The sequence below is a fragment of the Phalacrocorax carbo genome, chromosome 7, assembly GCF_963921805.1.
Source record: "Phalacrocorax carbo chromosome 7, bPhaCar2.1, whole genome shotgun sequence".
NCBI classification, from domain to species: Eukaryota; Metazoa; Chordata; class Aves; order Suliformes; family Phalacrocoracidae; genus Phalacrocorax; species Phalacrocorax carbo.
Genome location: NC_087519.1, coordinates 54,283,910 through 54,428,088, shown reverse-complemented (window position 1 = coordinate 54,428,088; position 144,179 = coordinate 54,283,910).

The following is a 144,179-nucleotide window of genomic DNA, read 5'->3' as shown; positions in this document are numbered from 1 at the left end:
ATATATACATTATACTTAAAAGTCCAAGTTCCAGTTTATAGTTACAATAGGAAATATGTTAAATTATAAATAAAAGCACTGTCGTCCAGATAATTTAACTAAGAACAGATTCTACGTAGCGTTATAAATACTAAATATGCTCTGAGTGAAATTTTGAAATTTCTAGTGGCTGAACTCCAACAGCGTCTGCAGCTCGTTAAAACTTTTGACAACATATTAAAATTTGCCTCTGGAAAGACAAGAAGGAGAGAATATTTATTTAATGCTGAAAACCCCTCTTATTTACTTAATTTATGTGCTATTCTGTGTCAGTCATAAATACATGTTTATACGGTCTCTCCCTCAGCAGGGGAGAGAGGGTGAATAACAGTATTGCTATTATGAGTTCTCGTGGAAGAAATATGCGGTTTACAAACTTCGCTACAAAAAGCGTTCAAGGATGTTTTAGAAGAGGGACTCTAAAGAGGCAAGATGGCAGGGTACTGGCTGAAAGTTGCTCTGCAGTCCGGAGGAGTTGTACCCCTCATTTTTCGTGCAACAGAGAAAATGGCGGTGCAGGGACAGAAAACCAAAAAAGATAAGAGCTGCAAGAAGACCTCCGTTGTTCAGGACCTTGAAACCAAATACTTATTGACAGGAGGTAAGTGGACGACTGCAAACATGGCTGAAGGCCGTGTGGACATCATTAATACAGAGAGAAGAGTGGAGGAATGTAATGGCATCCTGGTTAGATGGAAGGGGGAGAATCAGACAGAGCCTGCAATGTGCAATAAAATACGATTTTTAAAAATATGAGAAACTTCTATAACTTGCTCAAGCCAACCCTGTAGTTTTAAAATAAGTATAGGAATAGTTTCCAAAACATCTCCTCCGGAGCAGCTGAGTCGCATTACAGGCTTTTCCCAAAGTGGAGTTCACCCATCACATCAACCTTCTCCGTTCCTCTTGGAGGACAACGGTGAGGCCTCTGCACTGATTTAACATATCACAGATGCAACATATATCCAGGTTTTGGAGGTGAAAACAAATGCTTAACCATTTTTGCCATCCAGTTTGTCCTTCAAAACCTACAGTTGTGACCTTATTTTTCAAGGTTTTTTTTTTTTATTTTCAGCGTTTGGGAGAAGTGCCAGAACTACCTTACCTAGAAAACGGCATCTTGCATTTATCCCGAGCAGTAAAACCAGGGTGGCAGCATTTACATATTTCCTTTTCAAAGGCCTGAGTCTTGACCCAAGAGTAGGATATTGTCTCTGTCAGGTCAATATTTGACCTGTTTGTTAATCTCAGCAGGAGTCCAGGGCAGCGGCCATTGTGAGGGTGATTTCAGATGCAAACATCTGTCTGGTTTACACTAAAATAGTGCCAGGAAGAGAGATTCATTTCACAGCGAGTAAGGACTGATTTCTTTGGGTAGTCAGAGCGACAACGTACAAAGCAAGAAGCAAAAATTTTTAGGAGTTTTGTTTTTCTGATTTCATTCAGCAGACAACACAGAGGTGGTGTGGAGAGTTGGACAAAATACAAACCACAGAATCTATCTGCACTCCTTACGTTACCCCTGTTTGAAGAATTACACGTTCAGTAGAAGTGCTGAAAAACAGCTAAAGATGTCAAAAACATTTACAGGCTAAACAGATCGCAGCTCAGATAACTCCATTTCAAGTAATCTAAATTCATCCCCATTATCACTTAAGTGAGCATTATGGCTGTTAGCAAACCCTACACAAATATTCAGATTTTTGTTTTTCCTGTCATGCTGAAGGTTATCTCCCCAGTTGCTCTGAAAAATCAGGTGACAACCATTTCCCATGATGCTTTAAGGGCTGTCAAACTGTCCATCAAACTGTCACCTGACCAATCGTTCCCATGGTTCTTTTAGACTTCTAGTATGATAAATTGAAAGGCACTATTATCTGCCTGTTGTGAAGAGGAACTGCTTAGGCTTTGATAAGATATCACTAGTCCCAGGTGAGAGGAGGCTGACAGCACATCAAGACAAGAAAACACATGGAAACAGTGAACACAAGAGCAAAAGGTTTACAAACATCTGTTGTCATTATTTATTACCCCTTTCCTTGGTTTTAGCTCGATCCTTGTTCTATGTCAGTTTAAAAAGAAAGACTTTCCTTTCTTCCAAGCCAGTCTTAACTGCTGCTATTTTTAAACCAGTTAGTTGTAGAATGAGAAATATTTAAAATATTACAGATATCTTTAATAAAAGGTTGCGTTACCTACCTTTCCTGATATATGTTGCTTTTACCATCATTCTATTTGAAGTTTTATATGATCCTCATGGTGCAATTATGTCATAAGAAAATGAGAAGCCCTGAAAGATACGAAGACTTTTTAAGCTCCACAGTTCTTTTTCACAGAATCATAGCATGGTTTGGGTTGGAAGGGACCTTCAGACCCCATCCCGTCCAACCCCCTGCCCTGAGCAGGGACATCTTCAGCTAGAGCAGGGTGCTCAGAGCCCCGTCCTGCCTGACCTTGGGTGTTTCCAGGGATGGGGCATCTCCCGCCTCTCTGGGTAACCTGGGCCAGTGTCTCACCACCCTCAGCGTAACAAATTTTTTCCTTATATCCAGTCTAAATCTCCCCTCCTTTAGTTTAAAACCATCACCCCCTGTCCTGTCACACAGGCCTTGCTAAAGAGGTCGCCCCCATCCTTCCTATAGTCCCCCTTTCAGTACTGGAAGGCTGCTGTAAGGTCTCCCCACAGCCTTCTCTCCCCCAGGCTGAACAACCCCAGCTCTCCCAGCCCAGCCTCACAGCAGAGGGGCTCCAGCCCCCGGAGCATTTCTGTGCCCCCTCTGGCCCCGCTCCCACAGCCCCGTGTCTGTCCCGTGCTGAGGAGCCCCGAGCTGGAGGCGGCGCTGCAGGGGGGTCTCACGGAGCGGGGCAGCGGGGCAGCACCCCCTCCCTCGCCCTGCTGGCCATTTTTCATGGAAACCTTGAGACCAATTCACAGTTTCCTTGCTGGTATTTCAGATCTGTCCTCATACAAGTACCCAAAGGTAGCCAAAGGGAGCTTAAGAGACCTCAGAGCCAAACAGTATGTTGTTATTTATTGTCAGTTAATAGAAAGAAGCTGGTTGCTAACATCACCACCTTGTGTACAAATATTTGTTTGCATGCAGCTTTTAATGAGTTTAGGCAGCGCTGTAATTTCATTAGGCAGCACTACAGAACCTCAGTTGCACAAAAGAACATTTAAATAACGTTATCATTATGAATGTTTTTAATTTGAGCCCTTTGTGTTTGTTTAACTATATTCTTATGAGCATCTGAGTTAAGAAGTGCAAGCTTCCATGCACTGTGGACAAACCCTACTGACTGGAGTAAACAGTCAAAAATCAACAGAACGGGATTTCAGCACTGGTAAACATATTTCCAAAAGTACTAATAAAGGTAAGATTAATAATTAAAGTATGTTCAGCCAATTTCTAAAGCCTCTTTTCCAATTAAAGGTTCTTTTGAGAAACCATGGGCTGTTACATTTAGAGGGCCTTCCAACTTCCTCACACTTTAAACATACGCCTGGTTTTAAAAGCATAAACAAAGCACCCCTGGATTGATAAGCATGATGAGATACTCCCTTTGTGAGCCAGGTGAAAAAGGCACAGACATGAGGCATATAAATACTAACCAATGAACCCCACAATATCAAGCTGATGTAGACAGGAGGTTCCCTCTATCCCTTTTCAGGTAGAAAATCAGAGTTAGTGTCAAGTGTGGTAGCCCGAGAGGGAAAACAAGAGTGAAATAACAGGGCAGTTTCCCTGCTCTCAAATGAAAAATTCTGCACGGAAACATTAGCCTTACTGAGCTAAAATATTCTCTCAGTATTTGCTGGCCTGCTGGCGCACACAGCGGTGCTCTCTGGGCACTGCTTGAGAAGAAAAGCCCCTTTCTCCAGGTCATTGCAACGGAGAGGCATGGAAGTATTGGAGAGAGAGACAATATACACGAGAGTGGCTGACTATTTTGGTAATCATGTTATATTAAAACCATATTTCTTCTGTTTTCTCTAATCTTCAAAGGAAGAAGCACGAGCGCAAAGGAGGAAGGGACTTTTCACATAATATCAGGAAAAAATAGAGACTGGGAAAGAAGCAGCTGCACCCTGCATATGAGAAGCTGATAACTGGGCAAAGAGGAGAGCGGATGGGGGAGGCCACTGGATGCGACTGGGCAAGAGCAGGTAAAGGGGGCGAGGCACAGCCACGCGGGAGTCAGCACGCGGACAGAAAGCTTCAGTGTGGCGTAGGGCAATGCTGGGGAGGGTTTCAAAGACAGGCAGAACGACTGGATGATCTTAAAAGTGGGTTTGCACAGACAGGAGAGACTAAGTCAAGCGCCGACGTGTCTAGGAAGCCCCACTGGGTAAGAAGCTGGATGTGAACACACTCCTCCATTTTGGTACTGCACTCACAGTGCCTTTAGCATTGCTCCTGCAGCGACAGAGCTCGCTGACAGAAGCAGAGTCTTCTGCAAAGAGGACATTTAAAATTCGTTAGACGATGTTAAAGTCAGCCTTAAATTGTGGGGTTGTGAAATACCACGGCCACTGGAGTTCTGCCTTTTTCTCCACTGATCATTTAGGGCTTGAAGACAGAGAGCAAACACATGGAACACACCACTCTACAGTCCTTTATATTAATATATTAATTACGTTTACAGTGATGAGCTATTAAAGGAGATAATGCACAATTCTTCCCTAATAGTTTGGTTATAGTTTGCTGCTTTTACCTCCTGATAGGGCTTGCCTGCACAGCCTCTTAATGAAGAACAGGACTGTGGAGAAGCATCTGATCCTGAGCAGCTCCATGCTAACTGCCTCGCCCACTCTGCTACAGTCTCAGTATTCCACTTCTGCACCTATTAAAATATGTAGCCCTTTGCAGTAGCCAACACGTGCTTAACGAGCCATGAAAAAAAACCATTATCTAATCTCTGTTCTATATTTTATCTCTCCTTTACAAGTTCTGTTAACAAATATAGAAGTGTCACCACCACGATTACAAATGAAACTGGTTTGCTGTTCCAGCGACAACAACTGCATTTGCCAGCACTGTTGACGCAGCACAAGGTGCCACCTGATAGCTGCCGGAACAAAGGAAAAGGAAGAGGGAAGTTAAAATAGGAGAAACGTGAGCGCAGAGGGGAAGAAGGGCAAAGAAATCCCTGCCTGAAATGGTTAAGAAAGGGCTGGCTCAGGTCAGCCTGAGAGAAAATGTTACAGAAGGGACAGTAACCGATTACGGAAGCTGAGCCTTCTTCAAGCTACGAGAACAGTTCATGGGAAACTTTCCAAGGATTATGTCCTTGCCTACAGTAAGTAGTTATCGGACATGTTTCCACTACCGAGAGCCTCACAATCTTTGTGTATTTACATTCAGTAGATGCAGGTGAAGGCGGGGCATGTTATTACCTACTAAAGGGGAGAGAGATCCAGAGAGACAAAGGCTGCAAGTCCAGCTTTCTGAGCTGGACATCTAACTACTGATGTTCAGTGGTCTCACATGGGGGTTCAGGTCAGCCTGAGGAATTTGGGTGCAGTCACACAGGAAAACTCTAACAAATAACTAAATTTCACCAAGAGTTTTTGTAGTCCCACCCCCTGGGTCATTCTGCTTGTGTTGAAGGAGGCGGCTCCTTGGCAGCAGAAATATAAAGCTCCCTCATTGCATTGGACATGCTGTGGCTGTCGCCTGTACCAAAGCATCAGACCTGGATCGCCCCCAGGTCTGGGATCCTGTTTCAGCGTTGTGCAGTCTCAGAGAGTTGAACCTCCTTCTCTTCGGAAGGGAGCGCCCTGCAGCTTACGGCGACTCGCGGAGCCTTCGCAAACCTGCCACGCTGCCTTCCACCACGCGCGCCAGGAGGAGACCCAGCGCCTCTGTCGAAAGTTATTTCACAACGGTTTAAGAGGACAATGCAATAGGTATAACCAAAGGTACAGACAGAAGCACGTTACGCCGCTGGGTGACCTAGGGTGTAAAGCTGCAGGATATTAGCTGGTCCTTGGTCACTACTTACACTGCCACTTTTATTTTGGAGTAGATGCAAAGCAGATTGCTTATGTCTCCCTGGACAGTGGACCTCGAGTGTCCTCATATTCACCATGGGCAGTGAGAGCATGTAACACGATCAGACACCTCAGAGCAGCCGACACACCCTAATTTGGTATTTTGCGCTAATTTTCCCAATACCTTATCACGTGAGCACATTTTTGCTTTGATAGATCCCTCTGGGTTTACAAAACCTTCTGGAAGCCCGTGCATATTAATAGTTTGTGCTATCATAGTACAGTACGATGCCAGTCGTATCATGGAGGTAGGCCAAAACCTTGCAAGAGAAATGGTAGCATCACTGAAAATATACGAGAATAAGAGCTGCCATCCAAAGTAACCTAAAAACCTCAATGTTACTACTTTTGAAAGAGTCTCTCCTTTTGGTCCTTGGCCCTGCATATGTGTACAAGCAACTGAATGGAGGCAAATGTAATAGGACTACTCATGCATAAAGCTAGTCACATGCATTAACGCTGGCAGGAACAAGGACTTTCTTTTCATACTTACACTAGAGGATAGTAAAAGAAATGCTGCTCAAAGAAATCCATCAACTAATTCAAACTCTGAGCTAGCTACTTCAGAACCTAGTACAATGGCCACACTCAATGAGTCCATTGAAGACCTGGAGACGAAGTAAAAACAGGTTTCTTTTTGAAGAACATTATGAGATCAATACAGTGCCGTGGATATTAGGAAAAGTCACTTTAATAGAAAGGAAATTTCATATAATGTAACAAAACAATTGCTATTTGGAAGGCCCTGAAAAAATTGAACAGTGTAACGTGATCTTTCTTAACTTCATTTCCCATCCATTGCAGAAATCATAACAATAAAGTTTTATACCTAAGCAACTTTATGAGCTGAAAGAAGAGAATGTATAATTCCTTTCCATGGACTAAGCCAAAAGAAATGAAGAAAAAAAAAAAAGATTGATTCTTCTCTGTTAGCCTCCTGTGTAAAATTTTTCTCCTTATCATCTCATCTAGTCATATCTTTCTGCAGTTTGAATTACCCTCTTTTCCTCAATCTGGTAAGGCAGTGAAAGGATGTTTGTTCTGCTAATTAACTTTATTACCCTGATAACTCCCTGCAGCCTTTGACGAAAACAATTACCGTTCCTCCTTTTTTTTTTTCCCCACTGGCAAAAAAAAAAAAAAAAAGGAAAAAAGAAAAAAAAAAAGACGACTATTAATTAGAAACGAGGTCCCGGTCCCTGCCATGTTAGCCTGCCACGTTCTCAGACCCTCGAGCGGGATAGCATTACATTGTCAGTAGTAATTTAGCTCTCATCTGTCTCTGCTAATTATTGTCACATTCATCAAATTCATCAACAAAAGTGCTCTCAGAAGGATTGCATATTTGCAGTTAATACAGCATAAACTGGTATTACCCATCACCACATTTGTGATGATGAGAGGGACACAACTTATTCATCCCTAATTAGAGCAAGCTGGGTAATTAATTATACATTCCGCCTTATTACTTCTGAGTTCCCAGATATTGTTTGTCTAAAAAGGGGGAGAGAGAGGAAGAGAGAGAAGCCTGAAAATGAAAAAAAAAAAAAAAAGGGGGGAAAAAAAAGAAGGGGGGGGAGAGAGAGGAGAGAGAGAGAAATGTGTGATGTGTTTTGTCACATGTGCTATGCCATAATTCCCACCTGACAAACTAGCTGAATCAGTAGAAAATTGCAAGTTGTCAGCAGCAGAATAAACTGCTGTAATAGCTGATTAATGATCAACACCTGTGACAGGTGCTATACGGGACTGTAAACTTGGTGTGATTAACAGTCACTGGACGAATAAATATTAGTGACAGTCGGCAGAGAGCGAGTTTGCGTGTTTTAACAAATCTCGCACATTACAGTTATTGATATTTCCAGTGCAGGCACTTTCTTTTTGGTAATTATCTGACAACACTGCAAGAGTGTTTTAATCCAGTATGTTTGTTTCTCTTCTCTTCATTTATTTCAGAGCTCAAAATTGTGTTTTGACAAGATGACCCAGCAGAGTTCAAAACTGCAGACAAATTTAGAATAGTCACAAACAGTTTGTTCCCGTCCAGCCTACAGCAACGCTCCCAAACGTTCTTTCAAGGAACTTAAACGTATACATATGTAAGCCTACACAGACAAAAACATAAATATTGTATAAACATACATAGAGATCTACATAGATACATTTCAAAGCCTGTAATCCTGAGAATGGGCTCAGTTTTATTTCTTATGTCAGTGGTTACAACATATACCTGCTATGGGAAATCAGTATTTCTTTTGTTCCACCACAAAAGGTGCATGGATTTCTTCTGAAGGACAATTTAGACCTCATTAATTTAGACTCACAAAATTCCTGTAATATATAATAATGGGGCATGAAAGTTATCCATTTATGGGACTGCCTTATGCTCAGCACAGTAGGAGCTAATCAATTCCCCGATACCACTAGAGCTATATCAGGATACTCTTCGGAGAGCATAAAACACATTTTTCATCCTCATGCCGATTAGGTAAAATACATATCCTTACGCAAAAAGACACGCATTAGAAAGCCTACGCATAGCAAGTGAAAAGGCACGAACACAGACTCTGAAAAGCCAGTAATCGCAGATTTCGCCACCAATCCAGTGCCGTTCTCCATGCCTACACATGAAGTGAGGGCACTCCTAACAAGTCCTGTACTGGGCCAAATGAAAATGGAATAACCTGAAGTCATGACTTCAGACATTCACACGCACATGTGAAAGAACCTAACAGTTTCCCAGATTTACCCCAATCCGCCACTCTGTCCACTTGAGAGCTCCCCCCAGCCCGCCAGTTACACGTGAAATCTAAGAGAAAACCTGCAGGCTGAAAAACTGTGACTCTACTGAACAGGTTTTGATATATTCAGCTACAACCTCCTTATCTCAAACATCACACACATTATGCATTAAGATTGCTCTGTTAGAGAAATAAAGCTCCATATTTTCCTCACAACAACTTCTGGGTATAAATGTAATTAAATATATTGTATGTGCAGAGATTTACCTATATCATGCAGCACATCAGAAGACATGAGAAAGAAAAAAAGGCAAAGAAATCACTGCTTATATCAGATCCCGGAGAGAAATGCCAATATATATCCCTGTCTGCAGCACAAAAAATTCCAGTCGTTTGAATGTTTAATGGAAAACCCTGAAGACATGGAACCGGCCCGGTGCTTCTCCTACCGGACTCGCAGCTCTACATCTGTATCAACTAACTGGGTGTTCTTTCCGTGCCAGTGTTTTCTAACAACAGCAGCAAAGAAAGATTTCACTCCTTGGTCCTGATTACCAACCTGCTTTCAAGCATGAACTGTTGCATGAGCTCTTCTTTCAGATACAGACCACTGTGGGAAAGGGCTTCATAAACGGTCGTCATAATGGACGTGATAACGTCTGGGTATGAAACAGCTTCCCATGAACTTCCAAGTCATTCTTTTATGGAATGGAGACATTAGAGGAACTTAGAGAGAAGCCAACAGGAGTACCAGCTCCACAAGCCCCACCACTTCAGTAACAGTTTAAGTACATCTAATATTTGCCCTTTAATAATGAAAAGAAGGTGGGAATAACCTCCAGGCTACATGTTATGAAAACATTATCTCTAGATTTTTTTTCCCCGATGCATCATTCCATTCCCCATTTTCATTTATTCCTGCACCAGAAATAGAAAAGTCCTGAGTGATCCGATTATCAAAAATGCACAGAGATTAAAATATATTTTGTGAATAATAGTTTGATAGGTATAATAGTTTTGTTTTCTGATTAATCTTCAGCGTAGCAGTCTGCGACCTGAAAAACAGAAGTAACAGCTTGAAAGCTTTACTAAAAATGTATGTAAATTTGTTGTGCTTTAGCACAGATACATCTGAATAGGCAGCAGCGCAGCCAGCCAACAGCCTAGGAAGGAGGCCAATCTCACGTCCAGATGCCACTGATAGAGAGACACTGTGTGGCATCAGCACTCCCAGCTGCCAGGCTCACCATGCATTTTTACAACATTAGACTGTGGCAGAATGAGACCGTGTAAAGCGCTCTCCTGATAAATAACACACAGAAACATTTCCAGTGAGTATAGAAATCTAACAATAAAAATATCTTAAAATAAACATTTTCCTACAAGCAACTGCTAGCTGTCCGGAAACTGCATTATCGCTGTATTGAACCAAAGACAGAGCCGACACGGTTCCCAAAATTTATGCTGAATTTGTTAACAAGTTTTTAAGGTGATTTTGCATCCTTCAATACTATCTTTTCATGTAATTTTACAAAGTTTAATCCATTCCCAGTTATATATGCCAAAGCTCAAGTTTATTCTTTAAAATAAAGGTTGGGTATAAAATCAAAGTGAAGGGATCAATTGGCTTTAATTTACTGTGCTTTGGAACAATTTGTAATTTGAACAACGATAAAAAAAAAAAAGAAAGAAAAATGGAAACTATCAAAAGACAATAGTATAGCAAATTAATCAGGCCTGAGACCAGGAGCTGAGGAATTACTCATTCCCCTCTAAGTTACAAACCTTGTTATTACTCTTCACTTAATATGTTGCAAATACGATTCAGCAAGTAATGCTCACCCGTTCTTTAAAGTAGCGTATGATGATAAAAAAAAAACACTAAGCAAATTTCACCAGGAAAGCAGCCATTGATGAACTCTCTCACTCAATTTAACTAAAATGAATTTGGGATTGCAGTTCAATATCACTGTAACTCATGCTGTTCGCCCTATGAATTAATCATAGATCGGCTTCAAGGCAGATACCCCTTTGTTTTGCAACAGTTCGCCAAAATTTTGAGAGAAGAAAATTTCATACGAGAATTGCAGATTATTCACTGATCTGAAGAACATACGCTATCAAATTCCAGGTGTAAATGAATGCACATATGAGGGAAAAACACTGAATTTGAAAGCAAATCCTTTCTTATCTTGTAAATTACACGAGAGCAACAAAGAATTAGCCAAAAATATTACAAGTCAACTGCAGATGATCCTGACCCAAATCTACAGTAATTGCAAACTTCCCTCCTTCCACGCATTCCCACACGTGAGGAAAAACATTTATCAGAAGAGGTGGCTGGTGTCACAAATCTTAGAAATCTGTTAGACACCTTACTTGCTTTCCACAGCTATTTCTAGCACAACAGAGCAAGGACAACCAGCATGACATCAGAACCGGAGGAACAAGCAAAGCTCGCTCTCTCTTTTGTTCATGTCCCTGCCTTTACCACTTTGAAAAAGAAACAAAAAGTACTGATTGTTGGCCTGTATTCTGGGACATCGTGGCTTCTCTGCTTCTTCCTACACCGTTAACCACGTACGTTTACCGCACAACAGTGTCACATACACATAAGACTTCCAAGATATCAACTTGATTCCTTTGTACAGTTCCGTTTCAGAAGTCATTTGCAAAGCATCTGCATCCTCTAAAAGAAAAAAAAATTTGCAATTCACCTGATGAAGACGGAAAATTGTAATTATAGATCATCCAACAATTTTGATAATTTCAGCAAGAGAGCTTGCTGGAAACTACGTCTTTTAGTTTACAGAATCATACAGAGCTGCGCGCTATGCTACGCGCGCCTGCGGCGCAGGACTGCACCGGGAGGAACCAGCAAGACAGAAGAGCAGCTTTGGGTCACGTTTGCCAGTCCTCAAGACCTTTGACACTCCTTATAGGCTGACACCTTTGGGTGGTGGGAGCACACCAGTCCACCTCACTGCCAATAGCAACTTTTCAGGTACTTGTGCATGAAGTTCATACCTTCTGCATAGATACACCCAAGCCCTACAGAAAGTAACCATCTTGGGAACGCATGGTGCCACCATGGAAAGGCAACCAACTGGGGAACCATTAGGGAACCCTTGGGACGGGAACTTTGCCAAAGTACCGTGTTTGCCAGACGGCTGCCGGCTTTCTCCGCAGAACTTTGGAGCGTCTTAGACTTCTTAAACAATCTACTCGTTTCCATCTTGAGAGTGACATTCCTTCCACAAAGGAATGAATCTTTAGGAAGCTAACCGCATTTTTTCCCTTTGTGATTTTTTCATAAGGAAGGACGGTTCTGTGCACATCAATATCCAATTTAAGGCCTCTGAATTAATCCAATTAAAGAGACAAAGTCAAACATGTTACCTAACTTTGAACGACTGGTCACTCCCAAGACAACACAAGATTTTGGCACATTTTATTCTTTTTCTGTATATTTTCCATCCGCACATACACGAATGTTGTCTATAACCCTTCGAAGTTGAACATTCAAAGAAAGATTTTTAAACAGAAGGATCAGCATTTCCCCCAGATGTCTTCATTAAAGAGATGCAAATACATTTTCCTTAACAGCAGCAACATTAATTGCTCTACAAGCTTCAGTATAAGTGTCATCATTGATGCATCATTCAAAAAAAGACATGAACAAACACACGAAATGCTCGTCGATGGAGTCAGCAGTTAAACACACTAGAGCAAGAAATAATACAGCAGACAGGCTGCTTACATGACACGGCACTGGTGAAACTCCCGGTGAATGTGTGCATGATTACTAAAATGGCAACCGCGTGTATCTGGTTGCGAAAGGCACAGGGAACGGTAAGCGACCAGAATCCAACCCTAGTTACACCAACGTGCACTGGAGTAATGCCACCGGCTTCAGCCGCCTTATTCTGGCTTGTCGTCCACACACCTGGAGCTCTCCTAAGCCGTAACCAGCCTAAGGAGACAAACACCAACCTCCCTGTGATAAATCCTCCCCAGATGATACTTTATTATTCTCTATAATTCTTCACACAACTTTATTTTTCCAGTACCAGGATGAGAAAAGCATTGTTTCTAAAATGGGGTTTCTAGAAGTGAGTCACATTGGACACCGCAGGAAAAAAGTCACCCGGGAGAATGACTAACACTTTGAAAAACTATCTCAACCATAACAAATATTGGTTATGGCACCATTTTTAGGAAACAATATTTTTACGAAAAGCAATACATGAATCAACGGAAGCTGAGAAAAACAAAATAAAACAGTACTTATCTGCCACACAGTTGGTGTTTATGTTTAGGAGATGACACACAAGACAAAATCAAATTGCAAATCAAAAACGTCCTTTAACGAATCAGGAAGCTGGATCAGACAAGAATATGGGCTTTTCCTACTGCAAAGCACATCCCTGCCCTATTCTCCTGACCACAGCACTCCCTTCGAAGGACAACATTTACGTGTACAGACATGTAAAAAAAAGGTTGTGTGTGTTCCTGCACATTTACGTGCCTGTTTCTCCTCTCCACCGAGCCCACTGTTTGCCACTCCGTGGTTTTCTCTGCTTAATTAAACTGTAAGCTGAGCAGGACAGATGTTCTATTTTTTCTCATCACGTTTTTCTTGAGTAAGTAGCACCAGGCAACTTGGTCTTCATTTTGACTGAGGACTCCCCAAAACTTTGTTGTGTAATAAAATAAGGATATGGATGCAGAACTTAAATAGTTTCCCAAATACGTGAGACTTTATCCTCACTTACAGCCACACTATAAAAAGTGACACGTGCCAAAGAAATCAGCAAGCTACTGTTGCTTAGATTATAATTAGACTTAGCTCATTACTAAATATTTGTTAAAAAATCACTAATATAAGTAAAACACAGGAAGTCAAACAAATTCTAGTGCATGCTTTGATGGATGTAACTTTTTAGCATCGAGAGTTAAAAGCTTTGCAAAGACCAGGAGAAGAATCGGGCCCTCTGTCGCACAGGGAGGCTCAGAGACGACACAAAGGCACGACACCACCGAGACGGTGGTCCCTGGGCCAGCCCTTGCCCTCCTGGGGGCAGGGAGAGGGGAGTTAGGGAAGGGCTAGACAACTTCTGCGCAGAAACCCTTGCTTATTCAGAGAAGTCCGTTTGTTCCGTCACTCTGGGCACTTCAAACCCCCCAAGTATTCTCGGTATTTCAGAAACATAACGGGTTACAGGCATATTTTGGGCTGTGATTCACCAGGCACTTGCTACAAACTGTTTTCGCTTTCGTAGAAAATCTTGTAGGGGTGTCATAATCATGAACACTACCCCTTAAACATAGTATTGGAACTGGTTTAAAGGATTTAAAGGAAAGTTCCTTTAATACTGTTTAGGTACAATTTGCCTAACAGTCAGAATAAAAGCCATAAAAGTTTGGTAGAAAATAGTGTTCTCTCCTAAGTAGCAGGATATTGGGATTCAAGTATCATATAATTTAATAAAATATTAAATACTCTAAGATGTCCTAGAATGTTTAATAGAAGATACGGATACAAAAGTAAGATTCAAAAACCCTCATAAAACCAGAACCGCTTTCATTATTGAATTCTCTGTTTTCTGGAATAATTTTCACGGAAACATACTGAATTTCGTCAGGATGTTGTTCGATACCTTTTACAATTTGGTTTTTGTTTTGAGTAGTGGACATAGTCATGTTTAAATCAAGTTTAGCCAATACACGCTTTATGAGCATGACATGAAGTTGGTTTTTTCTCACTCTAAATCCAGGTAACTGTTTTCAATTGCAATAGTCATTGGACTTATTAAAGACCAGAACTAAAATGTGAGTAACAGGGCTCAGCTGAAGGATGGATAAGTTAGCCAGATCCCGCCTATGCTGAGTATTTTCCTCTACCCAAATGGGTTCCAGTTTTTCTCTATAAAAGAAGGTGGCCACAGGAAGTTTATAAGGATGCTTAAAAGCAAACGAATGCATGAATGGCTGCAGCAGCAGCTCCTGATAGTGTGGGACTCCGAGAAGAAAAGTCATCTCTTGGGACAGCGTGAACAGACACAACCGCAGAGCTCCTGGGGAAAGCCACAAACGCCAGCGGAACTAGAGCACTCTGCAGCCCACCAACCAGCCCGGTCCGCGTCTTCGTTCACAGCGAGCTCCAGCCGGTTTTGCTTGCTGGCCTGATAAACGGTTGCTTCCGTGGAGATGGAAAATGAAATTCAGCAAGAGCAAGTGCCAGGCCCTGCCCCTGGGGAGGAACAGCCCCCCGCACCAGCACAGGCTGGGGGGGACCTGCTGGAGAGCAGCTCTGCTGAGAGGGTCCTGGGGGTGCTGGGGGGCAGCGAGGTGACCCTGAGCCAGCACCGGGCCCTTGGGGCCAAGGGGGCCAGCGGTGCCCTGGGGGGCATGGAAAGGCATGTGGCCAGCAGGGCGAGGGAGGTTCTCCTCCCCCTCTGCTCTGCCCCAGTGAGGCCACATCTGGGGGGCTGCGTCCAGTTCTGGGCTGCCCAGTTCAAGAAGGGCAGGGAGCTGCTGGAGAGAGTCCAGCGGAGAGCTACGAAGGTGGCCAGGGGCTGGAGCATCTCCCTTGTGAGGAAAGGCTGAGAGACCTGGGCTTGTTCAGCTGGAGAAGAGAAGCCTGAGGGGGGATCTCATCAGTGCTTATAAATACCTGAAGGGTGGGTGTCAGGGGGATGGGGCCGGGCTCTTTTCAGCGGTGCCCAACGCCAGGCCAAGGGGCCACGGGCACAAGCTGGAACACGGGAAGCTCCACCTGAACATGAGGACAAACCCCTTCCCTGTGCGGGTGCCAGAGCAGGGGCACAGGCTGCCCAGAGAGGCTGTGGGGTCCCTTCCCTGGAGACATTCACCCCCCGCCTGGCCGCGGCCCTGTGCCCCTGCTCTGGGGGTGCCTGCTCCAGCAGGGGTGGGACGGGGTGAGCTCCAGGGGTCCCTGCCAGCCCCACCGTTCTGGGATTCTGTGAAACGTTACTTTTTTAAAATCTTATTGTAATATAGCTTGAATCAACACCACAAATTTAAATGAGCACATATTTAGCAGAGACATGCTTCAGCTTTGCTAACATTCCATGGAAATTCCTTATTTGTGATGAGAAAACTACAAAAAGTTTAGCAATGCCATTGCAGAGATCAGAAATACATGAAAATGGAGAAGAAAACTGAGACAGAACTCTTTTCTTCTTCCATCTGTAGAGACAGAGAGAGGAGAAAATAATCGGATCTGCAGATTTCCTAAAGGTTCAGATGTGAACAGATCTAAGGATAATAACAATTATTATACCATTTTAATATCTTAAGATAATGATTTGTAAAATATGACAACATACTAATGCAAAATAGGTGATTACTTTCTGAGTCAACTATAAATTTTGGCCATGATAAAAGGTTACAGCTAGACTCATAACTGACTGAAATTATGTTATATATAGAAAAAAATAAGATGCAGTTATACGAACTTGAGTTTTAGCCTTAATTTAATGAAGAACACGCAATCAATGCACGTGCATATTCCAGATTAATCGTTGAAACAGTGGGTTTGCTCCTCATTCTTCAATGTTCAGACCACCGAGAGTTACACAGAAGCAACTATATTTTTCCATAATTAACTTTAGAAAAATTAGTAGGAGTTATTTTAAAAATTACCACTTAGATTTTAGCAATATTAATAGCAAGTTTCTTAAGAATTATTTTTTCCCTATCATATAAATTAAGCTTAATCTGTTTATTTATTAAGACGAGGCTCTGAATATTCATTCACATTCTAGCTAAAGGAATCAGTAAAAATGTTAAATATAAAATGTATGTAATTTAAAGATGGCATTGTGCTTTTGAAACTTTTTGGTAAGACTATTAGGAATATCTTTTCCAATGAAGACCTAATAGCGATGTTTTGAAGAATGACAGTGTGATCAGTCAAGGAATCTGATTTTTGAATTCTTGTCCAAACAAGTCCAATCTACATATGATTATTGCCTTCTAAAAACAGAATTCAATGGGAGCTGTGCCTCTGTAAAACTGAAGAACTCAGCAGTAGAAGGTACTATTCTAAAACTCTGAAATTTTAATGACATACATTATTTTTCCAAGGTAACAGAGTCCAGAGTTTCATTCTTTTCTGTGTTAAATTCAGCAGAAGGAAGCCGATAGGGAACGGGGCACGTACATTAACATCGTGTTGGCTTAACAGGTCATTCTGAGCCAGGATTCAGCCCTTGAGCTCATGAGCAACTCCTGGAGGTGCTCAGCGCGCTCGTTCCGCAGGAGGCCGAAGGCAGAGGGAGGGGCTGCACACACTCCAAGGTCTTTGAAGGCAAAGTTCACGTCTATCCCAGTTAATAAATATGTTTATTACGTTAATTTTGTTTTGAAAGCTCAATTAAGTGTTTCATTTTCCACCGTGCGTGGTTTGAAAGTGCAGACAAAACGGCTACATCTCACCAGCTTTCTCTGAGAAGAAAAAGCGTTGTACCAACACGCGGCTCTGGCTTCGTAATTTATGCAACCCGTAAGACAGGGATATGAGGTATGGGCCACCTGGGCCCAGGTGCGGCAGACCTTTTTATGAATATCAGCGGCTCATGAATATAAACAGTTACAGGAGAATAAAATTTCTAAAACCTAGACCTGGGAACAAAAATCTCAGAGATCAACAGCTCCAAAAGAATCTAGTGTCGGATTCCGAAGAATGTCAGATTAAACTAACATGTGCCAGTCAATATTGGTACACTGTGACCCTTGATGCCTCCTAAGCAAAACTATTAAGTCCAACATTTTCTCCTGTAAGCACTTATCTGTAAGGATGGCTAACATGTCCTCTGAAGCAGATATTGAAACTGATTGGACAATAGGTAGATACCAGACAGGGGCCTGGGGGCCGACCTCTAGAAATAGGGGGAGAAAATCTTAATCTGCAACACAATGCAGCTCTCTTGAAACCCTATCATTTTCACTTCCCATGTGTCTGCTGCCTGACTGTGAATGGATTTGAAAAGGAATGGTTAGTGCTGAAAATTGGATCAGAGCTAACATTCTCTCATTTTTATCAGCAGCTGCCAAAGGTCATCTGACATAATAGCTGATGAATTCAAGCCCAGTGGATTTCATTTGCAATTTTCAATTTACTGAGGCCTCCAAACCCCACAGTGATAAAAGCTTCCCCTATCGTGGCCTGTCACAAACATCAAGAAACTGCACAAACCCACAAGAAAGAAATAGGAGAAAGCTGTGCATCATCACAGTTACAGATAAGGAGAACAGGAAGAAACAGTATCATGTAGAAAGGTGTGGAGCGGCATGTGTGGTTGAGTTTCTAAATGCCAATTGTAATGAAAAGACTATGAAGAGCAATCAAATAACTTCTACAGAATAACATCGTGGCTCCCCTCCCCCCCTTCAGTTTGAAAATTGCCTTCTAATCTCTTGCTTGACGTCCTGAAGATAAAAGTGAAAGTGAAAAAAACCTTGTTTATTTAGACATGGAAAGTGTTGCACAGTTGATATATTCACTGTAGTTTTGATTTACAAATTCATGCCATTAAGAGGCCTATTATCAGAGAAACAGTGTGTCAGCACAAAATAAGAAATGCCTTTGCTCACGGGCAGACGGACCATAGGTCCCTACTTCTGGATCCACAGGGAACACAAATGAACTCCAGTCCGTGGGTGCTGGAGGTTTCAGAGTCCGCTCATCCAGATACATACAGTGGCTGTTCCATACGCTTTCATTAGGCAGAAGCCAACCACTATCGCCCCAGATCTTTGCCACATCAGCACTGTAAGAAATTTGCATGGGATGCTATTCGAAGTGATCAGAGAAAGTAACTAAAAATCCCAAAGCCCTTCATACTGGAAGAATAATATTTTGCTAAAAGGCCAAGTAACTCTCGTTCTTTGCCTGTCAACGACTACATCGTGAAAGAAAATGTCCAGAAAGCAAGCCAGGGTTTCACACGTAAATGCTGAAAAAAGTATTTCCGGACACTAGCACCCAATTCCAAAGCACCAGTTTAATCCCAACAGTAGCACTAGTTGAGGCTACCATCAACTGCGATTATGACTTTACTTTCAACATTACTGCAAGTTACGGTAGAACGAACTCAAGTTTCTTCTTTCCGTAATCTCAGCAATAACTCCAAGTCAAACAGACAGGAAAGACAAATACTGCCAGCTCGATTCTACTTGGACTCCAAGCCAAGGATGGGAATAACTCAAAGGTAGTTTCAACAGCGAAAAGCCCTCGGTATGATGCAAAACAAGCTCAGAGGAACACCACGTGCAGAAACATTACACAGGGAGTAACGGCACGCTATGCTGTGCTCAGAGCCGTTCAGCTCCTCTTTCGAGAGGTTATGAAGACCCCAAAAAAGAGGCTTGCTTATGATGCTGTGATTCTCCCTTGACTAGATGTAGATAAATAAGTAGTTCATCTAAACACTAGCAGGTGGCTTCACATAATTATTAATGACGTAAGAGTATCTACAATGGTATTTTTCCTTATTGAGACTAACAATGGTAGTTCCTTGACACTTTCAGGAAGGTTTATTTAAGGCAGTGACAAAGAAACGATGTTTCTTTGCAGGGACAGGGCCAGCATTTCAAAGGCGAGGTAGGGTATTGCCGAGGTAATCCGCCAGAGAGCTGCTTCCTCCAGCTGTGTTAACGGCAGCTGCGCACCGCAGCAGCGCTGATCGGTCTTACAGCACTAGTACCATTACTTCCTTTCAGTACCCAAAAACATGAGAGACTTACTTCTGAAAATAAAATAAATCCCAAATATCTTATACTATGAATAAAACTATATCTTGGACAGAAGAAAAGTGAAAAAGGTGAAATAAGGGCTGTGAAGAAAATGCAATGGCTGCCTAGAGATGAGGGCGTGCATTTTAATCTTGTTTGTTTCCAATATGGGGTTTTGGTTTGTTTTTCTTTTTTTCCTGCCTTCCTGTCACTACCTCTTTATGGGTATTTGGATTTCATGTTGTCTCTAATCACCGTGATATCTGAGGACCCTCCATGTAAAAGACAAACAAACAGAACCCTAAAACCCTAAAAACAAACAAAAAACCCAAACAAAGCAAAGCAAAAACCAAACCCCACCCCCCACAAAAATCAAGTTTTCAGTGGACTCCGTGGAGTTTAGAAATCCTTGTTCTCCTGTGACACGTCTAAGTCACTGTTGCAATTATACGGATAACACATGGGAGAGGGTTGGGGTTTTTCGGTCTGGGTTTTTGTTTTGTTTTTCTGTGGGAATGGACCACTTGTTTGGTAAATAGGGAGGGACAAGAGTGTGGGAGGCACCCACAGAAGAATGAGTGGGTCTACTTTCACGAAGAAAATGGAAGCACCTTCAGCTTATGATAGCATAAAAAGCCTGAGAGGCATTGTTAGCTGGGGACCAGATCGCCTTTTCACCACACAAGTGATGCAGAGGAAGGATTACAGCTATTCAGAGTCCGTAGTTAATCACAAAACTTAGGATCGTATGAGTCGATACCGTAGCTGCTGCGGTATCTGGGGGTACCTTACTGCTGGCAGGCTGCTGAAAGACGAGGGCTGCCTCGTCAGTCGGGTCTGCTGGCTCACTTAGAAGAACTTTAGCCAATGTTCCTCCATTGCCTCTGGGCTCCAATATTGATGGCATCGTCTTGGAGTTCGGGAAGGGAGGGAGGAAGGACGAGACTGTCTATTGCTGGAAAAGCCAATAAGTTAAAAAAAAAAGGTTAAAAAAAAGTTAAAAAAAGTCCCCAGAAGTCTCCGAACTCTCCAGTTTACACGAGGCAGCAGACAGTCCTGGCCCCCCTAGGAAAAGCAGAGCAATATGCTTTCAAGCAGGACTGACTTTTCTTTACAAGTTTTACCACACCTGGGGCCAGCAGAGAAATTAATGCCAGTGCCAACATCTTTGCTAGCGCTTACGGTGCCAGCAGGGAAAAAGATCTTGCCATATAACTACTCCGTTCAGCACTGACCCAAAACGGTCAGTGTTACTTTATATTCAGGTAACTCCCAGAGGGCTGCAAGTCTTCCATGTGCCTGCCCAGACAGCAGTCCTTTTTGCTAGTACTATAGATGTCTAAGTGTAAGAATCAGGCAGACCTGGGATCTAACGCTAGCTCTGGCACGGTCTGATATACAGCCTTGACTACATCACCTCAGCTAAGGGCTTCAATACGCTCTCTGCAAACTGTGAATAAAGTCATCAGTGCACTGGTGGAATTAATGCTTGAAGAACTGATGAAGTCACATAGGGGTTAAGTATCTCGGAGCATTCATTCATGAGTGATTTGTAATGATCACAGCAGAGGCAGTTTCTGGTTTCTTCTTCTCCTTGGAATCACTCACGTCTCCAGTTCCAGAATGGCTTCACATCTCTTTTGAAAGCAGGACACAGCTGGCAGGAAGATGTTAATTCTTGGGGAAAAAGAGCCCTGTATTGGTGGACTGAAGTAAGATATGCAGTCTCACCTGCTGAGGCTTGCTTAGAGAGAAAAGACAATACCGGAGAAGACTGAGAATATGAAACTTTATTCATCATCACCAAGCTCTCAGTTGTTAACTGACAAGTTCATACATGAAAGACTGTGCAAAAACATTTGACACTCAAGAATCAGACGCTTCTCCTGTGCAGAATTAGCAAAGATAATGTGTTACAGGAAAAAAGTTATTAGAAGCACTGGTATGTCTTACAGAGAGGATAAAAATGCAAACATTAAATGAAAACCGGTAAGTTAAAATGTACTTTTCATAGTCAGCCATTGTGTTATGTCCACAAGCTACAGCTGAGCCGATTAGGACGTTTAGTGACATTGAAACAATGTAGATTAATAGAGAGCTGAGGAGTTTTAGTCTAGCATAAGATTGTATTACTCGACAATATAACCACAGTCTATTTATAGCCATTCTATCTGTATTAGAAAGATCATGTTTAAAATTACGTGATTTAATTCACTCTTACATCAACCTTTTCATTTTAACCAGCAAATTACTATTTCAAAGCGTTTACCATCCACTTTTAAAAAATCCGCCAAAAATTTGGCTCTGTAATTTGCTTAAATTCTGTTTCTTTTAAAATAAATGTTAAACTTTATAAATAATAATACCTAAGAGTACATAGCCTGCAGTGTCATTTCTGTTCAGTTGTCATCATCTGAAGATGACCTGTGATCTCTTTAAGAATCAATACTTGCTTCAATAGATTTGGAGAGAAATATCAGCTGTGCTCATGGTAAGAAATAATGAATAAAAAAAGGCCCAATCCAGTGAGAGGCTGAGGGCCCTCAGCTCCTCAGGGAGCAAACAGGAACCGCAAACAGTATCGTCTTGTCGGATCTGGCCCTCGGCACTAGGAACGCGCTGCGGGAAGTCTCTCCGACTTCGGCAGAGTAAAATCGGAAAGAAAACAATTTTCTTGTACCACGGCCTTGCCGGATCCAGTTACCGGTGTCTGACCTTGCAAGGCATCAAGCACCCTGCTGCGGGGCCTCCAGCTCCCGCTGAGGGCAGCCGCTGCCAGGCAGGACGGCACCCTGAGGGGGCACGCCGCCGCCTGCGCGCACGGCTGGCTCCAGCCAGCCTTCGGCCTGGGCAAAAAGACCCCGTTACTGACGCCAGAGAGACACACAGATCTGGGATTGCCGGGAAAATGCCCCAAACCAGCGAACACCTGCTGCAGTGACGGAGCCAGCTTAAATGCTACTGCACATCCTCGGGGGTTACACAGCAGACCGGGCTGCAACAGGAGCCCTTTTAAGTCAGGGCGCTCCTCTTTCAACCCCCGAATCTAAAACGTCGTTGGAAGAATGAATTTAGCTGCTTCAACCTAGTCCTTCTATCACAGTAGGCACCAGGAAAATGTGCACAAACACTCTATCACCATTCACAGATGCATGTCGTGACCCGTTACCCCTCCTCAGCAAACGGGGTGGATGACACCCCGACGCAGCCCGCACTGCAGTGCCTTTAACTGAACTTCAATATTATGCTTACGTTTCAGTAAAAACACACTGCGCTAAAATTAAAGACATATTTTGCACCAGACCTTCAGTCTTGGAGAGCAATCCTGCCACGGGCACGACCCGTACCAACGCTCCGTTTAATTTCAGGAATGAAATTCATGTGTAATATCATTTACAACAGTGACATTAGAAATAACAAGATAAACATCCAGCTGATAAACTTGGCAATCTTACCAATGTCTCACCGAAGTGATAATGTTTACCTAAAGTAAACTAAACCAGTTTCTTTACAACCAGTAAGAGCGACCCGAGAGGCGGGACTGGGAGAGCGTGTGCAGACACAGCTCAGTGGAGGAGACTGAAAGAGGTTGTCTAGTTTTGCTCTGTAATACTTTGAAGATTTTTTACCTTCACATAGTGCATATCTTCTAAGAATGAAGCAATATGTTTTAGACGCATTTTATGAAATACTTTGAGAGTTGTTGAGTATATGGAGTTGTTATTCACCTGTGCCATGAAGTGAGGTTTGTATCATAGACAAGAGTATGCCAAATTATAAGCAGAATTCAAAATTATATGCCATAATATATCACGGAAAACCCCCAGTATTTTCACTCTTCATCACTATCTCCATATTACCTTGCAAAAATTTACTACATACTGATTTCTATTGCGTTAAACTCCAAGAAAGTAAATAAGCGATAATCTCTCAGAAAAGTATTTTTCCCTAACTACTTCCATATCCTTCTTTTAGTGCTACCAAAAAGGATAATTTCACAACATGTAGAGTCCATTCTTGAGTCAACTCCTGATGACAAAATATCAGTTACAGTTGCCTAATTTCCATGTGGGTTATGTCAATGAAAGTGAAGCAACTTCTCAAATTTATGCGAGTCATTATTCTACTAAATAGTAACAGCTCATAACACTTCACAGAGGTGGAGAATGGAATCGCTCCATTTTACAGATGAGGAAACTGAGGCTGCAAGGAAAACAAAATACTCAACATCCCTTTATAAATCCCTAACTGTAAAACATGGAGAGTAACAATCCAGTATATTATCGAGCCATCCTTCTCCGAAGTGACAATTGCGGCTGCAAATTTTAACATGAAAACCAAATTATGTGTTTCTTCCATCAGCACAATTTCCTTCTATTACAAAAAGTTTTGCTGGAATGAAAACAGCTCCATTAAGACTATAGTATATGATTCACATCTCTGAAGGCTTGATAGAAGTTTAGCCCTTGGTGAGAAGCCCATATATTTTCATGAGGGCAACATTAATTTTTCATTTGAAAAAGCTGTTTCATAATTTGCTGAAAAAATTAGACAATCAGGGCTTATAATGAAACACAACTTTGCTTTGGAAAAAAATACATACTGAAATCACTTCAAACGCCTCTTCCAATCCTCGCTCTGAAGCATCAATATTTATTTCAAAGTCACGATTGACGGCAATGGCAACTTCTTCAAAAGTTTTTGCAGGGTTGTTTCTCTGTGGGAAGCGGTCCAGCTCTGAGAAGATGAACAGACCCCCTGAATTTTCCTTTAGCTTGGCCTTGTACCACAACTGGTGTTGGATAAGACAGTTTGGAAAAAATGAGGCTTTATTTGGTTTGGGTTTTTTCCCAGAGATCCCTCAGAGACTCTTGTGTAAAAAGAAAGCAAGAGATGTTGTTCTTGGTGAACTCTAGTGAAGCAGAGACCACTAAACTGCCTCTGGATTTTCTTTTTCCTTCTGTCATTTCAGGTTGAATTATTATGATTATGTCAAAATACCCAAATCTTTGGTTTCTATTTTTCCCCACCATAATGGTAAATGGTAGAAAGATAAAAACCTGAAAACACTGGAAGTATTTCAGAAACTTTTGTTCCAGCTTTGCCTGCGAGATTTTGAAGCCATCGAAACACACTGAAACAGCACACAAAATCTCGCCGAGGTTATTAACATAAATTTTAAGTGCCTTTGATTTCCTATTGTCAGCCGTTACGCGAATCACAATGTGACGATCGCTACTACAGATACGACAGACCGAAAACTTCAACAGCCAATCCCCAAGTGTTCACAACGTAGGGAAACACCAACGTTAGGACTATCCAGTCAATGCAGTGCGGCAGTAAGGATGACGAACCTCTCTCCTACCATGCGAACCAAGGTACTTTGTCAAATGCTGACTATTAACACCTGCTATGAAATATAATGAAAGTTGTTTAGAAAAGCTAACAAAAGCCACTGTATCCTGTATATGGCACATCTTTTTGTTTATCTGTATTCATGTTGCTGACATGAAGCACATGTCATTGTACCTATACATAATTGCATAAATCATGAAAGACTACTACTAACCTTATAATCATGATATTTAAACATTACAGCTGCTTTCTCATTCCCACAATATAATGACTAACTGCCACTAACAACTGATTATTATCATGAGACTGGGGCAGCAACTGCCATGAATCCAATTCAGTAGTGCCTGAACAGGGTAAAATGCCAATTTTCTTGAAATTATTGGAAATAATCCACGCAAATTAATCTATCCCAGTAGCAAGCATGGAGTTAAAAGTACTAAGAGACGCAAAGGAAGACTTCCTGTACAACCAACACGCATTAGAAGATGATAGCCCAGGGACAGAAAGCGGAACAGTTTCCCTCTGCTTGAAAAAGTGAAGTGGATCAGCGTAGTGTTTCTTTGTACACAGGTAAAAATCAAACCCTCTGCATTTATGGGTCAGATTCTGAGACGGTGGAGATGAAAACTCACCGCACTTTGACAGCTCTGGAGCTTCGGTTCCTCAGAAGAGCTAAACCACAAGAAATAACCGACGGCAGAACTGGTCTTCAACAAATTCAGAAATTTTATGACCCGGTTCATGGCTAAAGTTGTCCCTCTGAAATACCAGTCTGAGAACTCTTCCACTCTGAGGGCTCCTCCATCAATCACATTTTAGGACCCATTTATCTTTGCCAGGGTATAAACTGTTTCCCAGAGTCTACCCGCAGCTGCTGAACACAGATGTCAGCTCAGCCTTAGAAGGACCCTGCAAAACGGTGGAAGCTCGGAGGACACGCTGGCGGAAACACCCCCGCGTGCTTGCCTTGCCTCTCTATTTCGCCCTACGTATTGGACACGGCATCGTGCACACAGCAGGCCCTAGACCCAGGATATCCTTAGGTACATCTCTTCATTCATACAGAGTAATCTGTATTTTTTTCCTGGCATACTTTCTCAAAACAGTCCACCAGAGAAAGTGATCTGTACCCACGGGAAACTATTTTTGAATACTAATTTGTTCCACACTTAAGACTCCATCTACTTTCCTGCCATTATTTGTGAGAGCTGAGAAAGCACAAAGCCTCGCACAAAGCAGCGACATGAGACCTGCCATCCTTCCTGGACGTACGATCTGCATCCACCTCCTTTGTCTCACAGAGTAGTGACCAACTGCAACAAGGAAATAAAAGCTTACTTACAAATGCATTTCTCTACGAGCACAGAATTCCAAGAGCCCTGATCCTACATTTCGCTAGTCAGCTTTACTCACTCATGTAATGGAAAATACAGCCTATTTTGGTTTGACTTTTTCTCTTTAGTCTCACTTTAAAGATACGCTACATATAACGTTTATCTTTGATCAGACTTATTCAGCAGATAGTAGTGGTTTTTGTTTTTAAAAAGTGACCTGAGAATTGGTTTGCTATCAAGTGTATAGTTAAGATGCCTCATACAGCTCTGTTTTTCTGTACTTCTCTCATTCTCTGCCAACTGGTACCTCAGTCTTATTGGTATCCAATAATAAGCCCGATTACAGCTAGCCCTAGGAGACATGACAAAAAGAGAGTCCTCATCTTGCATTAATTGCTCGTATTGAAACTATGCCACATCTCTCGAAGCTAGATGTTGCTTAGTATCCCTTTGATATGATAATGACATGCTTCTTAGCAGATGAATATGCAAATTAAAAGCAGTAATTTGGTGGCATGCACCTGCTGACACTGCACTACTATGCTTATGTGCTCCTCTGTAACACTGCAGCTACACAAAAGCATCACAGAGGTAAAATTAAATTCTAATGTCGTATATATTAAACAGATGCTTCCACTTTTCTTTGTATATCTACTTTTTACAGAATTTGCTATTGGAATCTCAGTTCTCCCTTCATGCAATTAGTGGACATTTATGTGTCATACACAGAAATGTACTTGGAGCTATTTAAGGGCTCTGTTTTTAAAGAAATGGCTTACATGAACTGCACTCTCAAAGAGATTTTTTTTTTCCCCCCTTCATAGCAGAGAGGCAGAGGATTTTAATCTTGATGCACAAAAGACCTTCATTCATAAAAGAAATGCATACTTGAGCATGGCAGCTTGCAACAGAAAATTTCTGCGGTAAAGATACTGCAGAGCATACACTTATCCAAACTTTCTGATACCGGTTATGAAAATTTTCAAACGGGTTCTGTGAATAAGCAATGTACGTTAATCATACAGAGCCAGCTCACGCCCTCAGGTATGTACTCGAAGCTCTTTTATGTATGATTAAGGTCTGGAATGTGAAGGTGGGGTTCGGTTCCACATTGCCGGGCTGCTCAGAGCCACTGTTAGGCTGAAGGCGGCAGCAGGCTTGGCCCAGGAGGGCACGGCTGGCAGCGCCGGACCGCCGCAGCCTCCGCTGACCTCGCCGGCAGCTGAGGACGCCTGCTCCCCGGCGGCCTCCCGAGCGACCCAGGGGGCGACTCGTAAGAAAACAAATTATCATCCCCAGACACGTTAAGGTATAAATACTCTGATGTTACCAGGCTCGGTGCAGTCTCTTTACAAACGGATAGGCAACTGAAGGAATTGACCCGATGTTCCATGGCACTGTAAGAGATTAGAGGAGAGTAAGGGGAGTTCTTGTTCGTGAATTTATATGATTTAGGAAATAGGTATTGTGCGTTTTCCAAAAAAGGAAAGAAACGTGTAACTAATTTCCATAAACGAGGTGACTTTGGGTTTCAGAGGTCTCTCAGCTCTTAATCAGGCACCTCCGCAGCTGACGGTCTGAGCTCCTCCGCAGCCCCCGGTACCTGCTCTAGGCTGTAAGCCTGCTCCTGGCTTGAGGCAAGCAGGCAGCCCACTCCTCGGCTGCCACGCGCTCCACGCCGTCTCGTGGCCGTGTGGGACGAACGCTCCCCCGCCACTTTGGAAGGGAACACTTGTATCAGAGAGGTGTTCTTTCTCCTGGCCACATTTTATTGCCAGAAAGAAAGGATGTGTTAGCGGCAAAGCACGTCAACTATTAGATGTCAGTACAGTTTAATTCCCTTCGCCTAAGTCCAGACTTTACTCCCACCTATGTCACTACCCAGCTTGCAGTTAGCACGTTGCCAATGTAAAATAATTCATAATTAAAAAAAATAAATACCTTTACTTGATCCCTACCGCCAGTGAACGTCATTTCTGTTTTAAGCCATCTGCTGCGCTTATAATACCCGTATTTGTTACTTTTTGATTAGGGCTGCGAGAAAGACTCTAAATATGAGGAATTTAAACAGGAAGAAACTGAGTGTTTGAAATCTGTACAAGAAATGACAAAATTACAAAGTTAGCATTTTTTAATGCACGTAAGAACGATGGAAATAGGGCTGCCCCCACTCGAGCCCTTGTGTCAGCACTGGATTAAGCATCGGGTAGAGGGGTTCCCCTCTCTACACCTCACCAGAAGATCAGATCCAATCGGATATCGATGACGAAGACTGGAATAAGACAAGCTCGCTTCAAGCAATGCAGTTCATAGAGAAAAGCAGCCAGGACAAAGGAATATCTGTTAAAATAGGTTAAAAATATAGATGGGCTAAAAATATTTAGAAGAAATAGATGGGTTACTTCTTAATATTTTTGAGTTTTATACGGTACAGCCTTACATGCACTATGTCTTCTGATGACCACTCTACATGACTACTGCACAACGCTATCGAATTATTATTGCTGACCATTAGGTTTCTCTGCTCTCCATGCATAATCTTCTCTGGTTTCATTTCCAAGGTTGTCTCTCCCAATGAATATTCATTAATGAATCATCTTTCTCACTATATTTAAATTATCATTTTTTTCAGCAAAATGTAATTCTTGAGTTTTATTTAGGTCTACAGCATATCTACATCTTGATTTCTTACTGGTTCATTCTACCTACAGCCTTAATTTTCTTTCACAACACTTGAATTTTACCTCATCTTCAAATAACACTGAAGTACTTCTTCAGGGTCTTTAAGCAAATCCAATCTTGTTAAAAAAAATCTTTAGTCTCTAACTCCCTGTTTCCTTAGGATAAGGCCTACTAGCAATCTTTGTGTTTGTCAAGCAATTTTCAAGCCACATGAAATTGTCCAGATTATTAGATTCAGAAGAGTAAATTCTGTGACAAACTTCCCTGCTAAAATCTTGTGTCACCCACCTATTCTCTAACGCCAACTTTTCACTCCCATTAAAGTAGCATACTTTTATAAATTCTGAGTGGATTTTGTCTCAAAGGAGGGAAAAAAAGGGGGAAAAAAGGCATTTAAACAAAGCTAATCGATTAAAAAGAAAAACAGGAAAAGTCTCTGAAGATTCTGCAGTTTTCACCTGTAGCCTTAGTCTATTTTCCAGTGATGATCCTTTACCTTTTTCTGAAATCTATTTACACCAATCCTTCTATTCTGCTCCGTATCACCAGAGGTGTGTAAAAAGCAGTTCATATATAGACACACATCTATGCATACGTTTATATACACTCCCACAGTAGTTGTGTGGTTGCAGTTATTTCTTACTGTGTTTTCAGTATGAGTTTGGATCTGTTTTGTCCAGAAGACACTATTGCATTCTAATATAGCATTACCTCTTCCTTCCCAAACACCCACTTGTATTTTAAAGGACTAGAATTTGTATCCTTTAACGTATTTATAATTCCATTTATAAAGCACATGCCATTTCCTCAGCAGCAGGGGGCATTAGAATTAACAGAAACAATAACTAAACCAAATACATCATTATGCCAAGGAAAGTCTTCAATAAAAACACTGAATTTACAGCTAACGTTTCAGCATAATCAGAACACAGACTTGAGGGCTGTATCCTCATCCCTAAAGCTGCAGAAATCATTACTGAAAACACTCCTTAAGGGAACACCACTTGACGCAGGATCTCCACTACACAGAGCTTTTAAAGATACTCTGGGAGGTTTAACTTTGGATCTACTGGCGCCCCAGGTGAAGTGATCCTCAGAATCAAGAGTTTCCATGCTGATAATTTGTCAGCAAAACCAAGATCTAGTAGCAGAGCGGCTTAGGGAATCTCAGCTCTCGTGAGGAACAGGGAGGAAAGGCACTACCGTAACAGACCCGGGACACGAGCGCAGAGAGTACCAAGTCTGTGGCTAAACAAAGGAGAATGCTAGGCTCGAGCAGCTACAGCTGAAGCCCTTTGGAGTGCTGTCGTAAAGCCTGTGAAATTCTCCGAGACCTCAGCTGTATGCTATTGCAACAGGCTCAGGGCTCCCGGATAAAATACAAAGCAGCGTAGTAGTGTATCTGAGTCAAAAAGGCACACGTGTCTTGCCACACTCAAGCGCAAGGCTGGCAAGCGCCACACCGTACACAAAAATTAAGAAAAAGGCACTTTTCTTTCCCAGAGCCAACAGACAGCCTAAGGTGAACTAACAAAATCTTTTCTTTAGAATCAAATCAGGACGCTTCCTCAGGTGGGTTACTTTGAAGATGTCCCACACGTTTATAACTCCCCCCGCTCGCCTATAGACCAAGCGGCGATTTCATACGCCTGGAGATGGCTACGCAGGGTACCCGCGTGCTCCCTTCAGCCAGTAATGGAATTTCACACTAAGCAAGAGTAACTTCAAAATACTCACATGACTACACTAGAAACAGCTTATGTTACTTGAGAAATCAATCTTGAGAGACTAAGAGCCTTGCAATGTAATAACACTACTTGGTTTCAGCCCCTTGTCTGTAGATCTTTTTTGCAGTAAAATGAAAACAGTAAGAATGTCAGATTGCCATTATCTGTCAGGAATTTGAGCAGGAAAACAAAACAGGTTTAGCGCAATGATGAACAGTTGTGACAAATCATCAGCATTTTCTCTAGATCCTCATCTCAAAGCAGTTTCATATTTCATCTTTAGACTCTGCATTCCCTCTTACATGAAGCAAAAAAATTATCCAGTATTTTACACTATGTTACATTTACACAATTTACGCAGCACCTCTCAAGAAGCGAGTTTCACCTTTTTTTGTACACCTAATTCTGACACCAAAGTCTTTGCTTCAGAGTAATTCGTAAGAGCCATTATCGACGATTTCTTTTACCGTAATGCTCAAGGCTTCAGCTACCTTATGCTACCGCTGACCTGCAAGCTGCGTGAGGACGTAACAGGAGAACTCACAGGGACTGGTGTCGAGTCTGGCTGCCCAAAATCTGAGCACCAGAGGGGCAACTTACAGTGTAATGGAAGAAAGAGAAGGGGCATAGCTTGAGTTTTACCTAGTAAGCAACCAGATTTAAGGTGGTTTAAATAAATATTTATTGGGTTTCTCCCCATATAATTTTACGCTCCACTGACAACAAATTGCTTAAAGAGGTGCATTTACCTCTAAATTTTTTGTTGCCATAAATAACATTCCAGTAGGATTTGGGGGCTTCAGGCTCCAATGAACCCGTCGGTATTTTAGCCACGTGTCCGTGCTGCAGTGCAATCAAACAGCTGCAAATAACTCCCTTAAAAGCAGAAAAGTCGGTGTTCCCGCACTGCATACCGTTATCAGACACCCCTTATTCCTCCCGCTCCTCCTCTGAGACGTGCAGAAAGTCATAGCCTGAACAATAAAGTTACCTTTTCACTCGGCCTAAGAGTTCAGGGGCTAGGCTTCAGAAGACAGACCTATAGAGAAGAGCTGGGATCTCTGGTCCTTCTGCCAAAGAGCTTTAGGTAAAATATGACAAAAGTAACTTTTTATGCACTTACAAAGCAGAAGAGACCACCGATACTCTCCACCTCTCGGCAAGCAGTAGTACTGACCTTAGCAAGTGAATAATGCTGCTCAATTCATTTCCGAACCTCCCTTCTCGGAAACAGTAGGGAAGGGTGTTTCTTGCTCTCATACTTCAGCAAACCCAATATTGTCCAAACTGTTTTCACAAGGAATTAGCACGTTTATAGGCTTTATATCTCTAACAAAGTTCTGAATGCAAAACATTCTGAAACGCCTCATTAAAACTTTCATCTAGCAAAACGCAGAAAAATTTGCTGCATTTATACTTTCAAAGATTGCAGCATACATGTACCGTAGGCCTGACTTTCCTCTTTTTACAGAAGTTCAAGTCATAAGTCTATCTATTAAAGCAAAAGGACCTTCTTTTAAGTAAGACATGCTTAAATGAGAGAAGAATCCAGGCCTCACGCTTTGATTTTCGCAGCAGTAAAACTGAACAACGTTTCCCCACGTCACACAGAGAGGACATGCATTTTCCATGTAAACATATGTAAAGCCATTGTGGGTGCAGATCCCTCGATTTAGAAATATTAGTATCTTAGTAAGTAACCGTACTGATGGAGAGAAAGTTTATAATGGTAAAACATACTGCATTAATACCATTAAACATCAATTAATGTAAACAGCTTAGTCTCAGGGCTGTCACTGAATAACTGAATGCACAATGACACACTGTTACTAATTCACTGTCAGGAGAAAGCTGTGTACAAATAATCCTCTAGGCTATTTCTTACTGGAAAAAATGAGAGTAAAAACTGCGTGACCACTCAGTTGACAGCAGCGCGTTTGCCCAACATTACGCCAGATTCTGTTATTAATATTTTTATTTTTGCTTTGGCACTCTCTGCCCAAACTAATTGATGGTGGTTCCACTGAAATATCATAGCCCTGTGATTTCTTGTCGGCTTTACTGACCTCTTTTTAGCTTCGAGTTTCACATTTTAAAGAGGAAAAATTAGACGAACACGCTCCACGGTTTAGCCCACCCGCACGTCTCTGAGCCAACGGTTCAAGTGTGCGGGTTCACCACACACGAGCTCCACCTGACTGGTTTTTACCTGGCGTGTAACCTTCAATTGAAAATTCCAGCAGCATGCGACTTGTCTTTGGCAAATGAACTGTAAGTATGCCAGCTGCCAGATGTCTTCATTTTAAAACACCTTCAAAACTGCTTTCTGGCATTGATCCACGGGCAAAACACGCTAAGCTGTAGCTGTAATTTCTATTCTGCGTGCAAAAAAGGGGAGGAAACGTAAGATGTGTTGCTTTACGTCTCTCAGAACGGTACAAGGCAGTGGGAAAAAAACCCCAACAACTACTCATTACTGATGCACTGCGTATTTTCAGGAAGAGTTTTTCCAGTACACAGAGCATATCCAAAATTTACATAAATATTCACCCTAATGAAATACTCATTTGAAGTAACATAGTTCTGAACAAAGGGATTCCCTCTGTACCATGAAAATTAACGCCTGTGCCTCCAAACGTGGACTAGCCAACCTATTTTGCCTAAGGTTTAGAAAACCTGCTTGGCAAAGGCACTAGAAGGTAGAGATCTTAATTAAATCTGTGCACAAGACCTGGGATCACGTGTTTTCAATTACTTTTGTTCTAGCCTGGTTTTCTGACTGTTTGTTTCCTTTCAGAATCGGAAATTCATCCCAGAAACACCAGAAGTTTCAGTGCTGTTGGCAGGTCTTTAGAAAAAATCTGTGCATATTTGAATTTCCCTTGGCCCCATAACAAACTCATTCTCCTGTCACAAAAAATTTGAGAACCTAGATTCACCGTATTCCATGTGTTGGATCACCCACCCAACCCCAGAGCCTAAAATGATTCAGAATCACTCTCTAGTGCCAAAAAAGACCCCTTCCGACATACAAATCCCTGTACTTTCTGCCGTCGAACCACTAACCACTAGCTCGCTGCCCAGTCACGTATGCATAGGTGGTTAGCTTACAAATTATATGTATAATTTGGTTCCCTACTGTATTTATATGGCTAGAACTCCCAGCACTGCCACAAGCAGAAGAGCCGAGCCAAAAAGCAACTGTGTAAAGACATTATAGAAGAATTACACTTGGAAAGTGATGCTTTTTACGGTAATGAGCAGCACCGACTGTCACAACCACCAATGCATTAGGGAGCCTAGCGCACGAGGGTGCTGGGGCCCGACTGGCCTGGCACAGGGAACTGATTTGACACATACAACAGGGATCACACAACCGCTGACAACAGGGGAATGCACGGACCTGTCAGAAATCCCATGTCCCGTGACGTTAGAGAGAGCCTATTCACAGTAACTCGCTTGCTTTTTGTAGTTTGCGTACGCACTCTGTCACGTTTCTCGAGCCCCAAGCAGCCGTCGCAGCACCTGGCAGTATCAGTAGAGCAAACGCTCTGTCAGTGCTCATACTCTCTCCGATGGCATAAAAAGGGCATTTGTCATGCCTAAGCTTCCCTTCAGTTGTGAACTACGGATATGTGAAACTAAAAAGAACCCAACCCAAGACACCAAAAAACCCCAACAAAAAACCCAAATAAAAACCACCCAAACCAAACCCAAGCCAAACCTGGGAAGGCAGGCTACGGAATTTTGTGTGCGCTACACCCCGAAACGCTCCAGCTACTGCCGAATAATAAACTTCTTTTCACAGTTGAATGATCTACTGAATGCATATATTACATGTGAGGATGCCGAAGCAATAGCTAATCCACTTGGTTACCTTTTCATTGGACATAACGTTCAAAGCAGAGCTTACGGACAGTGTCTAATACCTCTGAATAAAACACAGCGTTTCAGAACGGCTGCCTGAAACGCACGGCACCGCTGGGAACCAGAACTATCTTAGGCACGAAGAACCCAAAATAAGATGTGCCAAGTATTATCTAGCTTTTCAAAGAATCAAAAAGTGCAGACAGGCCAAGAAGTGGCTGAGTCGGTATTTTCAGTCCAGCTGTTCACTGGCATCAGAAAAAAAAAACAAAGAGAAGAAAAAATGGACCTCGGTCTTTTATTTTGAGTTGCAGAGGTAGCTGTTTTGCAGTCATTGTACTCTGAAATGCTGTTTCGTGATGGTTTCCCACTTACACTCACACAAAAATCTTCCTGTCTAGTTGTTCTGAAGAAATAGAGGATGGGGTACTCTAGAATGGAAACCGGTGTCTGATATTCTGTTTCCAGAGGTCATTGCTGCTTTGGGGGAGGACTTCCTACGGCCTTATACAAACAGGGCTACAGCAGCACCAGCCTTGCTACGTATCAGCTCTCCTAAGATTTGCTGCACCAAGGATTTACAGGCCTTGCAAATCACCCTGGGCTCCAAGACATTACAGCACGTTTAACATCTCTTTTTCTGAGCAGGCACGCGTTGAGCCTCGAGGTCATCTCCGTTCGCTTGCCTGTCCAGCAACGAGGCATCCGCGGCGATAGTTACAGGTCTGGAAAGAAAATCAAAGCAGAAGGGCCTCACGGGACATCTCAGGATCAGAGCAGCACATTACATACTGACCTTAACCAGCGCTGGACGCACCGGTGCTGCCATAAGGTACCGCAGCTTCGGGTCGGATCGTGCCGCACGTGAGCTGTGAGTCGCCAGCGTCCCAGCTGAGTTAGCTATCGACAGCCAGATCAGGCTGACGAGGCCCTACACTGAGTGCCTCAGGAGGAATGCAATACAAAGTTCAAGGCTCTTCGGCGATGCTGTTAGGTTTGGTTTCTAAATATTTATTTCAGATTAAGTCCAAAACCAAGCAGAGGTGATACCAAATCGTTTCAGACACCTGCAAAAAGCAGCTATTCTATTTATAGATGTATTTATACACTGCTTTTCCCAACGTATACTGTTCTGCTATGAATATATACAGGACTTTGAACCGGAGGTAATTCTGAACTACTATGATTTTGGGTACTTCTCAGAGGCAGAAAAAGGTAATTTGATGTCGAGGCGGTGTTTTTGGTGACCGGCGTTGCCATCTTGAACGGCTTCTGGATAAACAAACTGTATTCTGTTAAATCCAAGCTGCACTGACAATGCTCCTTTATCCTCAGAATTTGGAAAAAGACCCTCTCTCCTGACTGAGATGAGAAACCTCCTCTCGCTCCAATACGCGGGAGTCAGAGGCCTTCTTACCGTAACAGAGCCATGTCAGAAGGCTCTCTGGGGAGGGAGGGAGTAACGCGGCGTCCAAGCGAGGGCTGATATGACCATAGCATAAACAGCTGAGAGCTTGTTTTTGACCCACAACTTCACTCATAGCCACATCTGGCTGTGGTAGACCAGAAGGTTTCTGAAGAGAGATTTGATAGGTCCCATAGTCATGTGACCTCAACAAGTTATTTTTTTACTATTTCTATCAAAATTACTCCTTATCCATAAAGGTGGGATGCGTTCAGTATGGTTTGTCTTCAGCTAAAGACCTGCTATCTTTTCTGAGATAACTTAAAAAATTCATGACAGCTGTGGGTGATTCTTTGGAATTTTGGTCACTATATAGCTACAGATGCTGTGACATTAGCCTCTAAGGGATAGACAGGGTGCCTCATATTCTCTTCATTGTATGAAATGCATCACTCTTTTTGAAGTCAAGCAACTCCACCGACTTAAATGGGAGGTCCTCCAGAGCTCCGTTTTCCATTCCCTGGGAAAATGCGAACGGTTGCAGGTGAAATGAGTGACCGCTGCTGCTGACGCGTAAGGGAAGCCACTTCAGCTGCCTCTAGAAGTGCCACGCAAACTGGTCTTGGCTACTGTCTGAGACTTTGCTTTCAAAGTCCCCCACAACTTTAGATGATACCTTGGTGAAAGTGACGACCTTCTCATAGGCCGGATAACTGGTCATCCCCTACTGCAAGCTTTCTGGAGAATATGCGCTATACAGGTTTTTTTGCTCCCTTCTCTTTTACTCTGCCAGACTTGCTTATTTTTTTATAGTTACTGCTAGAAAGAACAGGATCAGGCAGACGCCAGTGCTTTTGGTGCTACTTGTCATCTCATTTGAGGGAGTGGCCAACATTATCTGGCCAAGTGCCAGCCCTCCAACTGTGCCACTACTGCTGCCCCCATCAGCAAAGTCGCTTTCTCCTGGAAGTAGAAGAGAGAAGGTCCTCTATGGCTTATGCTGCTGCTTTGGCTTCCTATACGGAGAGACAGCCCACAGGAGATCCGGGGATCCTCTCAGTATTACCGGTTACCTGAAGAAACCATTGTTTTAGTTTGCCAGAGGATGGCTGGCAGAAACCTTAAGTACTTTCTTCAACCCTCCTGTTGTCCCACCTCAACTCCCCCGACAAAATCAGGATGATCTATGATTTTGCCACTCTTGACAGATGTTTGCCCAACCTATTAAAAGACTTGTAATGATGGCAACTTCATTAATCTCCAGGTAAACGATCTCAGGGACTTTCCATCCTAACTTGTAGAAAGATCCTCTTTCTTTCTAGCCAAGAACCTTTCTTGCTGTAACCTAAGTCCATTATTTCCCATCCTTCGTCTTGGCACTGACAAGCAGCACAAAACAACTGTTTCACAACTTGCTGAATATCATCCAAAATACTCCTTTTCTCACAACAGCATGACACCATTGTTTGCAATCCACCATCCCCACCACTTCTTTTTCTGAAAAAGTGCTGTCTAGCCTTAAGTAAAAAAGACATAAATCCATGACACGCAGATGCGTACCTGACATCCTAGAGCCTGCCATGGTGTCCAAGGAAAAGCTGAACACTAAGATGTGCCATGTTAGGAAAATGGCTGGTTGGGTGTGCTGAACCCCACTTGTTTTCTGAGATTACTAAGGAGACCGGGACAAATAAGAATAGCTTTTTCTGAAGACACAAGTTCGGTGCCAAAAGAAGGGCATAAAGTGCAAAAGACAATATAGTGTTACTATTCATAGACAGTAGCGGCAATTCAGGTTCTCGCAGGCTAAGTACGCCAGCGCCACGAGCCAGCGTGGTGCCACCGGTTTTGAATACTTGAAAACATGATGAATCATTCTTTTTCTCTTGGGTTACCACAGAACCTTCAGTAATCAGACAATTTAATCTGACTCGTATGCAGTGTAACAGTAAACTACGAATTATTATTGAACTTCAGAAAACAGAATAACTGTTTTTAAAGCCACAAAAAGGGACTAGTGGGGAAGTTCACCTCGTATTTCTTCCAACTTGCTACTTGCATTCAAGGCATAGCGCCTATCTGAATAGATGATGTTTCAATTTTAAAGCCGAGTATGAGAGACATTCCCGCCTGTTGCTGGGTAAGCTGCCCTAACGGCTAATTACTCTGTGTTAAGAATTGGTATCTTGTTTCCAGACTGAATTTGGCCAGCGTTAGTGTCCATCCATCAGATCCTGTTATGCCTTTTCTCTGCTGGATTGAAGGGCTGCCTACTACCAGAGATCTCTTCTTCAGAAAGCAACTGGTAAAAACAGATGTCCTGAAGCAGTGAGCTTCGGTCCAGACCCGAACACCCAAACGCCTTTACGTAACCCCAGCTTGCGTCAAAGTGGTCAACACATTATATGTAGGCATGTGTGGGGCGGGAAGAGGAGCAACACGACGCTCAGAAGCCAGCTCTATTGGGCGTTCTCCCAGAGAAGTGCAAACGAGGGAACAACATAAACAGCTTATAAATTCGGAATGTTTTCCCATTTCTTCTCTATCCCCGTATCTGAAAGGTCATGTTATGTCTAAATCAGATTCAAAATTAATTCTCAGCAGAAAAGTTGAATTAATAAATGTTACTTGCAGAGGGGAAAAAAAATTGACAAGTTTCTCACAGTATGTACCAGGTGTAGAGCTTTTGTTTGTGTAAAGTATTCCATTAAACGGTAATAAAAATTATAAATTGTAAACCACATTGCATTGTCTGCTCTATTTGAGCTGTGAAGCTTCCCTATGGAAAAATTTAACAATCTATTAATTTTTCGTACCTTTCTGAACAGAAAGGCCAGGATGCTAAGAAACTACACAAAACAATAATATATGGAGAATTTCAAGTATAAAATATCATCCTGCTAAGAGCAAATAAAATTTTGTCTTAATAATTATTATATTTTCAGATGCACTTGCTTTTCTCACCTATCTCTCTAGGCATTGGATCCTGGAAGCGCCTCAAAGATCCAGGACACTTTCTGTGTTAAAAAACCCAAATCTCCACTCTGCTTCTAAAACACTAGGGTTTTCTACACCATTTTTCCCCAGTCAGACTGATATTACAGAGAATATATCATAAGAAAGAGACACCAAAGCATACGAAGGTGTAATAAAAGGAGTGATCTAATTTGCAACGGATGTAAATCAGCGGGGTCTCACAGAGGGCAGTAGAGGTAGACTGGTTTGCCCCCTTAAACGACTAAAACCCTCACAGATCACTGCCGTTTGAATGAACAAATGCTGCAGTACAGCTTTTGTAGAACACAGACATACAGGAATTATGCTTTGGCTTGCATTCAAATTATATTTGGAAACATTACTACAGGTTACAAAGCCTAATTTGTATAAGAAGCGCCACTAGGCTCCTCCTTCGCCAGCAGCCTTACAGGAACAGCTCAGCAGGCGAGCAAACTGATCTTCTAGTTCTATACGCTATGGGACAGTCGAGATCTAATGCGAGTAAATCCCGTTCTAACAAGAACCTGGCACAAGTTAGTCAATGGTCAACGATTCACCAAGAATATTTAATTTACGTATTTTTCCTCACCATTGCCTGCCTGCGATAGCTTGAGGATGGCCAAGGACCCTACATCGCCACAGCAGGCAAACGGGAAACTCAGCATTCCTGCCTTATGTTTTTCTTACAATAAATAATACAACACTAATTTTTGTTACTGTTACAAAAATATACTCCAAAACACTCCACAGTTATGTTGCACATTTCTCTCCTGACCTTTCTCTGAAACAAAGAGCTGTCCGACTTCCCTTCTCTCTGCCCCGTTCTGCCGCATTCACTTCCCATGCCGCTTACGCTCTCCTCCTTCAGTCCTCTCGCTTTTTCGCTGCCACCCCCGCTACCGACGGACTCTTACATCCCTATATTTTTCCTGCAGCAAGTCTGCAATCAACACCTAATTTTTACAGTGTATTTATCCGCCAGGTGAGTGATACAAGTAATCCATTTTCCAACAGATAAATCACATTGCTAAGATACACAGCTAGGCTGCACTTGAAGAAAACGGAGCACTTAGTGTAGTGACTTCTCCAGGGTCATAATATGTACTTTCTTAGAACTGTAAATAAAATGATAGCCCGAAAAGCTGAGTTTGGATCTTTGTCTATGAACGCTTTCTCGTAGCTTGCTGGTGAAGATGGTCAACCAATGCAAAACTTCTGTCATGATCTATTAATAGAGAATAAGGATTAATGAAGGATTATGTCATAATGAGTCTGCCTGCAGAGTTGCTTCAGTTCTTGTCCTTTACTGCCAAAATACAGTTCTCATTTCCAACAAACAAAGTCTATCTGAGAGAAAGCACAGAGCCCCTTTAGAACTGGAAAGTCCTGCGCATAATAATGAATGACTAACTCTTCTTTTGCCAAAGCGCTTCAGCACTTTCAATGTCATAGGTCAAAGCAGTGATTCAGCGGGGGCCTGATCCTTATCTAAGCTTTTGCAACAAAACTAGAATGCGCCGTATCCTTATTAAAGAAATGTTTGTTCCACCATCAATGAAATGAAAAGAAAGCGGCTCAATGCAGTTTTGCAAATCACAGCAATAAACTGCTCAAGTTAACTGCTTTATTACAAATATTTAATTATTCTGTATGTTAAAGATCCTGCATTTGTAAAGACAAAATTAGCAGTATACTCGATAACCTATTTGGATTTGCATGTCTCTGAGAGGGTATTTTATCAAACGGGTTGACACTAGTAGCCTTCACGTTGCAAATGTTAAGAAAAAATCTAATTCACACGTTTGCAGAAATCACTTCAGCTCCGTGAACATGACAATAAAAACAAAATAGGATTTTTCCTAAATAAATTACTTAAATGTTTCTTAACATTTACACACAAAGCTCCCTACGCATTCTCAATAGATACCGCATAAACAGAACTGATATACATAATAAGTTGGCCATATTGTGCACGGCTCTCTCAGTAATACAGCTCTTGCAGTAATTATCTGTGTGATAAAGAAGTAATTTTTCTCTATTAAAGTTTTAGCTGCTAAACTCTTAATGGTTGAATTTAACTGTGCTGAACAAAATCTGTCAATGCAATCCACTTAAAAACATTTAAAGCAATATGGAAGGCTCTTTTAAAATATACACCAGTGATTTAAATAATTAATTAGAAGTCAGGTAACACTAAGGAAAAAAAATGAGTGAATAAATGAGACCATTACATTAGCCACCGAAAAGAGAAAGGCCGAATTTGTTTTGTGTTTGTTAGACTAGTTACGGCAAAGCAACAAAAAGGTGTAAGTAAAGTTATACCCGATCTAAGTTAAATTTCAGATAGAATGTAACCAGAGGGTATATTAGGACTGAGAAGCAGAATACTAATCTCTAAAATTAGAAAATTGATCAACTGGGATATGCATCAGAGAGATTCATCAAAGCCTCGCAACAGCCTATCTCCATTTACTGTTTAGATACAGCTAATCTACATCATTAAATTGACCATTCAGTAACTGAAAATCTGCCATGTAGGTCCCGACTTTTCATAGAGGCTTTTAAATATGTATTCGGTAACTACAAAGTACTGAATATATTTTCAGTCTTTTTATACTAAGATTTACAACTAATGACCTTAAGCAATGTCATGCATGTAAAACAAAATTATGAGACCACCCTGGTTTGAGCAGAATTAAGGTATAGAATCATACTTCATTCTCATTCAAATTTAGTAGGATAGAACAAAAAAAAAATCCATAGTAATATAGCTAAACCTATTTCATAGTTTTACTTTGTAAAACATGCCCCTTCACTTGTATTTTGCTATTACAGGCTCAATATAAGTAGACAATTATCTAAGCTTAATGCCAAGAACGATAATGCACTGAGCACACGCAAAATCCTCGTGCAACATCAACCACAGCCCGCAGGGATAAAACATTTATCGGTTGCTCCTTCGAGCACCAGTGGTTTGAAAATGTGGCTGCCCACGCCGACATTTAGGGAAATCGTAGTTTCAGCTTCGTTCCGAACCCAGCACTGCCGAGCCCGGTACCAGGGTGACTCTGCTGGCAACCCGCCTCCCCGTACCCACACGCGCTGCAGGCTACTTTCTGTCCCGCTACTTGCCATGAAAGGGGTCCTTTTACTTAACTGCAGTCGTTGGCACGGTGCCCCTTTCATGGACCAAACTAACCGTCATCTTGGATGTAACAAATTAGTACATTCTCAGAATAATAATAAGTATGGACATGAAAACACTATTGTTTTTACTTGGAAATGAAGTAACTACATTTTAGCTGGGTGACTTTTTCAGTTCAGCACCACAGGCAAAAATAAATCTTATAAAAAGACTGGACAATTACAGGAGAGATGAAACACAGGCTTTTGCTGGGGGTTGAGAAGTAAAAGAGCTGCTTCTCATACTGCCTGAAGAACATACTGTAAAATAAAATTTTGAATATCAAACGATTTGTTCCTTTGAAAAAGAATTGCTGTAGGGTTTTGCTACTTGATCTACGACTGATAGAGATTTTTTTTTTTGCCCGTAAAGTACAGAAATGCTTAAGTAAGCTGTATTAACATTACAATGACATATTTCACAAAATGCATTGAAAACTTTAAATATAGAGCAATGCAAGAACTAGACTCAGGCTGAGCGTGGAAGCATGATTGTGCGTTTTCCACAGTAAAACACGAACCTAGGTAACGTGAAATACATCTCTAAGCACAAATATTTCTAAAGCGTTGCATCCTTGCCGTTCTGTCTGGGCACTGTGATCATCATAAAACCGCTTTTTCTCCGCAAGCTCTGCACACTTCATTGCACATCAGATCTTTTAAAAACAGTATCACAGAACACATTTTATAATGCCATTCTGAACCGCAGATAAAAGTAAATTCACATCATTGTTCCGGGCACGCCGGCGCAGACGTCCTAGGCCAAGTTCTCTGAAAAGTACAGATAATTAAAACTTTCCTGTATCAGAGCCCAGTACAGTAACAGCTTTCTTGCCAAACTATGATATGGAACATTAACGGGGATTTGAATAGCAAGTGCATCCCTGACTGTGTAACTCCTCAGCAGCAGATAAGACTAAATTAGTGTGAAGTGCTGACAAGTATGGAAGATTAAAACAAATATTTCTTGTAAATACACTAAATATATTTCCATTCTATGCCGTGTTCAGTTGGTGAAGCAAAAAACTCCACTGTATAGCACATATATTTAAAAAAAACCCGAGTTTGAGACAGTTTAAATAATTCGAGGTATTTTATGTAAAAATGTAACAATTTTACTAAACTTTCTGGTTCAAATGAGTCCAAGAATATCTCATTATAAATGGAGACAGTCCTGAAAAAGCAATCAAGCATGACTAAAAAGATCACTCTTTTACACAAAAAAATAGCCTTCTTATTTTACCCTTTGTTGGAAAGACATTTGGCCAGCCACAGGGGAAATACATAATCTACTTTTATATTCAAATAATATATTTCAAAATTCTACGCATACAAGGACCTTAAAACAATTCTGGGTGGAATATATAAAACACGGGTTTATGTGATCCTAATAAGTGAATTGCTGACGCGGGCTGACAATTGCTCGGGGGCTTTGTTTGTTTCGGTTTCCCTAAAGCATGTGTACAAGTATTTTGTCTATTGGTTATTTCTAACGTGACTTTGAAGGAAAATACCGATGGAAAGGCACTGCAATAAAATACGCAGGGAGATCCTGGCTAGAAAAATAGAAGTATTACGTATGAAGAGTGGGCACGCTTTCATGGGGATGCTGCCTATTGCAGCTCCCGTAACTCTGAAGCTGAATTCCGATCAGAGCAGCATTCCACCACAAGCACCACGTACGAGAAGTGCCTCTTTTCGTTTAAAATATACAAACCTGGCTGTTAGTGCATCCTTTTATTTTTTTATTTCGTGTAGGGTCTCCAGATAAAGAGTGTTGATGGTGATTTGCTTTCAGCACCTGAAGGACTAATGAAGCATCATCTTAATTTTTAAGGAAACGATTATGTTGGTGATTCTGGGGGAAAACTGCTTCTCGAGGCAACGCTGCCGGGTAAGAGTCAGGGAGGAGGGGTGCAGTTGACGTTTGTCACTTTACTTTAAACAAGACGACTGTTATTCGGTTTCTCAATACCCAGGATTACGAAGATCAGAGTACTACTTGCTGTTGGTTTTCAACAAACGAGCAGTCTACGCACATCCTTCTTGCTCCGTAACAGCACGAGCTTCCCGCTCCTAAAACTTACAAATATGAAAAGGGAACAGGGAATTCAGTTAATATAACACCACCATTTTCAGCCCTGAATTTCATCACTCACGAAGAGTTAAAGTTTTCTCATGCTAAGCTGGATGCGTTCCCCACGTATGCCTTTGCTGTGAAATAGAGAAGTTACAGTACCAGGGCAAAGGGCCGAGGAGTGAAATGTCAGTGTGACTTGCACATTCATAGCTTCCTCCGGGCCGTTTCAGCTTATACAGCAGAGCAGGATGAATATTTGTGCTAACTACACATTTCAGTACAAAGAACCCAATTCAGTGAAAAAAAAAAACCTCATGCCATTTATGGCGACTGTGCACTTTACAAAATACAATTATAAATGGTTTATTCACTCGGAGGGAAGAGCCTCAGTAACTGTTGTGCAAGCGACCTGCCCCTCGCTGGGTTTGATGAGCCTGATCCCAAGCCCAGCGAGGGCGGGGAAGGAGTTTGCATCGGCTTCAGCCCTCGGGCTCGTCTCCCTCCCAAACGTTTCCCATGTAAAAACCAAGAACTGCGCGACCAAGGTGGAACACACGACGCCGAGCTGTACACAAAATATGTAACCGAGGGTTAGCACCGGAGCTGAAGTTGCGTATGACGGCGCCGTCTGGCTTTGCAGGTCAGCACGAAGATAAGGTGATTGAAACTGACTCTCGGACGTTTTGCCGTTAAGTAGTATTTTTAAAATAGCAGCGACAGGCTTATGAAGGCAACAACGTTGGACGTACTCAACGCCACGTTTACTGCTCATTCTTTCTCACGTATCTGACAATCACTAAAAATTTCTCACAAACACTCCTAAAAAAGCAAACTGATATAGCTGTACGTCCACAGCAGTTAATAGCACAGGCAGCTAATTAATTATGTACTTATGTGTGCAACTAGCTATTTATGCAAATTATACAAGCGGTTGAGCACATACTTGGTGCACACAAATACTTAATTGCGCAACGTGCTAAAAGTCTTACCCAAAGTAAAAAATGTCGTCTCTAACAATTGCGTTGAGCTTATATATCCTCAGGACCTAGAGACCCGATTACACCTCACATTCGTGACGACCTAACTTTTACATTATTCCAGATACACAATATTGAAGAAACAAGTTCTACAAATCCAGCAAAACCGATTTTTATTATAATCGAAGGACAAGTGTTTGGATATTTTATATCTTAAGTCCCATTTGAAGACTTAAGATGCATAAAAGGCAAAAAGACAGGAGGGAAAAGAAAATTAAAATTTATTTCTTCTATTACGTGACGCTGCGGCTTTTTCTCCTTGCCAATATTTCACTCATACGTTAGAAGTGCAATAAAAAGGTGCCGCACGAAGCCCCGCACAACTTTTCTCTGAGGATGCCACCAACGTTTCACAGGGTTTCTGGGAACGCTGCGCATTGTGCCCCCTCCTGCTCTAGCCAAGGGCAAGGGCAGCACAAGCACCGCCTGCCCCCTCTTCACTGAGCATCGCTATTTTAAATGCACTCACAGTAACATGAAACCAAATTATTTTCAGGCCAAATATTAGGAACTTCAAGGTTTCAAAAGGAATGTATTAAAATAAAGATAACTGGAGCTTTTAATTGAAAGACCTACAAAAGTTTGAAAACTTTAAAAGGACGTTGTGGTCTCTTGAACGGTATTACTGGTTAGCTTAAATGCCAGATACGCTGTTAAGCCTGTCCTAACGCTACCTCATACCTACAAAAGAAGAGAAAAAAGCTTCCTTTTTTATTAATAAAAGCGGGGTTTGGAAGCATGATCTAAGGTGGACACCCAAGCGTCCCTAGATGGCAGAGTAATTCTAAGATCGCATGTGATTTGGGCGGTAACAGCTTAAGGTCAGTTAGAATTACATCGTACTTTTTGGTAGTGATGGTAGGCTTGATACAGGAGATAGGATAGCTGCATGTGAATATGTCAACTTTACACGCACAGCTTGCATTGCGGTCCTCATCCTTTAAATAGATGAGGTAAATCTAAATCAAAGACAGATTACTTTATGGCCACTTTGAGCATGAATATCTGATCTCTCATCGTACAGATAACGAGAACTTGAAAGTTCACCAGGAAGTCAGGAACAAGGTAAGTATTCTCTTACTACTGGGACAGGAATGCCCAGTATCCAGCATCTCAGACAGAAGGCAGCTGCAGGATTCAGGGCAAGACAAGAAGAGCATGTAAAGCAGAATCACAAGAAGCTGTGAAAAAGGAGGACAGCTGTGTACACCTTGACACAGAATTTAGGAATTAATATCTTATTTTTTCCCCCGAGATCCACAAAAGATAACCTAGTTCAACCTTTGCTATCCAAAGGACTTGAGTTCAGCCTAGTCTGGTCCAGATTATTTAATTTGCAACACTAATCATAATTTTATTCTGAAAATTTTCCCAGAAGTGAAGTCTAGATCTAAAGATATAGCAACCTTGCTAACTGATTGATTTTAGCAATAAGGAATATGTGCATACCTCCAAATTTGACATCAGATGTAATTGCTACAACGTCCGAGAAACCTCATTTGCATGGGTAGTATTAGAAGATGTTTAACTTTGAACCTTCCTGATGACCAAAATTTGTCTTCCCCACATTCAAAGAAGTACTAGGGAAACAAGTACCAGCCCTCCCGTAAGAGGAGGAGGGAAAAACCCAGTCTTTCCATAGCAAAAGAGAGTCTGCCTCAGTTCTAGCTACCCAGAAGCATGAAGTATCCAGAACTGCAGTCTGATAAACAAAGTACAAATAAAAGCTCCTTGAAAAGAACCACCTAGAGCCGCTTGACTAATGCATCTGCTGTAAAAATATAATTTCTGTAATGTTATAGTTGGCACGTTGGAGGTTGGCCCCTCTCTCACAGGTCTTGATCATCCCCGATTAACAAGAACCAGATACACAACTTGATTTGTCGCCACGTAACACACTGTATTACAGACGGGTCTACATTTTGTGGCGGAGTGAGTTAAGGATCCTCTCCTGCTTCAGCATCCCAGGTGCTAGAGCTGATCCTACCAACCATCAGTCTGGTATACGGGACGCCTGAGCTGGCGAAAAGCTCTGGTGCCGCACAGCAGCAGAGGGGTATTGGCTCCCAGCAGAGACCTTTCCTCCAAGGAGCCACCTGAGAGCGCGCCCCCCTGCGCTTACCCTACAGCACGGAGACCCAGCGAGCCCGGTACGGGGCACGATGCGCCTCCATCACCTGGTAGGTGCTACCCTCGGACAGTCACACACCCAGGCGAGAGCTGGTGCACGATTCCCGCCAACTCCCACGTCCTGAGACAGGAGACGGGCGAGATTTCTCTGCAAAGTTTAGATCTGACAACTTTATTTCTACTCTAGATTAAAATAGGCACCAAGCAGCTGAAGGTAGATATTAGTGATAACCTCTCCAGAAAAAGCATTAACTAATGAAATTAAGCGATAAGGTTAAAGAAAATGAAATATGCAAAGGATGGAAACGCACACATACATTCTTAGCACCCCTTTCCACCGTTACAAAGCTACGTGATGTTTATTACTGCAGCTTTATCTGGGCAAATCCTGACTAACCTGGTATCAGTGGGTTTTTCCTTATTATGATTATATTTCTTTTTAATATCAGTAATGCTGGACGGAACGGAAATAAAGGTGACTCACGCACAGCTGTAACCCTGCCCACTGTGTCTTTCAGGCAGGTCCTTGCCTCTGTGCCTGGCTCCTGCAGACTTGTGGACTTGGATTTACAATTAACTTTGCCCAGTCCCCAGGAAATTCTTCCTCCTGTTGCCTTGGAGGCGCCGCTGGCGCTGCACGCTCCTCCCCGGCACCTTACAGCCTCGGTGTAGCTGCACGCCTCGGTTCCAAAACGGTCGTCTCGGCTGTCCCTCCTGCAGACTTTGGCATCTCCTGCTCCCTGAGCAGGGCCTGGGGCTCATGAGGGAAAGTGCTCCCCCATCCCTCCCACGGGACTCGCCTCACCCCACCCTCTCAAGGCATATCACAAAATTACTGAAAAAAGCACTTTCAGCGCTCACTGCCACCTTCATACTACAAGTCACTCAACAGAAGTAGTGATCTACTACAGAAAAAAAAATTACTAAATGTTTTAAATTAATACTTTTTTCAACATATTTGGATTTTTCACCTTGAGAAAATTTTCTTTTTTTGAAAACAGTACAGCTACAATTAATTCTGAAAAAGCACTAAATACCCAAGCTGATATACAGCTTTAGTTACAACCGCTAAGTGACAAATAACTTATTTGCTCTGGTCTATTCCAAACCATAGCACCAATTGCCTGAGGTTTGGGAAAACAAGAAAATTGTAAAAAGCACAACAAAACCCACCAAAGTACTATTTTTTCCTTCAATCTCTCAGTTGAGGGTGCAGTTCTGAACCAAAATCACACCATTCTCCATTGGAAAACCATTTCCCCCCTCAAGCATTTCAGTGAAAGTTTAGCATTAAAACAGAGCTTGTGGGGGCAGGCGGTGACCTGCGCTCAACGAGCTTTAGCTTTAAAAAACGAAAGAGCTCCAGAAAGGGCAAACAGCAGCAGCTTATCTTCATTCAGCTGCCAGCAGGACAGCGCTCATTCCCGACCGAAGGCCGGGGAAACCGAGACTCTGCTCCTCTCAGGCCTTTGGGGAAGGAGCTGGTTTTATGATCCCTGCTTGCAGTTCCCATTTCTGGCAACAGCTGAGAGCAGCTCCGTTCCTTCCCTCCCTGGTACCCCACAGTCCAGGGTAGCCTTGTGGTGACTCCTCACCCGTGGCCCCAACACAAAATCCACCGGTGCAACTCACACGTCGCAGTTACTTCGACAAACCTCACGCCTGTAGCAGCGCAACGTCAGAAGGAAGACCACAGTCTTTTCCTCTGGTTAATTTCTTATATGCAGTAATGCAAAGGGGTTGAATACAATGCCACTGCCCCCAGCTTCATGTCATCCTTTAGCTTCCCTCACAAATCTCAGAAAATCACTCTCCAGCCCCAAGCACCGTGTAGGGTTACGGAAGGTCTAAGCATCTGCCCATCACCTTGCATGTCCCTTCAAGTAAAATGAACCTGCAGTTGGATTTGCCTTTTTTATTTTGTAGTGGGTTGTTTGGATATTATCAGCATTCCGCCGGATTTATAAATATAAATCTGAAATGCCCAGAAAAATACTGTCTGCTCATACGTACTGAGACAATGTTTGATGTGTTTCCGCTCCAGAGCAGAAAAGAACTGATTTTCAAAAAACCCTTATTTGTGCTGGTGACTGGTCAGTGAGACTTCAGGCCAATGCAGACATATTTGCAAAACATATTTACAAGAGGAAATGCTTTTGGTTATCACTGCTCTGAAGTTTTCGTAAGAGAAGTCTGTGTTAATACACGTTTATCAGCTTCTGATCAAGGACAGTGCTGAAAAGTAACTCGTGGAGACTAATTTTTTTTTTTTTTTTAAGGTAAACAATCACAGCCCCAGTAGCCTAACCATCTGCTTCTCCACTAGGTGGGTACAGAGACCCATTTCCAATAAAAAACCTAAGGAAACATTAGTTGCACTTTTCTGGGTTTGTAATTGCGGGTAATATTGCAGTAAACTGACCTGGAGCGTGACTGTTTTTCTTTAAAAACTCCCAAACCAAACTCACTTCGTGTTGCCTGTGCTGACTCATCCCGTTGACTGGGCACACTCTCCATATCAGCTGCACACCCTTATAAAAATAAACAAAACACAAATTAACGGACGGTCTTCTCATCAGTGACTGGTGATATGCACTGCCTCCTAGCCATAACGGCTCGTACTTGTTCCGCGCCTTTCATGGCAGCATCTCGGACCAACAGATTACAATTACACCTCTTCCTTCCTAAGAAGCAGAGAAATTGGAGCAGCAGATGCTCAGTAACCTTGAGAGGAAAAAAATCTCTTTGCAGGTTACTTACAGAAAGCAGGGATAAAAACATAAGGTTTGACCCTCTCTCTCCTTTTCTAACACTATAGAGCTACAGAGCCTTCTGATGAAGGAAGGAGGAACGTTCAGATTTCTCAGAAATTTAGGATTTCTTCAGATATTAGTGTTAGTTGGGAAAATCTTATTTCTTACCCCTTACATTATGGATAATTAATTCTTTTCCTCCTCCCTAATTTTCCATCAGCACCACCCATCTCGTAACAGATAATTCTGTGCCTTTCTTCTTTTGACTACCATTGCTGCAATGCTGAAGAGAATGAGTGAGGGGAGGAGTAAAGTAGAAAGAGTCGGGAATGAAAAGGGAGGGTTTGTATGGGGGGAGAAAGAGATGAAGAACAAACAGAGGTCAAAGCAAAGAAGAAAGAAAACAGGAGATAAATAAAAGAAGAAGAAAGCAAGAGAAGCAGAGAAGAGGCTTACGTACTTCTGGGAGACTTGGAAATGTTGTGGAGAGGCGACTCCTACGTCCCTTAATCTTTTGGCTTATACACCACACCAGCTGCCCTTCACGCCGCCTGCCTCCAGCAGGCTGAAGGAGCTTTAGGATAGGACTATTTTGCCTCAGGGACTTTTCTTTATACCCGTGTGTCCAGACAGGACAAAAAACCCCCACTGGAGAGGCTCTAGCACAGCTGAGCTCCAGTTGTAATTTCAGATCTCTGGGTACAGCGAAGCACAAACAAACGACGTTTGATTACGTTCCCGTATCATCACAAGCATCCAATGGAAACACGAGCCCAGCAGCACCACGCAGCTCTGTCGCGGGAGGAGCCCGAGCTCCCCGGGTGGAAGAGGACCAGCGGCACTGCTGAGCGAGCGGCGGCCAAGAGCTCTCTCGTATTCGACTCCTCCGCGGAGCCTCCCAGTCCCGCATACGGCCCGGGCCACTCGGCTCTGGTAGGAGTTACATGGGGCACTCTGCCCGGGCTACGGTTTATTTCTACACCAAACGAGGTGAAGGCCCAAGCCTCCTCATGCCCAAGGGAAAATATTGTCTTTCTGGCATAAACTACTAAGATATTAGAGGAAAAAAGGATTTGTGCTGAGACAAGAAATGAGGGCTAAAACATTTCTTTTCTGTTCTTGGGTTTGTCACTCCCTGACTGAAGCATTAAGGAAAATACTACAAGTGTGTCATGCAATTTTCAGCCTTATTTATGCAAACTGACAAAAATCCCATCCAGTCAACAGCTCTACATCAGTTCACTCTAATTAAAAATCTAATCTTTAGTGCCTGATTTGGCGGCTGTTGGCCATCTCGTGAAGCTGAACACCTCTGAAAATCAGGCAATGAATATCTCATATCAGGCTTGCAAGGTCAATGGACACTAAAAAAAAGCCCTTTGTTATTCAACTCTGATAAAGCGGAGATAACGGTAGATGGTATGAATCAAGGCCTGTATGTTCGTGAAATAACAACATGTAGTACTGATGTCTACATTCCTGACAGCTCGGGCTACGTGTGTCTTCGCTCTGATCCAGTATAGCCATTCTTCTGCTAGCTCTATCCTCTAGAGATTTGTCTAAAAGAAAAAAAAAAAATCCCTGTAGCCAGAGAATATTTCTATAATACTGGATTGATCATGCTCTTCTGGTCCTGAAGTGGCATATATAAAGAGGGGGTTTGGAACTTTTCCTCAAAGAGGTTAAAAAAAAAAGTATGTTACTGACATACATTTTGGCCTTGTACATGCACCAATCTCATTGACCCATACGTCGAAGGCTATTTCGGATGGAATGACCAAAATCACAGTCCCAAGGCTCTGAAGAACAGTGCCAGGCTCCCAGGTGGAGACGTTCACAGGTCACACCTTCCACGGATCAGCGTGGAAGCTGTGCGGAACTCATGCTGATCAGTAACCCCTACATGCACGTAACTCTGTTTTTAAAATGAAATTTAAAAGCCCTCACATTTCAGATGGACCACAGGTTCTGTTCGAAGTTCAGAACTTAATGTTCGGGGGTAACGTATAGGTCCAGCAGATCCGTGTACGTACAGATTAGCATGTTTATGTAATTGAACCGAAGAGGTAAGATCACCCTACCGTGCCTACTTCCCATTTTCCAGAACGCTCTGCCCAGCTTCTCAGCTCCAGCCTTGAGGCTGGACTTAACGGCGAGCTCCTTCCTAGCTGTCGAGTTCTGTGTTGTTCAACGCAGGGTATTCCTTGTCCGCAAAAAACACTCCATCCTCAAACTGCCAAGGAAATTTATGTCACGTAGCATGACCCCGGGCCAGTTTTTCTGTGACCCCTGAACAGTCCCACCGCTTGTTCCAACATCTTTGATGAAACAGCGTTTTTCTCTGCTCACTCTTTCCAGCTGCTACGGAGAAGCAGCAAGAAGACAATCTCCTCCCCCTCTGTGGCCAGGTTCAAAGGTCCTGGTCAGTCTGCCTTGCTTCAGCACGCGAGATACCATTAGCCGGACAACTCCCTGTCCGCAAAACTCAACAAGCACGCAGTCAAGTACCTGCACATCAGGCCTGAGCTTCTAAGGCCTCATTCAAAGTATACTGTAAACCAAACAACAAAACCACAAAACAAACATAATTAAACTGAAGGAATGCCTAGCTGTTTTGTTTCCAAAACTCTTCTGAGTCCAAATCTATGCTTGAACAATCAGAATGCTTACTTTTAAAAGCACGTCAACAAATTGCTTTCTTTTACTGTTTCAGATACAAAGTTATCTGTAAAAAAAAATAATAAATAAAAACACAGCACTTAAAAAATAAAAGTCATACTTGTAGGTTTTTTTTCTTAGAAAAGGGGAATTAAACTATTAAAGGACACCTTGTTAAGTAATTATATAGCAACATCACTGTGCAATTAAATAGCCATCAGTCCCTGCAGCTGAGAAATTTCAGGTAATTATTCAAAGATAATTTAATAGGAGAATTACTGTATTCAAGAAAGCATTAGCTAGTAATCTACCTCAATTAAAGCAGCCAATTAATTTCAGCACCTTGATAATAGCTGCCTTTTGCAAAACTATCCTCCCCTACACACATACACACAGATCCTAAATTTCAAAATAATGATACAAAAAGTGAATTTGGTGTATTTTAGCTTCCATAAATAACAATTCACTTCCAGAGGATTTAGGATGCTTTTATTGTACATTATGTTACCAGTATGTATTACTCTTGCTGTTCTGGAGTTCAGCTTCAGTTTTGCCGTGGCTACCCATGTACCCACGCACTTGTGAGTTACAACGAGGTGTAGGGAGGAAATGTGCATAAAAGGAATAAATATTTGTCTCTTCATACCAAAACAGAACACAAAAAGTCGCAGAACAAATGAAAAAGTGTCTCGCTGTGACGGTACATCTTCAGGGCATTATGGGGGTCTCGCAGCGCATCGCTTGGTTGTGCGACTGTGCGAACGCTGGAGGCAGAAGGCATTAAGCACAGCGGGTCACAAACGGTGTTCCTTGTAACAGATTTTGTGCCGAAACAAAAAACTGCGTATGCCACACAGCGGTTAGTTACCAGCAAAACATTTTCTCAAGGTTCTCACAAAGTTCTGCGCTACAATGTGAGTGACAACAACTTTTACGTCTTGCAACGTCACGCTTGTGAGCTTGGGCTCCTCGAGCTGAGACACCAACAAAAATACCGAACCAGGGAGGACACGTGGACAACTTTAGAAAGACACAGAAGGCAGTTTGGCATCCAGCACTTCCTCAGGTTCAGCGGTTGCTGAGGTCCTAGATTCCTCACACTTCTTTAAAAATCAAAATATGTAACAATCAAGAAATACTTCCTGTTTAAAAAATATCCTGTCACACAGATGTTCATTGATTTAATTACCATTTGCTGCCTCAACCAGAGCTGTATTATGTTTTCTTTCCTTTCCTATTTAATTTGTCTTTAAATAGAAAATAAGTGCTGGTTGAAAATAAAAGAACATCTAAGCGATTCAGATTTTAATACGTTCCTCATACATACTGGGGGTTCTCTTCCCTCCCCCTTAAACCACGGCAGTGTGTTGATGGTAGACTGAATAAGTGTCCTTTTATCTAAGCCTTGAAAATATGCATAAACAAACACAAAACCCGATCTTGGCAAGACTGAATTCTGATTCATTTAAGAAAAATAGAGAACTGTGTAGATGTTCAGTGCATTTATCCACTCTCTCTCACAGGTCGGAGGTTTTTACCTCTGTGCTTTGTTTCAAATTCCAGATCTGGAAGAGTCGTGATATCGCTGAGCTATCGATCACTACCAGAAATCTGTGATAAACACATACAGTCGGGCTTTTGCCGACATCAGTCTGCATCGTGATTTGAGCTGTTACTTGTTAAATAGCTGAAAGACACATAAAATCTTCTAGGCTGGGGCCCCAGCCCCGAGTCTTTGTTTCGTTTCAGTTTTTATGTCAACAGGTTTCCAATGTTTCCCTTACCAACCCCATCAGTGGTGAATAAGTTTCCATTTAAAACTCGGCGTTACCTGATCCATTAGCGCTGTCCCAGAATTTAGAGAGGTAGTCAAGGTTTCCTTGCCCATTGTGCAACTATTTTTAACCCATCATAAATCCTACTATTTTTCTGTGAAATGATCGCTACAAAAAACCTAACCGAGCTACTTCAAATGGTACCAAAATTTCTTCAAACTCGTGACAGATTTGAATGTGTTTCATATATCCCTAACCTTTTACTTGTAATAATCAGATTTCACCTTTTTGTTATCTCTGAGTATCCTTTTTGTTTAAGGCAATAGAGAAAGAAGGAAATAAAAACAGAAACCACCCACCACAAAACCCCCCCCAAACCAAACAAACCACACACAGACCCACTGTGTATCCCTATCTCAAAATCTGTGTATCACTCTCCACACCGATACTCAACAAGGTACTTCAGCACATATCTGTCTTAAATCACATTGATTAAAATGGGATTAATCATATATCTAAAGCCAGATTCGTCCTTAAGTATCTTGCCGTATAAGAAAACGAAGATATTTATTTCACTGACCAGTGGTTTTCTCACCTCTCCTCGTGACAGACAGAAGAGCATGAATTAGACAGCACCGGTGCAGGCTCTTAAGCCTTTGCAGGTGGTTGTGATCCCTGTGATGGAAAAAATCTAATTTTTCTTCACTGTTGTGAAGAGGGCTGAGAAAGAATACAGCACCACAGAGATTAGGCGAGAGCCCTAAAAGGCTCCCAATGCAGCCTGTAGTAGTGATGAGCTGAACAGCAGGTATCCGGGGACTCCTGCTCCCCGTTTCTCTCTCTCATACAACATACAATGATATTTCATACCAAGCTGAACAAATAAACACAAAAACTACTATATATTGATAGGATTAGAATCAGAACGCTGCGTTGTAAATTGTACAACCGGAATAAGTAATTGGCAATATTTACCATTGAGAGCTACAATTCTCTTGGCATCCAGAGTCAAATTATATGTGCATTAATCCCCCAATCACAAATTTACTCTTTGAACAATATAATCCAGGTGATTAGAGAAAGTAGAGATGCATCCAAAATAACCGCAAGATACCTAAAGGATTTAATTTGCTCCATCACAGTGCCACTTGCTGTTCTAATTATCATTTCATCTGGAGTTACCTATAATTTTCTTTTAGTGCCAAAAAAAATGGTACATTTTGTTTTCTTAACATTTAGTAGGAGTCTGCTATTAATCAGTCATTTTTCAACATCTAGAAAATTGTTCTAGGGATTTGGTACACATTTTATTAATGGACCATCCGTAGCAGCATTATCTGCATAAAACTGTCAGTAATTGATTAATAAAATATTAAATAATTTTAGCGTTAATAGGGGCCCCCAGAGAAGCTTCATCATCATCAGTCGACAGGCCAAATTCACAGACTCAATTAAGCACTCTGATAAACTGGTATCACTGCGATTCTTCTTTACGACTGTGGGTTATTTTGCTGCCTGTTGTGCGTGAGGAAAGAGAGCAAGCTCAGCTGAAGCATACGGACGCCGAGGTGTGTGACTGGTTGTGTTAAGCAAATCTGGTTTAGCTAGGATTCAACACCTGGCACCTGTTTTCTGCAACTACTTTTTGAAGGCAAGCAAGATGATACGTTCACCTCAGTGTGACAGAAAGCAAAGGCGAAAGTTTTAATCGAATTAAGAACAGTAATGCCAACCATCGCTCTGGTTGTCAAGTAGAAAACAACTCTTCTCAGTGCAGCAAGCTCAAAGGCTGAGATGCGTCCTCTGAAACATCCCACCTTTGCTTAGAAACCCCAGGAGGAAACCTTCTCCTTCCTTCAAGCTGGCGAGGCTGGCGGAGGGGGCCGCAGGCGCTTCACAGCGGGCGGCACAGGCCCTCCCCACGTAGCAGCACTTCGCGGGTCCTTCGGCACGAGCAGCGTTCTCAGGAGCAAGGACCCTCCTCAGGCCACCACCCTTCGCTCGCAGGCAAACCACCACCGTCACCGACCACCTCAGGCCGCCGTAAGCAAACCCCTGTATGGTGGGTTTCTGTCGGAGCCAAGGCTCAGGGCTCGCAGCACGCGAGCTGACCACAACCACAGGACAAAGAGCCCCGCAGGCAAAGGACTAACGTCCTCGGTGAGGGAGAGGAAGGAAGGGCCTAAAACCCCAGCAGCTCTGTGAGATGAAAAGACAAGGATTGGGTCTGATCCACACCCGCTGCTGTGGGTCAGATAAAACGTCCGCCTAAGTGCGTATCCTCTCCGAGGGTAACCAGAAGGCTTTGGTGTCCTGTATGAAACAGGACGGACCTGCAGTGTTGCTTCCCCGAAAGCTTTTCAGCAGTTCTCCCACCTGAGATCTCCCCTCTCTCTAACAGGAGGGAGTGCTCCCCACATCAACATCTAGGAATACGAAGAAAAAACAAAGGCAAAGAGCATAAAGAGAACATCACGAAGCAGCAAAAAGCAGTCATTCGGGGAGCGCAATGGAAGGGGCAGCGTGCAAGCACACCAACTGAAAATTACCTGCAGAAATCATTCACAGAACTGTTTCAACAGATTTAAGAAACTCATAGGCTGCTTGCAATTAAAGGCGTGTACAAAAAAAGTTATGTTTAATGAATAAATTAGCTACTACAAACACTATTATCTTTACTGAAAAAGTTTGAATTGGCTCTCACACATTTTCCAAAGTGTAATTTGAAGAGCTGATGTTTATGATCAGAAACCAGCCTTCTCTAATATCTAAATGAGAAAAAAACCATAACCAACAGAATAACAGTCCATACAGACAGGTATCGTCTTACACCGTAAGCCTTCATGGCAGCAGCCATCTGTGTGCGATCATGAACTCGCTTGCCCACAGTGCCTTGTATCCCCCTTTTGGGGAAAAAAAATCTGAACTACTTTTTCACGAAAGTAAGATTACTACAAGACATTTAAAGGAGAGAAGGACTATTTCAGGCAAAATTTGGTTAGTTACAGAGACTTTACCAATTGCAAATAGGGAAAAGAAGTTCAGTTCAAATTCCTCAGGGAGGCAGGGCGCTGCAGGCAGCCCACCATCGCCGAGGCTGCGGCTGGGAGACGGTGCCCTACTGACGCATGGAAGATAGTGCCACCTCGTTCTGCTCTGAAACCCGAATTCTGCAGAGGGAAAGTATACATTTTTGAAGAGCTTACCTGAATACCGATTCATCTCGGAACGATGGAGGGATTTTACTGCAGCAGCAGTTGTGAACCTAAGCTCTACTGAAGACCAAACCAACATCTCTGCCTCCCTACTGGCAGTCAGGCACACTAAAATGGGTAGTATAAACATTCCCACTATAGGAAACAAATTTGTGTTTATTTATTTTTGTATAGTTATTACTGTTCTTGTTACCATGAGAAGTTAGTCGTACAGTAAGAAAATCAAATCCGCTACATTCAGTAACCACAGAATTATAAATGAGTAAAATTCAACTTAAACCAATAACTCTAGGAAAAATAATTTTTTCTTGTGATTAGTTAACAATCACCTTAATCTATTATCAAATAAATAATATCTTATGGTGAAAGAGAAATGGGACATCATCTGTTTTAGAAGCTACTGTCTCTGTGGATCTCAGAATACTCTTTTTGAGAAATATTGAAAAGAAATGAACAGAAAACGCTCTGCTAACTTATCAAGAACACTTACCTTAAAAAAAGCCCTATAAAATCTAATCCTGACATCAGTAGGTTACAACTTTGCATGTCCCCAGGGCACTAAAATAATACTCTTTAGAACAGCAGGTGGACTATTTTAGTCTTCAGCTTTCTAGTTCTAACAAGGCTTTTTAAATTTTTTTTTTTCCTCCTAGGAATTAAGGATGCTAATCACAATCTCCAAATGTGCATTGCTGGGTTGTAAAAATATTAGACCACAAACTGACATGGCAGCAATGTATTATGCTGCTATGAAGGAGTCCTAAATAGGAGGAAAACCTGAGATTCCAGGCTTGCCATCACAAAGGTCAACATAATTGGCCACATACAGCAAAATCAACCCCCACGTCTTCCCCTAGCCAAGCCGACTGCCAAGGAAACCCTGTCGTCCTACTGGGATAAATGAAGCCTAAAGGAGCAGGAGGTTTAGAAATTTTAAGTGTAAAAACGTAAGGAACCCTGAAGATGCCATCAGCATTTATCCTTAAAGATATCTTCTGATGAGTTGATGCCATTTGGTCTTATTTTTTTAAAGTATTAATTATTCCAAATGTTGGATGAGATGATATTTTTCAGTATCGATGCCTAAATTTTAGTGCATCATTACTATGCATTTCAGTAAATACTTATTTTCTTCTTTAAATAGATATTCTCCATATTAATAATACAGAGATAAAATGTCTTTAAATAATCCTTACCCACTTATCAACATTAGTGTTGATTCCACGTAGCTTCTGCAGGGTTCCACATATCTGTGGCTAACTTCTTCCACACAGAAGAAACTCTTAACCCACCGGGCTCTCAGCTTAAAGTTAGCCCTGTTAAATGTAAGATTTTGCGACACCCCCTCCTTACTCAGGGTCTGCACAGGAGAAATGAGCTTTATTTTCATTAAGAGATCCTTTGTGGCAACTATGTAATATTGTCACGTGAAATTCCAAGAAAATGGACCTCATGATCCAACAATTCCTTACAATGCTGTATTGATCGAGTTCTTAATCATTCTTTCCCATGTAGCTAGCTATGTGGATTAGTAAAAAGAGGTCTTAAAACCCTCACCATTTCTAGATTTATTTAAAAAAAAAAAAACAAAACACAAACAAACCACTCCAAACAGTCAAGCTAAAACACCTGAGGAGCAAAAAGGAAAATGTAGTATAACGTGCCTTTCCTATCAGACCAATTTCAGCAAAATCAAAATTTCACTTAATATACTTTCTAGTGCATTCCAGGGGAAATGCCAAAAAAAAAAAAAAAAGAAGAAAAAAAGAGGGGGGAGGGAGGAAGGAAATAAAATTCTGAAAACGAAGAGAGAAAAAAAAAAAAAGAGAGAGTCAAAAAGGGACCTAAAGTTTTCCAAGCAGTTTCATGAGGTGGCTAAAAACTTGTCCAAATGAAAAATAGGTACTTAAATTACAGTAGCCTTCAAAGAAAACAACCCCAAACTCTATAAATCATTTGTTTGCACAGCTAAAAGCTTACAAGCCAAATAACACTCCCACTAAAGAAGCAGCTCAAATCCCAGGAACCACGACACGCGACGACGGGGTTACATACTGCAACAGGCACTGGCTGGCGAAGAGCAGATCACTCGGCGTACGTTGCCTTCAAAGCGACCGCTGAAGCTATTTCTGATGAAACCATGCGTATATTCTGTCAAAAACTGAAGAAAATTATCGGAGGGTGCTGACAGAGTTCTTGAACTTCCACACAGGCGCCTTTACCAAGACGCCAACCCTTCGGGTGCTGGCAGCCCTACCGCTGCGCGCTCGCGGCAAGCGCGGCAGCCTTCCGGCCAGCTGCTTCGGTGGAGGCCACTAAGGAAGGAAAGCACTGACGCCTCTGCCGAAGAGACGTTTCCTGAGAGGCTTCTGTGCCAAAACGAGTTATTTAAAAATGGATTGGACAATTAGACTGTTTGCCGGAGCAAAATGAAGCGGAAAGTTATTAAAGGATGTATACGTGCATACAGATATGCACCCCCTCCGTACGCATCTCTATAGACCCGTCCTAATAGAGAAGTACATATTTTCCACAGAAATACAATAACCGGCCTTCGGAGAGCCGCTCTGTCACTGACCGAGTCCAGCGCTGCACGACCACATTGTACAACGTCCCAGGCCAGCTACTTGTGTCACCGAGCGAAAGGAAAAAGCTGACACGGCCAGTGCGCGTGTTAAGCGACGGCTCGCCGCTAATACACAACGGCGCGATGAGGAGACTGATCTTGGCGCTCAGTTAATCGGCTGGCGGTCAGTTCGGCCGTCACCCGCCTGGCGCCCTAAGCGCCGCGCGCGCACCGGGAGGCTGGTGGGACGAGGCACGCTGCGACGGCGCGGGCCGCCTCTCCTCCTCCGGAATCCCTCCGGCCGGCTTCCCAAGCAGCGTGCTCCGCTGCAGCGCTGGGACCAGGCCTGCTCGGGCACAAACCACCTCAGGCTGCAAAGGGCCCGTCTCTGACCTGCCCGGGCAGGCACCAGAGCACGTACAACTCTGCCGCCGCGAATGCCGTGGCTTGGCCTGGCCACGCGTGACAGTACTGAACTACGGCGGGGCTGCTCGTGCTTTTCAGAGTCCTGCGACCTCGACGCATCGGTGCGCTTCAGCGCACGCCTGGCTTCCGCAAGGGAGAAGGCAGCCCTACGGAATTCAGCGGGGCTGTTTCCGTGTTTTAAGTTAGGCGCATACTTAACTTGCACAGTCAGGACCCTTTTACCGAATATAGTTTAAAGATTAAAACCAGTTGTTTATCTTCACTTTCCATTCCTCAGAAAGGCCCGCTGCTGTGACAGTGACCACATCCTTCATGCCTGAGTACGAGGCGGGTACTTGCAGTGCTGGACAGCGGGCAGCCCATGAAATAACTTAGATTTTCTTCAGACAGATCTGCAGAAACATGCTACTAAACCACGACTGCTCTTCATGATGTAATACACACGTGTACGTGATATATTACACTATATTATATAAACTACAGCCAAAATACCCGACATATAAGCCAATAGGAAGGTCAATTGCTGGGCTGTACATAACATATTTCTCACTGGGCTTTAGACTTGTTTCACCACCAGTTAACCGAACATAAGCATTTAGGGTATAATGGCATCGTCTTCTCTTCCTGTTGCAATTTAACCCCAGCTGGCAATGAAGCACCTCACAACTGCTCACTCACTCCCGCCTCCCTCGTGGGATGGGGGAGAGAATCAAAGGGTAGAAGTGAAAAAACTTGTGGGTTGAGACAAAAACATTTTAACAGTAAAAAAGGAGAAAAAAAAATTTGTAAGGAAAAGTGGGGGGATCAAAGAGAGAGAAAAATAAAACCCAGCAAAGACAAGTGATGCAAATGAAAATGATTGCTCACCACCACCAAACCGATGCCCAGCCAGTCCCTGGGCAGTGCCCCCTCGCCAACCTCACCCCTGGTTTTATTGCTGAGCATGGCGCCGTGTGGTGTGGGACACCCCTGGGGTCAGTTGGGGTCAGCTGTCCCGGCCGTGTCCCCTCCCAGCCCCTCGTGCCCCCCCAGCCCCTCGCTGCTGGGGTGGGAGGCAGGAAAGGCCTTGGCTCAGTGTAAGCCCTGCTCAGCAGGGACAGAAACACCCCAGGGTTGTCAACTCTGTTTCCAGCACAAACCCAAAACACAGCCCAGTACTGGCTACTGTGGAGAAAGCTAACTCAACCCCAGCCAAACCCAGCACACTCGCCTAACATAGTCTCCAAGTTAGAAATCACACTTACACATCTCAAGTGAAAAACATTTAGGATGAAAGGTTCACTAATCCTTGATAACTACACCTCACAATTTCTCTGTGGATTCTCCGTGAGTCTACAGAGACTAGTTTGAATGGAGAGAAGAAACGTGCAGTGACAAAACCCATAACAAGCACAAAACACCTTTGACATCAGCTGGTACAAAAGATTAAACAAAGCCTAAGAAAGCTGACTATCAAACACAACCCTACCACTGAAGAACCACGTGCTGTGACTCCCTTAGAACAGAGGTTGGGTATCGGTAACTTGTCCAAAAATAACAAATTTGAATTCAAACAGCGACGACTAGTCTTGGATTTTCTTTTGAGTCGTCTTAGGTCACATAAAGAGAATTTACTTAATGAAGGCCAAAATTCTTGCTGTCTTTTACTTATCTCAGAGGCAACAGGAGATCCAGCTATACTACAAACTGAGTATATGAGAAACAAATTTCTTCTTAAAACTGCTATATCTGAATAAATGAATCCTCTAACAAAGACAAAACTCACACTTGCTTTGATTGCCTATAGGATAACGCAAAAAGACTGTTTAATTCTACTCAACATACAGGTTCCTCTCAGAGATAAGGCTTTGGCATGTATCAGAGAGATTTTAAAATAAAAACCCCCAAAATTTACAGATCCAGTTGTACTGCAAACACTTTGACCTTGACACTGCATAGGCTGCAGGATCCCAGGCTCATCAGTAGAACCCCCTGAAGTCTCGCTGACACTCCACTTCGAACTTAGTAAAGCTGTAGTTGTGAAATAACCGCCCTGAAAGGCAAAATCCATGAATGATCTCTCCAGAGGATGAAGGGAGAAGGATCTCGTTATGCAGCTGGATATGAAGTGCTGTCAATAGTAACCACATCTACGAACACGTACCAGTAGCAACGCTCTAAGCCAGCTCTGCCCTAGGCAGATACGTGAGGAACGAGAACACATCCCAAGGAGCTTATTTTTTCCCACAGCACACACAAATGGGGCCAGAGAAAGATCTCTGATAAATTAAGCGTTGCATTAATTATGAAGAAGATTGGTCACTTGATGTAACATGGTCATTTCCCCAACCCCGATGGTGCAACGCAGCTGCCAGCGGGGAAACGCAGCGAGATATAAGATGCCTTTTAAACAGGCAACGAGGGGCTTTTAGCATGTTGCTCAAGGCTTGCTTTAACCACAGCGCTCCTGTTGGCATAAAAGCCCTGGACCAGCCATCCAGACGACAACCCCCTTTCTGCACACCTTTGGAGAGTTATCTGCTCACAAAAACCTCGCCTGTGACAAACAGGTCGAAGGAAACACATGGCACAGAAAGCCTACGAGAAGTCGGGAGGGAGGGGAAACAAGGAAAGCAATGGAATAAAAACAAGATCCCCACACATCTTATATGCTGAAGAAATAACGTCTTTTCTAAATTACATGCAGCCTTGTTTCCATTTTCGTATTCTTTACCGGGTTTTTTTTTTTTTGGAAGCTACAGAAAATGAACATAGGAGACAAAAAAGTACTTCGCCCTGCAGGAATACAAAAATTGTAAAAGCGCAGGCAGCACTACAGAGGAGCAGTGCCATTCACTCACAAAGAATTTTGTGCATGTAGATGGCTGATTAATTGCTGGCCTGCCTAGACGAAGCTGCAACGAGCCAGATACTGTCAGCATGCCATCTGTTACCATGGAAATGCACAATGTTCCTGTTTCTGACAAACCCTTGAATACTGGATAGATTGTGCCATATGTAAATAAGGCAAATTAGTTTTCCTATATCTTCCAGACAAGGTTAGACTAAAAGAAAATATATCTGTTTAAACATACTGTAACCTCCAAGATGTGAGCTGAGTAAACCTCCCTCCTTTTTTCATAAAAATCTCATTCAATTTGTTGTTAGAACTGAAACAGTGTGGACTAGCATTAAGAAGCATAAAATTAATTCCCAACCGGCAATGTTTACAAAAGCAGTACTTAAAAATATGCATATTCTGTACGCATACTACGTTCACCATAATTGTTATATTTTTATTTTCTTTTTTTTTTTTTTTCTTTCTCCCCAATTGTGACAGTGTTGTTGAAAAATATATATAGAAATAAACAGGGAATGTTCTCATTTGCACCGTGTGATTTGGTGTAGTTTGGGCCATTTAACCAGAATACTGGCTTTTTAAAGAGATGCTATAGATTTTTAAACATGGAAAAATTTATGTACTCACTTGAATAGCGTTCCAGTGATAGCTGAGGCATATTAGCTGAGCTCTGCTCAAGTCGGAGGAGCTGTAGTAGTTTCAATGCGCTAAGAATCTAGCGTTAAGAGTTTTATAAGCTAGAGCTTAACCAGTTACTCCAAAAATTGTATTATTACGTCCTGAAGAATAAGAGATTTAGCACTTAGAATTTGGTTCATTTCTTGGTTTTTACAACTGAACACTAAACTAAAAGCAGAGAGTTTAAAGCAGCAGGATGCGTGCCCACCCTGCTCCCCGCGAACGCAGCACGTTTACTTGGGGCGGCTGCGAGCACTGGGGCATATTGTATTCCTGGGACAGATTCTCTTTGCAAGGCACGCCTGACGCAGGACACATCGATTCCCAGAGGTATCAGGCTAGTACCAGTATGACCTCCTGGAGCACGAGGCCGACGGAGCTCATTAATGCCACGCGATCTCCCTCTGGCCAGTCAGCAGCGTGAAGCGGGTTGGGAAAAGCAGTGCGCCCACAACAGCCTCCCAGGACACCCATCCCCTGGGACTGCCCGGGGCCCTTCTGAACCATGAAATAAGTGCGAGCTAAAGATGTTTTAAGAGCGCAGACAAGCAGGCAGCGGCTGCAAGCCCAGAGCAGCGCCACAGGGTGCCTTAAGGCACTGCTCATTTTACGGACTTCTGCTGTTACTCAGAGTTTCTGTTCACTTTACGCCTTCATGGGGTGACATCACTGGGATATACTGTAGATGATGCTGTCTAAATTAGGACTTGAGAGTGATGTAGGTCCCACAACTTTTAATTCCATGCATTGTAAATGTAGGCTTTATGGGTTCTTAACCTGTATTCCTCATCCCTGACCCCCTCAAAACTCTTTTCATGGTTTTCAGCATGGAGATTGATGCATGGTACAATGACAGCTGGGCAAAATTAACAGGCAGCCGTATATCAGTATTTCCCTGATGTGAGAATTAATCAGTAGTTCCAGTAACAATAAGGTTATCGTGTTCGTGGTAAATGCATTGTGTATTTTAATACGTTCTTTATACAGTCCTTTTGTTGATGTGCAACTTTGCAATGCTATGAAATACTACTTCTAAAGACCAAGCAACTACCTATCAATCTCCAATATAAATGTGTTCAAAATGTAATAATCAACTTGTTGAACAAACAAATGTGATTCCACCCAGTTTCCCAGAACCTTAGAATCCCTAACTGTCCTGAACTTCATGAGAGCAACATTTGTTAAATCAAATCGGAGTCTACAAAATAGAAAAGGATTACATTAAATGTACTTTAGGACTTCAACAAGCCCCGTTTCTGCAGAATAAAATTAAGATTAATCACTCTTCACAACGGCATTCGTGGGATCCGTGCCAGCCGATTCTCTGACCCTGGCTTCTTCCCACAGCAGCATGTGCTGCGGTGCCTTGGAGTTCTGCCCTTCTCCTCCTCATCCCTGGGTGTTCTGAATGCAAGAACACACAGGGGATGTGACACTCAGCAGCTTCAATAGCGCTGCCTACTCGAGTACAAGAATGAAATTAAGAATTCGAAGAAGGGAAGATTGATAGGGAGCGTGAACATGTAGAATCCATTTTGGAAAAAATCTAGTTATAGGTAAGTAACTTTCCTTCCTCCTTTGAATGGCTTCTAAGCAGTCCTCCTTATGGAAGAGGGTGAGAGCATGCCGTGACAGTTTCTCACCTGTGCAGGCTAGTCAACCAGCAGCAGGGCACTGCTGTGCCAGACCGAGCAGCTGACGGGTGTACTACGTGCTAGGGTGTTGTGACTGTGAGAGCGGAGTTCAAAACTTTGAGAAAATTCTATAATAAGAATGTGCCTAGATGACACCGTATAAGTCACCTTTGGCCTCTGGAGTATGACTTGATCCTGAAACAGAAGAGGAATGTTAGCTTACACTGCTCCTCTCGATATAGAACCCAACCAACTGCACTGTGATCTAATTATTATTTGCAAACACGTAAGAGAACTGTGACTTTCAAAATTCTGGCCTTATTTAAGCAATTAGGCCAGATTTTGCAGTACTTGTCCTATGAAAATTTGCTTTGTTTAATGTGAATGAAGTCTGGAAATCACAGCCAGAAACTGATGTAGGTAAAAGTCAGTCATGAACTTTCACAATTATTTAGCATCAGGGGGTTCATCAGGCACAGGTTGCCAGAATTTATCCTGACATGTTACACTTCTCCTGAACATAACATTTTTTTCCTCGTCAATGCAAATCAGTGAATTAAGTAAAAGGGCTGGATGAAAGTCTGACATTTCTCCTGAGCCAGCCACGGACAGACAGGTTGGGGGAGTACACCGAGCATACCCTGATCAGCCGACTCTCACTCATCCTCCTGATGCTCAGCAGATCCACTCTACTGGTCCTTCCCACAGCAGGACATTAAAACCAAATTCAGGGAGCGGACCTTACTCCCCACCAACACCCCTGGTCGCAGGAGGCTTGGATCTCACCTCTGACTAAAGAGGCGGCCCTAATAAGACATGAGCGTTGCATTTTCACACAGCTTCTCAGTGAGGCTAAATAAGGCCATGAAACACCAGAAGCCAATTTTCTCTCTTGTGAGTATAATATTTTAGGTCCCCTATAATAATGTCTGCTGGAATAAAGACTAATTCCTGTCAATAGAGCTCCTGGATATCCCCTGCATATAAAGCGTCTGATTCACCTCCCTCATGCTGTTTGATTTGCAGCACTTTCTCTCTGACGTTTGGTAATGAATATCTAAAGACAATCAACACTTTTTACATGCAGATCTTACAGCGTAACATGCGAGTATGAAGTGTCACCTCCTTTGACAAAGCTACAGTAAAACTCAAGAGGAGATAAAATGAGAGAAAGCCTCTGAAATGTTCTTGGAGATTGTCCCATTGGAAGCCCCAGAAGTGTTTTGGAACAGATTCAGAAATGCTGCTGATCCCACAGCACCAGTGGAAGAGGAAGACAACTAAAATTATTTTAATTTCAAGATATCATTTCATTTTTTGGTCAAGTCTTAATACTGATCCCAGGCACAATGTTGATGTACTGAGATTAGTTTTGTAGTCGTGTTACAGAGAGAACACAGGGGACACCAGGTAAGTTTTATTGGCAAAAGGTAAGATCAATCAATACAGTATTTGTTTTCAAGGACTCCAATTTCTCCCAGCTGTTTATTCCAGAACACATTTTCTATTCTGCTTCCCTTGTTTCTCAGTCACTGGTTACCCTTGCGATTGAGGGTGAGGGGGGCCACTCCAGAGACTTCAGTGCAGTCACTTTCTCATTGTCTCCCAATTCTCTGCTAGGAATGTTGGAAATCATGAACTGAACTTATCCCCATATTTATCTGCAAGTCTTTGTGCTCTTCCTGATGATTTCTGCAAATCCATGAATGTAACTGCTTTTGTACCAGATCAAGACAACTAAAACGAATTCCCAATATGAGCACAGACCAATACACACTCGTATTTCCATACTGCTTTGGAAAGGGCAGCGATGAGCACGTGGCAAACTGCTTGGATAGATCTGCTGGCCCAGAACGTCCACCCAACAGAGCGAGGACTGCTCTGTCATTCTTTGGTGCGATCAGCTAAATGCAAAGGGAAGCAGAATGAGAAACTATGAAAATGCTAGTGGGGGGAATTACACGCAAGGATATAAAGATATACACCTTCCGCTCACCTTCCTGAGTGACGTTTTGTAGGCAAAAGGCGGCAAAAGCAATGCCTTTAGTTTCATACCTGCTGCACAACTGATTCTAAAAACGTAAACTCTAAAATCCTAAAAATGCTTAAATGAAATCTAAACGCTGATCCTCAGTAAGTCATTGTCTTTTTAATGTTAACAGAGCGATGTCAATTTGTATCTGCTGCGGATTTAACACTGTAACCCACCAAGGGCAGGTATAACATCAAAAAATCCATCGTCCCCAAACATTCTGTAAGTGATTTTCAGTGACAGATTAGCAACGACAACAACAGAACTTTACAAGTCAGACTCTCACGTTCCTTACTCTGCCTGAATTATTCCCCTCCGAAGCACTGTCACAAGGCTGCATACACACGCTCTCATAAGAATGTTCCACAAGTTACTTTTTTTTTTGTGTGATCTTTTGTTAAGGTATTTGGGCTTTTTAATAAGCAAAGCGTCTGACAGTACCTGTAAACACTACTATTAACCAAACAGCTGTAAATATCCATAAATGCCACAAAATGTAGTTACCGCTGTTTCTATTTATTCAGGAAATTTTCATTTTAAGCCTCAGAAATAAATGTGTTCAATCAATACTAGGGGTCCAACAGGGAGAAAAAAGCAAGAGAACTCCAAGGCACAGGTTTAAATCCACCTTTGTGTCTTTCTGCGTGGAACAGTAAATAATACTACCTCTAGCAACAGTGACATGCAACTTTGTCTAGATTTACTTTAGGTAAGATTCAAAAACACCTCCTAGAATCTAATAAAATGATTTTTAATTCATTTGGAAATGAGGACCAGGGAAAATTGATATAATTTAAGTGAATTAAGCAGTCATCTCCTTAAAAGGCACTTTTACCTTTAGCTAACAGTACTCTACCACTGGCAGCGTTATCTGTACAGCGTCCTCGATAACGGCCATCAGGAGCCCTGATATGTGGAGGTGTAGAGCAGATTAAATTTATCATATTCACCTGGTCAGTCAAGTAAAACACTTTTGACTATGGAATGAACTTGGCGTCAGGACTCCCAATTTTATCCCAGCTCTGTTACTGACCTCCAGCATGATTTTGGCAAATCACCTCCTCTCTTCTCCCACTCTTATCTGACTGCCTAGGGAGCGCATAAATTCTTTGCGGGCGGGGGCATCTCTTCTGTTTTTATGCAACGGGTATAATTAGGCTCCAGCCACAGTTTAGACATCAGCACTTCCGTAACAAAAACAGCTAAAGACCACAAACAATTTCTGCAGGCCTTTCTGAACTTCTAACCCTCCCAGCATCTCTCTGCGGGTTGTAGGAGGTACCTGAAGGTCTGCTCTGTTTCGGATAGCTTCTTACCTCTTCCCTCCCCCTCCAACAGCTTCATCGTTTTGCTGGGATCAAGACCGAACGCTCACACCTTGGCAGGGAGACTGGAAGCGAACCATCTACCCAAACTGAGAAGCCACCAACCACTCGGTTCTACCAACAGCCATGAGCTCGCAGGATGACCAACTGCTTGCTGCGATGAACAGAGAGCACACAGGCCATCTACTCCAGTTCAGAACCTTAAAAAGATACACGTGTTCAGCGTTCGTGCTTCTCTACTTCACATTCTGGTGTATTAGCATGGGATAAAACATAATAGGTAAAAACTGAAATAACAAAGTTACAAGAATTAAAACCAGTTCACTCAAAATATTAAAACAAAAATATGAAACAGGTAATTAAGACAAGGTTCCCCAAATACTTAGGGTGGCATAAAGATTCTTGTAAGTTACAGGATTCCTCGGAGCCTTCGTACACTCCCATCGCACCTGCCCACCATTACATTAGCATTATCCGCATCTTAAAATCCTCAAATTACACAGCAAATACGCAGCTAAAATGCCCAAATGACAATCTGCTGACCCACCTAGCTAAGAAGTAGGGTAAATAGCCTCAAAATCTAGGAGTTATTTACCCAAAAATATCTCTTTTACTTTCCATAATATTCAGGGAAATGAAATAGTAAGAAATCTTGCAAGCTTTCCAGGCTCTTTAAATTTGTCATGAGTTTGATGAATTTACCTCAGTGCCTGTGTTTCCTATCGTGTGCTAACAACCACTTTTGCTACAAGCTTTATGGTGGAAAATTGTCTATGATGTCTATTAGCCGGCTATGCCTTCAGCTCAGGTGAATTATTGATGCGATGATCAATTATTGGATAGCAACTCCACGGTGATGGTTTGCTAACTGATTAGACAGCATGAAAATTAGTTCTATTACTGCCCCATCTTACAACGTATAAAACGATATCTAGAACACTAACGGAAGGTTTTTAACAAACCGCTTGCTGTATGCAATGTTGTGCTGAACAGAAGTTTTAGTTCGGTGCACAGGAGAAGGGATACCACTAACATCAGTCGTGTGCTGCACGGCACAGTCACGCTACAGCTCTCGTACGCAATTCGGAGACTGCCCTGGGTAAGGCTGGTTCTAGTAAGACGAGAGGTGCATAAGGAAGATGGCAAAAGGGTAATCCCCAAAACACCTGAGATCCCACTGAAGAACAGGTTCCAGCTGGGACCAAAGATCACATCAGGGCTCAGCAAAACTCTCAGGGAAGCAGGGTGGGAAAAAAAGCAGCACCTTTTTATGAGAGGCTGAAAGAGGCAGAAGTTAATTCCAAATACATGTTAAAAAACATAGAAGAAAAAAAATGCTATTCCTCAAGTCTAGAAAACAATCCACAATAATGGGGAAAAAAAATCTTCAAGGGAGAAACGCAACCAGCACATTTAACTCTATAATGCCCGGTTCCTACTTCTGGTCAGGCACGTGTAAGCATGCCTGGACTACTGCTGGAAACCATCCAACGCTGAAGCCATGAAATGCAAGTGGTTAAGACTCACATCAAGGAGCCAAGCCAACTGTTGAAAAAGCAGATCTAAACCAGTGAGCAGGCTCCACAGTAGCTGCGCTCACAGAGTAGAGCAGGATCGGGCAATTCCTTGGCCGTATCTCAGCCAAGGCTTGACAAGCATCAGTACCTTGGCCACATGCTGCCGTAAGAGGATCCATAAGTATACTGGCGTGGGAATCGATGAAATCCAGGCAGTCAAGACCAGTTTTGCAAACTGGCCCAAAGACAAGGAATAAATCTAACAGAAATCCTAGAGCCAGCTCAGCCTCAGAGCAGGGAGACTGCAAGTTCCCGCTAGTGCCCGTAGCAAAGAAATTAGTCCTCGTACCTGAAAGAGAAGATTATTCAAAATCTTCCACTTGGGCTTCATCAGTCCTTAGGCCACCTGCTGACATATCCTGTGTGGAAATCAACTGTCATCAGTGAAGTTGGGGTAAGAATTATCAGTTCTAAAGACTGCTCCCAGAAGATCTTGTAACTATTTTTCCTTTACTGCAGCACATTTTGGGAAGACCTGTCAACACCCAGCTGTGAAGCCCTTTGCCTGCACGAGGAACGCTTAAAATGCATTCTGCACGGCTTTGACTTCCCATGCATATGGCCAGCAGTCATCAGAGCTCCTCCTTCCACAAGACATCTAAGCGAGCTAAGAGGAGGAACATCATCCCCTACAAACTTCATTAGAGACTGAAATCAAACAGCTGGGAAAATCTGGAAGGCAAAATGGATGCAATGATGTTGGAAATGGCAATTGGCACCCAGCTCAGAGGTGCTCTCATTTCAAGCTGAATGAAACACTAAGGACCTTCTCCGAAGGGAACTGAAACAGAAAAGTTCACATCATCTGGGAACACCTTCAAAGATACTGTCCCGTGAGGGAAGGAGGAAAAGATGAGGAATCAGCAGAAAGGAGCTGTCACAAGAAAAAATGTCGGGTTCAATCAAGTAATACAGGAAACCAGGATATACATTTATGTCCATACATGCATTTATGTTTCCCACAGGGACTGGCTCTGGAGCTGTGAGCTTACCCTAGAGCTACTGCTGAGAAAGAGAAAACCCAACCACTTGGAGCGCTGAAAGGGACCTGCGCCCAAACACACATGCACAAGCGTACATATATTAAATGGAACCATAAGTTCTCAAAGCTCGCTGTAGGTGCTGGATTAAGCCTTAAATCGTACCTGGCTTAGGTAAGAGGGAAGAGCTCACACCCAGCTGCCCTTCTGCTAACCACAGGCCAACAGAGTGCTTCAAGTGTTCGTCAGATAAGGCCATTTCTTACTAAACAAGCAAGCAGTAATCGCAGGATATTTGAGTGATGGCCAGCAAAGTATTAAGATGTTAATGAAAAGTAATATCTGATTAGAATATGGATACAATATGTGGGAGGTTTATTACAAGACGAGTTCAGCTGTGTCAGCGATCTGCACCAGCTTACAGGATGTCTCAAACAGGTGTACAGAAACAATATGAGGAAGGTATGGGTTACCTAAATAAGAATCACTCAAAAAAGCAATAGGAATGCAGGGAATAAGAGAGGCAACGATAATCCTGGAGAAAAAAGCTGAGAGGTCAGGGAATTCTGGTGCCCGATGAGATAAGGTAGATTAGTATGAAGTGCTCTGCAGCTTCAAAGAGAAATGTGGCAGCAATTCACTAAATATTCAACAAATAGCCCTTGAAGTATAGAAAGAATGTGGTTTTCTTGTTAGAATCTGGTTTTAGGACAGAAGAATAATTACACAACCCCCTTTTTCAGCCAGGGTAAGGGCAGTCTGGTGCCCTAAACCAATAACCGCATTGGGCACACGCATAATTCTGAGCAGAAATGACTCAAGAGTTGATGCTTTCTCAGAAATTACTCCAGATTATTAATGCTCCAGTACGGGAGCAGTGTGCAGGAGAGAATATGACACCATGCCATTTATTATTTTCAGTGCAACTGATTTGTTTGCTGTTATCACAGTTGGTTTTTTTTTCAATGGACTATAGGCACAATATTGAGACTAAAGTTCTGAGATGCAGTGAAAAGCTGCGCGAGAGACAAGACTGCTGTACTCGATTATTAACAAACACAACTATTCAGGATTTTATAGCCACCATTTAAGTCTCACCATAAGCGTTTTATAAACAGTAAAGAGTTGTTTAAGTCTGCCCAGGAAACAAGTTCCCATTTTACAGATGACATGAATGAACGATAAGCAGGCGTATTTCTTTCTACGCTTGCCGCTATGTGCGGGGAAAACCACCTCTTCTCCTTACTGAAATGAATATGCAACGTGATCTTAAAAACTTCCCCGCAATCTGAGATTCTCAGCATGTAGTGAATTTTGCCTATTTTTTCCATCAGCTTCTATTTACTCACTTAGATCTTTGCAAAGCGCCACAGACTGTGCCGTAAGCGTTGCCACGCAGCGGTTCCGATTCGGCAGTACCTGCAGCCGCTCTGCAGAGATGCGAGCGGCTCCCTGCGGAGGCTGCACCTCCGTGTGCTGCGCCATTCGACAGCGGCAGAAAGGTCAGGGTTGCTGAACCCGCCTGTGTTTACACTAGGCCTAACAGTGGTATAACCGTGAGGGACAGATTTAGATCCAGTTTATATCAATACAAATTAAAGAAATAGGGCCCAAAACTGTGAATACTAGTTACAAGTGCATGGAGGGCTGGTCAGTAATGTGAATCAGTCGTTGGGTTTCTAGATAACGGGTCAGATATTCTAGATAACGGGTCAGATAACCCAGCATAACCACACCTTCCCCTCACTGTGTCCTGCCGTGAAAGTCAGGGAGCGAAAGGCTGGGACTTTTTCCAAGGTCTTGAGAAGACTTCTCATAAAAAGGATGATCCAGGAGACAGAGGAGCTTCTGTATACGCTTACTCTTGCTTATCCAATACATTTGCAGAATCGCCCATCGTTAGTTCTAGTGTGAAAGTCTGTCAACACATCCTAACCATGCTAATTAGCTCCAGCTACAATATAGTGTTATTGCTTTGGTTTTAAAGCAAAAATCCATTTAGTACAGTTCACTGGTCTCGTGACGTGTGAGCTCATTGAAGCTATCTCCTCCTGATCTCCAAAGCAGCTGGGACCGTGTGCCACAACTGGGCTGCTCTGCGCGAGGTGGGCAGCGGCCCGCTGGCTGCGGCAAGGACGCCTTGGCCAAGGGCCACTAACACCACCCAGGGTGGGACAAACCTGCTAGGGAAAAGGAAGGGCTCTGCAAAACGTAAGCTGAACGATGTCCTTCTACACAGCTCCACTGACAAAGCCACCAGCTGATGCAAGCCAAGAGCTGTATAAGCAGCAGCTAACCTCCCAAATGTCACCTCCCCTCCCCCCCGAATTAGTAGTCAAATACTAATGACTGCCACGTACCTGACTACTGCCCTCTGCTGAAGGAAAGCAGTGCACCTAACTACTGCAACATCACCTGGCTATCCCTTCCGTCATACTCTCGGCTGTCACCTACAGCGGAAAAGTCGGCTTCCTAAGCTGCCTGCAGCCTGCGTTGTCCAGCTGCTAAAGACCACGGCCCGCTCTCCTGCACTGGGAGTGGGTGTCGCTGAACAAAAGGAAATTTCATTCTGCCCCATCAGTTTGGATCATCGTTTTCCTTTTCTGATCAGGACTTTCTCCTGTTGATTTCACCCAAGCCAACTTTCCCCCTTTGACTCAAAATATTTAGATCCGGATTCCAGATTAGCAACCAAGTACTCTGTACAATGACCTCTACCGTCTGTGGGATAGATCAAGCGAAGTCTAAGACACAACAGCCCTCACACTTTTGTAACCCAGCAAAAACTTCGGAAACTGGGTAAATTACTAGCTTGAAAGGGGTTATATAATCTACAAAAGTTATAAAATTAAATTACTGATCCTTTTCTTAATGTATTACTCACTTATCTGTGCTGCTACAGAAGTAGACTTGTTTTTGGACAAAAATACCCTCCAGCATTTATTTCACACCTGTAAATAGACTTTATAATTTAATTTCTATTTAAAAACAGAATAAAATTATTCCTTTAAGAAAAAAAAAAAAAAGATGCTTTCTTTAAGAACACATACCTCAGGTCTACATGGGATTTCTATTCATAAAACCACCTCCTTAGGTCAAAGATCAAAAATTAGTGAGGGTCCACAACATGCAGAGCTTTAAGAAAAAAAAAAAATCACTTTCTTTCATTTTCAGCATAAGAAATGGGCAACTTGTTCAGGGCAAATACTTGTTTGAACTGAGGATTTTATTATTAATCTCTGAAGACTGCTGAATTTAGGGTCACAGTAAGGGTTGATTAGGTACAAGGTGCACAAAGCTCTCCTCTGTCAATGCTATTGAAAGAGGCAAGTAATTTAGATTCAGAATTGGTCTTGGATTGAAGCTCACTCCATTACCGACCATTTTCAATTTCAGCTATACAATAAACATCAAGCTCAGCAAGGAAATTAGTACATTTGGTAATGTATTGGGAGAGATGGGTGGGTCTTTGACAAGATGACACTTATCACCAAAGCTTCAGTTAATGAAACCCTTGAGTGGTTTCTGCATTTGACATATTTTGACATTTTTTGAAATCACATCCAGCGGGTTTTTTTACCCCACAATAATGTTCTTTATGAGAAAAAAAATCCATCTATCTTTAAAATGAGTACTGGAGTACTGCAACATCATTGGAAAAAATTAAAGAGATGCTGACTGCACTGAAGGCGGGGGGAAGAGAATCTGACTTTCTTTAAATGCAGAAAATACAGCAGAATGCATAGTATTTACACTGAGGAGATGCCAGTGCTAACGCATTTGCAGGAGAGAGCTCGGATTTCAACAGGCACGTTTGCCGTTACTCTGTTTACTCTGAAAATACCATAAACCATGCCAGGAAGTCTGTCATTAGCGCGACTGCAGGAAATGTTTAGACTCAAGTTGTTCACCTTTGTTTTTAGCGTATCCACACAAAAAAATCTATCACAAAGCACTACAGAAGGTTTATCATTAATGAAATTAAAATATTAGTTTCTAGTATAACCTGAATCAAGTTCTTGGGTTAATTCCACAACAGAGTTGGTCAATTTTTGTTGAGAGTCCCGTTCTTAATATTTATTTAAGTTTGAAATAATGAGAGTAAATGAGAAGATAACTAGCTAGAAACCTTGAGCCAGCTTACTGTACAAAAGACACAAAAATGTGCAAGAATGAAAGCAAATTAGGAGACAGAAAGGGAGAATGAACAATTGCTGGCCTAAAATTAGCTCTCTAGCTGATGACCCAAAAACACCACAATAGCTCTCAGATCACTTTAAATGCTGCTTTGTTGCAATGTGGCACCTACAATGTAAGACTAGAATTAAAAAGGGTCAGAAGAGACAGAAGACTTAGAGATCACTGATTCTGAGCGGTTTGATATTTACTCTTTAGCTTTCCTGAAAGCCGAGGGAAATTATTATGGATTCATATATTTCAATCTCACACAGCTCTATTATTGTTCATTTTTTCATTCAGAGCTGGGAGAACAATTAAAACAAAAAATACAAAGCCATCTAAACAGGGACATTCCTGAACTCTACTAGACCTACAAGGCAACACTTAGAGCTCCAGTTCCTAGCCGGGTGGTCCCTCCCAAAGACTTTTTTTCAACACAAGTGGGAGGTCACCTTGAAGATTTCAGGGACAGGGATTGCATTGTACAGGATACACACTCCTGAAGAGTTGCATTGTGTTGCAATGCAATTTTTATTTAAAACCTTGCCCTCCCATGACTCTGCTCTAAGCATTTCCCTTGCCTCCCTCAGTCAAAGTTTAAGGTGGCAGAGCAAGTACCATGCTTGTTTCTGCCCTCCTGAAACCCTAAGGCGGGGATAATAGAAGATGATATCTTCTGAACCAAAGAAATCCTGTATCACAAAAGAGTTAATGGTTATTTCTCTAGCTTTAGAGGATTTGTTTTGCTTTGTTTTGTTTAAACTGGAACCGTTTCCCACAATACTATGACCAAAATCTGCCATATCCTACTGAGCCTTCGGATCTTTCTGACCTTGTTTCAGCTTACGCTTCAAGACGAGTTCAAGCTACTCAGGCTGAAAAACATCAGCGTCATTATTATTCAAGTCTCAGTAGCACCCAAAAGACACACCGCAGTGTATGGAGCTCTGCAATAGCCCAGATCCTTCTGGGATTCCAAAAATTTCACTTAGAAGTAGATCGTTAGCTCAGACCATCACGGCATGTGTAAATTAGGGATGCCCAAAAAGCCAGGTGGAATCCCAATGACAAGTGAAGTCGTCCCAGGTCTGCGTTTCCGCACTGGAGATGTTCAGATACAGATACTCTAATTTGACCTACTACTTTAACGCAATAGAAATAAGGAAGAAAAAAAGTTAGACATCACATGGTTGGGGTGTTTTGTCTTATCTATGTTCAAAAAATCAGAATAAAAGGAATCCACCATTCTACTGGAAAAAAAGTGGAACTGAATAAATAGTTCACACATCATCCCTAATTTCAAAGCTAGAGTGTTTGGATCCACGCATTTTATTCTAGAAAGTTTTAAAAATCAGAATTTATCTTTCAAATCACTGGATATTATCCCAGTAAACAGAAGTGTTTAACTATCGTACCACACAATGTGATGTGTAATTATTTTCTGACAGTATTTACCAGAAATCTGGGTAGTTTCCATACTTTTGACTAGCAGAAAACATTTAGCCTGTTCTGGTAATAAAGATACCTGTCAGTATATACGGATAGGAACCCACATCCTGAATAATCTTAACTTGTTCAGTCAAGCAAGTTTTCAGAGTAGGAGAATTCTTGTATAGCCTCAGTTCTGAAGTGCTTTTTGATGCCGCTCAGACTTAATACATACTGCTGTGCCTGTATCTCAAATAGGATCAAACTAAGCAAGTTAATTCCCTGCTTTATTCTATTTTTCTCCTAATACAGAGCCAAGTCTCCAAATTTCATTCAGTTAGCAGTCAGTCTTAAGTGAAGAAGCTCTTCCACTATCATTGCCCAAGCGATGGACAGCTCGGTTTGGATAGGGAACACGACAGACGGTATTCACTGGATCCAAATCAGTATCAAGCTGCCGTGCCACCTCCTCCTCCCTGAACCTTTGCAGGCGCCGGGCTGGCTGACCCTACTCTCACTTTCTGACTTACCAACCCAAAGACTCCAGACCTGGCTGACTGGAGCTCCCAGATGCTGGAAATACGCCCTCGTCCTTCCACTGCAGGAAGGGGGTAATATTCAAAGTGTCTTTCTGCGCCTTCATTTCCTCTTTTCTTCTGCAAAAGCCCACTTCAGCATACCTTCATCTGCGATGGATTTCTGGCAGATTATCTCAAACCATGCGACCCATCGCTACGCAAGAGGGGCTTCTTTGTGGACTCCCTCACACCTCATACCACTGGTGGCCTCTCTGCTGGAGGCCTTCTCCTGGCCTTTCACCTTACTGAATCACTGATTATGCAGCCAGCACAGGTTCCTCCCTAATTGTCCCTCACAGCATGAACTACTATCTTATTCTGCCTCTCTCTGCAGCCCATCTTTTCCACTATTAAAGAACATGCAACTGTAAGCGGTACCGGATAAGTTATTTTCTTCATGCTTCTAGAAAAAAAGTAGTTAATTTTTATTTAAAAACTGATTTAAAATAATCACTGATAACTCTTAAACAATTTTCTAGAAAGAGGAATGCTGATTTTTTTCTGCAATATATTTAATTTTGCTGAGATTCCAGTTTTCTGTTGGGGGTGTGAGAAAAAGAGGAAGACAAAAAAAAAAATCAGCCAGCCATTGCCACATGTCATTAATAACCTAAAGTACCCACCTGTACTTCCACCCTTTTCTACATGGCTTTTTAAAAAAGATACAGAAATAAAGTTTTCTAGAGTACTTAATTTTTTTTTTTTCTCAGTTTAGAGCAGGTAGCAGGCTTAAGTCCCAGGCCAAACACCGGCTCTTTGTTCCTTTTGACCTGTCGGTCCCAGATTAACAAATCTGTGACCCATGAAACAAGGTTGCTCGAGCTCAGATAGGGGAAACCAATTGCAACCTCCTCTTTCAGTCCCCAGAGAAAAGAGGGTATGTGGAAGACAGCCAAAGGTCTACCGAGCAACAAAATGGCTAAAGAAAATTTATAGCAAAATTTTTACATTCCTTTCCTTTGTTATTTGCTAGAAGCAGGTAAAGAAGCGACCCGTCTTATTCAAAGAACCATCAGTTAAATACAAATTTACAAAGGTGTCTATAAACAATAAGACCTATAAAAAGCGCTTGTGCAAAGTGTTCTGTTAACTTAGGTTCTGATCAGCAACAGGAAACAATTAATAAAATAGTTTATTATTAGGTGTTTTTTCCCTAGTTTTCCCTGCTCACTGTGAGAAAGCCATAGCACAGAAGGTCCAAGAGAAGCACGGGCTCTCTGTGGTGGTCCAGAAGGCCGGCAAGGGCTGGGAGCCAGAGTAGATGGGAAGAAGCAGGAGAGCACACAAATGTCCCGGAGAGCCTCCTGGAGGTGCCTCCCACACGACGGACACAGGAATCTGGAGTACCCTGTCATTAAGGCTGCTGACAGTTGCCAAAGCTTTAAGGCGATTACCAGTATGACTGTATTTGGCAATATATGATAATAAGGGACAATACAAGAACTTCCCAAAGGTTTATGAACAGGTAGATTTCCTTTTAATATTTGCATATGTTTTCTGGATGGATGTGGATTTTATAACAACAACAAAAAGCAATTAGGCTCTCTCCAATCATCAGTTGATGGTATCTACCCCTTTCCACCGAATGTCTCTATGGTATCGTCACAAGCACTGAAACACCGAAAGCCACATGGTTATAAATGATGCATTATAAGCATTTTCCATGAATCAATATAAAAACAGTAGGAAATCCAAATCAGATTCATAAGCATCCACTCAGGGTCTCTCTAACATGTATAGAATTCTAGATAGAATATCTGAACTAACTGAAAGCACAGAGATCTTCTATACATATTCATATTTTGGTAAGGCAGTGAAAAAATGAAAATGTTCATCCACTCTGAAATCTCGGTCTTCTCAAAAACAACTCGGCAAAGAATAACGAGCAGATGACTCTTTTGAGACAGTGTCCTTAGTTCAACTGCATAGACTTAGTGTCCACTGAATTTCATAGTACTCAAAGGTTTACTATAAAAGCTTTTCTCAGAAATAAGTTCAAGGTTGCCTTTTTCTCCCTACTTTAAGCCATTCTTCTAACTCCAACTGGTGTCTCTAATATCTCTTAATGCCTCCCCTTTGACACCTCCCCAAATGCACCATTTTTCTCAATCACTCTAATGAAAGACTTCTGACATCCTCATTCTCCCTCTGTTCATGATTCTACTTTGACTATAAGTTCTTCAGGTCAGGGTCTATCTTTTTCTTCTGTATTTGTACCTTATGTTATAATAAAAAGGGTCTGGACCAATAGCTAGAGCTTCAGACACCGATATAATAAAAATACTAATAGTTCTTACAACAGGTTTCAGGTTTCAGATAATGAAGTTTTAGCTTTTAGTAGCCATTGTAAGCCTTCTGATCATCCTCACGCTTCTTAAAACTGCCCCAAGAACATCACTTATATTTGGAGCAACGACCGCCTAACAGAACGTGTCTCTGAAGCTGGGCCTTGCATTTTCGCATGGTTAAGAAAGTGACGATTACCTTATAATTGGTCTGATTAATTAGTTTATATTTTATAGGTATGTCTGATGAAAAGATTAGAGAAGGAAACAAAGTCAGCAATGCAGGGAGTCACTTGGCTGTTTACAGGAATCGGTGACTCGTACACCTGGAATAACACATGCGACTGGGGGGCGGCGGCACATTCTGCTGTATGTCTGAGCTGGGAACAAAAAGGGACTCTGATGCTATTCAAAGGTTTAGAAAATAAGATGCAAGCAGAAGGGTTAAAAGAAGTGAATTTCCATGGCCCACATAAAAGAAATAAAGGGGATATTGTGTTCAAAAAAATACATATAAAGGATCACTTAAATGGAAGATTACTTTAACCAGTCCTTTCAGGTTCCAAATTTATAATGGCCTCTAAGTAAGACAGGAAAGGTTTCAGACAGATGTGAAAGTTCCATTAGTTATTATATTTCAACTAGTTTCATAGGTTTCTAATGAAAAAAGTATTGTGTGGAACTTCTGCAATTAGGACCACAGCAAAAAGAGCCATTCCTCCACCTAAACCAACCCCAAACAGCCATCTCTCCAGCTCAATGTATATATATGAGTTGGTTTTCAGCAATCAGGAAAAAAGTCAGGAAGAAATACGGAGTTGCAAATGCGTCCTAGACCGAGCATCCAACAGGATAAATGAACCTACCTAAATGATCAGCACCAAGTGGAGAAAAAGAAGTACAGAACACTTTATGGAGAAGACGACCCTAAAAACACCTAGGCCGACGCTCCGTCGGCGCTTTAACTCGCTGGCTTGATCTCAGAGGCAGAAAGGGAGGCTGCGTGCTGCTCTCGGTGAAACCAGCGTCCGCACACCCATTTCACGTAGCCTCGCACAAGTGAAGGGTACATGGCTATGACCAATGAGTGCCAAATTAAAGTCTCCTCAAAAACTACGATCAAGTTCACTTCATGTTTAGATCTTGCCTTCACCATACCAAGTTTTAAAATGGAACCGTTTGAGATTTGTGCCTTCCCCCTCCAGAAAAAAGATTATTCTTTGGCTCTATGTGCTTCTTCCACATTTTCTGAAACTTTCCTTCACCTGTTCAGAAGGAAAATGCCAATGTTTCTGCATAATGCCTTTCTTTCCACTAAATTCTGTACACTCGTACGCTTTAAGGTACACACATGTACTCAGCTTCAATAAGTCAGTCTGATTTCCTTCGGGAAGAAAGCATCATTCACAGTATTATCTAAGTGTGAAATCGGGAAAGAGGCAGGGGAAAGGTGTTAAAAAATACTTTTTTTCTTCAAAACAATCTTTTTCTATTTTCTAACTAGCTGAACTGTTAAACACCACACTGAATCCAAACCTCTGTGTACATACATCACTGACTTAACCTTGCTGTTGGAATCTCATCCTTCACAGTTTGTAGCTTTTCATTAAAGTTAACAATATAACCATTATACATGGGTTGTTTGCTTTTAGCAGGAATAAAAACGTGCCTGTGTTTTATTAGGTTTGACTGTAAATGGTCGCAAGTAGACTGTGAAGTGCTCATTGTGGAGAGCGTGATGTAGGAACATGGCAGTCCCACTTTGGCTGCTGTTATTGTTTGTCTAGAGACACCTTTCCGCAAGACTAAATTCAACAAGACAGGGCGTCTGTCTGCGCTGTGACATCTGTATCGCTGCAACAGGCAAAAAACAGAAATTCATTTTTAAAGCAAAGCTTAAAACATGTAGAATAGCTTGAACCAAGGAATATCGACATATTTAAAAGAAATAAATGGCCCTCCCTTTTCTGCATGTTTATATAGAACATGTTACAATTGTATCCACATTTTTTTTTCATTAATTCAGTAATTTTCATCTACTCCACTTGCATCATGAGCTGGACAAATAACTTTTTTTCCAGCTTTCTGGAAACTTTTTTTTTCTCTCCCACTATTTTTACATTACTGTGAAAATAAAATGTAAATATTTGACATTTGTCATACATTTTGCTTTGATTTTGAAATTCTTAAAATGTATTCACTAAAATTTAAAAGACGATGTAATTTCAAAGGGAAAAAGAAAAATATTCTAATATGTATTTTTAATGTATTTCAATTCTTTTTATATAACAAGCAGTGAAATAGATGAATCTGCTGAAACCTAAGTAGCACCTCTTTTCTTTTCTTTTTTTTTTTTTTTTTTTTCTTTCAATAACATCAATCTCTCAGTTTGGCCCTTCTCCTTCCAGGGCAGTGTCTATCTATATTCTTATTTCAATGCTATAGTGCTACAGTAAACAAGTAGAAGAGATAACACATTGTCTTTACTCCAGTAATGTTCCCATTCCATCCTACATAAAGTCTTTGGATGGCCTTTGCCATCGCTACGTGTTCGCTCCGGCCCTGTAACTATTAGCTCGTGGCAACAGGAGTGACAGATATGCAACGCTGAAACAGAAAGCGGTCAGTTTAGGTCTGGTTGCCACAAATAACTTTTCATAATGATAACTTTTAGGAAAAAATTAAGTGGTAAACCTCAAGGACGCACGGACCCAAAAGCACGTCTCAAACCAAGAAAGGGTTCAGAGTTCCACGTGAGGAGAAGTTTGTTTCATCTTTCAAGCACAGTGATTCATAAAGCTCTTCAAAAGTCCTGGGATATGGAAAAAAGCCATTCTTCGAAGCAAACTTCGAAACTTAATTTTTTTCCGTATTTATTTCCCCGAGGTAAGGCGAAGTGTTCGTTTAGAGACGACTGTGCCCATGCTCAGCCTCTTCCTTTACAGCCCAGTCAAAACCAATTCTTGGTACTGCATTTCCCTCTATACTGCGAAGAGTTACAAAGCACTTTGTGCCCGCTGCCTCCATCCGCAAAATGGCTGAACTTTCAAAATAAACCATAAAACATCATAGGCTGCAAGCAGAAACTAGTTGAGCAGAATTTCTTAAATGGTTGAAGCTTTGCAAGCTTAAAGCAGATGAAAGCAAGGCGTTATAATGGAAACTTGCAAAACCTAAGTTCTTAACTACCATTTATAGGGTTCATTATAGTTAATAGTGAGTTTTATTCCATTGTTCCACTAAACAATGGAATAACCTTCTATGGAAGGTTACATGAGATCAATAGCAGTAAAAGTATTCAAGACAGGAGTAGAAATTAGCAGGAAATCTATTCAACGGAGTTAGATAATTTGACTAAAACAGGAAAGACAGAGATTTATTTAAGAATCAACAACTGGTCCCACTCGTCTGTGAAAGCTCCTCCCTCGTATCCTCAGTGAATTAGAAACAGTGAGACTAAAACTACATATATATTTATGATATTTCCCCTATTCCTTAAATTTATCATGTTTTACTTCATGTATTTTAAAGGAGGTATCATCTGTTGAAAAATTTATGCTTATCTAGTTTAGATATACTACGCTTCGCACTTTGAAATTAAATTAGGAATTATAAACAGCAACACACTTCAGGAATTATGTTGTAATTGTAGACATACACCCCATCTTGGTGTTGAGAAATCACTGACAACAGCCTTTAACTGGCCTTCAAATCGTCTCCTACTGATGCTATAAGCCTATAACAAAGTGACGTCCCTTATAAACTATGAGATATATTTTTGCACTTATACATGAATATTTTTTTTTAAATGTTAATTTCTAAGATCTGTTCAGTTGTTCTCTAACAAGTAGAGGAGCAAATTATTAGATTTTCTGCTTCCATTTATTAAAAAACTTTACATTTTAAGCTATAAAATAATGAAGAATCCATGTTTAAAATTATTATATTTAAATGTTCTAGTTATTGTTTCTGTTTTTAAAGTGGACCATGCATAGCTATATTTATAAAATAATTTCCAAAATCTACAGTATTTGCTTTTTTGTGAGGAATTTTTATGAAATAGATATATTTTAATCTTGTAAATGAAATGGCTCTAGCTCAAAAAAAATAAATAAAGTAACACTCATCTGTTTTCACATTCTAAATTTGAAAACATGGAACAGACATCTGTTATTGGAAAAGATAGTATTTATTCTTCTAATAGCTACATTAGAGACAGTACACAAATCATAAGCTATGCCTAAATACACCTTTTTTTTTCTTTCATTTCCAGGATTCTGATTTTTTAAAAAATTACAAATGACTTAATTTTTAGGTTAAAATATTACAGAAAAATTATGCTTATGCAATCATAATCGCTAAACACGTGTGTCTACGTTATATGTAATGTAGAAATAAACAACAGTATTTTGAACAGGTGGACCTTTAAAAAGGGATTCCTAATTATTCTTATACTGTTAGAATTATTTCAATTTTGCATCTCAGCAGATACACATTTGTACACCAGAAACAGGTGTTCATCAAAAAGAGACGATAAAAAAGATGCCGCAGCCTAGGCTTGGAATCTCGCCTGCATGGTGCGATGACAGATAAATTAGAAGAATCCCGCTAAACATCTCTCTACACTTCAGGAGGAGATTACACCTTTTTAAAAAGGCAAAACACGCAGTTCAATTACTTATTGTCTTGGCATGTGGTTGTGATGAAAGGAGGAGTCTTAAACATCAATAGAGCTAAACTAACTTCCCAGATGGGCTTCAGAAGAGGGAAACCTCCTGCAATCCACCTGCACATAAAGCAACTTTCTTCTATTTCAAATAAAACGAATGTTTCCCCACCCATCCATTGAAATCATCCCTTTATCCTACGCGGCCATTTGATATGCACCTCCTTTTCTTTTCACCTACCAAAAACAAAGAGGACAATCTTGTAGAAATAAAGAGAGATCGTCTGCGGGATTACTTCAATGGATTTGCCTCTATTGCCCCATCTGTTTATCATCTGAGCCTCAGCGTAACATTCACTGCAAATGTATTTTTCATTTAATGTAAAAGATGTAACAAAAATATTGCATACTCAAAATACTCAATAACAAATGCAAGAGAGAGGGCGGTGGGTTGACCAAATACCCACATACCCATGTTCTAATGTTTGACCAGAACACGCTTCCTAATCACCTGTAGTAAAATTGTTCTCGGAGCCCTGAATAATCCAAATTACTGCTCTAAGTAAAGCCAAGCTATTCACCGATCTGTTCAGCAGACGCAATCCGAGATACGGCGTGCGCTGGCACGGGTACCACAAGCGAAATACGTGTGTGTGAGTAACCAAGGGAATTACCAAAAGCTCCGAAAGATTTGTAGCTACAGATTCACACCAAAGATATCACAAAACACGCTACGGTTACGGTAGAGACGGCAACATGAGAGACGGGAAAGAGCAACTCTCTTCCTATCGTCCTACAGTCTGCATTTGCTGCTCTAGCTGCTGTTCTTTGAATACGGAACGCTTTGGACATTGTTCAAATCATGGTTTTATAGATTCTCGATAGGTGAATGTGGGATGGCAGGAAAATCATCTTATCAAAAGAGCCAGGAAGAAAATGATACTTCTGTCTATATGAACGTTTCTTTGTGAACTCTCAGGTTCAGTGCAGAAGCCCTGGAGCGGAGTTCAATATATGCACTAGTTTATTGCAACTGCAGGATGACCTCACATGATATTACTGTTACAAGTCTCCCGCAAGAAGGAAAAAAGAAACCTACTAAAGGCAATGCTTAAAAATAAAGCAAATTTCTCTGTTAATTTGTTATTAGTTACTTGTTATATGATCCTTTATTCGTTGTTGGAATTGGTCACTAGACACCAAATCGTCACAATTCGAAGTGGGTTCTAGAAGTGAAATGACAGGCACGGGTTACATTAAATAACCTCATTTTTGCATGCAGAGACTTTCTGTTGTTGACACATCAGACAGAAAGAAGCCAGCTTCAATCTCAGATTTCAAGCCAGTCTCCTGAAATCAGTGAGCATGAAAACTATTGAGGGGTGAAAAGAAGAAAAGCTGCGCTTTCTGCTGTATACACAGACATTTTAATTCAAAAAACCCCAAACTCCAGTGCAGGTACCAGGAATGTTTTACTCTCTAGGTTTGAGCTTATCGCCATTCGCTGCAGCTCCACAGTGCAGAGGAGGCCGGCAATAATCAATGAGATTCAACCCTCAAGCTCCAGACAAGATGCCAAGAGAGCCCTCAGTTGGGCAAAATTTGGATGCCCTTGATTTAAGCTTTCTAAGCCTCTACAGTTCCAGTTCAGGAGATTAATATAATTCCCATAGCTCATACTTCTCAGAAGATATTTTTTGTTTGATGCTCACTATATTATTAATAGAACTGTACAAAACCCAGAGGTTTTGGTTCTCACTGTTTCAGAGAGTGAAATACATTTTTATACCATTCTCACCAAGCGGAACCGGAGTGACGTCAACAATATATTCCTCCTTATTAGCTAAACTTCTCAGCGGTAGCATTTCACAGGTAGAGCATTTGTGTCCACCTTCACCGAGAAAAGATGCCCCTTTCTCTCTGTGCCATCAGTTTAAACGGGAGCATGAAACTTCATCCATATTCACGCGCTGCTCAGGACAGTCTGGTTGGTTGTCCTTCAATGGTACAGGCACGCGTTACACCCGTTTGTCTGGCTCCTTTCTTCTCCCATTCTAATATTGATATAAATTCCCTTCCTAAGTAGCTTTCCTCTGATTTCTTCAGCTTTTCGTACCAGCATCCAAAGCTGTGAGGGGATAAGTTAGTTTTTTAATTCACATGGTAGCAATGTACCCTGACAGCCAGCAAAGCGAGCTCTGGGGGTAACCAGGCAATCCCCGCATTAACAGGCGCTGGGCTCCCAACCCACACGGCCTCTGCTTGGTGGCCATTTCCATTTCTAACCGCTGATCCCAGACTCCAAACAGGCTGGCCCTTGAACAGCATCAAGCTCATAGTGGGAAAAAAATATTTTTTTTTAAATTACAAAATTCCTGCTTTTTTAAACTTTTGAATAATGCTTTTAATGAGCAGAAGGTAATTGCAATGATGGTGGTTGTGTAATAAATATCAAGCCAGAGTAACAGCAGTACATTGTTGCAATACTGTTCATCTGGTACATAAATCAGGAAAAAGGAAAACCACAGAGCCACCGTGCGTTTTGAAGCGTGCACACCATAGAATATTGGGTGAATATGAGCCCATTTTCAATGAAGTTTGCTGATCAGTACATTCGTATTAACAGAAAACTGCAAACAGCCTCCTGAGTATCAATTTGCAAAGACCACTGTAACTTCAAATACTGAGGTAAGATGCAGCGAAGCAAGAGCGCGGCCCAACACTACTCAGCGAACAGCTCCGCTTTACAGAGCAAGCCGAGCACTGATCAGCTGCAACTTTAACATAGTCCCGTCTCTGCTTATGACTGGGGTGACCGAGAGTCACCTGTTTAAAGTCGCTATATCGACACCAAGCCTCCTGCCTAGCTGGGGAGACGCACCGGCGGCGGATGCCGCGCCTCGCGTTGCTCTTGCTCGGCCCACACGCAACTGAAAGCGAACGCCGGCCAGGTTTCTTTGACAAACCACGATAGATAAATAGCTTCCACGTGCCCAGCTTCCTAGCTCTTCATCACGTGCAGAAAAATTGCTTCTTCTGCAATGGTGCTTCACGCCAAATGAAATGAAAAATGCTTACGATTGGGTATCTTCGAAAGTACTTTCTTTGTACATAACAGCGCAAAAGGCTACGAACATCACAAAGTTTTGAGTAAATTTAACTGACATTTTGCTTCGGCACCTTTAAAACAATCTACTGGAAATCTTCATAACAAGCGCTCTGCTCTGTCACCTGTCACTCCTCGTTTTAATCAAATGGCATAAGTAGAATTTTTTAAAAAATGAGCACTAACAACCTAATACCTGCTGATTTCACAGCCGTAGCAGTTATTAAGTGGTTTAGAAAAACCCAGCCTACAAACAGAGGCATTGCCTTCACCAGATGTGTCTTTATTTGTCAAGTCTGTCAGTCATCCTGCCTTGGGCATTCTCCTCATTTTGTTTGTTTTCTCTTTCCCAAACTGTTTTTTCTAGGTATGCTTTTAGCTGCGCAGACTTCAGATCAAAAAATTCCTTCTCTTTCTGAAAATAGAAGCTTTAAGTTTTATGTAAATATTTTTCATCATCCAGAGGAAAGCCTCTCATCTGGAGTTTGTGCCTATTTCTAGTTTTCTATGGTTTCATGTTTTGGCAGTCTCTCAACTGGCTTGTCCCAAGCTTCGTGTATCTGATAAAACCTCCCCGTTTCTTTGGCTGATTGGTGATCTCAAGAGCCAACTGCTGGGTTTTTAAGGAGCGGCTCAATCTCCTGCTATTTTTAGGAGCCCACAAGCGCAGCACAAACGTTTCACGGTGACAGGGACATTCCTTCTCCTTTGCCCACTGAGGAGCTGCTCAGAAGACACGGCTGACCAGCAAAGAGGGGAAATGAGGCAACCGCCACCGGCAGGAACACCACGCCAAAAACTGCTACAGACGGCCTCCAAGCCCCGTCCCTCCTCAAAGAGAAAGTAAGTATGGCTCAACGTCCTTTTTCTTAGTCTATCTGATGAAACAGATGGAGGCAGACGCTTGTTCTCTTTTTCTGAGGAGATGCAATGCTTTTAAAGAAGATTTAAAACTTGAGGAAGGAGGGAAGGAAGAAAAGAAGGAACAAGGAAGCTGGGGAGGAGTAGGTTTTAGCTTAGCTGAGTGATGCATGCACAAATCCCTGCATTCGCTAGACTTCCATCTTTACACTTAACCAGATCGACAGGTACAGGAAGCAATTTTGTTGTCAAGGTTCTGAGAGTTTCAGCCATTTCAGTGATCTTTATGAGCACTTTTAACAGAGAAATCAGTCTCCAGACTTAATAGTTTCTTCCTTTGCACAGTAATTAGGCGTTTTTAATTCTTCAATCTTTATTTTAAGCTACTTATTATAATTTTTTCTCTTGCAGCATCTTGTTGCTCAAAGTTGCAAAAAAAGTATGGCAAAATAAGAGCGTATGGGAGACAGCTTTAGTCTTACTTGATGCAAATCTTACTGGACACTATCCTTCGTTCTAAGTGAGGCAGTTGGACCCTTTCTTCTCCACACAGTGACCTTTCCTGAATCTCATGAGCTGCCCCAAGTTCGATCAGTTTCCTAGTATTTACCCTTGGTTCCCACTTACAGAATGGTCTGGTTTGAGCTTAGAGCACCAAGTTTAGTGTCCAGATTTTGTCGACTGCTCTACAGCCAAACCGACAGCCCTTTGGGAATATTTGAGCATTTTTCTTTCAGAACTTATCTATTTTGAAAAAATGGGCTGTGACCTATCTTCAGGACAAATATTTATAGAAAGGTGCTTCTAGATCTTCAGATTGTCACCTTTATCCCAAGGAAAACCCCAAAACAAACCCAAACACCAAGAAGTTGAGGTAAATACAACCTGGAACATAATGTGTGATTCAAAATGGAATTAATTTAGGGTTTGCCCTTTTTTTTTTTTTTTTTTTAAGAAAAAAGCTACTGATGATATCCTACCACTTTGAAAAAATTCCTTTAGGCTAATTTTTCCATTATCCTACCATCTTGCAAAACACAGGCCTTTTCCCCTCAAAGAAGCTTTGCCATTGCTTCAAGTGTCAGAACTGGAATCGTTAAGTCCAAGCAAAAGCGCCAAGATTAACCCCAAATTTTGGCCTTCAGTTTTAATTAACAACCTATACCAAGCTTTAGGCCTGGTTTTTACCTCGGGCAGCATACCATTTACCACAGTCCCCTGCAGGATTTATCGTCAAGGCGCAGCGCGCCGGTACGAAGCGGAGAGCCAGCTGTGCGCTGCAGCACGGCGCTGCCCTGGAAGCCAGCCCCATCGGCCGCGCAGCGGTGCGCCCACCAACCCAGGCTCCGCTCCCTTACGGAATCCGCCCCCATCCCACGACCCAGTACACCAAAGTGCTTGGTGCAAGACCCCTCAAAGGCGTTACAAAGCTTTCTCGCAGCATTTTACTCTCCTGAGTCTCAAGAGGTGCTGAAATTTTAGCTAACAACATACTGTTGTTATTGCTTTAGGATTCCCCATTCTTCTGCTGTTTGTCGCAGACAACGCCAACTGACTACACAAACTGCTTCAGGAGACAATTTTTCTTGAAGAAGCTGCACGTGAGTTGCACTGCACTGTATTAATCCATCAGGGGCTTGAGCGCTGTGGTGGTGCTAAAACAAATCACGCAAACACCTGGAATCCTACCCACGTACTGCTCCTTAGCAAGCGGGTTGCGTCATGTTATCAATTTTGTCATAACACATAAATTTACTTATGATACAAAATAACGTATGCATTTGGATACCCTTCTGTAATTCTGATGGACAGAATGCTTTTGACTTGTGCATTAATGCTAAACATGCTATTTAGTTCTGATATAGCTTGCTGTAATTTTGCTGCTGCTTTAAAGAAAGCATTATTTATCAGGACCTTAATTACACACACTTTTAACCTTACAATGGCAAAGGTCAATTAATTTTATCCTACAGCTTAGACGATCCATGCTTGTTAAATAAATAAAATGAAAAAAAAAAAATCACTGAGTTTATTTGAAAAGGGAAATAACAGTATAGCCTCACAGGGCCAATAAAATTACAGCTAATCCTTCTGGGAATCCAAATGGCAATAAAGTGAAAGTGAGTACAGATTAACACCTTGTAAATCCACTTACTGCCCAGCAATATTTACACAAGGATTTGCCATTGCCTGTTACCATCCGATCAGCATTTAATTGCACAGTTTGCCAAGATTTTCCTGAAGAGGTTACTTCTATTTACTACAAATATCAGTCCATTCCTTAAAGACCCAAACCATGCTTTAATCAAGGGCAAGAATATGTATTGACAGCCTATGGATGACGGAAAATGGGTGGGTTTCTTGGGTTTCATACTGATGACTTAGTAGAAAATGAACAAAATACTGGAATATCTAAGGAAATGCTTCAAGTGCAAATGATCCGGTGTGTTAATATTCCTGAATTTGAAAGGCGGGGGAGGGCACTTCTCTTGTGCACTTTTAAAAAGCTTTTTGCTCGAGTCCAAACCAGCTTTCTCCTTATGCTCACTTATAATACACACTGCACTCACATGGAGGCCAACAGCCAGCAAAAACATATTTCCATTTTAACGCCTTTAGATGATCAAAGCATCAGCTTAATATAATCAGCTCAAATCCATTTACCAGTGAGCCTACCACTGTGCCCAGGGACTGTTTTCCTTTCCAGCCCTATCTATTCTGGAACAGGTGCTATAATAGTAAATTAATTAGTCTGTGGAGATGCACCTTGTTCTCCATCTCCACAGGCCTCTTGTGGGTCAGGGCCTTGAGGAAAATGCCATCTGGGCAGAGTTTCCCCCAGAGAAACAATCAAAGCCTACAGATTGCAGACTACAGAGGAGGGTTCATATGACAATTAACCTTATTAGTCTTTTTTTTTTCCAAACGGTTGATAGTGTGTCAACATGTTGGCGCTATAAATAATCTGCTTCGCAAAATCATCGGTGCAACTAATTCAAAGAAATTACTTCTATCTAAAAGTCCTCTGAAGTAAACACAGGTCTCCTTGCACTGGAAATATGAAGGTAAGGAAGTATTAAACAGTAACTTACATACCTAGAAAGGTGTCACACGGCAGTTCTAGGATACTTAAAACTTTAACATACTTTGAAAGGTTGACAATTTTTATAAAAACGCAGAGGGATTTGTGCTATTAATCATGTTGGTTCTCTTTCTCCCACCGTGGTTTTGCAAAATATCCAATTATCAGTGGAATCAGAACTAAATTCAACACATTTCACAAAGGATATTGACATTTGTCTGGACAAACGTGGTGTGCGTTTAAGGTTTAACTTAAGGCCCTAAAGTCTAGGGCTGAGTTTTAGACTCGTAGAATTGTTTTCACAAACAACATTGTAAAACAAATGAGAATTTAGAAATCTCAAAAGGAATCTGAGAGGAAAGCAAAATCTCTATAGAGTAAAATTCTTTGCATATTGTCACTGTAAGTTTGGAGAAGAACAAAAATTAAGATGACAAAGCAAAAAGAGCATCAAGAAGTTTAACATTTCAGACCATTAAAAAATACAAAGTACATGTAAATTTATAAATGTAAGGTAACAAAAATAATATTCCTAATGCACGACTGCAGTGAATAACTGCTTCAAACATATTTTAGTTGGATAAAAAATACTAAATTTGCATCATAATAAAAAACAAAGCCAAGTGATTAGCTCCTAAAATGTTTTGATGACTTCTGACTCTCTGCTTGTGAATCACTTGAATTCCTCTTATATTTATTTCTTATTCAACTTACAAAATCATTTTTAGACACTTTTATTCAGTTTGCTGTGTTTAATATTTGAAAAAATGTGCTATTTTGATGGAGTACATAGGCCAGACAGTTTGTTCTTGTTCCCTCCACATAGAGGTTTTCAGTGTGAACATCTAATGAGTTTCCATCTAGAGATTTATTTTTTAAAAAAATTAAATTCCATATTTTTTTCAAGGAATTGTGCAAGGAAAATTTGTTAACATAAGCATAGAAACAAAGTCAAAGCAGACATTGGTGAATACTTAAATTACTTTTCAATTAATCTGTACTAAGCACTATTAACAGATATATTTTAGTATGCCAGACAATATTTGAACTATCTTGAAATGTAAAACAGTTCTTTACAGCAAGACGACGCCTTTGAATGATTAGCCAAATTTTAGAACACCATTTACTACCGGCATTCTTTCAAGTACTATTTCAGCTGTCTACGTGAGTAATAACAGTTACGTGACACGCTGTGTGCGCGACTGCTCATTTCATTGGATGCATCCCCGTAACAAACTTTTTGAAAAAGTTAACAAAACGTTTATCCTCCGGTCTAAGCATTTCTGAAGTTCTCCGTTTTTTCCTGCGGTGGTGGGGGGCAGTTTAAGGTGAATAGCTAGGGTGCTAAGCCGGGCAGCGGCAAACCACCTATCCTTAGCTTTACTGCAAAAGCAGGAGCGGGCGCATAATTACACAAGCGCAAATATTGCAAAGTCTCCTCGAAGCGGCGTCATTCGTAACCGCTGGAGTCGCTTCCTCCGCACGTTCCCGAGCTGAAGGAGCGGGCAGAGCAGGATGGAAGATTAACAGAAGGGAGGGGACTCAATGAGGCAGCCGCAGGAGATGAAATACAGTGCGGGTACTCACTGGAGCAGCTGAGAAGTGAGCTACAAGGGACTGCATTCAAGGAAGCAAGAGCAAGGGAGGAGATGCTTCTTAAAGGCACTTCCTTTAAGCTCTTCCCTCTAGTAAAACACACATCTCCCTCCCTTTCATCGTCTCCCCCCAACCACAAAAACAACAAAATAAACTACACTGAATATCCTATTTGCCACTAGTTTTTTCCAGATCAGCAGAAAAAAACATGTTCAGGAGGTAATAACAAGTCTCGTTCTGGCACACTTGATCTCGATGCGCTGGAACGACAACCTGCGCACCACAAGCGACCGTCAGCACATCGGTATCACACAATTCCAGTAGTACAACCCACAAGTTCACCTACTTTCTTCCTAGGTGTCAGCACCCTCCCTAGCCCTCTGTCTCTAAGCAGATAAAAGGCCTGCACTGATAGGACTTCTCAGATTAACCCATCTCAAGAAAATGGGAAAGAAAGAACAGCAGTATTTTGTTAGATCTATGGCAGGGTCATGCTAACAAACGCAACTGCTGAGTCTTAGAGGCTTGAACCCAAAGGAAATCTGGAAGCGCCTACAGCAGGGCCAAGGAGGAAATTTTAGTTATTCACTACTTTTGCAATATCCCCGTTTACACATTTTTGTGCGCTGTATTCTGGATTATCCCACAGCGCTCAGAGTTGCTAGCATAGCCATCAAGACACAAAATCACTATAAAGGCATAGTGGCACCCAATGGGCATTTGAAACAATTCGAATTGTGGAGCTTCTCCCTCGAGTCATCACTATATGCATTTGGATGTTTACTGATAACTTGGCCCTTTCACCTTCAAACCTGAAATTCTGTCCGCAACTGTTAAACAGCTATATCTTAAGGAAAAAATCTTACAGGTTTTAAGGAAATGAAGCTAAAATAGTTTTGAAATTCTCCAAAGTGTTTTCAGAAATTAAAACAGTAGCTGTTTCAAATTTCTATTCTATTGCTGCTGGAGAAACCTACGGATGAAACTGTTACGTTCTCAGAACAAAAGAGAACAACTCTGTTTTCCAGTATTCAAATCCTATAAAAACAAGAAACTACTGCCTTTGGGAGACTTGCCTATTAAGACAGTACAAATCCCAGTATTAGCTGCTTTTATACTTAAAGTCAGAAGTAGTATTGGAAGAAGGAATTTTAGAAGAAACTGCTAAAATGACTAGTAACCAGTTCCTAGAGACACACAGTTCACTCAAGATCTATAAAGAAACTCAAACACGAAATTGCTGATTGTACCCTAGTTTTCAACTCAGGGCTCAACTACCAGTAAAAAGGCAAATAACATTCTGAACTCGTTTGTTAGTAACTCCTAAGATGAAAGGACATGATTATGCTACCACATAAACCTGTATGTCCCCACAGCTTGGCCACCCTCCTCAGGAGATACGGATAGCGGCATAGAGATGAGCGACACCGACGGACAGATAACGCAGCTTCTGCGTGGAACGGCTCGGCCTCACCGAGACCGGTGCGGCCGCGAGCCTCAGGGAGGAGGGAACCGTTAGCCACCGTTTCTCACAACACAGAAAAGCAACGGCGCCTTCAGCGAAAATATCAGGCAGCGGCTTTTAGACACACAAAGGATGTATGTTATCAATCTAACTAATACAATTCCATAACTAATCACCACAAATCGGTTCCGGCTTTCAAAAGGGAAAAGTGACTCGGTGCACTCATGGAAGAAAGGGCCCTACTGTTAAGTACAGCAGCCTGGATACAGTGCCTGAGCCCCCTGTCGCTCGGAGGAGGGTGTCATGGGAAGAGTCACATACGTCCTACCTAGTTCTTACATTCTTCCCCTATAGGCTACCAAGTGTCAATGGGAACACGATGCTGGGCTCCGCGGAGCTTTGCTCTGACCCATCGCATTAAGAAATAGGTTACACACGTGCAGTGGGTTAACCTTGGCTGTCCGCCGCCTCTCCCCTCTCTCTCAGCTGTTGAGCAGTGTTTGTTACCCCTTCTTAAAGGCGCTTCCCCAGAGGCTCCCCCAGCACCCCCGAGGGGCTCTGCTCTGACCAGCGGTGGGTCCGTTCCGGGGCGGCCAACACAGAGGCAGCTCCTGGCCTCTCCCACAGGGGCTGCACCCCCACCCGACCTTGCCGCGCCAACCACACGCAGCATGCGTCTCCTAATACCACGGAGATGATGAGAAGAGTACTTCTACAGATGTCAGGGGGATGACTCACAGCATTAAGAGGAGGGAGGTATTCACAAAGGCCTAACGAGGCTGATCTCCCTACACACGCTCGCTGCGGGAAAAGGCAAAAGAAGTGCTCTTCTAGACATGTCCTGGAGGAGCCTCTCTCCCCTCCCTCTCTCCCTCCCCGCTGGCAACGCGAGAAGGCAAGGGACATCAGTATCACTAGGCTAAACCTAATCCTTGTGAGTAACCCTGCATGCATGATCCCTTCTCCATAATGCTCAAAATACTCTGAAAGAAACGTATGAGCGCAAGGTTTCAGGAGATATGAAGGTAATGTTCTATGCCCTTAACACTCAGGGCAAAATATTAGCTCTTTCTTAATATGATGTTAAAACTATCGGCATATTCGGCACAAAGCCGTTAACCAGCTCCTTATTTGCTAAAAATGAGACAGCTTTCCCAAAGCCAGCAACTTCTAAACTCAGAGACGCAACAGGGTTACCAGGAGTCCTGCGTGTATATTTCAATCACTTTATCAGTTTAAAAGGAGAGGTAAAACAGTGTCCCCCATATCTCTGCAGTGATTGATGATTAATTTTTTATAAAAAGTATGTTTGCGCAGTGAAGAGAGTATTCATATAACCAAAAATAAAAAGATACGAACCACTGACAGAGAGTAGGAAATTTTTGGTGTGTTACGCCTCCATTCCACAATTCTGCTCCTCTAATTTCACACATATTTAGCATCTTGTCTAGGGAGCATTAGTGTATTTGGTGACGAGATGAAGGCAGCCTAATGCAGGCCTGGCAAGAACTCCCTGTCACCAGTCCTCCTGGGTCTGGAGATCAGCGTTCTTAAAATACGAGGATTTGATAGAGTTAACGCCATCCCCTCGAGCAGATGGTTTGGAACGTTCTGTCAGCGCTGCCGCCGATGACTGCAAAGAGGCTCTCGTTACACCGACAGCCCCCCCGGGACGCCAGCGCGGCGCTGGCTGACCTCCGCTCCGAGGAGCCAAGGCGCCGCGCCGGGGCCGCCGAAGCGCCGGGGCCTCTCCCGAGCACAGCCACCGGCACCGCCACGCCGCAGCCGCCGACAGCTGCTCGCAACGGCAGTAACTGCTGCTCCTTTGACGCTACTCATTGTAGCCTCGCAAACGGAGGCCATTAAATACCTTTTCCTTTTTTTTAAGGAGTTTAAACCGACACACCTCAGGCTTGGGCAGCACTGCCATTCCCCCGTGCAGCTTCAGCTATCCTGCCTACTCGATAGCAAAACGCTGTGCATCCACAGACTAGTTTGACTATACGAAATATGAGCTTATGTATTACATATTCATTACAACATTTTCTGCACTTCCTGAATAGCTATGAGTCAGACTGGAATCACAGTTAACACCACGGCAAAAAGCTTCCATGAACTTGCTCCGGTTTCTTAGTCAAGTAATATCTTAATACATTAGCTTTGTACTACTCAAAATATTAACTTATTTAGCTCAACACCGACAAACAAATCCTGGCCTTTATGAACTCACCACTGCAGGGTTTTTCAGCCCTGTAAGTCAGATCTGAATTTCCAAGTCTCTACTTTTCCTCTAGGATTAGCTTGGAGCATCAGTTACCCAGGCTGCTCTTTTGTCCCAAATTTGATATCTAACACCACAATATATACTGGTAACGGGGCAGGAGGGGAAGAAGTCCGATTTATGTTCCCAGCTGGAAGTCATTCTACAAAGCAATTAACTGCTTTAAGAAGGATTAATATGCACTTAGAATTAGGGGTGAAGAACTGGTCTGAGAAACAGAAACTGACACAAACTTTTTGTTCGGTCCCTCAGCTAGGGCTTGCGCAGCGCGGTCAGGCCAAGCTCATCACGTGAAACCCAAGAGGCTTCCCTCACTCATGCTCCGCTGGGCTCGTACCGGGACAGCAGAGATTCCCACGCGGCCGCCAGCGCCTCAGCTTCCACCGCGGAGGTCACAGCATCTGCTCCTTCATGCCGGTTACACCCTCGCTCCAGGCAGCTCCGCTGCGTAACGCGTGCCTTGGAGCTTCCCGAACACAAGGCCCTCAGGAGGCTCCAGTGGCTTCACCAAGTGCCAGACCCAGCCTCGAGGCAAAGCAGGACTCAGATATCCATCAGGACTGAGGTGTCAGAGCAGCAAAGTCCAAGGCAGCCACTCTGGCTTCCCCAAAGCAAAATGAACAGGACAGGAAAACCCTTGGCTCTCCTGAAAAGCATCGCATCCGAGAACCACGCGCAAGGTCTAACCCCACCTCCTACGCCGGGGAGCAAAAGGTACCTTTTTGCCTCTAGTGAACTAGATTTTTTCCCCACCTTCTTCCTGGTCTACACCAATATGACATCAAGGTATTTTAGTAAGTTCAAACCAAATATTAACAAAACAGATACTGGCATAAAACCCCTCACATCATGTGCAGAGTCATGTAAACAACAGTATAGTTTGGGTTTTTTGTTTTTCTTTTTTAAATGCTCTCTGACTGCACACTGAGAACCAAAAGTAATAACCAAGGAGTTATCATTCTCCGGTGAAAGTTCAACAGCTTAACCTGACGGCCTGAGTGCGAGCGTAGCGGACAAATACCCACCGAAGAGACAAGCGAATATAAGCGAACGCCTTTTTGGCAGCCCGGGCAGAGACCAGCGGCAGGAAGGCTGGACAAGCCGTGCCGCGAGGACAGATGGTCCCGCTGACACAAAGCTGAGGTATATTCGGCAGGTTGCACGGCTGTTTGCACAGGAGTCGTGTAATTTAAGATAGTTTCATAAAGATATCTTTTATACCATCAATTCCATGTTAGAACTTCTGGAAAAACGCGCGTCCACCTGGCCTGGTTCGGGCTTACAGCGCGAACCGCCAGCGCTCGGGCAGAGCCCCCCCTCCCGCTCCGGCCACGCGGGTTTGGCACAGCGGGCACCAAAGGAGTGGAAAGACTCCCATAGCGTCTCACCAACCAGAACCTCCGACACGGCTGTAATACGTACAAAAACAATTATCAGTGGAAATGTTATTAAAGCAGACGCTGTTTACAACAGTATTTCAACGATTCTATTTATCACATCGCCTCCACCAAAAACACTTTCAACTTTTAGCCGGAATAAAAATACTGCGGCTTTGTGGATAAAGATAAATTTCAAAATTCAAGCAAGCCTACATTTTTTCCAGGTACTTGGTGCATCTAGAGTTTATATTCGAGGCGCTTTGCTAGAGGAACAGCCCAGGAGGTTACGGGGCGGCGGGTGCCATAGCTCGGGAGCGAGCTTTCGCCGTCGGAGCGGGGTGGGCGACAGGCTGCACAGCAGCACCTGCTGGCAAAGGCACACAGGGGAGCGCGTCCTGCCCCTCGCAGGAGCTGCGCTTTGCTGGAGCAGCGACAGCATCGCAACGGCCCGGGGCCCGATCCCGCAGCGCCTCGCCCTAGCGCCTGCCGCCTCCTCCCTGGGTGAGCGCGGCGATGTGCTCGGGCTGGGTAAGAAGATTAAAATGAGAAACAGAGACAAAGAGGAACAGGGGCTTAGAAGAGGAAAGATATACAGGAGGAGTCGGGAATATAAGCAAAGCCACGGTGGCAACGCTGCGCCTGGCAAATCTACTAATAAACGTTTGTGGGACTGGACCTGGTGGTTCTAATTTGTAATAACAAAAAGAAAGTGTTTTCCAGTCGTATTAGCGGGGACAATGGCTTTCATTAGACAGGGTTACTGCCCCTTCCCCATTACTTCCTCTCACTATGCTGCTCAGAACACCTGCGCTGTTAAGGTTTTTTTTTTCTTGGATTTTTTTGAAAATAAGAAAAAATTAACAAAGTCGAATTTGTTGACAGCCCCCCTAGCCAGCGCAGCGGGTGTGCTACCTATGGGCTGTCACATTTCCCATGTTCATTTCTGCAGGTGCTAAATACATGCTGACAACAACATATGTTACCAGTCTTAAGTGTGGTAGTTTGTTGGGTTTTTTTTTGTGTGTGTGTGGTTTTTTTTTTTTTAAACCTTGTAATTAAAGAGTGCTCACAGCTTGGAGGAAAAACACAGGTGAAAGCTGACTCTGCCCAGTGTATTTAACATTCACTTACATTCCCATTCTCTCTCCTGTCTCGTGATTCGGGTATTTCCCTAACGATGCACACGAAGAAAAGGCAGGGGGTGGAGGGGGAAGAGAAAGGATCCTATCTTCCAAACAGTAGTTATTTAAAAATAATACGAAACTAATTTTGACAATAACAGCATGCAGAATAAGCGTTGGTTCTCTCTGGAATCACCCCTTTCCCCCTGTGTCTCCTCACTTGTTTTTCTGAGCTCTCTTTTTGTTTATTTCCGCCTCTTATTTTAATCTCCTTAGTCCTGCCAAGCGTGTTATATGTGGTCTCCAAAGGAGCGTTTCCTTTACACACTGTGATACAATAGGACTCACCTATTCATCTGTAGAAAAGTTGGACTTACCCTATTAATTATAGTATTATTATTTTCACCTGTTTAACGTATCACACTATTATTCACTGAAACCTATACGCTGCTTTTCAGGGCAGCACAATATCAACAGCCTACATATATACACGAGTCGGGGAAATGGTATGCTTCAGCACAATTTATCAAGTTATTTTCTGTATAGCTGTTCTGTACAATGTACCAGAATGCCTTTGGTCAGCTGAAATAAAGTTAGATCACAAAATCAATGAGAAATCTCTCCAGAAAACAGATCTGATTACCTGCATATCAAAAAAGATGTGATGGAGCGTATTAAAAGCAAGTAATACTATTTCATGTATGATCAAACTGCTACACACTGAAGGAGTATTAAAAAAATATCAAAGCTACAGAAAAATGTATTTTCTCAGCCTGTTCTACAAATACAATGCAGTAGGTTTTAGCTACCCTATTTTAGTTGTAAGCAAGTTTGAAACACAGATGACAAAAGCCTTTCCTTGCTCTTTGTGCAAAATTTCAACCTGATGATAAGATTTGGCTTCCTTACGTGAGGATAAAAGGGAAAAAAAAAAAACCTGAAGAGGACGCAACTGCGCTTACATCACGGTTAAACGGAAGGCGCACTTCCCCTCCTCGCGGGCCTGCTGGACGGCGTAACAGCGCGGGCAGGCACCAGCGTGCTCCAGGAAGGGGAGTCACCTGCGCCCCAGCTCCGGTGCAGAGGCGAAGCTGCGGCAGGATTCCTGCCGCCGTGTGCTGCCGCCGATCCCAGGCGGCGGGGCAACACGTGCTGCTGGTTCTAGGCGTTTATGCTGTAGCCAGTTAAAAAACAAACCTGAGCATACATGCCTAATATTTGCCTTCACTGAGAGCTAAGCCAATGGCGACTGACGTGCTGAAACAGCCCATCTGTGAACTGGCTGCGCGACTCAGGCAGAGCAACAATTTCTGGGTGGCTTCATCAACGTTTCTCCTCAGACTCAGAATGACAAAGCTTAGGTTCTGAACCCAGACTTCCCCACTTGTATCTGTAACTCAAGCCCATCCTGAAATACAGTTCTCACTAATTTTATTAAAGGATGCAAAAAACCCCCCAAACCCCAAAACCCCCTAAAAAACAAAACACCCAAGCAAAAAAAAAAACAACAACAATCCAAACCAAACACAACCCCCCCACAAACCACCACCCCCCAGCCTTCTCAGCAGTTAGCTTCCAAAAATAAAAATGTCTTCTCAGCCAAAAAATACACTTACCATAGCACTGTATTGTTGAAATTTTTTACTTCATACCTCATTTCCTTTTATACCAGGACTGTGTTCCTACAGCTTAAAATGATCCAAAACCACATATCACATACATGACGTCAGCCATTTTATTAGGTAAAATGATATCTGCTGAACAAATGCACGCTTAAAGGAATAGTATGTGTCAGCCAGCCACCCAACGCACGGATTCCCCCTGTTAAACTCTACGCAGAGTTTTCTGAAGTGTTAGATACTGCACCAGCCCTCACAAAGGGTTAAAATACAGATGCTGCGAAGGGAATGTATAATCCTTAAGGCCCTGGAGCATTAAGACATATCTGCTCCTTAGGGTCCATCTCTGTCCATAATCAATTTCTTCCCTTGGAGAACATTAATTGTCTCTAATGATAGCTTTCCATCAATACATCCTTGATCTTAAAAGGCCTGTACAGCTTTTTCCTTTATTCAATCAAATCATCTCTACAATTGCCCTCCTTTAGTAAGATAATACCTTTTAAGCCTTGTATTTTAATATAAAAAAATAAGAGGTAGCAGCAAATTCTAATGGAAATGCTAACATTTGAGAACCGGGATGATGGCTTCCATTATCCTAAATAATGTTTGAAGATTACGGAAAGCACTGTGTTTCAAAAGGTGGAAACTAATCCCCCACTTTCAAATTATTCCTTGTACAAAAATCTGTTCTGACATTAGGAATTTTTGTGCCCCAACTACAACACTGTATATTTAAATATTTGAATATGAAAGATAATTTTCAGCTCTGAGGGGGAAAAGCAAATAATTACTATTTATAAGCAGTAAATGCTGAATAATTTGCGAAATTGACAACCTTAAACACAGAAGCCCTTTATTTTTTCATTCGCCGGTACAGGGGTGGCTTAAATGTTCACTCAAACCACTTTAACTCCAATCAGAAGTTCCTAAAATTATTTAATTTCGTGATGGCTCAAAAACTCAATCTCCTAGTGACCCACTAATGTGTCTTGCTTTCCCCACCCCCTTCACTTCCTCGTACATGCTTTTCAAAAGGCGTGGAAATTCAATTTTTTGCCATTCAACTGATTTGTTTCCATTCAAATAGAGGATTTTTCTTGCACTGCTTTATCTAGATTGCCCAGCCCCAACCTCTGTTTCCACCCACATTCTAACATGCTTTTGTGGGAAACAGCACTACTGTTTATAGTGGCTCAAGGACCTCGAAATGAAGCATCGATGGTACAAAAGACCTCAAACCTTTCAAATTCTTTACTCGGTATTATTTTTTTTATATCGAGCATGACAGAATTTTGGTGACGCCTCTTTAGTATCAATTTTATCGAAGATGGGCTGTGGAGAAGCTTTTCTGCAATTGGCTATCATCCACCACTGACTGTAATATTAGAGCCTTCCTCTTACCCAAAAAATGATTACACACACACACACACAAAATGCAGATTTAGAGTCAGGAAACTCAAGAAAAATCTAACAAACATGAACCGTGTGCATTTTCTTTTCATTCTCACACAGGCACGCATATTACCCTGCCTGATGTTCATTTTACTATTTGGTGTTTTGCAAAATATTGATGGCAAAAGCAGTAGGAGAAAAAAAAAATAACACTAGGACTATGAAAAGTAAGGAATATAGGCAGGTAGATACAATCAATCCAACAGCTATCAAACCTAAACAAAACAAAACGGGGGGGGGGGGGGGGGGGGGGAGAGACCAGTTAACAACCTAGATAAGAGATGAAAATTGCCAGTGAGGCAGATCAAGTTTATTCAATGCCCTGATAAGCACCTATTTGCTCTTCCCCATAATGCTCTCTCAGTATTTATAAATTATCATTTAATTATGCTGGCAAGTGGTAATTGTCAAATAAAGCTCAGATAGGCATAAGCCCTCAGGCTGCACATGACAGAAAAATATCTGTTAAAGCTGGGCTGATTCACACGCTTAGGAAATCATTTCCTTTCTTCTTTTTATCCTTGCCAACAAATTATATGAACTGGCACTTTGTGCTTTGTAGGCATTTTGAAGTCTATGCAGATTACAGGAAAGAAAAATTAGTTGTTTCAGTATCTACCATTCCTAAATTATTCCGCTGATTTAAGACACCATGTTCTGTTTCAACAAAAGAGTGCCAAAGATCAAGGAATCGGAGCCTTCCTCTGCTTAGAATTTATGCCCAGGGTCACTTTCAATTGGGTAAATCAAGATTTGGGGAATTATTGAATACTGTGCATAATAGATTTGATACAGAGCAATAGTTAAAATATGACGTTTATCCCATCAGGATAGAAACACTAAGCAATATTTTTTTTAAAGTCTCTTGCTACTTAGATTCAATTATAGGCCCATTAAACGTTCTCTGCTATACACACACTCCGATACCAACACAGGCACCACAGATTTGAAGGATGTCTTAGTTTACAGCATACATATCCAACTACTGAGGTATATAGAAAAAAGCAGATAGAAAAGAAGTTTAGTGCTAAACAACAATAAATCAGACTCTTGAGAACTTTGGCCTGCAACGTGGGTCTGAACACCAGAAATACCAGCTTTACGGCTCGTGGCTAGGGCATTTGCTATCAGTGCCATTGCTGGATAACTACTGCTAAAAAGAGCCCCAACATTCTGGTTTTTCTCTGTACAGTTACTGTACTCGGCGCGACAGACAACTAGCATTAGCGGATCAAGTCTCTCCCCACAAGTGTGACACCGGGTGCTACTTTACGTGTGTATTTTTGTGCACGATCGGTCCCTTCACCGTTAAAGATTTCTGAGGTACTTTGGTTTACCAGATTGAGCTCAAACAAGTCTGGGCCTTCCCCTCTTTGAACGTAAGCATGCGAGTGGTTTTTGGCTCTCTCCCTCATCAGCAGAGTTCAACAGAATTTCTCTCGTGTTTTTACGCATATTCTAGACAGAATTACCTTGCATTCAAATCTGAGCTGTGATTAGTTAGCTGATGTCATACCTGAGGCTTCTACCTGTGATATTGGTATATGCTGCATTATCTCAAACCAGTCTGAAGAAGTCACTGGGCCTTCTGAATCTTTCAGGAGCAGCTTGCCGATAACGGAGGTTACAGTTTTTCAGAGAAATCTGTTTTCCGTTCAGGCTATCAGCAATACCCAACTATTACCCCAGACAGTATACGGCTACCATATACTCAGTATGCAGTTAGCAACAGCAATAACACTATTTATTATGGCAAGAAACACTGGGAGAAAGGAGGGGCTGTACAGGACGGTGTTCTAACTTCAACGGAATAACTACAGATTCTTGTCTTCCCATTTACGGGTTTCACGGCTTCAGCCAACGAGCAGCACCGCGCATGGACTGCTTCACAAAGCTACGTCCTCTTGCCTCAGAGCAGCTGTAAAAGCACTGCTCGACAACAAGCCTCTTCTCATTACTGGAATGATCTACTGCCACTTCCCCTAGTCTCATGAAACACATCATCTTCCTCAGGAGACTCGCGCGCCGGATTAGTGCCCCAGGGGTTGGATAGCACAGAGGTTGGCCAAGCAGTGTCATTCACAGGTTACGGCAGATGTTCAAGTAGCAGATACTCAGAGAGCATTTACTGGTGCTGTTGCAGCCAGAACAAGCCAGCGTCTCATATTCGGCACAAGCAGCAAAGTGGATAATGATTCTCACAGGAATAGCTTCTAGCCACACTGATCTACCATAAAAGCTATTGTACAAATACCTAGTCTTAAATACGTACACTACAGTTTTGCAGCTCCCTACCAATTCCCATAAACAGACAGGGGAAGCACTGGTAGTTCTATCAAACAACATTCTTCGCTCACTGAGGAAGAAATAGGACAAACTCGGCTAGGAACACTTTGTCCTATATAGAGCCTGCATTCAGAAATTCCAGACATTAAATCCTGCAGGGGAGCATTGCTCCTAGTACCTGGCCTATAGGTACCGTGAATCAACGCCAAACCAGAGACTTACGCTCAAGAGGATTGCTGTGAGACAACCTGGAGAACTTCTGCCCTGCAGCTTTTGCTCCTGACCCGCACGATCCAACCAGTACCTTGGCTGCAAAGTCATCAGAAGAGACACCATCGCTGAATCTATCGGTATAAAGGCTTGAGCGGGATCCTGTTTTTCTTCCCCTCCCCCAGACTATAAAACATATACATTAATCTCTTTAGTAGTGTTTGTTTCAAGTAGTGTTTTAGCAAAGGACGTGCTATTTTCCCAAAGCAGCGAACTGAATTTTGTATCAATTAAAGAAAAAAGAACGTAACTGCTTTCGTAACACTGGAGTACGCAACCAGCTGCCAGGAACTCTTACACAGTTGACAGGGAAAGATAATGCAGAACGTTTTGGTGAGCTCTAACACTTCTGGATTTGTGCTGACAGCTGGCCAAAAGGTTTTTCCCTCTAAATGATGGTGGTTTGGTTGGTTTTTTCCCCCCTCCTGGAAACCTTTCATCCTAAGACTAACCCCCAGAGAAGGGTTATTGTACCAAGCAGATTGTAAAGAACTACATACCAGGCTGGGAGGAGAAGAGGATCTAGTCCCCACATCAGCGTTATTTCCATTCTCCTTTCACTAATTCAGGTTTTGCAGGTCTTTCCAGATACTTCTTAGAACAAGTAGACATTCCATAAACAGGAAAGTGGGAATCAACTCACCTTACAAAAATATTCTGCTGATCTACAGCTACTTTTTGACATCTTTAATCAAAGCTGACAATGGCAAACACATCATATTGCCAATCATAAGTAGCAACACAGGGAACTTAGAAAGCTTCTGCTCTAGGGGAAATCTGCAAAGTCACCATCTTCTATTAGCAAAGAATATAATGCTGCTGCTGTCAGAGTTCTGATGTTTACAGGCCTTTGCTTGTACAATAATATTTTGTTGCATTTACACAGCAGGTAACGTTATCTAGAGGTACTGCTGTAACTCCAGAGAGCGACGGCATGAGGAACAGAGTCCTGCGCTGCGTAAATTACTGCTGACGCTGTTCAAACACGTGAATCGGTGTTATAACAGACTTCCAGCCTGCCGCAAAAAATGCCCGACAGCACGCTTCCACTGGCCTCGCCTACCCTCCACTGGCAGCATCTTTTCTCTGGTCACAGACAACGCTGTACCTACAGTTGCTGGGAGACTCCTCTCCTAAGTCCTCATAGGTAGGACTGAGATAACTACGCACGGCCTAGTAAAATATAATTCGATATTTAAATGTGTATGGACTATTGGCGGAGTCTGCTGCTAGTTTTTCTCATCTTGCACAACAGCCCCCTAGCTATATTATGGCATTAGTGACATCCTATATTTCAATTTGAAAAGAACAGACCACATAAAAGTCCTCTCACGATTACAAGTTGACTTAAAACCCTGTGTCTACACAGGGTGATGAGCCCTGAGCATTCTTCTGTCATCTGAATTGATACCCATGTCCTTGCCACAGGATTCTAGAATAGAGAAGCTGTAATTCCACTTTCTTCAGGAGTAACTTCTAGAGTCTTGCTGACTTTGCTGTCAAGTTCGGTAGGACTTTTCCATAAGTGATACCACAATTCAAGCTGCTTGGTTTTACAGACTCAGGATGTCTTCGCTTTTGGTCACATGCTTTGCACTAAACACAGTAGTTCTTAATTTTTAGTTTTAAATATGTTTTTCAATATAATGGTTCAGTCTTCATTTAAATTGTCCAGAGAAATTAATATTAAGGTAAGCTTAACAATAGCTTAACACCTCCCAAAAGCTTATTTAGAAATTTATGAGAAGATCATCAAAGGTCATGGTGGAGTGGGAAATGTGGATTGTCCAGCTATAAAAGTAATTTCTCAATGACAGCCACTCTCTCCTTTCAAGGATTTTTCTTTATGAAAAAATTTCACCACATACATAAATGGTGATTTTTAGTTTAATTCTGCTCTCAAACCACTTTGAATTCACATCACCATCCACATACCATGAGAACACACGGATTGCATCCAATTTAAAATGAAGTCAGACCTACATTCTTGGATCTAAACACAGAAATTCTGTGAGAATCCAGATGTAAACTTTACCATTCAAGCCCACCTCATTACTGCAACAGCATTAACGAGATACTTCCCTTCACCTCCCACATGTTTCCTGCCCGTTTCCTCGGTCAGCCTAATAGAACATTCACGGTCTATATCATGACAGAAAGAGCTGAGATACGGTTTTTTTCCTCTGGTAACTTTCTGGAAGGACTGGTTTGAAAATGCAAAGCAACATGCTGACATAGCATGAAACTGAAGAAATGAAAGTATCAATTTTCCTTAAACATGTTTTCTCTGAAAACATTCAGGAAAAAACTCTGTCTCTCCTATTCGCAGGATGATATCTTACTCTTTAGGGGCACTTTATGGAGAAAGATCTTACTACAAAAATAAGTCTCTAATTTTTTATCCCTATTTAAAATTAGGTTATTGAAAACTGAAGCTTAACTAGCTTATGATAAAAATTTTTTAATTTATATTGATTAAAAATTATGTACATGGAAAAGTGGTGCTATCAATTAAACTGGAAGTATACGCTGGAATATCACTTTTCCTGGAAATGGTAGATATTTTGACACACATTACATTCAGCATCATGTCAGCATGCACACTGTAATTTAAATAGCTTCCTTGCTCATGGAACAATTGTGGGTTTTTTTTTTTAAAGCATTTTTAAATTTTGCTTACAGACTGCTCCCATTAAGGTAACCCAAGCTCCTTCACACCCAGTGTGGAGGGGCGTTCCCAGGAGGCAAGACGCAGCACATGCCAGGACCACTACTAGAAAGCAGAGCATGCCCACGGGCTGGCCGCTCGCTGCCGAACAGGGTGGATGTGGTTGCCATCTGCCCAACTTTGTCCAAATATGGAAACCGGTTTGGGCTTCTTTATCTTGCTGCTAATCATCACAAAACTTTTACGAACAAATAAAGCGAGTACTGCCACACTTCTTTCAAATCTAGTTGTTTAGCCAACAAGTGCCAAGGGTAGCGGGCAGGAATATGGACGGACACGGGGAGAAGCAGCATCACTGCGCAACTGTAAGCCAGGCTACAGATTCCCAAGAGGTTCACATCAGGAGATCTGGAATCAGCGTCTTGCTTTGTTATTTACACTGTGAAGATCACTCATTTGAATTTATAATGTGCTGAGAGACCCCGAGAAAGAAAATGCTGTGAAAGTACTAAGCATGTTTATCAGTCCGTTCTTGTTCAAAATAGAGCATACGTAAACTAGTGCGACAGCGAAGGCATCCCTTACGAGCACAGGATTCCCAGCCCCCTGTGCAGAATTACATCCTACTGTTACCTCCGCAGCGAGGCGACTTGGACAGCCATGACTCCTCCCTCTCACAGGGACAGGCACTGTTCAGGCCAGGCAGCAGACTCGGGCCAAAGACATTCGGGATATTCATGGCATGCGTTGCATGTTTCTTACTGTTTCAAGAGATCTAAATCCCGCTAACAGTAACAAAGCGTGTATTTCTCCTAAAAAGCTGTTGCCGTCATCTCCCACTTTCTCTGGGGGACATTACCTTGCTATGGTTGATGGGGATAAGCTTTGCTTTAATTGTAGATCTTAGAAATTGTCATTGTTTTACATAGGGTGAGGCCAAGAGGAACTGACGCAAGTCTTCAGGTGCTGCTGGCACAGCTCAGCACAGCCAGCGGGACTAGGCCACGACGGGAAAGGATCTCGGGCGAAGGCGCGAGACAGCCTCATAGGAAGGTCCAGTCATCCCAAGAGAAAACCGGAGAGGTGTGCGAGGCGAGGCTGGTGGGGACTGAAACCCCCGGTCAGGTTAAAGGACGTTACTCCTCGCGTCTTAGCAAGGAAGCTGCGCACCGTGGCCTTTAAGCTGGCGTCTCCTCTTGGCGATTGCTGTAGCTTCACGAGCAGCAGGAAAAAACAGGTTTCTAATTTTTGTTATGTGAAAGTATGTAAAAACTAGATTTAAAGAATATCATTTGGACTTGAAACTTTTCTCTCCCCTCCATATGTTTCTTCCTTCCCGCCCTCCATTTTTTTCACATAATCTAACCCTTTTAATATTTTTATATTCTTTAGAAAGGTATTAATGAGCATTCTGCAATTACCACAAGCTTAAATTATGAAAATATAAAAAATATATTTAGTTGGGAAACTGTTGCAATTTGTCAAGATTCCTTAGGGAAGAATTATTACAAATTGGAAAATACTTGAAGGATAATTCAAAATTGACTTCATTTAAAATTTATTTGCTTCTTCAGGTATTCTCTGACATGTCTGATTTTTTTCATGTTATAATTGAAAAAGATCCCCACCCCCACCCCCATTTATGCAGTAACAGCTACATGGAAAACAAAATATTAGGAGTGTAATTAATTTTGAAACTATTGTTTCTATACAATTTTTGTACCCAACTTAGCGTGCTAGAAGAATCACAGCGCTCATTCTGCGTATATTGCTTTTAGCATTTCATTAGGAAACTCTACTTTGCTGCCAATAGAAGCTGTCAACTTTCTAACGCAGCTTCTCCATTTTAAGAAACAAAACGGTGATATTTTCTCTATCGTCTAATTCCTACGGTATCATGTAACAGGATGTTTATTAGCGCTCTTCCAATGCATTCTGTGCTGAATTCTGTCTTCAATTAATTATTCAAAGAAATGGTTAAGATCAGCCGGGCAGATCTCTGCTGTAGGCTGGGCCATATAATTTCAGTTATTCCTGCACTGAGCCAAATAATGCGTGTTTGTGACCGCCTCTTCTCTTCTCTCTGGAGAGAGTGCGTTTTCCTGTCGCTTCCATTAATATCCTGATTAATATATCTTCGTCTTTGCTCAAGTTTGGTTTTCATTGTGACATATCATTTTGCTTCAGTAAGTAAATATATAAAATGTGTGTCCAAAGTCAGGTTTGAAAGCCATGTAACAACTGACCTATTACAAACAATGGGTCTCCTCTAGTGGATAGCTTTGCCAGGATTAGTGTGTTTCGATGAGATAATCAACTATGCATTTCGTGACCAGCTCACTCCCGTCCTGGCAAAACGATCTTGCTGGGAGGCAGACGGCATGCTTCGCTACCAGGAAATGGACAATGACAGATAGTCTGCATTTCCATTTACACGTATCCTTAATTGTTGTCACTGAAAAAGACGTGCCAGATACTGACACAACAGATCATTCAAAGTAAGTTATGTATTCATGTTAAGCGTTATTTATCTAGACTGCAAAGGAAAACAAATATTGCTCTTTCTCCCCCTCTTCCTAATTAGCCGATTGTTTCAAATGCTTTTTGTTAGGGATTCAGCAATTTATGTTCTTTAAGCTTGTCATAAAGATAACGCTTATTATGAACTATGCTAAGAATACAGTCCTAATTCAGATTCCTTTCTTTTCTGGCTACACCATAATGAAGATGTTTGCAGGATTCATTTATTTGATTCTGTCCAGGGAACCTCATGAAATGTATTTTAAAACACACACAATAAAACACCCATGCTCAAAACATCACTGGCGGTTTTTATGTGACATCCTAATAACAGTGATATGGAGTCCTGTTTAAATTTGGTAAAAGAAAAAAGCTGCATTAGCAGATAGGAAATTGGAGAAGAATAGTCTAGCTAACGCTATTTAAGAAAAGCTGAAAATTCTGCTATTAAACAAACTCATTAAGAGAGCATTTAAAAGGTAAACAAAAGAAACCCCCAAATCCCTAAAGATTAGAGATAATAAAAGTAACTTCTTCAAAACAATGACGAGTGCAAGATAGCAATTTCCAACACTGGAGACCCTCTGAATAAAATTAATTTGTAACACAGTGATATTATTATTTTTAATAAAAAGGATTCTGGTCTTTCATTTCCTAAGCCAACACCACTCATTCTGACCACATCATGCAGTGGGCAAGGACCTCCTCAACGAGGGAGAGGAGTTGGGCTGCGTCCCCACATACCAACACTCACCCTCCGTTCTGCCCCCTTCAGATTTCTCAGTGGCCACGGTTTCATCAAAATCAGAAATTAACAGTTTTACTGAAGGTGCTAAATCGGAAAAATCTCACCAGCCTGAAGACAGACAAAGTGGTCGTATATAATGCATGGAACGTAACACAGAAACCTGCTCGGTATTAATCAAAGTCAGGAAAAAAACCCCAACCAAAAAAACAACTCCAAAAAACACCACCAAAAAAACCCACACCAACAAAACCAAACAAAAAACCCCCAAATTCACTGCTTTTAGAAATATAGTTTCAATATATACTTGCCACAGTTCTGATTTTATACTATATTTCTTGGGTAAAATCGCTTTTCATGACACTCAGTGAAACAGCCTATTGCCCCAGGTCCTCCCAGCCCAGCAGGCAGGCCTACCTCTACAGCCTTGTTAATTATGAATCCTTTCTGCAATGCTCACAGATTATTCCACTTTGAATGAGCACCCAAAATTATTTAGCAACACCTTGCTTAACATGACAGTTCTGTGATTTTACATGTGAAAAAATGAATTTGCTTAAAAATGTGTAAACAATAAAAGATGCTTCACTTGTGATATCAGCATAAGCAACACTGTGGGTAAGTCAGTCATTTCTTTGTGGTTTTATTTTTGTTTGGTGGTTGTTGGGGTTTTTTATTAATATTATTTTTTTGGACAATTCAGCCAACATCAGCTTAACTATATCTCCAGCAGGTCAGCACAAACAGGTACTATGGATATGACAACAGATGGCAATACAAATGAATTTTGCATATATGCAATATGAACATACAGTCAGCGTCAGCTCATAGCAGGTTCCATGCCTGAATAAGTAAATGGTTTTTAATTTTTAGAAAGTGAAAACAAAATGCAACTTATTTGGGGTTTGTTTTCATTCCCACCGTGCTTCTAAGTTTGACTGTAAAATCCTTATTCTTTCACCACCGTAAATAGTCTGACTTCAGAAATGCTAAGTACCGACTCATTCTTCAGCCTTTCACAACCCGGGTTTCTTACAAAAGGATTCAGACATTAACTTCACGCACCTACGCTCTCGCGGACACACCAGCCAGCTCCATAATGGACCATTGCCCTGGCTAATCCAGTCTCTGTTCTATCGGCACAAAGCTGATCGTGGCCCGCTCCGCGTTACCTGGAAAACGGACAACCCCTCTTTGGGAGCGTTGGTGCTGTATCACGTGGCAGAATGAAAGGTTTGTAACTGCAAGTAAAGTTCTTAGAGAAATGAATAATATAACAGCATTAATATACAGGTACAAGGCTGAGATTAGAGACTGCTGTATTCTCCTAGTCAGAGACGCATTTCGCTCTCCTGTCACTTAGCAATCCCATTTCAATGAAAGATGGGGGAATCAAACCCTCCTGAAAATCGAGCCATTAACCCTTGCCTCAGTTTACCCAGTTGTAGTATCTTATGGTAAAATTGAGATGCATTTTACAACAAGAGTGCATTGAAGAATTCCCCGTTTCTTTTTTATTGTTCTCTTCTAGTGTTATGGAAAAAGCTTTTGTAGAGTACTCAAACGTTCTCTAACGTACTCTAGGAACAGATAAAGGACTTCCTAAATTGGTCTAGACAAACTTACTGCTTCCAGCTTACTGACCCTTTTCAAGTGGCTTCAAATTCCTGTACTGTTTCAGAAGTAACCTAGGGAAGGAAGGATGAGTTGATCGAACGGTATCCCTGGCACACCTATCGTTCAACAATTTGATACCTGGTGGTCCCTGGACTGTTCAGACGAAGTATCTTTAGACAGCTAAGAATGGGCCAATTTATTTTTGCTCATTAATACAGCTACGTATCTTCCAGTGTCAAATAAGCTAATGATACTAAAACTCTATGGGAATTGCCAGTTATCCATTTACTGGTCTGCATAAAGATCATTGGGACACGCTAAGAAAGGATGAAGGTCAACGGACACATTTGCATCTACCTACCCTTCTAGAACCATTACCTCAAAACTTTGCTTCACGCGGACAACTTCACCGTAGAAGAGGAGACTCCTTTTCACTGTGTCTGGTTTCTGTTGCACCCAAACCGGAACCATAAACCGACAGCACTTTGACGTAAGAGTGCTCCTTCCTAGCACAGCCCCCCTCGATCCGCTGAGGTAAACCAGACCGCAGGACACAATCGTCACCCATCCCTTTCTGTAAGAGGCCGCCACGAAGGCCAATTATTGGCCCGCTATTGCAGGCCTGATATTCCATTTAGCAGACAGCTGCATACTGATTACAATATCGTTATGATATTAATATAATTACACATTCTGTATATAATAGGCATTTTAGAACATATAATACCGTAATACTGCAACAAAAGACAAGCTGGATAAGTCCTGAAAGTATGCACAGCTTTTTTAAAATTTATTTTCCTAGCCTGATTTTCTCACAGTTCTGGCTACCTCCATTATGTTGAGGTAAAAGGCAACACTCACCCAGGCAAGGTCACAAGAGTCCTTTATGAGAAAATAGAGCACCACAACCTGAATCACAACTGGCGAACTCGATGCAATCCTCCATCGGAACCAGACAACTCTCCACCGGCTTAAGGGCAGAAAGCACCAGAGAGGTGCGAGGCTCCAGACTCCTCAAACACGAGCATGCTATCTCTGCAACACTCTCAGGCTGACTACGTTAGAAACAAGAGAACAACTCCACGAAACAAACTCTCATGTAATTCCCCACATCATTACTGATGGACTAACCAAGTCATCTAAAAGAATTTCCCCATTTGTTTAGCTTCGCATAAAACATCCAGCCCTTACAGTGCAAGAACAATACAAATGGATAATCAGGGGTATTGATTTCATAATGGTTAATGGATATTGTACAGTATCTTCTTTGCACTCTGCTTTCCTTACACAGCCAAGGCTTCCACTAACGTCACGGGGAGTTTCTTGAGTGAAGAACGTTGGACTAGGTAATTGTTTTTGCACTTAAGGGCATCTTGCTCCATTTGTTTTGTGCATAATAAAAGCTCATACTTGTACAGTAATTTAGCATTTCTGAATAAACAGAAATTGTGATTCATAATTCTCTATCTTCTTGTCCTCGTTTCTTCAAAAAAAAAAAATTGAGTCACTGTTGTTTAATCCGATAATTATGCAAACACTAAATCTTACACTGGAGCAGAAAATGTTAACACATATTGAAAAACCAAAATGCGTAGAACTATAATCTGTATGATAAAATGCATTACTCTGTTTAAAAGGATTGTTTTACAGAAGCAATTAACAATCAGCAATCATATAGTTCAGACCGGTGTTTTGATGCCATCTGTTGGAGTAAGTCTTCACACTCCCTAGAATGAAGCTATAATTTTCCGTTTATGATTTCATTAGATGCATAGAGTCTAACAGCTACAAAAAGAAAGAGCATTTCACCAAACGCTTTCATTTTAGAAAGAGCTGCTCTAAACAGCTCCATTTGACACAAATCTTTTCCTAAGAGAACAGAAAGTTGGTAAATTTGCAGTCATTCCCAGAACCCAGCAACACATTCTAGTGTTTAAAGAAAGGCTTCAAAAGCTCTATTTCCTATTAAGCAAATTTATGAAAAATTTTATAAGCATGACACATTTCGTTTCACTGGAAAAACTGTAGTAGAAAGTACTTGGGGGGGAAAAAAGGTCGGTTTGGCTCCTTTCTAAAAACTGTAGCGATGTTTTTCCAAAGGAATAGGGTGTTATGTTACATGTCTCACAAAATATATTTTCCTGTTTTATGCATTCATTAAATACTCGATTAAATCTTTGGGGGATTTTTTAATACACTAGGGGGAGCCAGATCACTACATTGTGTGCAAACAATTAGCTGAAAGAAAGTTTAACCCTTAAAAAAGACCTTTTGAAAATAGTCTTAGAAACATCTCTGGCTGATAAACACATTTCTGCAGGAAAGCACTGAAGCTGAAGTCCCACGACATACCAGGGAACACTAAAATAAAGTCATAGAAATAAATTAAAATTACACTTACTGTTTTTTTATTCATTTATTGTTATTATTACAGAGACTGCTCTAGTATATCCAAAAGAAGCCTTAAAAACAACCTAAAATAACTCTCTATTTCCTCCCAGTACCACACATCATGCGGGTTCACCTCTATAACGTTGGCCACTATATGATTAATTCAACAGCAGCATACATAAGCAATGCTGCTACACTAAACACTTTACTGTTACCCTTTTCTTTTGTATTCCTATTCAGCAGTTACACAGAATAGTTGGCTAAGAGTGTAAGGAACAAATTCTGATTTTATATATCACGTGCCTGTCAGTTTTAGTCTTCTGAAATGCACCGATTTGCAAATTTTTCATTTTTTAGAAGACTAATCAGTTTACAACAGCAGGAAAATCTCCTTCCTAAAAAGAAAAGATTTGATCTGGTAAATCATTATTTTAATTGTTGATTCCTTTCAAGTATTATGGTGAGAATTGCCCACCCAGCTGCAGCTTTCAAAATCAATGACAGACCAGCACACATGGCTGCAGAATTTCGCCCAACTGTACAATCTTAAAAACAAAACACCAAAAAACCCCAAACGCACCCAGCCAACCCCAACCACCCCAGTTCCACAGATGTCAGCAGGATTCCTGGAATGAGGCAAAACGACTCGTGAAGGGTTAAAGGGCCCACAGCGGCAGGTGCCAGACACTGAATTTCAGATGCTGAAAAAGGAGCACAGTGCTCTGATACTACGCTAATCTGCTATGTCTGAAAACAATTAATTTGTTTAAAAATAGGTGCCAAGTAATGCCAAGGGTCTCATGTTCAAATAAAGATCAGGTTATTCACTCCGACAAGTCAAATATACCAACTTTGTAGGTGACTGAAGTTAAATTCATTATATAAAGGGGAAATTTAGTGTTTGTTCTACTTGTAAGCATAGATACTTTAAAAAAAACACCAAACCAAAAAACAAACAAACAAAAAACCCACACACACAGGCCCTTGAAAACACGGTATTCTTCTCATTGATTTGGCCTCTTTCATTTGTATCAATTGTCTTTCATTTCTTCCACTGTTTGTTTGCCTTATTGTTATAAATATCCAGACTAAAATGCTTTTCTAGAAAACATTTTGCAAGAGCTGGGTATTTGACAAAAGTGCTTTAACCTTTTAAAGAAAGAAATGCATTTTAGTATTAAGGAACAGTGGTAAAGGTAAGCAACAGTAAAAACATTTATCTTAATTTTTAAAAATAGGATTATTTTGCCATTTTATTTCTTCTTCTGCATCCCCTACTCTCTATTCATCATGCTTTTATTTTTCAGCCACCCCCCTCACGCCCCCGACAAGGAGGTGAGCTGCCCTGTACATCATGCCACCAGTATTTCCAGTTAAAACTCCAGTAGAAACCTCTAGACATGGGTGTAATATCATTGTTAAAGAAGCTAGAGGGAAAAGGGGAAGGGCAAAACGGCCCCGGACCCAGGCCCACTCCGTCTGGTCTGCCTTGGTCAGCCCGGGACTGCAATGACAGCAGCATTAGTGGAGAGAGGAGGATAAAGCAGTTGTGCAGCAGAAACTGCCTCTTCATTAGAAGTAACGTAACCAGGTCATTTTCTTCTTAAACCAGGATTCACCTCCTACATGAACAACAACAGGTACCTCAACTTGTGACCCTTAACATCTAATGAAAGGTAGATTTGATCTGTGTCGTTCAGCAACAAATCTGACATGGCAGAGAGAGGTATGCTGGGAATAACCACAAAAGAATACAGCGTTTTATTCACGAATATGAATCCACACCCATGAGGGAAGGAATCTGTGGAACTTCAGAGCAGGCTTTTCCTGGATAACATCCCTCCATGGCCCCCACGGCCAGCGTGTTATGCTGACAGTTGCAAAAATAGTTGCATTAGAAAGTACTTTGAATTCTCTTGAAAACTTATATAAAAAAAGTAATAATGCTACTAGCACTATTTTTCCCGAACTGCAAATACCGTGTATGCACGTATACCGAACGGCGCATGCGTTCTACACTCACTGCTGCCCCGTCCCAGTTCCTCTGCACGGCAAGAAACTTTTCCCAAATTCCACTGGATGCACACACGCGCCCTATATTAAACCAACAAGCCAGAAACGTTGACAGAAAATCACGTACTGATGACAGAGGCAAATGTTATTTCAGTGGGATGGCCAATATTCTTCCTCTGCTTACTCTCGTGCAAAAGGAAATACTTCTCATTTCACGAGATCTAGCGATTGACTGACTGAACCTACCACCTTCCTCCACTAAAAGATTGAAGTCATTTTCATGTCATAATTCACTAGCAGAAATAAGCAGTTATTCAGCAGGTAAGCACACAGAGAGCAGGCAGTAGGGACAACCACTTCAGATCTAGGACAAAATACAGAACCGATAGAGCTGGTCCTACACTGAAATGATATTTTTTCCCCCCAGACATTCATAATTCTATGAACTATTGAATGAACTAATCCCACAAGCGTTACTGCTACAAGTTTTTATGGACTGTTGAGTATATCTCACCAAGAAATGTCTTGGGCACGTTCTAACCCTGTGGAAGACCAAATGTAGAGAAGCGAATACCGCTACCAACTATCATGACAATGTTACGCTGCCCAACGATGTGGAGGAGTTCTGCAACTAAAGCAGCTTAAGTTCTTTGATGAAATGAAGTACAGTTTTCACTCTGCAGTTCCAGAATTAGGAACTTCTTACAGAGTAAGAGTGTTAAAGAGCGTGTGATTTAAAAAAAGCTATTCTGCGCAAAGGTTTGAAGTGATTAAGAATCACGTATTTTGTTTCTAGCCTGAATTTCAGTGCATTTTGGAACAATGCTCTCTGTCCGTTGAGCATCCTTTACCAAGATTGGCTCTAGGCTATCAGTGACCTTCTCCCATGTAGCTTATTGCACACTGACCAAGTTACTCCTTGACTGCTGGGGGAGGGAGAGGGAGAAATTAGAATATCAAACTTTCAAAAATCTCATATTGTAAGCCAAGTTAAAAACCAAAACACAACTGTATAAAGTATTTCAATACAGTTCTTGGTAAGACTGAGATATGAGGTAATCGCATTAATAATTCCTTACTCCCAGCACTATTCACTTGCCGGTATTTCCAAAGATTGTTCTCAATGCCTTTGCCTCAGCATTACACTAATCGATCGTGTTTTGCTGCTTATTTAATATTTATTTTAAGTACTCTTTGGAAGTAAATGCTTCCAGGAATCCAGCCCTACAATTTGATTCCTGTCTCACAGAAACTACTGCGTTGAGCAAGCAGTGGTGCGTCATCTTACAATGGCTCCCTGCACAAGGGTGAACATTTCTGCCCCAGTTCATGAACTTCTACTGTGAATGCTTTACTTTCCAGATTTTCCTCTGGATTTCTTGTTTAACAATGAGATGAACCGCAATAGGTGCTCAATGGGAAGAGCATTACAAATGCTCTCTCAGAGATACCACATGCTGCTCGCCACCGTACTGCTCCTCTGGAGCAGATCGTTATAGGCATTTAACGCTGCCTCACGTCACGTAAATACACTGTCGTATGAAGCATTGCTCCAATACTATATCCATAGTTTCTAAGCTCTTGTTCCTAGCTTACAAGTTCTTGTAGAAAGACCGACAGTAGATGACAGGCATGGGTAATAAAAAGTACTCACGCGCTCTATAAAGGAAGAGGAGGAGCTGGGAAAAATACCCTGTGCGCCCAATGGCATCCCACTGAAATGAGGAAGGAAAGTATAACCTAAGGCAAGCAGCAGCAATTGCATTCTCTTCTCTTTTCCCGAGTTCCACCCGACAACTGCAGAAAGCAGACATGCTCTGCCAGTACAGCCTGGATACAGAAACATTTAAGCCTATAAAGAAATCTTCTGCAGGTAATGACAAAAAACCAAACAACCAAAGCAAGCAAACCCCAGCCAAACAAACAAAAAACCCACCAAAACAAGACCTATACAACCACCTGAATATAAAGCTTGAGCCACCTCTCGGCTACACGCGAGGCCCAGAAGCAGCACAGTTACACGTAGCGGCAGCAATGCACAGCGTTACTTCTGCCCACCAGAGAAGGCAGAAAACGTGCATAAGCTACTGCCGCAACAGGCGTGATCTGTCTAGTCAGTATGTTACGAGTAGAGGCGTGTTATTTTCGAAGACAACGTTTGATAAATGACCAGAGGTTCATTTGAATTAAGCTCCAAGGACGGTCGCAGGTGTTGCACAAGGACGCAGCACTCCCTCACCTACCTGTTGTCTCATCCAGGCCAGCAACAAGGACAATGGTTTTCCTTTAGCAAAAGCAAGTTTCCAAACAAACTTGCTTGTCAGGAGATGCTGATGATTTTTACTAATTGGAGCAGAAGTGACATGACAAAAAATTTAACTTTCAATATGGTTTTTTTTTTAATAAAATAGGAATAAACGGCTTCGAAGCTTTCACAAATTTTAACAACGCATCACCCCACAGCATCCTGAAGCTTCATCAACATGACTAGTCATGTCACCTTTTCCTAAAACCATAACAACTCCTTACGAATTAGCAGTTGGCTTGATTCAACAACTACTATGATAAAGGACAGTCTTTTCCACTGATGAGAGCATGTGCTGGATCAGGCGGAGTTAACAAGCGAGTTCGTCCCACAACCTACCTCACAAATATCTACAGGGACTATAAATTCTGACACAGGCGAGGGTCAAGGGTCTCTAATTTAAGTTGAAAGTAAAAATCCGAATTTCACTTCTAAAACATTTTAGCGCCCAAACACCCACTTTAGACGGTTCGTGTTACCCTGTCCCATGACTTCCTTTGCCAGACTCCCAAAGCCTGTTCCAGTGGAGCCGGGAGAAGGCAACGGGGTTTCATTCCTCACATGAACTCAGCGCAGCCTTACAGCCTCCTAATCCAAACCCACTGCAGAGGTCATTGTCGGGCACCGAATACTCCTGCCGGGCAGAGTCAGCCCATCAGTATGAACTTGGGTATTTATATATGATCAAGTCTTATGCCTGGCTTTAGTTTATCTAGGGTGTCTCTTATTTATCCTACGTGAACAGCTTTAAAAGAATAGCTAGGGCAGTTTGTACTTCAGAAAAATTTCAAAAAATGGCTCCGTGAGTTAGAAGACTAAGTTCTATTGCTTTGAATATTAGTGTGATTCCATCACTAAGCAGCTCCTGGAAACTGTATCATCTACCATTAAATGACATTCAAGATAATTAACATCTACATCAGGTGAAAATAAAATTAGTTCAGTTGTCTCAGTCTAGCCCCGGCAGGTATTTATCAGCATAAACAAGCTGCTCCACGACTGCATGCTAATGATGGCCTATGTCCGGGAATGACTGCAAATATCAGGAAGATACAGAAGTCAGCCTTTCTGTTGGGGGGGGGTTGGGTGGTGTGGGTTTTAGTTTTGTTTGTTTGTGGTGTGGTTTTTTGTTTGTGGTTTTTGGTTGGTTGGTTGGGTTGGGGTTTTTTTTGTGTGTGTTTCATTTTTTTAAAGACATACCCTCTCAAGTGTATGACACTATTACATAGGTAAACCTGGACAAGAAATTGTATTTCATACACTCAGTTTTAGTAGACTATCTCAGAGCAGAGTTCATCTGAAATTATTTTAAAAGGCAAATATATTTTCAGTAGATCATAAATACAAGAAGTCAATTTTAATGTTGACTGCCCTAGACAGAAAGAAACCTGAAATCCAGCCCCTGGATTTTGTTTCAGAACTGCTAAGATTACAGCCACTCACTGTACTCTCTTTAAAAAAATAAAGCTAATACATATGTTCAAATAACTATGAAAATATCACCAAAAGTAAAATTCTAATTAAAGGCATTAAAAGCTTTATCTTCTGACTCTTTGACAGGAGTACCTCAGAAATACGAGTGATCGGTTATTCCAGATCAAGGAAACAACAACAGGTTAGGTACTTGTTGAACCAAGAAACGTAACCAGCCCCGTGCACTCTTAGTTTATTGATACACAAGTCAACCAATGTACCCTTAAAATACATGTATTTCACATGTCAGAAAGCGCCTGTACCAAGCACTTTCAGTTCAGTATTTAAAGTGGTTTAAATTCTGCTTGTTGATGGGATGACTCATCCCCACAAGGGACAGACAAGATCTATTTACCTTCACTTTATTTTCTACTGGCAGAAACAAAAACTGATCTAACAAGTTGGAACAGCCAATATTTTCCTTGAAAACTTTATGGATAAGAAGCATTCTCATTTAGCAGCTAAACCAGAATAGGTCAAAAACATAAAAGCTTTCCCTACTCTGGCAAGAACTAATGCAGCCAAGAAGCAGGCATCGTAATAAAAAATAGAAAAAATAAAAATCCAAAGAACCTCGGTGTTCAGGCTACAGGGGATAAAGTCTTCTCCCAGCTACAGAAAACATTTGCTTAGGTGAGCATTTATTTCAGGGAACCAGACTGACGCCCGACGGTCTCTGGTCTAAGCAATGCCAGAACGTGGCACTGAAATTACAGCTTGGCTTTTGGAGCACAACCAAGTCTTTACGTACTTTCCAGGTGGGCTTGCAACTCAAACATCACCTAGCTCCCCCTCGCACAAGGTTTCCAGGAAAAAACGCAGCCCAGAGAGAAGTCTCAGAATATACATTGTACACGTTGGTTAAGTCGCAACCGAGATATTTCTCAAGCTTTTAATTGCGATAAGAACGTGACTAGATTTAAAATACAATTCTGCTATTTGCCTAACATTCAGGAGGCTGAATAATGAGGGGACGTTGCCCCTTCCTCAAACCCACACAGAATTCGCGGTGCAAGAGGGTAGGACCGCTCCCGTATATCAACATTTTTTTCACTCTTTAAAACATGAATATTTAAACGGAAGACATTTTTCCCCACGCAGAAGGCTAAATAGAAGCTCTTATCTGAAATAGTAAAAGCTGTTATTTTTGCCCCCCCTCGAGAGGTTTTAGGCTGTACAGAGATAGTTGCATACACAGGCATCTCAAATGAGAGGGCACCATACATACATGTAATTGGTTGCTTTTTCTTTTTCCTCGGCAGTCTGTACAAAACGTGAAAATGTGCCTGCTTCTGACTAGCCATTAAAAGGCAGTGGTTGCACCATACTGTGATTTGGGGAGCTGAAGAAAATAGCCAGAACTGACTGATATCTGATAAACAGTAACAGGAGTCAGTTTATTGCACCAATCGTTAAATAATGGTGCTGATTATAAGGCTGCTAACTGCAGATGCTGTAATTGTCTGTCATAAATCTTAGTCATTTGTGACAGGAGCACAATGAAAGAGAGCATCTGCTTGAGGGCAAATGACTTCTGATAAATATCAGCTCTGCTAAAATGTACTTGGATGTGTCTCAATATTTTGGAGAGCCATTCATGTTGCTTCCACAAATGTGAAGTTATTATTGGTTTGTATTGATTTTGCCACCTTGGGTTTTTTTTTTTTCTTTTTAAAGAGACAGAGTCAGAGAGCGACTCAAGGTTGAGTTGAATTGAATCTCAGCTCTTTATCTGATCTACTCATTCCTCTCAAATGCATGTTTGAGTGGGGAAAAAAATTGCACTTTTTCAGAAGATTGCTGTGCAGAAACACAGCCTGGAAAATCCAATATGTGGTTCAGCATTTTTATTTTTTCTCTTAAAGCAACTCCTGAAGAAAAAGAAGCATTTTTAAAGCACCTTTTTTTAACATAATATTTTTAAAGGATTTCAAGTAGTTGAAGGCAGAGTCAATTAAGCTACTTCTGGAGGATAATGAAATGCAAATTTAAAAAGCTATCAGAAAGTAATTTTTTGTTTTCAGAATAATTAACAACAAACATTTTCATTTCCTGGCCAGCCTATCACCACGCAATAAAACCCACTAAGTTCTGCCATCCCAGCCCTTACAGAACACTGCTTTAGTTCTTGATCTTATAAACACTTATCATTCAGCAGTCTGTTGCAGTCTAATTTCACCATCAATGAAAGTGGTGCATGCACATACCAATATTTAAATACGTATTTCTCGGTGATATTCTTAACACATCAGGGTTTCACCCAAAATGTTTTAACACGTAAAGGTACTAAAATTGAACCTGAAATTTGAAAAATTGGGAATTTTAAGCGTAACTGACCATTAGAAGAGATAATGGCTTTCCCTTCCAGCAATTCCTTGCTTAATTTAAATTAACATTGCTTAACCTTGGTAACAAATTAATTCGGGATTCTTCTGGCAGCAGATTCCTTCACTGCAGAATTGCACATATTCCCAAAATAGCTGCAACTCACATGCTGAATATGTAAAACCCAGTGGAGTAAATCAGTTGCAGGTACCTGATGGGAGTCTGACCCATGCCCTTTATGAGTCAGGGCATAGCCTTAAGTTTACACAGGGTCGGTGTAAAGAATAAAGCTCAAAGTCATAAGTGTAGGCAAAAATACAATGTTATACTTTTTAAGTAACTTTAATAGTGGCCTATGACAAATATAGCATGGAACATACCTGATCACCCAACCTGTGTCGTCAGCGAGGGTCAGCCTTAGAGGTTTACAGCACAGCCCCCATCACTCGATCTAATAAAGCAGCAACTGCAGCATCACCATCCGCCACGTGGGCCAGCAAGTGCGAACCAGTCCAAGGACGTGAAGGGCAGAGGATCCCAGAATCTGCAGGATATTCCAAATACCACAGATGCCTCCGCCCCAGACTGGCACAGCCCAAACTGGGTCATGCTCTTACAGTCTCCTCTTTTGGTTCCAGCTAAGCTCTGCCCTTCATGCTCTTGGGTTTCTCTTATTTCAGCTAATGGCATCATTTCTTATCACTCCATAATGTAGTATGCCTCCCTAGTCTTCTCTGCTGCTGGGACATCAGCAGCAGGTATTTCAGGACAACAATTTCTGTACACAATGTCAGAGCAACTCTTGACACCCAAAGGACAACAGAGAAGGTCCTGGTCAGCATCTGCAGAATATCCAGTGCATCCCCAGGACAAACTAACCAACCAAAAAAAACCCCCAGCCTGAGTTCTGTTCTGGCACAGAACTTAAAATCCCAGCACAGGCTGCAATTATCAAACTCCACCAAGTACTTCAGTACAGGAAAAAAAACCAAAACAAAACGAAAAAAACAAAAGAAAAAAAAAAAACAAAACAAAAAAACACCCAAACCAAAAACAAACCACCTTGTCTGGACAAAACCAGTGTACCTAGGTTAAATGCCAAAGATAAAAAGAGCTGTAAATAATTTTTTTTCTAATTCAAGTTTTGGTAGTTTCTCCTTGACCCAGTTAAGCTCACGTTAAATCAGTTTAGTGGGAGGTCTATCTTTTGTACAGCATACTGGAAAGCAAATACAAGTGTAACGTGAAGTCACCCAACTGAAGGGCAGAAGTAGTGACGTATGAAGGATGACAGGATTTGGCTGAACCTCTTTCCCATGTACTTCCACATTCATGACATTCTAAGGATTGTGTTTTCTTCCAAAGCTGTAGAAATCCTGGAGAAAGTGAGAGGTATTTTCTTGGGTCATCTTTAAGGACTATGAGCCACTTGTGAGTCAGAAAAACATTAATCTTGTCCTATTCCCCTCATGGAGAGATTTACGCTTTCATGGAGAGATGGTGCTTCATTATATATTTTACTCTCTTTTTCTGTAGCAAAGACCAAATGACCATGCCCAGATGGAAATCCTGATGTAAGATGGAGAATGATGGGCACATAAATACGAGACCTATTAAAGAAGTATCAATAGTCTTTTTGTTAAAAGCAGCAATACTTCAGAAATTTCTTGGTGTTTTTGAAAGAATTCAACAGTTTATGTAAGATCTAAGCAATAAAATCTTGAAATTCAAAAGGCTGTTGGCAAAGTCCATTGCAAAAAGCTGTTAAAGAAACTAAGTTGACAGAAGAAGAGAGGGAAAGTCCTCACCTGCATAACAAATAAAGGTTGAAAGCCCCAAAGGAAAGTGGCTAAAGAGTAGGCAGACAATTTGCATAGTGGTATTAGGTCAGCAGTAGCAGCTCACGAAGATCTGTGCTAAGGCCCACGACGCTATCTGCAGTATTTGAAGGAACTAGATTACTGAAGTTAGTGGAAAAGGAGTCCCTAATTGGAGAGTCATGGAAGGATGTTACAGTACCAACTGAATGAGCAACAAAAGGGCAGATGAAATTCATTGTGGATGAAAGTGAAGATACACCTGCGAAGAACAAACACTAGTTTTACTTATGCATACAGAGGTTCCAAGATGACCACTGCCATTTGGTAACAGAGCACATTGTTTTATGGCAACACCAGACCAATGCTTGCTTGCAGTCAAAAAGGTCAGCTAATCACTGGGAATATTTAGGAAGGAGATAGAGAACTAGTTAGGAAGTGACAGTGTTTCGGTGTCTTGGATCCTGAGTGCAGTTCTTCCTTTTCCCTCCCAAAATACACAATAAAAATAGCAAAGATACAGAGAAGACAACAAGGACTGTAAAAATTTGGACTAGAGCCTAGAGATGAGGGAAGTTAAAAAGCTACAAAATTTAAGATCATTTTTACAAAATATGTGATGCAGCAGCATAAAATTCGACAGAAGAGTACCGACAAACCCCACTAGCGCCTCAGAACACAGCACTGCAGACTGCTGGAAGGTGAGGAAGCAGTCTGGAGAAGTCTTACGTCACGAGTGCCTTGTTCTCACATTCTGCCTTGGGTCTCTGCCGCTGGCCACCATCAGAAGGTACAGAGTCAAAGGGACTTTGGGGATTAATGAACTTAACAAAAAGGGCTTTATATTTAATGATGATTTTGCTTAATGAAGTGGCCAAAAGGAATCCATCCCTCCTTCACACTCAGTTTGCGTGTGAACACAAAGAAAAGAAGCTGCTAAAATTTTAACCAAAATTGGTTAATGGCTTACTATATTTTGTCCCTAAGGAACATCTTCAGCCTCTAATTTTTCTTTTCTCTCCACAGATATATTAGACACAAATTAACTGCAGCAAAGTATACAGGCAGAAACAAGTTTGTTCTTGCTTTCTTCCTGAGCTGCTTTATTTCCATCACCATTCCTACCACCTGCACCACACTGCCTTGGCTTGCACCTCCCAGTCCCCACAGAGAGGAATTTGCGGATGAAGGCTGCGAGGAATGCTGGATAGGCAAGTGGGGAATGCATTCAGTTAAGTCTAATGAGGAAACATGATCTTGCCTTTCAGTTAAAAAAAACCCAAACAACAAAACCCACCCAGAAAACAAAAACCAACACCCAACTGGTTCTCAGGTTTGAGCGTACAGGGATTAGTCTACATTCAACACCTATTTTTAAACACTTAAAACACAGCTTTTATAGGTACATTTATTAGACTTGTTGAAGGGATGATCTTGTCATTGCTCTTTGTTCAAAATCTCTCTTCCAACCTGCTAGCAACAGGTTGCGAAGCCTCAAAACAATGAGATTTTTTTAAAAAAGCTAAGCTGGCTTTCTTTGTCACCTCCTAGGTAGTAAGAGAGTTGATAAAGAATATAGTGATTCTATTTTAAATGTAACAGCAATAGCCTTTTTTTTCTTTTAATCTTTTAGCATTCACTTTTTCCTCTTCAATGAGGAAAGCTCAGATTCAGGCATAACTCAAGTGCCAGGTAGCATATTTTCTCCCACCTGAAGTTAAAGCAAGGAAACTTTCCCAATATTTGCTAGCTTTCAACCACTGTCAACACCGCGCGGCAGCTCCCCTCCAACAGCACCAAGTAATGGCAAAAGGTTGGCAAACCGAGGAGAGCACCATCGGCTGCACGGGCACAAGAGCCTTCTCCCAGGATCCGGCTGATGCGGTGCAGCACGGCCGTCATTTCCCCAGTCTGCGATCCAACCGCTGCAGGAGAACTTCGCAGCACAGATCTTGTCCAAACGTACTCAAGAAAACCACGACAAAGATATAGGACGAGGATAAACCACATCGCCAAGTTACCCTTGGGGCTAAAGCAATAACTTAAAGTGCAAGTTTATTTCAGTTTAAAAATAAAACCTCTAACCCCTTCACCAGTTCCAATGAAATCTTCCGTTAATAATTACTGTCAAGAAGCAAGAGAAAGCAGTATTCAGATTTTAAACTGCTTCCAAAGAATGCTTTGAAAGCTTTCACAAATCCCACAGTGAAACCATGCAAATGACTTTTCTGTGACTGTTGAATCAGATGCTTTGATCCCCTCCTCCCGCCCCAATATTTAATTATCCATTTAGAGGATGCCTACAGTAGTTTTTCCTTGGGTTTTACCCACAGCACATCACTTGTCAGGGGTACACCAAGACATTCAGACCTGTAAACAACTGGACTTATAGTTTCTTTAAAGGACAAGATGACTGTGAATGCTTTGCTTTAAGACAAAGATTTGGAGCTGGGGGGAAATAGTTTGTTGTTTTAGGAGCAGTCCAAAGGAAGTTATTATTTATGTGAACAGAAACTCACCTGTCTTCATGATGAGTACGCAACATCACCTCAAATAACTTTTACTAGAACATGTTTTCATCAGCTTAACGGGTATTTTTCAGAACAATCTACATGCAAACTAATATGCTGAAGGAGCAGCTCAGCTTAATTTCAACCTAACAAATTTTTTTAAAATTACTCTTAAGCTGGAATTGAATTACAACTCTTCTCAGACCCATCTATTTTCTTACCAGTTCAGAACTAAGGTGTTGTGGCCCCGAAGTTTCTTTAGAATGAGCTTTAAGGGATGCCTGTGCAACAGCCATTTCCAGGCGGATTCACCGCTTTCGGTGGGACGCCGGCAGATCAGCAGGGTGTGCAGCCTGTATCCGCCGGGCCACATGGGCATTCCTGCCTTGAGAGTACGAAGCCTACCCGAGGGGCCCTTAACGGGTTAAAAACCACTGCAATATGCATTAAGCACATGTTTCAAGTCAGCAGGGTGCCAGTCTAAGATGTCCTCAAAGCCTAATTTGATAGATATTATGCCATATGCTGCTGCAAGTAGTTAGTAATAAAGAAAGTAAAAATTTTATGGATGAGCAAAATAGGAGCTCTTATGGATGGAGTGTTTTTAAATCAGGTGTATAATTTACCTACCGTCAGACCACATGTAGAGTGCATTACTCAATTGAACTTACAAGCAGATAGGAAGGCAGTTTCTTTTAATAAGCACTTCTTCAACTTATTGGCTCTACAATTACTTGCACCAATTACCAGCAGCTGCTGCCTGTTTGGTGTTTTATCTTAGACAAGGAGTTACATTAGTTTCTAATCAACAAACCATTCAAGGACTCTTTAAAAATATTTAAATTTAATTTCCCCATTTATTTTGAATTAACTGAAATACTGGATATTTTCATTGTAGTACTTCGATACTTCTCAGGTTCTTCTCCAAACATAGGTTTAGTGTTGTAACATTAATTTTGTAAATTCTATAAATCCAAGAATATACATCATAAAAATTTGATACAGGCATATAGATGCCTTCAGTATAGGCAGCACCAGGATGGGCCTTATCAACCATATATGGCAGTTTGTCACTGCTTTTATAAAACAGAAAACTTGCCATAGAGTGTACGATACTCCAAAGCCTTTATGGCTTGTTCAAGTCGTTCAGCTTTATTTATTTATTATTTACCTGTCTGACTCATACAGAATAGGGCACTGGCTAACGTACCAAGATAACAGTTACCAGAGAAAGAATTTTTTTTTTTTTTTGTAAAGAAAAGATACTCCGTTATGGGAAGGAAGGATTTTTTTTTTCTTTCTATCTAGATTTTTCAACTTAATGACACTTGAAAAACACCTTCCTGTAACATGAAAACCAGTATTTCTTTTGGAAGTTTTCTTCCCAAATATCTCTATGGGAGAAACAGAATAAAACCAAACAATTTATAACTGTAAGTAGCAGAAGTAGCTAAAAAAACCTAAGATGTACTGTAATACCAGACTCAGTTTTTGCAAGTAAAATGAGTAATTAACTAAAAACCAGGATGTCTGCTAAATTATTCCAACTGAGGCCTTATCTAAATTACGGAATTGCCACCTCTGCTGTTACACTAGAGGATTCTCCCAACGTGGAGTACAATAAACACCCAAGAGACCTCCTGGTGGTCTGTACCTGCTCCGACCTGTGCCACCTTCCCCCCAAAGAGCAACGCTAGGGACAGGCAAGCTCACGCAGATCCGGTGCGACTGAAGAGGCTGCAGCGTACAGCTGCTGTTGTGGGAACAGCCTTCCGCGTGGCAAATTCCTGGGAGAAGTCTGCCTTTCCAGGGAGCAAGCTATGTTTACTAGCAAGAGCACAGTCAGGTAAAAATACACAACAAAACCAACCCACAACAAAAACACCTTTTGCATTTAACTTCTTGTGCCAACCATCACACTTTTCATCTTCTTAGGTGTGGGAACATCCTCCATACGCTACACGAGGGACATGCCAGGAAGCTTAAAATCCGAGCAGAGGCCACTGGGACAGGTGCCATCAGTGCTCAATCCACTTTAGACGGCACATCAACCGCCACAGGAGAGTCGGCCTAAGACACCCCAAACCAAACCGTTTATAAAAGGTAGAGACACACGCTTTGGAAATTTGAGAGTACAGTTTTCAGAACCAAGACAGGAGAAACTTCCAGTAACACGGCGATACAACTTAACAGAAAAATGCTTGTGAAGAGCCTTAGTTAAGTCTCATATACAGAAATCTTGCGATGCTGGCCATCACTGCAGCATCACGATTCCACATCTAACACTGAATTGGCATTTTTTTCTTTCCCGAGTGATGTCTCTGAAATCTATTGCTACAAAGTGATACAAGCCCAAACCTGGTAAAAATATTTCAGTTCCCCATTCACAGGGAGTTTGTTGCAGACATACATTGCAGCTGTTTGAGGGAAACAAAGAAAAACCTTTCTAGTTCCTAATTTATCAAAGTTATGCATCAGAGAATGCAAACCCTGCACTTCCTGCAAAATCATTAGATCTAAATAGAGCAGCCTATTTGTTTCACATTATTATCTGTTAAAAAGAAATAGTCAAGACTATTGCTGAAAGACCAAAAAAATTCTATAAGAGAGGCCTCAGGATGAACGCCTCATGGAATAAAGGAGTCCTCTGTAAGTATCAGGATATTTCAACTTTCAGAATATTTCAGAGCCCAGTACCAGAGGTATCTTCTAGTATACTGGATCCAAACATGGACTTCCAACTGTAATCACAGAATAATTTAGGTTGAAAGAAACATTTGGAAGCTATCCGATGCAACCCTTACGCTCCCCAAGCAAGGTCCGCTTCAGCCTTGGTCTTGAACCAAATTGTGCTGAAAATGGCAACAGAAAATGGGAAAATTAGTCTGAAAATGAAGAAAATAGAAATTTTGTAGTCAGCATCACTTGAAAACAAGTGATGAATGTCTCAGAAGTTAGTACTTCGTATAACCTTCCTTGTTCTTGCTCTCGAGAGCATGCTAAAGAAAAAGCTGTGGAGGGAGGGGGTCATTTTCTAGGATTTTACACAAGGTACGTGGTGAGGCCTTCTTCAGTCTTCCAGAGTGCCATTTTCCACAGAAGAGGAAGGTCCTGCCCCCTCTCTACCATCGACTTACAATTTAGCTTCTTCATTATGCTACCAGTGTATTAAAGCCACCCAAGACCATAAAACATTTTGCTACTGAAGTTTAGAAATAGACACATTCATATTTCTACTGCAAATTCCTTTAACTCATGCAGTTACCTTACAAGTTATCCATCTTTTAATGTCATCTCTCTCACAGCTGGGAAAAATCTAACCCTCTCAGGACTCAATCAGATATTCACATCAATTTGTTTAATTAACACTAAGCTTAATACCTCTCTTAATTATGACTGCAAACACTTTCTTAAAACAAATCAAACTCACTAACTTACAAAAACAAAATAAATCTTACACCATTTAAAAATGACTCATGTATGTTTTGAGAAGATGAATCCAAAGCCTCTTAGGCATTTTGAATAGAGAAAAAGCCGAAGATTCATAAAACCTGAGGTTTAAACACCAGAAGGGTCTGCTCACATCATCTGCTTGTATCCCTTCAAGGTGCGAGTAGTACGCCGGCTTATCATGTGCCCCCAATTTATATGAGGCCCTTTTCCTCTCTTCCCATGGATTCTCCTCTGCCCCCCCCACCGCCGCGTGTACATGAGGGACTGTACAGTATTCTTGGACAAACTGTCAAGTGTTTCATGAAAGAAAGATGGTCCATCACATTAGCCAAACTAAGCTCACAATATACGTGTTTTGCTGCTCATAATTTAAATTCCACCCAGTCTTCCAATAACAGCCTGAAGAACGACGTTATTTAAGCACGTACACGCTCCCACCCTGCAGAACACGTGATGTCAAAGGCGCCAGGACTGTAGCTGCTCGTTTCTCCAGCTGATGCATTCGGGTGCTCAGACAACTGTACGAGGATCTCGCCCCCTCTCTGGATCACATCTATAAACTGCAAAGCACTCATTACGCACTATCCTCTAAGCACATTAGTTATCCTCGGGAATATATGCTTACCACATACCGAATTTCAGGGGTGTCTGTAATTACAAAAATTATTGTTGTTTTAGAGCTATGCTCGGAGAGAACGTGCATCTTATGTAAACAAAAGGAAACACAAAAATACGGTATCACTGTTGTCACTAACCTCTCACAGCTCTAGGGCACTACCCGGACATTGGTATGCTCCTTACTGCATAACATACTTTTTTAAATTCAATTACATGCAGTACAGATACTGTGTTACATCTTTTGGTAAGAAAGTTTTACCAGCTGAAAGGGACTTGTAGTCAAAGAAACACCATGAAGCTTAAAGTAACTGTATCACGCCCGATACAAACATCGGTCTGACAAGAGGAGCATTAGACCTTGCTCAGGAGCACGGACAGCTATGTATTTAGCTAATAAAGGAGCTCATTCAGCAAACTCTTTGCCTGCCATACTTCCAGTGACCTCTGAAAGGGTCAGTAAGCAGAAACATCTGAAGCTATAGCAACAGAAACTATTTCCTAGCTTATTTAAAGTCTTTTCCTGTGGAATATCAGGGGCATACTGACTTTTTTTCTCAAAAATTAAAATCCATTTTGATTACCTCCATTAAGAAAGAGAATTCAAAAGTGACCGAGGCACCCGGAATGGCAGTGAGAGCGGACTCCCTCCTGTCACGGCCCTCCCTCTTGGCAATGTAAGCCAGAAATTGAAACAGCAAGCATCCAACATGCTGATTATTTTTTAGACAGTAGACTTGGTTTTTTAAGACAGAAAAATTCTAAGTGCAAGTGTAATGAACACCTAAAAAACTGCTTTCGCAGTCATCTGGAAAGAGGCAAAGAAGTTTGGCAAAGTGTATCATTTGGCAATTCCTAAGTGCCAGAAAATACGTGGAAAAGGAGAAAATTTAACATCCTTTATTGTTTTAGTATTACTTATCCCTTAAAAAAAGGGTGGGTACAACACCACTTGCAACTCCTTCTATTATCCTAAAATCAGATTATTCACCATAACAGCAATAAAGCCTTACTTTCAGTTATTCACACAAAATTATTTGTTCTCTTCCTAGATTAAGATATTACCTTTACTGCTTATGTAAGAAAATAAATTTGAAACCTTCTAAAACAGGTAAGGATCCCGTTCAGTTCTCCATCATAAAACTTAAGACTCGGCTTCCCAGAAGTTCCAGATCTCCTCAGCCAAACTCCGAAGCTACCAAAACCACCCCCCCAACCCAAGGCCAGGAAGAAGTCCTTCTACTTAGTACGATGGACACTAGTGGTGAGGCCACGTGAGAGAAAACGGACTCGGAATTCTCTCTTGTATTTCTCAACAAATTTGGCTCAGGACTTTTAAGATCAAGTCTACTGGATGTCATTAAATAACTGTGCTCTAAAAAAAAAACCAGAAAGAATAAAAAGATGAATGGAAAGGGAATATCAAGAAAGTCTCGGGGGGGGAGGTGGGGGGTGTGTGTGTGTGTGGTGGTGTTCTGTCCCTTTTCCACAAGCTCTTTAAAAACGCACATCTTGGGCTCCTGAAGGAAGGAGAAACAACAACAAAACCCACGTAGCTCTTGAGTAAAGACAATACACTTGTGCATGAACTTATTTTTGTAAAAACAAGCAGAAATGGAATGGTCGTTCCTTACACGTCAAGCACATTTCTCTCTTTACAGATTGGTAAACCTGCAGCTGCAGTTCGCGTAAGCACTCCCAGGGCGCTTCGAACTAGCTCGGCTGGGCACCGCAGCCTTCACTGCCCGACAGTCATGCGAGAAATGGCCACTTCCCAGTTATTTCCAGTATCTTCGCAAACCAACACCCAAGTGCAGCCAGGGACTATATTGTTAACATGAGAGAAGGAAATGAGATAAGGTTTTAACTATTTTTGTCAAACCAGAATTTACAGACGTCGGTACTTGGTTAAATTTGAGGAGATGCTTCTTACCACCGATTTTTTTTTTTAATAATAGCGCTTCTCTTCTTTTAAGCACACATCTGTGATTCTTCTCATTGCCAGATACAGTAATATCTATTATAGACATATTTAATAAGGTTAGCTTTACTGAGAAAGATTTTGCTCTTTAAAATGAGCGCTTTCTAATACGATGGAAAATTTTCTTTTAAAAACTGGAATTAATGTGCACTGCACATAATGTGTTGTAAAACAGGCAGCGCATCATTATCACCTCCTACTCAGAGCCATTTTAACTACAATCTCAGTATTTGGGTAGCTCAGCTAATTAACAACCTAGTATTACTGTAAAGATGAGATTGTCATGTTATTTCAAGTGGTTTTTAACAGTCTTGGAACACTAACTACTAAATTTGTTAGCATTTTGCACTATTTTAAGACAAAAAATAACATTTTTATTCAAGGTCTAGAAACTGAAAAGATATGCAATTTGATTAAAAGCTACATTTATATGAAGTTTTTTTGTTTTGTTTCTTAACTAAGCACATTAGGCCACCTCTGTAGACTGATTGTGTTAATTGATTCTAGGGTCAGAGCACCAGCGCTTCTGACATTTCGTCTCCTTACCATTCCAAGCTGTGGCCTCATTTCAACTGATGCTGAAGACACAAAAGCAACAGTAGAGAAGTCCATTTCTTTATCAGTGCATGTGTACATTGAACAGCAAATCCAGACACAGTCAAGCAACAAGGTTCAAAATCCTTATTTGAGCAGTCATAAAAAAGTAACCATTAGAAGAGAGCAAAAGGCAGCCAGAACTACAACTTTTTCATACCCATAGTCAAATGATGTCATAATTTCCCCGCTGCTCAGTGACTCCAATGTTTTCAGACACAAGAGACAGGCATGAATTCACTCACAAGCTGTTCAAAACAATTAAGTCACTGGATCTGAGCTTTTATGCATTTAGATAGCACACTGGGTTTGAGATACCTGCGTTGGCTTATGGTTAGTGCCTCCTGTGTAGCCCCTGTATCTTGAAGTCCCTTCCTCAAACGCGACCTTAGCAATGCTACCTACCTCATGACCTTTCCTAGTGGCAGTCAGAGCTATTCTACCACAGCAAATCCTTTGCAAATACAGAAGCTAATCTAATTGGTGGTGGAGTGTTCATCCTGTTTTGTTTCTAGTCCCAAATACGACTTTGAGTAGAGGTAGAAAGTTAAGAGGTAGAAATTCCTGCTTCGTCAGAAGAATCTTACAGCTTGGACATCTGAATGGGCATTGAATTCCTGAAGTGTCATTGCATGGCGTTTTCTCTGGTGAAGTATACTCAGACCATAATGTTTGTTTTTTTTTAAATAAAGCATCACAAAAGCCAACCATCACTTCTCACTGCAAAATACCTAAATGACTGAAGTCCCACTTTCAACCTGCAAAATCCCTTGAGTTAAATACTGACTTACTATCACTTGTGTTCAGTGCACAGGTTTATTAAAGAGAAGAGGAAGAAGGTAGCATTCAAAAGTACTTTCATAAATGTACCTTAAAAATAACACGAATATGACCTCTTGTGTCAAAACACACAGGTTTATTACCTTGCCAAGTGTGCCTTTCACCATATTTGATTAAAGCATATAACTAGTCTGATGTAGAAATAAAATACAAATGTTAAAGAAAACTGAGTACCAAGAACGCAACTGAAAACCTTTGCCTGTAAAATACAGTTTATCCTCCAGTTAACAGATTTTTAACACTAAACCAGGATTTTTCCCCAATAACGTGTCACAAAAATTGCGCGTGAAGTGATAACATGAACCAAGCGCTGTATTAGGCAAGAAGTTTACGATATTTAACCTTTCCAACAGTCACATGTGCAAGCCAATGAAAAGTAAATTATTAATCAGAAAGCCAAACGTCAAAGAGATTGTCCCAAAGTAGCTACCGAACAGGTGCAGAAGGGAAAGCAGGCCGTCAAACCACCCAGAATTCCGATGCTGTGGGTAAGAAAGATGATGAAAGAACGACATATGTTTCTGAGAACCAAAAATTAAGAGGAGAGTGGTTTTGCAATCAGAGTCTGGAAAACAGAGCCACATGATCTGCTAAAACAGACAAAAACTGGACAATTCAAGTCAATATTGGACTGCTTGTGGAACTAACAAGACAACACTTAGGGATAATTTAGAAATTATTAATCAGAACGATTCTCATTTCCTTTGTAAGAACTGCTTAGAGGATGCAGAGTAGCTATTCCATCAACCAGACATGCAGCATCTAGATGGGAACCCACTCTTTAAAATGTTTACATCAGATCTTCATAGAAGGTAGGACTAGAATAGGAGCCTGGAAGGAAGCAAGTACAGTTGACCCAATTCTTCACTTGAGTTGCACTCTATGTACGTATATTGGGGCTAATTGGATATAAAATTATGGACTGATAGGAGTGAACTATTAAGTGTTACAGTGCTTTTTCTGGCAGTGTTATAGTGTATCTGATAAAAGCCCATATACATAATCTACTTATTGATTAAATGTACAAAGGACTGACAATACAGAGAACTCTTCCAAATAAAAATCAAAAAAGAGTTTAATTTGGAGCTAAGTGTGAAAGGCCTATTCATTTATCACTTTACTTCATGAAAGGTGGTAGAAGTGAAAAGCCTAATTAATTTCTTTTATGTAAAATAAAGGACTATACTAGTGTTTGTTTGTTTATCCTATAGATTGCTTTGTGTTGCAGCATAATTGTGGGATTATCATTGCCACTCAAGGGAGAAACGCATTTATTTGCTGCCATTGCATCAGAGTATTTTTCTGTACTGTTCTGCATTAGCAGAATTCCATCCATCTGACAATACATTCAGACAAAAGTTCATTTTATAAAAATCCTATTTTAATCTCCTGCATTGTTTTCTCAACCCACCATATACAATTTGTCTCATTGCTTACTCCTGTTTGACCGCAGCAGCTTCCTGGAAGGCCAAGTACAGGCACCTGAGGACACAATTCCATTGCTAGCTGCAGCGAACATCAGTTAAAACCCGGACTACAAAAGTCAGTCATCACATTCAGAGATCCCCTTCTTCCCTTCATCATCACCTTTCCAGTTTCCATGCTGGTTAACCAGCACTCATGTCTTCTAGTTTTCCACATTGTGGCTGCTTTTGAAACATCACAACATCTAGATTTCTCAGGCCCATTATCATGTTTCCAGAATGGTTTCAGGGCTGATTCTCCTTTCTAAAGATGACATTTTTCCTGGTTAGAATTATGCAGAATTCCAGAATACACTAAACCCAGCAGCAGTTCACTACTTCTACGTGTCTCTTTCTATATTCTGTGCCTACAGACAGGGCCTTTCTGAACACAGCGCCCATTTGTGTTATTAAGGCAAAATAAATTGCAAGAAGCACAACAGAAAGCTCTCTAAAGACTTCATTGCTGAAGCCATTATTCAAAACACATCCCGCTCCAAATGTGCAGAGCAGAATAGCACTGCGCTCCCTGCCTTCCCCTCCTCCCCGAGCTACAGATACGGATTGCAAAAGTGATGTTAACAGTGCAAAGAATAAAATATTCAAAAAAGAAAGAGGGGTAAACTCCTGAATTTAAAAACTGCCCTAAACTTCTAATGGAGGCAAATAAAACAACAAACAAGTCTTTAGAAAGCAGGCAAAACAAACCACAAAAGAGAAAAAAAAAAAAAAGAGGAGGTGTTCTGCTTCCCCATATAAACACTACACGTATGCAAGCCTGCCCAGAACTAGACCCTGCAAGGACTAAGAGAACCAGTCTCTCTGTGACACAGAGAGATGCAAGTAAAAATTTACTGAGTCATAAAACTCACTAAAATTAAATAAGTTAATACTGCTCATTTGTAGAATCCAAAAACCCTGTACCTTTTCAGCTGCAACTTTTGGGTTCCTTTAAATGCAGTTATTCCAAATGAAAAGCGCTCACGGGAAGGACGTTCACAACGCCATATCATAACCCATCCAATTGTCAGAATCACTTTGCAGGAAACAAATGAGCTTGTAGATTTAGCACTGTAGGAACACCGTGCTAGAGTTGTATTCACTGACTGTATGCTTAGCCACAGACATAATAACTATAATATACAATTGCTCATGACTTCAGAACACAGAAACTTATTTCATACTCTGTCCTTTTTAGTAAGTCTGTTCAATTTTTTTAACTGTTAACCTCAAATTACAAGGATATCAGGTTCTGAAACATTCTGAATTTCTTCTGACTTTATATACCCATAAAAATATTTGACTATATTATTGTGCACCATTACTGAGCGCACAAGTACCGAGACACGCCTTTGGGCAACATACGGAGTGTTATTATAAAAATCTTATTTCTGCAACAACCACTCTTTATCAGAGCCTCTGTCTTCTTTTAGTCTTAAAGTTACCTTAAGGAGCCCATTTGTATCATTTACATATTGAAATAAATAAATGACCAACTAAAAAGCCTCTGGTACATTACCAAATGATGCTGTTGGAGGCGTAGCTACCGGGAGAGCAACGGACAGAGCTTCCCTCCAACGCAGCCATGCTGCTGTTCCCCAGCGCGGTGGGCCATCACCCCATTGGGAGGGGGCAGCACGAGAGTCCCCCTCACTTCAGTTCCTGAGGCTTGTAACTCAGCTTGGAGACAAAACACAGCTCCGTCTGCCATCCCTCCTTCTCAGAACACCCTCGATAAATTTAGCTGGAAAGCTTCAGGACTCACTTCCCCTCTGCCTTTCAACATCTTTCAATAGTTCACTTGTGATGGCTGCTTGGTTTTAAACTAAATTCTTCCCAGCTGAGGTGCGTTAATTGCTGCTGGATGAACAATACTCAGCTGATACCTGGGTCTCTGATGCAATTTACCTGTGCAGTCAGGTGCTGCAATCAGGCATGCTGTTTTCCCCTTCCCTCTAACAGCTGTAGCTCCTTCACTTACATCACCTGCTCACAAAAAGTTTTCCTTCAAAAACAGAGGCACACAAATTCATTCCTGACATGACTATACTGAGTGTGACATGATTATATTGGGGTGTAACCCAGTGTCTTTGCTGTCCATGGATTTCAGACTTCCCAGTAGGACTTTAAGTAGTGAGATAACATCCAGTATTACAAAGAAAGAAAAAGGGACTCTGGCTTTATGCCACAATAGCAGTCATCATTCTCAGTAGGAACTTGGTCCATCACCTATAAAGCATCCTTTAGGAACTCTTGTAATCAGGCTGGATAAATTCATATTCTATGCAACATAGAAGGGGAAAGACAAAAATTGAAGCACACAAATATCAACTCATTGTAGAACCAGACAAATTGCCTGTGCCATTCACACTCCACCCTCTCTAAATACATGAAAGCATTATATTGAAAAATGTGTTACTGATATAAACCACAACACACTTTTATTCTGTCCACCAAAAAGAAGGGAGTTTTGGACAGGTTTATTGCACTCAGGAATGACTGTTAAAGCTTATTTAAAGCTGCACTCCTAGAGCAACTCTGAATTATCCAGTATGCACTGGATGATGAGATAAGGGTTGCAAGATTAATACTGTTCACATAAAAACAAAGGAAAACACCTAGGTTCAACAATTTCCTCTCTATAGCGGAAAATGTTATATTCATCCTGAACACAAAAAGCAGATATCCTTATATTAAAATACATTTAACTCTGACCCCTCTCCTTCGAGGGCACCTCATTCTGAGAGAAGTCTCCCTGAAAGCACCAACTCCCGAGGCGAGGCACTACACCAGGCATAATGTAGCTTTTCTTTTTTCAAGCGGGCAAAACCTTGCCTAGTCACACATACTCAAAACCCTCGTCTTGCATAGCTACCTACAGCCAGGTTCCCCTTTCTCCGCTTAAAAAAAAAAATATAAAAATTCTGCAGGCCACTTCTTGCCTGCAGCAGCAAAACCAACTTACTCTTCTCCTTCACCCACCTCAAAAACACAGAAGTAACAAAATAACTGAAGTGTTTATGCGCATACTTAGTTTTTAAAGTGACACTGCAAATCTAGATGCCAGACAGCAAAGAACAAAGTAGGCCATGAACGTTTCAGGTATCCTCCAAGCAATACCATAATTTTGCCGTAACATATTCACGTCCATTTGAGCCTCCCTAAGGAAAGCAATATATTGTGACCAGCGTAACAAGATCAACACCTGTATGTTACGAGGAGGAGATTAAAACAGTGAAGTACATTGCCTCCTCCAAAATATTTTTAACTCTACGGAAACTGTGAGAAAGAGAGTTTTAATTTTACATTTGCCAACAGCGACACCAGCTGGAAAGCGCCGTGCTCGGATTCTCTGTATTGTCCGAGCGCTGCCATAACGTGACAGCTGAACTTAGGCTGCTGCGATGTCCCTCGGCTTGCCCGCACGCGTGCGGTGGGGACCCTTCTTATCGCAAAGCTAAATCTTGCTGCGTCGGAGGTTGGCGTACGCCGAGGCGCAGCAGCGCGCAGTGACATCCTAGTGCTGTTTGGTGTTTCAAATAAAAGCAAGCACAAAGAACCTTACGTGAGAGTATTTATTAGATCGGTAGGCTTTGAGGATTGCAGCAGAACCGGGACCACAGAGATCTCTCTGTTCTTGCGTATACTCTTCAAGTCATTCCAAATGACATCTTTCACAGAGAAAGCTGGGACATGAGCTCAGTGCAAAAGTTCTGCAACTACACGTTATTATTCTGCTCAACTACACTGATGTAAAAAGCAACCATACACATTAGCAAGAATAGCAGTAATTTGGCTTCTAATAGTTGGAGATAATTGTGTAAATATTGATGCAATTTTTAATGTAAAATACATAATATAACGAAAATTCTTTTTACACTAGTATTTATCCACTAAAGTAGTTAAGGTGTATTATCTTCTTTTTATACTGTTTTTAACACACAGAGTTCCACGCTACGTATGGATCTTATGCAAATGCTCTTTGATTTCAAATGAGACTTTGCATACTAAGGAGTCTATTTTCCCATCAATGCAGAAGAGATTTACGCACATAAGTCCCATTACCATTAATGGGACTCACCCACATAAATCCCCTGCACATTGATAGACCCTTAGGATTTACATTGAAATGGGTCCTTTAGAGCCATTACAATGTCAACCTTTTGCCAGGATTTTGCGTATTAACAATACTAAGCAATACGTGGCAATCTTAATGTGCAAAATCCTAGCAAAAGGCACAACACAGAATGATGCGAGCAGAGCAAAAAGATGTTACTCTCATGCTAGTTAAAGACGATCTCTAATTATTCTTTACCTGTCCATATTCCTGTTGGTTGTTTTTCATCACTGCTTTCCTTATTAAAAGTCCTACCTTCTATTTCACATGACTATCCTCTTTCCTTAACAAGCACTGCTCAAAGTCTGCTCCAAAGCATCTTGAAAAAAGAAATTGTTTCTATTTTTCAGCTGAACCGTTTCCCTCCCATTAACTTCCCTTTTAGCTGGTTACAATCTCTTAGCTTCCTTACTTTTTTTTTTTTAAACTGGTAAGCCTACATTATAAATGCAGTAGTATAAAACCAATGGTTCAGCTGCAGCAACTAAGAAAGCTAAGTAGACTAAACCAGAACAGCAGCAGTAGTATATGAAGTAGCAGTGAAGCGTCAGTCCCAAGATATGCCGCAGTATCACTCTGTCCCTCAAGGCTATAGGCAAGAAAAGCAAGGTCACCTACAATCCCACACGCATCAAGAACAACCATGTATCACCAAACTAAGCTAAGATGCCACAGGAAAAGCAACATTTATCACCTACGCCGTCAGAAATGCTTGGAAAAGAACCACCTGGCATACACACAGAGGCAGCTGAACTCCTGATTTGGTGCCTAACTTTCCACAGATTCACATGAGTGCTTTGGTATCTAAACAGATCTTAGAAACTAAAACACTTCTATAGAACCTGGTCTACTAGAAACTTAAATGTTGAGCAATCTACTCTACATAACGACAAGCTCACATGGCTTTTGCCCACCCCTCATCGCCCCTGTGACACGATCAAAAAATAGGAGGATACACTTGATGAATGAGAATATTTACTCCACTTGAAAAGAGAAGTGTCTTGTGTTTGATTCTTTATTGTTCATTCTTAAAACGTTTTATATATATTTGTGGAGTTGGATTACACTGCTAATACTTTGCCATTCAGCAGTCACTAGAAGCACTGAATTGCTGAGTGACAGACACCAGGAAGACCAGCTCATAAATGGGACCACCAAAGAGAGCGAAGCTTCATCACTTAAATCGTGGAAGACACTCTCCTTGACTAATAAATAGAACCCCTACTTGCACTTACACAAAACATAACATCCAGGTAGCAGGCTGCCACTGGTAGGAGACGTACAGTCCCATAATAAGAGGGAAACGGCGCTGCAAACAATAACTATTTTACATTTATAAAGCAAATAAATCTCATTTTCCAAGCAGGGACGTACAGGTCAAGAAGCGTGCTCTGGGTGACCAGAGGCAGGCCCAGCACACCGGATCAGCCACCGCTTCCCGATACTAATGGACACATCAGTGCTGCAAAGCAAGAAACATTCAAAAGGTTCCTGCCACTGTTTCACAAAGAAAATTGTTTTTCACTGTAGATTTAGGATCTGTCTTCAGTATAACACACAAAAAAGAGAGAGAGAGAAGGAGAGAGAGCGCGTGTGAGAGAGAGCATGCAAAATACCGGATAAGTAACCATGGTGATTCTTGATCTCACATACAGGACAGACTATCTACATTGTATGTGACCTTATTCTACTCCACAGATGAAGTAAGTCTCCACTGACTTCAGCATCAGTACTCTCTCATGACTTTTGCAGGATCAGGCTCTTAGGATCACACCTACGAAGTTAAATATTTAATTGAGAAAATGAGAGTTAAGCATGTAAATATTGTCCATTTGAGTCTTAGTGAACAAAACCAAACAACAAAAAACCCCAAACACCACACCACACCCAAGTACGATGGTCCAGGTCCATGAAAGAACCAAATCCCAGAGAGGAACTGCATGTAATTTATCTGCCAGACAACTCAAGTGGGCAGAAGAATTGTGAGCATTTTTTCCCCCGAGCTTGGCAAATCACCCCTTATTCCTCACAAAGTCAGGGCAGGAGACCTTTTCTTATGCTACAGTAGGCCTAGTAAGGATCCTGCCTAAATAACTTTCTGGTTAAGCCTACAAAGGTTCCAGTCCAACAGCATGTTCAGGGAGCAGCTAACACACCTACCGGACAGTCACTGTACTTGGTGATGGAGCTCGAGGCCCTCCTCCCCTTTCGTTTTAAGGGAAAACACAAGATGGTGCTAGAGGTGGCAGCGCTCCTTTTCACACAGCATTTCAGCTGTTAGAGCACTGTCCAGATTTTGTCAAAGTGGTCATCATTTGTTCGAGGAGGTTTGCACTCTAATACCCCACATGAAGGGCCTATAATCACCTAGCAATATGCTAGCTGGCAGTACAACCCTTTTGAATTTAAATTGCCCTATTTTGCAAACACATCATGATTCAGCAAAGGAGATTTTATTTCCATAGCCAGGGGAAAGCCCTAACTTGGGAGAAGGCAGATCCGGTCCTGAACCTCACATGAGAGCTTATTCACTGCCTATAAGTGGAACTGGGAGTTAGACTTACTCAAATTATCCAGCTACAAAACAGTTCTTACATGCACATGTTGTCTTGCAAGTTCTACTGAGTGCTAACAGGAACTCAACAGGACAGAACTGACTGCCAGGACTTGACTCAGTTCTGTACTGTAGCTCAACTAGCCCACAAAGTTAAAAAACTCAATTAATACAGAAATCCAGGTTATAATGGATTATTCTTGCTTTTGCCAAGCAGCAGTGCTCTGTAAAAAAACCAAAATGCAATTAACATTGTCCAACTGTCCTGATTTAACAGAGCTCTGCACAAGCACCTAACAGACCTGCACTTGGAGGGCGTTAGAGTTTTGGAGTTCAAAATACCATTGTAAATCCTGTATTCTGTGTTTGCCATTAATGTCTGCCCACCTTCCTGCCCAGAAACAGCCTGATTTCTCCCTTTCCCAATTAGGCACCCTCACCCAGCCCTCAGAACTGTATCGTTTTCCCCATAGTTGTATTTGTCCCTCTGGCAGCCGCATGGAAGCTGCCGTTTCAGCCCTCAAGCTGCAGCTTCCTTCCCTTGGTGCTGTATCTAGCAAGGGGAGAGAGAAGACAGAAAGGACAGAGACCAGACAGAGCTGAAGAAGGTTGTCACCATCCTGAGCTACTAGATTTCTTCTGCTCTCTCCTTCCTTTCTTTGCAAATGGA